Raw genomic sequence first — 144179 nt, 5'->3', positions numbered from 1 at the left:
ATTTGGACCCCTGGAATATTGCTGGTGAGAGGAGAAATCTTCAAGGAGAACAGGAAGAAAATGGTACTAATTTCGTCTCTTGTCTAGAATGGACCTTTTCCTGTTGAGGGCTAAAATAAAGTATTATAAGCAGGTCCTGACTGGGGCAGTAGCTAAAAAGAGTAGTGGCCACGTGTTATGTAGTGACTAGATCATTCCAGAGTAAAATGAAGAACTCTGGAGAAACACTTAAGTTCCTGGTCTCAGCCCAAAGACGGGAAGTTTATTTGACATTCTCTCTATTAAAATTACATACTTCTGGAAAACTAATTTTTTAAAGATTTTATTTTTAAGTAATCTCTACATCCAACAAGGGGCCACAACCCTGAGATCAAGACTTGCGTGCTCCACTGACTGAGCCAGCCAGATGCCCCTGGAAAGCTTTTTTTTTTTTTTAAAGATTTTTAAAAATTTACTTTATTATTATTATTTTTTTTTATAATTTTTTTTTTAGATTTTTATTTATTTATTCATGATAGTCACACAGAGAGAGACAGAGAGGCAGAGACACAGGCAGAGGGAGGAGCAGGCTCCATGCAGGGAGCCCGATGTGGGATTCGATCCTGGGTCTCCAGGTCGCGCCCCGGGCCAAAGGCAGGCGCCAAACCGCTGCGCCACCCAGGGATCCCTACTTTATTTTTTTAAAGTAAGCTCCATGCCCAACGTGGGGCTTGAATTCACCACCCTGTGATCAAGAGTTGCATGCTCTACCAACTGAGCCAGTCAAGCACTCCTCTGGAAACCTAATTTCCACCATTGAGACAATACATGTCTCCTTTCAATTTTAAGAAATTCGTCACTTATTTTTAGTTTTTAAAAAATATTTTATTTATTCATTTGTGAGAGAGACAGAGACAGAGCATGAGCGGGGAAGGGGGGAGAGGGAGAGGGAGAACCCTGCTCAGCAGGGAGCCTGACATGGGGCTGATCCCAGGACCTTGAGATCATGACCCCAGAAGGCAAACGTTCAACTGACTGAGCTACCCAGGAGCCCCAGGAATTGATCTCTTCTTGGGGTGGTGCCTGGGTGTCTCAGTGGGTTGAACATCTGCCTTCCTCTTGGGTCATGATCCCAGGGTCCTGGGATCGAGCCCTGCATGGGGCTCTCTACTCAGCGGGGAGCCTGCTTCTCCCTCTCCCTCTGCTGTTCCCTTCTTATGCTCTCTGGTGCTCTCTCTCTCTCTCTGTTAAGTAAATAAAATCTTTTTAAAAAGAGAAATTGGGATGCCCAGGTGGCTCAGTGGTTGAGTCTGCCTTCTGCTCAGGGCCTGATCCCAGGGTCCTGGGATCAAGTCCAGCATTGGGCTCCTCACAGGGAGCCTGCTTCTTTCTCCCTCTGCCTCCCTCTGTGTGTCTCTCATGAATAGATAAAATATTTTTTAAAAATAAGAATAAATTAAAAAGAAACTGATCACTTCTATAGATTGCTTTTACTAGGGAGAAGTTTGTGGAATTGGGGGTGGGTGGGAGGGAGGGACAAAGGGAGGGAGGGTGCTCTGCTCCCTTTGCAGAGCTTCTGGGTGCCTGGTTGAATTCAGTGCTACCTCTGACTGCCTCCTGCAGCTTTTTAGCCCTCAGGTTTACCTACAGATTTACTGTGTTGCAAATGAGTCCCAGCAACCTAAGCTTCCTAGGATTGGTGACCCTTGGAAACCATTTCCTGATAAGGGGATGCATGTGGCCCCAGGATTTACTGTACCTTTCTCAATCAATACTAATTACTTCCCTGCATTAATGGCTTCTGCTTTCAGCGAGACTAGGGCACCTCCTCAGTTCTGCCATTTCCCTGACAACGATGAATTATAGTCAAGGTTATGCTCTTACCTCCACCGGACTCAAATCACCCTCCTGGCTTGAGAGCTCCGGGAAGCTTTCTAGACAGATGTTGCCATGGTTCTGTTTGCTGGACTACCTGCCAATTTGGTTAATGTAGGTAAATACACTTATGCTCTCTGCCTTTTACCTCTGGAGGGGACCTGTCTGCAGTTAATTGAAATAAAGAATGCCAAATAATCTGAATAAATATACATTGTGTTACACAGGGCAACTAAATCAAGCTGAAGAGTCAGTCTAAAGTGATGACTACTGTAGAGAAGCAAGAGTGCATTGTCATTACGTGCCTGAATTGCTCATGTGGAGGTCATTTTTTTAGACTAGAAAATGACCAATGATTGTACAATCAATAGGGTTGCCAGCTGGTTGATTTCATTCCGGTTAGTTTGGCCAAATACCATTGACCAGAAAACAATCCATCTGACTGTGATCATTTCTAATTGTTCTGACAGAATTGATTGATTGAGGATTTTTTCACCCATGGAAACAGACTTGTTTTTGTAAGGTTTTAATATTTAGGAATTTGGAGCCCTTTCCCTCTATAAATGATTCAAAGGTTCCATTCCTTTTTTAGACAAAACACACATCTGCCTGAAGGCTCAAAGATGATAATATGATGCCAATTACTTGCATAATCAAATCACCAAACACTCTGGAAATGACTTACCTTTTTGCCCCAAGTCCTGCAGCATCTTGGGGGTGACTTTCATATCTATTATCTCTTTCCATCTAGAACACTCTGACTCCTGGCATCTCCCAACACTTATAGGGCCCCTTTCAAATGAGAAGCCCTAAAGCTGACCTGAAGCTTCATTAGCTGTTTTAAATTTATGGTAAAATTCCTTTTGCAGAGCACCTATCTTAGTTTTGAGTTGTTAAATAATTAACATGTCTATATTATTAATATCTTCCTCCCCTAGTAGACTCTGTCCTGTGAGATCGGGGACCATGTTTAACTTTGCCGATCATTGGGATAGAACAGGCACTCAATAAATATTTCTTTGCCTAGCACAGTGCCTGATGGGGCTCAGTGCTGGGCTGAATGGAACAGTTAGGAGAGGCCCTACCATTCCCTCACCTTCTGTAGTCAGAATGCCAACCTCCAAATAGTCGATGTAAACAAAGCTGGCTGGGTATACTTATGAGAGGGGAAGAATAGGGAAGGAAGCTGGCCAAGACTGGGAAGCTGGAGGTTACTGGTTAGAGTGGGGCTGGGCCTGCTTTAGCTCCTACTGTTACCCTTCGAAGCCTCATGGGGGATGGGCAGGAGGCTGTGCACAACAGCAAATACAAGGGAAAAGGTGCAGGAAATCAGAAAGCAGTCATTGAGCATCATTAGAATGAGCTAGTAATAATCATAATAACTACCATTTACCAAGTTCCAGGCCCCATGCTCCATACTTTCCCATACATTATCTCATATCTTACTCATAATGAGTCTGTGAGAGAGGTATCTCCATTTCGTGCTGTGGAAACTAAGACTCATGTTGATACAGAGTTTGGCAGTATTCCCATGGAGGTCCAAGGCACTCTAACCCTGGTCTTTCTGAGTTCAGAGCCAGAACTCCCTTTTAACCACTGCACTATTAGCCAGAAGAAGAGTGCAAGTGTAGAAACTTGCAGAGCCTTCAGTGAGTGGGGGGTCAAAGTAGCTTCCAGGGTACAGTTTGATCAGTTGCTAGAGAGCCAGATGGAACAGATTTATTGCCGACTGGGCAGGGGACCTGTAAGAAGAGGATTTGGCCTGAGCCATGACTAGGCTGGAAGCTGGGTGGGACCAGAAAGAATGAGACCAATAGCAATTAAAGGGAAATATCCAGCACCTAGGAGAGCTCCAGGCTTGCTTCTCCTGCATGGGGCAAAGCTAGACCTGGCAATACTATTGGTCCTCTCCTTGGCCCAAAGAGCTCCCCCAGGTCAAGCAATCTACTCAGGGATGTGACAGGGTGGCATTCACTGCTGTGGGCAGCTCACATGTAGGAGCTGTGTGTTAAGGAGATGAGCTGTATGTCAGACTTCTAAGTTGTAGCCTAGCTGTGTCCCTGAACCCAGACCCTGCTCTGAATTCTCCAGCAGTGGAACGGCAGTGACAGCTGTGAAAACAAGCAGGCTTGCTCATCTTGGCATTGAGTTATAGAGCACATCATCATTATGGAGGGAGTCAGTAACATCTGTCTTTCCTGGCCTTTATTTAACTTATTCTACTTAGGAAGCCTCTCCATGTTCCCACTCTGTAACTACTGTAAATGATGCAAAAGAGGAGCAAGAGACAGAGACAGAAAGAGGGAGAGAGAATTAATTTACCACTGGGTGAAATGAAAATGTACTGAAGTGTAATGGAATTTCATTAACTTCGGAAACGATGATGAATGCTGTCCAAATAATTCTTACTAATGCATAATTCACAGCTGAAAATAGAGCCAAACTCTCCTAAAAAGCACATCCATTTATGCCCCCAAATTAATTTGGTATGTTATTCAGGATGGTTGACAGGATAAAAGATCTACTATGAAATGTAATCATCTATTAAGATTGGGAATCTAGGAGTCTTTCTAGTTTAGTAGATGAGGGGAGCTGATAACAAGTGGCATCTTGAGAGGCAGACACCCACAGTCCTCATTCTCATAATTTGAATCTCCCCAAAGACATAATTTCAGACATAACCACGGAGAAGTTAGGATGAGCTTTGAGGTCTCCATAGCAACCACGACCCAGTTCATATATATATCCCAAAAGGAAATTAAAATCCCTTTCAACAAATTTAAATGGGGTCAGGAAAAGGCCCATACCTTTCCTGACTGGCAATGTTTTTACATTATATGTTTATATAATATATAAATTATATAGATCATATATTATATACATTTACATATAATTACGCAGAAAGGTTTAAAAATTACTTTCCCATTTTGTGATACTGTCTTTCCTATTCCACAAACTCTCAATGACATTTATCACTTAATGTCTCAAGACATAATAATCCCTTCTTTAAAACCCACTTATGCTTTTTGTATACTCAGGAGAGTGGTAATGGGGGAGAGACCTTTTCACCTTTAGATCTAACACAAACTGTGGTTGGCAGAGAGAGAACATTATTACGAAGGAGGATAGCTATTGGCCCAGCTTCCACCAATGGGAATGCATAGCTTCAGAGGCCAGTCAACATCTCACAATGGAGGCATCATGGCTCTTCTCCACCTTCAACCAATTAGAGAGAACCTTGGTCAAACATATGAATAGTAATGTCAGGATGACTTCTGGAACCCTCTGAATTCCTTCCCCAGGGTGGATTGTGCTGGGTAGAGGTGGAGGTGTTATGGGAGAAGCACTACCTTCCAAGGTCACCCCTACTTGTCTAAATGGCCAGATCTTATGATTTAAGGTGCTGGGGTGGTAAACAAACACATTGGCTGCTGATACAGGAGCATCTGATTCAGAAGGCAACCACGATTTGGCAGCATCCACCAATGGGAAGCCTCATTTGTAGGACCATCAACACCTCACAATGGAGGCATCATGGCTTCACCCCACAGTGGGTCCCTTAACCACTCAGAGAGTACCTTCTTGCTGACATATGAATAGTGATATCAGGGATGACTAATGCTACCTTCTCAGGTCTTTCTCCTAAGATGAGGTCTAGTGGGTGGAAGTGAATATGTCATGGGGCCTACTACCTTCCAAGGCTACCCCTATTCCTCCTAATGGCTTGACCCTATGATTTGGAATGCTTGGGCGGTAAATGAGCACATTGGCTACTGATACAGTGTTAGTGATTAAGTAGAAGGGTAGCCATTGGGCTGGCTTCCACCTATGGGTGACCTTAGTTTGAGGGGCCATCAACACCTCACAATGGAGGCATTGTGACTCCTCCTCCCAACCAGGGGGTCCTCTCAGCCACTCAGAGAGCACCTTGTTCTGACATATGAGTAGTGATATCAAGAATGACTTAAGATATCTTCTACTCATTCCCATAGAACTAGATTTAGTGTGAAGATGGACGTGTTATGGGGTGGGGGGGCATTAACTTCTAGGGCCATCCCTATTTACCCAAATGGCCCTACCTTGTGATATGGGTACTGAGGCAGGGATCAATCAGTACTGAGGACATGATTAAGTAGGAGGTAGCCATTGGGCCAGCTTCCACCAATGGGAGATCTTAGTTTGAGAGGCTGACAACTCCTCATAATACAGGCATCTTTCTCCCCTACATGAGTCCTTTAGCCAATCAGAGAACCCCTTGTATTGACATGTGAATAGTCACATCAAGGATGACTTCTGCTACCCTCTCAAGTCCTTTTCCTAGGATGAGATCTGGTGCATAGAAGTGGATGTGTCACGGGGAACTACTACCTTTGAAGGGCACCCCTAGTACTCCTAATAACCTATTGTTAAGGAGTGCTACAATTAAAATCGAGCCCATTGTCTGCTGATATGGAGGTCTTGATTAAGTAGGATGCAGCTATTGAGCCAGCTTTCACCAATGAGAAACCTTTGTTTTCAAGGCCATCAATATCTCACAATGGAGGCATCATGGTTTTCCCACCACTGCCCCTCCCAAGTGGCTAATGCTACCCTTCATTTTTTCCCCTAGAGCAGGATTCAGTGTGTGAGGTAGAAATGTTAATGGGGGAGCACTATCTTCTAGGGCCATCCCTATCCCTCTTGCCAGTCCTACCCTGTGATATGGGTGCTGAGGTGGGAGTCAAGCACACTGGTTGCTAATACAGAGTATGTGATTAAGTAGGAGGCAGCCATTGGCCAGCTTCCACCTATGGGAGTCGTTCATTTGTTAGGTCATCAACGCCTCATAATGAGGTGTCATGGCTCCTCTCCCCCTCCCCTGTGGGTCCCTCAGCCACTCAGAGAGCACTTTGTGCTGACATGTGAATAGTGATATCAGAGACGACTAATACTATCATCCAATACTATCATCCCAAGAACTTTCCTAAATGAGCCTAGTGAGTGGAAGGGGATGTGTCATGGGGGACTACTGCCTTCCAAGGCCACTCCCATTCCTCTTGAAGGCCTAATTATCATGTGAGATGTTGTGATTGGAATCAAACCTATCTGCTGCTGATACAGAAGCCTTAAGTAGGAGGCAGCCACTGGCCGCTTCCACCAATAGGAGTCCTTCGTTTGTTTGTTAGGTCATCAGCGCCTCACAATGGAGGCGTCATGACTCCTCCCCTCCTCCTCTGTGGGTCCCTCAGCCACTCAGAGAGCACCTGGTGCTGACTTGTTAGTAGTGACATCAGGGATGACTTCTGCCACCCTGAGTTGCTTCTCCTACAGCAGAATTCAGAGTGTGAGGTAGAAATGTTATCAGGGGAACACTACTTTCTAGGGCCATCCCTATCCCTCTTGCCAGTCCTACCTTGTGATATGGGTGCTGAGGTGAGAGTCAAGCACACTGGCTGCTAATACAGAGTATGTGATTAGTAGGAGGCAGCCATTGGCCAGCTTCCACCTATGGGAGTCCTTCATTTGTTAGGTCATCAACACCTCACAATGGACGCATAATGGCTCCTTTCTGCCATGAGTCCCTCAGCCGCGCAGGAGAGCACCTTGTGCTGACACATGAATAGTAATGTTAGGGACTTCATCTCTCCCTCTTAATGGCTTCTCTTGGGGTAGAAGTACAAATTAATAGGGCCACTATCAACTAAGAGGTCCCTGAAATCTTTCCTGCGTTGGTATCCCCACCTAGTCTCCCTGCCGCTATTCTGTGGTGTCATAGACTCCTTATATCACAGTAACCAGATATCCCTTGTGAAAGACCCTTGCCCTTGCCTGTTCTCATACCTAGGGTTTTACATGCAGTCATTGAGGCACATCACTTACCTTATGGATCCAATGTGTTTTCTAAGGCATATATCAGTTTTTCATACTTTAGAGCCTTTGGAAACTGCTCCTTAGCAGGCTTTCAGGACCCCATGTGGCTTGCTCAGTCCCCTCCAGCCCCCCACCCAGGCTCCTTCCCACCATCTGTGCTCTGGGTGTGTAGGTATCAGTGCTTACTTTTGGCCTGAAATGTTTGTGATTTCATCTCCACCCATACTAGTGCTACTTACCTTCCAAGAATAAATGAATAAATGAATAGTAAAGAAATAGTCTCTTTCAGAGACTTCCCCCTCTAAGCCCTAGCTTGGTGACCACTGTGCTACTTGTTCTATGTACCTCACCCCCCACACCTCCCTTTGCCTTGCTCTTCTGATGTGACCGCTAACCTGGAGGGTGGATGGATGTTGGTAGCTCTCTGGATATGAGCCTTGTCACCACGAAGGTGGGTTTCTGATGTCTTCATCTAGGCTCTTCTCCAGTGTCTGGGCTGTCCCAGGGACTGAGCCTGTATTTATACCCAGGTCACGCCCAGGTGGCACTATTATGTGCTAACCAACCCACTATGACCTGGCCTGCACTATGACATAGGTGAACCAGGACTAGGTTATGTCCGAATATATTTCAATGACTGAATACTTTTCAAGGTAGAAGAAACATAATCATGTATAAGCACAAAGACTGATAAAATAACCTTCCCACAAAACTGTTCAGAATTCTGGATTCACAATCCTGCTTCTCCTTTTGTTCATAAAGAGCATGAACAGGTGCGAGGGCTGCTGCCTTACCAGCTCCATGACACTCGTCAGAGGCCTATTGCTTACTTGAGTCTTTTGTCACATCCAGTAGCCCAGCCACATTCTCCTTGTTTCAGAGCTGTAAGAGCAGTGGCTAAACATGTAAAACTTCAGCTAGGTCAGTTCTAATTAAACCTAATGGTTCTTTATGCTTTTGTATTAAAAAATCCTCTGGGGATCCCTGGGTGGCGCAGCGGTTTAGCGCCTGCCTTTGGCCCAGGGCGCGATCCTGAAGACCCGGGATCGAATCCCACGTCAGGCTCCCAGTGCTTGGAGCCTGCTTCTCTCTCTGCCTGTGTCTCTGCCTCTCTCTCTCTCTCTCTCTCTCTCTCTCTCTCTGTGACTATCATAAATAAATAAAATAAAACAATTTAAAAAAATAAAAATAAAAAAATAAAAAATAAAAAATCCTCTGGGTGGGGCGCCTGGGTGGCTCAGCAGTTGAGCATCTGCCTTTGGCTTGGCTCAAGATCCCAGGATCTTGGGATCAAGTTCCACATCGGCCCCCCACTGCGGAAAGCCTGCTTCTCCCTCTGCCTCTGTCGCTGCCTCTGTCTCTGTGTCTTTCATGAATAAATAAAATATTAAAAAAATAAAAATAAAATACCCTTTGGGTGATGGTCACTAAGGAGGACACTTGATGGGATGAGCACTGGGTGTTATACTATATGTTGGCAAATTGAATTTAAATAAAATATTTTTTAAAACCCTCTTGAACTAAACAACAACAACAGTGCTCACTTGGGGGTGCCTGGGTGGCTCAGTTGGTTAAGCGACTGACTCTTGATTTTGGCTCGGATCATGATTCTTGATTTTGGCTCAGATCATGATCTCAGGATCTTGAGATCAAGTGCTGATTTAATTTTTGTGATAAGTTTATATTTTACGAGTAAATTTAAGTCTGTGATAGCACATCCTATTTGTCCATTTCAGGTTTTTGCTGTTCATGTATGAACAATTAACAAGCACAGTTAAATCAGCATTACTCAAGGGAGACTCTAGAAGGTCTGTGCAGTGTATGGATAGTTGTTGTTTTAACAGAGACAAGTCGTTTTGGGGTATCTTTTCTCAAGCAAAGGAAGGAAGCTGGGTTTATAGTGTTGCAGCAATGGGCAGTGGTGTCCGAAGGAGAAAGCAACACCTTATGGGATGTAGGTAACAAGCTAAAAAGTAGCGAGCATTGGTTTTGGGTTTTTGTTTTTAAGAGAGAAAGACAGGGACGCCTGGGTGGCTCAGCAGTTGAGCATCTGTCTGTCTCAGAGCATGATCCCGGGATCCAGGGATGGAGTCCCTCATCCGGCTCCTCCTAAATCAGTTCAATGGCTTAATTGGTTGTCTTTGCCTAGACTGACCAAAGGCCAAGAGATAAGGGATATTTATATTGACAATGAATGGTTTTGGTTAATCTGACTTCAAAAAGCTTTGAAACAAAGAAGCTTGCTGACCTGGACAGAAACACCTGTAAAAACGGACCAAGTCAACAACTTTTTAGATGCTGTTATCTTAAGGAAATAGCTATAATACAAAAGGGGAGCACAATTCAAAGTGTAAGGACCCAGAGTCTCCTAAGAAAACAAGTAGCTTTGGCCCAGATAATTGCTCCTGTGATCACTCAGAAAGGAGAGGACTTTGGAGGAATAAATAGATTCTTCTGAGATTGTTGTTAACTGTCAGAAACAGATTGTCATTAACTGTTGTTAACTGTCAGAGATAAGCCTTTTTTTTTTTTTTTTTTTTTTTTTTTGAGATAAGCCTTTAATTTGGAGAAAAAGATACCTGGGAAATACTTGAAGGCTCATTGCATGAAGAGAGTATTTGGCACTGTCAGTGAGGCTACTTGGTAGTGCCAAATCCTTTAAAATGGATTTTAGGGATCCCTGGGTGGCGCAGCGGTTTGGCGCCTGCCTTTGGCCCAGGGCGTGATCCTGGAGACCCGGGATTGAATCCCACATCGGGCTCCCGGTGCATGGAGCCTGCTTCTCCCTCTGCCTATGTCTCTGCCTCTCTCTCTCTCTCTCTCTCTCTCTGTGACTATCATAAATAAATAAAAATTTTAAAAAAATTTAAAAAATAAAATAAAATGGATTTTAGCAAGAATTCTTCATGATATTATCCAGCGGAGATAGACTGGCCATGATATTACATTACTGTTGGTGGGAGTAATTTTAGAGTTATTGTCAAAATGTTTCCAAAACATGGTCTATCAGCTAACAACACCATCCTGGGTAAACTATAAAGTGGGTCATGGATGGAAACCAAAGCCTGGAGGGCCCTTTGAACACCTCCAAATAGATTTTATACAAATGTCTCCTCAATAGGCTATAAATATGTCTGGTTATTGTTCATTTTCAGGGTGGGTTAAAGCTTGTCCTGTCAGAAAGAATAGCCCTGTATTAGTGTTCTAGGGCCGCTGTACTAAAATACCACTTACTGGGTGGCTTACATAACAGAAATTGCTTGTCTTACAGCTCTGCAGGCAAGAAGTCTGAAATCAAGATGAAGGAAGAGTTGGTTTCTTCTTCTTTTTTATTTATTGATTGATTAATTTTAGTAAGCTGTATGCCCGACATGGGGCTTGAACTCACAACCTCGAGATCAAGAGTTACGTGCTCTACTGACTGGGCTGGCCAGGTACCCCAGGTGGGTTTTTCCTGAGGGAAGGGTCTGTTTCAGGCCTCTCTCCCTGACTTATAAATGGCTGCCTTTCCCTATGTTTTCTCACATCAATTTCCCTTTCTGTGTCTTTCTTTCTCTCTTTCTTTCTTTCTTTCTTTCTTTCTTTCTTTCTTTCTTTCTTTTTTTTAACATTTTTAAAAAATTTTTTAATTTATTTATGATAGTCACAGAGAGAGAGAGAAAGAGAGGCAGAGACACAGGCAGAGGGAGAAGCAGGCTCCATGCACCGGGAGCCCGATGTGGGATTCGATCCCGGGTCCAGAATCGCGCCCTGGTCCAAAGGCAGGCGCCAAACCGCTGCGCCACCCAGGGATCCCTCTTTTTTTCTTTCTTTCTTTCTTTCTTTCTTTCTTTCTTTCTTTCTTTCTTTCTTTTTCATGAAAGACTCAGAGACAGAGGCAGAGACATAAGCAGAGGGAAAAGCAGGCTCCCCAGGGAGCCCGATATGGGACTTGATCCCAGGACTCCAGGATCATGCCTTGAGCCGAAGGCAGACACTCAACCACTGAGCCACCCAGGCATCTCATGTGTGCCTGTTTCTGTGTCCAAGTCTCTCCTTTTTGTAAAGACACTAGTCATATTGGATTAGGGCCCACCCTGATGACCTCATTTCAACCTAGCTAATTATATCTGCAAAGACCCTATCACCAAATAAGATCACATTCTGAGGTCCTGGGGGTTAGGACTTCAACATATGAATTTTGGGGGCACAATTCAACACATAACAGGCCCTAAATGTGGCAAAATAAAATGTTGATTTCATTTTTTTTTCCAATCTGGGGCATTCCAACTTATCTCTCCAGTGACAGGGAAACTAATTTACTAGCACTGTTATTAAGGAGCTCTGTAAATGTCTCCCTTTTACTTAGAAACTCCACTGTCCTTATCATCCAGAGTCCTCATGAAAAGTAAAGAGAATTAATGGAACTCCAATAGTAAAACTAGCAAAGCTCTCAAAAAATACCTTAACACTTATGGCTTAAAGTATTACCATTAGCTTTAATGTCTATAGGATCAACTACCCTCTGGGACCCACAAGTTATCTCATGAATTAATAAGGATTAATGAAATAATAAGTCCTATGTGTTTGGAAATTTTACCTCCTCCCCAGCCTTGGATTCTACCCTATTACAATCAGATATGATTAGTTCATATGAGACAGTCATACTGTACCTCAGGCTTTATCACCAATAGGTGCAAGCCGCATTTCCAAATATCTACCTAAACAGACTCTATATGCTCTCTGCAAGTTGGATATTTTGTCTTCTGGAAAAGACTGAAGAAAAACTGCTCTTGAGTTTTCACAAAAAGGACCTTATTAGGTCCCATTAACAGCTATCATAGCAGTAAACATCCAAGGTTTTCCAACTCATCCTTGTTTTCCAACTTAAAAGATGTATGTCACTTGAACCTGATCACCAGACATTCTTCACTTGGACACCTTAAGCTTTAGATTCTCAGGAATCCTCCAGAAGTTGTTGACTTCAGAGGGGACAGTTTCTGCCCAAGATGACAGAACAAGATTAATTTTCTGATTCTCCAACACACTCTTTGTTCTTTTATTCTCCCACTAATTTTGCTTATTATTCTACTTTGATGCCCTTTAGAACACTAATGTGACATCCTTTGTTCCCATCTGATTATTTCTGCCTCCTTATGTCTCCTTCTGCCTTTGGAAAGACAATTCAAATTCCCTTATATATTTCTTTTTTCTGTAACCACTGCCGTGAATTTAGCTGACTGCTGGATCTGTTACCCCCTACCTATCCCTGCTGACAAAAATTCAATAGCTATTCCTTTAAACACCACAGGAGGTAGGTTCCCTTTTATAGGTTCCTTTTGGTACTTGTCTCCTTCACAGTGTTAGCCCCAACTTTTGGTCTTATAAAAATTGGACCTTGGTACACCTGGGTGGCTCAGCATTTGAGCGTCTGTTTGCCTTTGGCTCAGGGCGTGATCTTGGAGTCCTGGGATCGAGTCCCACATTGGGCTTCCTTCATGGAGCCTGCTTCTCCCTCTGCCTATGTCTCTGCCTCTCTCTGTGTCTCCCATGAATAAATAAATAAAATCTTTAAAAAAATTGAACCTTGACCTCACATCAACAAAATGCTTCTGCTGAAGTCCTTATAATCTTATCAGCAAGTTAGAGTCAACCAGGAGTAGGCACTGATATTGGGGATTTTCCAGTTGTCCTGGCCTGTTTCTTTTCCAACTGCTTTGTGAAAACTGTTTAACTCCACTAAAGGGATTTGTCCATCTCGAGAGACACAAATCAGCTTACTCTTGTAGTAAATAATAGTTACATTTCTAATATAATCTGTGCTTCACTAAAGTACTACTTTTATGAGGATATCAGACTTATACCTTGAGAAGGACGCCCAGAAACCTCTCACATGAGGCAAACACAGGTTATCCAGGAGAACTTGCAAGAGGGATAATTGATTCCCTCTTTACACCTACACTATGAACTGCAATCCCATAAAGTGGAGGACTACAACTAGATGGGTGGCCCCAAACTTGTCTCTACCACTAATAGAAGTCATAAATGACATACTTCTTCTCTGGAACCCAACAGACTTGTCTAAATTCATTAGCTAGTATTGTCACAGACAATCACCTACCCCTCAATTTCCTCCTAGCCAGCCAAGGGAGAGTTTGTATTACAGCAAATATTACTTGTTACTTTTATGTAAATAATACAGGGCAAGCAGAAGAGTTTGTGACTAAGCTAAAGGAAAAAGCCACCTTCTAGTCTAACACAGACTTGATTGGATTCTGGGACAAATTTTCATTAGCTGGGTTTCATAACCTAGGCCCCTAACTTCAAGACCTGTTACTGATACTTTCTTTGGATAATTACTTGTGTTACATTGACTGATACAGATCTCCCAGTCTTTTTACACTGACTTCTGACTGTGCAGTCACTTTCATATCAGAAAATGCAACAGTTCATCCTGTAGCAAGCAGGAGAGACTAAGTCCAACTCAACTACAGACTTTGTTTTCTAGATAGCCATCCTGATCAGCAGTAGAGAAATCTGGGTATCATGAAGTAGTGTCTTATAGCTGGATTTCATCATCTCTTGGCCAAGAGAGAAAGTAAAGAAGCAGTCCCTGTCATCCAGGAAGTGGTCTGATGCTCCCAGCTAGGCTTGAGTGTTGGTACAAGCTGGCTTGGTACTCACAGCTGGACTACGTTTTCTCCTGTTAGACATAAACAATCATATGGAACATCAGTGTAAGCCAAAGTTACTATAAGACCATGATAGAGTAAACTCAAAAAGGCTGCTTCACAATTTTGTCTACCTGCAGACAAAAATGGGATCACCATGTAGTCCACAAAATGCCAAACATCTCCCTCTCCTGGCTAATGTGAGTGACTGCTGCCTCTCTACGAAATGCAGTGAAGGAGTCCCTCCTTAATGTCCATTCTGCTCTCCACTGTTTGTTACCCATGGTCAACCACAGTCTAGAAGCAGGTGATCCTCCTGATGAATCATGAGAAGGCCGATAGTAGCCTGATGCTGCATCACAATGCCTACATCATTTACCTCACTGTGTCTCGTCTGTAGGCATTTAGTAATCTCAGATCATCACAAGAAGGGTAAGTACAGGACAATAAGATATTTTCAAAGAGAGAGAGAGAGACCACATTCACATAACTTTTATTACAGTATATTGTCATCATTGTTCTATTTTATTATTATTGTTGTTCATCTCTTCCCATGCCCAATATATAAATTAAACATTATCATAGATATATATGTATAGGAACATAGTCTATGTAGAGTTCAGTACTATCCATGGTTTTAGTCATCCACTGGAGGTGTCAGAGAGGACACCTATAGCTTTATCCTCACTGTAGTGGGTTCTCACTGTAGATTAGACTTACTGAGATACCCAATCAGAATTGTCCCTGCTTTCTGACAGCACCCAATCTAAAGCAAACCCTTACCTCCTTAAACCACTCCCAAATTACCCAACCAAAGCCCAAATCCTGTCAGAAGTCTTTCCTCTCTCTTACTGAGTTGCCTCACAGTTTCCCACAGTGTGTCTTTTGCCTTGTTGCAACAAGTAATAAACTCAAGTTGTCCAAATACAGATGTGTTCCTTCCTAGTGGCTTTTGACTGGAGAGCTCTGAACACTGGAGTACATTGATGGGACTCAAGAGCTGCTAATGAGACTCATCTCCAAAAACCCTGAAGGAAATGTTTCAGAAAGCTAGAACTTTTCAGGAGGATGACCTTAAGTTATACAGTTTTCCAGCTGATTTAAAGGGTGTGACCTACTTGGATGATATCAGCTCACCACCAGATAACAAGAAAAAGAAGAAAGAGGAAGATCTGGAGGGCACAGGGGCAGCTGGCTGGCTGAGTCCGTAGACCATGCAGCTCATGACCCTGGGGTTGTGTGTTCAAGCTCCATGTTGGGTGTATAGGATACATTAAAAAAAATATAAGAGATTTGGAGGCCACTAAGGAAAAGGGTATTCTTTTTTAAAAAAAAAAGATTTATTTATTTATTTATTCGAGATAGAGAGAGAGACAGAGAGAGAGAGAGAGAGAGAGAGAGGCAGAGACACAAGCAGAGGGAGAAGCAGGCTCCATGCAGGGAGCCCATCGTGGGACTCGATCCTGGGTCTCTAGGATCAGGGCCTGGGCCAAAGGCAGTGCCAAACTGCTGAGTCACTCTGCTGCTGTATTCTTATAGAAGCCTCAAAACTCAACTGAGTTGTGTCTCCTAGTTAACTTAACTAAGCCTGTCTTTCTCTTCCCTATGTCCCAGGCTCCTTTGAGCTCTGGCCTATCCATATCCCCAGGGTAATCTGAGCAGGCCTCTGCTCTCCTGGGAATCCTACTATCGCTGTTTAGCCTCAAGGATGCCAGCACTCCATCACTGAGGCTTCACTTGTATCAATGGAGCCAACCATTACCCTTGATACACCAGGACAAAAAGAACCTGAAAAGGTGACTTTTATCTCTCCTAGGAGTCCACAAAGGTGGCCAAAGGAGAGAAACTCTTCATCCCACAATGGCTTGAATGATGATCTCTACCTGGGATGGGATGCAAGGGGAAGGAATGGCTCAGGGAAGGGTTCACAGAAGAAAAAAATTACTGTGTTGAGTCTTGAAGGATGAGTGGAGAATCTTCAGGTAGTTAAGGGTGGTGGGGGGCAAACTGTGAAAAGAATATTTTAGGCAAAGGGAACAACATTTGCAAAAGCACAGAAGAATGAAAGAGAATGGGACATTTGGGGAATTCTGAATGGTTCAGTATAGGCAAAGTATAGGATTTAAGGAAGGGGAGTAGTAGGGGATGGAGAAGGAGAAGTCCACAGGGACCAGGCTGTGGAAGGGCTTTCTTTGCAATGCCATGCTTTCTTTAAAAATTTTAATTCCATTATTGTTAACAGAACTCAAAGGAGCCAAAGTGTATATGTCAAAATCCTAATCTCCAGTGTGATGGTATTTGGAGGCCTTTGGGAGGTCATTAGAGTGAAGCTCTCCTGAATGGGATTAGACCCCCCCAAGAGCTCCCTCATTCCTTTGGCCTTGTATGGACACAGCAAGAAGATGGCCATCTATGAACCATAAGGTGGGCCCTCAGCAGACATTGAATTGGCCAGTGTCTTGATCTTGGACTTCTCAATCTCTAGAACTCTGAGAAATAAATGTCTATTGTTTATAAGTCACCCTGTCTATGGTATTTTGTTACAGCAGCCCAAAAACACTAAGACAAGGAGGAATAGGATATTTATGCAGACTCCAAGTATTTTCCTGCAGATCACTTCTGAATTATAAGTGGAAAAATTATAACTTTTCAGTGGAGAAATCTAGTGAATATCAGCTTAACTAACTGATCAAAGTTAACATCTTCAATCATGGGATAGAGTGACATCATGTGTGTCCTAATGTGATGACCTGAGGACACAACATCACTTCTATGCTCTTCCTGCCTGAAATGCATAACTGGAACTATGAGGAAAGATTAGACAAACCCAAATTGAGGCATGTTCTGTAAAATGGCTAGCCTGTACACTTCAAAAATGTTGACATCATGAAAGTCAAGGTAAGTTCGAGAAATACTTCCAGATTAAAGGAGACCAAAAAATAATGACAGCTAAAAGAATTTATCATCCTTGATTGCTCTTGCATCAGAAGGGAAGACTGTAATAGATGGCATTAGTGAGACAGTCAGCTAAATGTTAATATGGACCATAGAAGAGATAGGATTACATCAAGGTAAATTGCCCAATTTTGGTAATTATACTCTGGTTATGTAAGAAGCTCTTTTTGTTCTCAGGAAAATGCCAACTGAGGTGTTCAGGGTAAAGGGGCACCATAACTCTAAATTACTCTGAAGTGTTTCTTTTTTTTTAAAGATTTTATTTTCAAGTCATCTCCACCCCCAGCGTGGGGCTCAAATTCATGACCCCAAGATCAAGCGTCCCACGCTCTACCGAATGAGCCAGCCAGGTGTCCCTGCTCTTAAGTGTTTCAAAAATAAATATAAAGAGAGATGATCAGGCAAATGTGGCAAAATGTTAACAATTGCATTTTTCTTACAACTCTTCTGCAAGTTTGATGTCATTTCGAAGTCACAAGTTTTGAAAAATTCTGTAATTCTCCAGAGTACAGCCAAAGTTCTGAAAACGGCCCACCAGAGCCTGTGTGACTTGGCTTTCCAGTATGTCTCTTATTTCTCTCCCTATTGTCCCCTTAGCATGCTCTGCTCCTGGCAGACTGGCCTCAGCACTCTTTCTAGAACATCCAAACATAAATTTTATGAGGAGAGAGAGTTATATGTTTTGTTTACTGCTGACTCCCCAGCAGCATAGAATCATCAAGTGTTCCTGACTAAATGACTACTGTTGACCTTGAAAAATAAATTTATTAGGTACCATGCAGTGTTCTAAGTGCTTTACATATATTATCTCATTTATACCATAAAATAACACTAGACGTGGATACTATCATTATCCTCATCATCCTCATTCTGTAGTTGAAGAAGCTAAGGCGTGAGATAGAAGAGAGTCTGGTTTCGGAGTCTTTTTTTACTAAATACTCTGTTGAGCTGCCTCTCTTGTAGTATAGTGTCTTTTATGGCATGTTTAAAAGCATGTACATTTATGTGATGTCTAAAACAATGTTGATAAAGCATGCCCACATATGTAGCAACTGTATGAAGTTATGATGGGAATGACAACCAGCAGGGACTCAGTTGGATGGTAGTGTTTAAGGTGGTAGGCAGACCTAATCAAAATTGCCCTTGAAAATTTCTTAGCAAGTCCTCAACACAGATGATTTTTCCCCCAGCATTGGACCCTTTCATTATTTCTATGGTTGAGACCCAAACTCAATAGCTGATTTGTGGTTGGGGGCCATGTGTATGGAAATTGTCAGAGTTTCAATTGGGCTGGTGGGATGCTCACACCGGGAAGGGAAAATGGAATGATGACAGCATGGACCTTCACCAGATTAAAGGTCTCTTGTAGTGTCAGAAACAGAGACAAAGTCTCAATATACTTAGCCATCTCTCTGTGGGAGGACAAGTAAACAAGCAGAGCCATAGGAGTTCTCTATACCTTCAAGTTTCTAGGATGGGTCATCACATCCTGTGACAATTTTTTTTCTGGTGTTTATCAACTCCTATCAGCAGTAATGACTTATTCATGTTTAACTCACATCTCCCACTACAATTTCATCCCATTTCCTATTACTCTGTAGATACAGAGAACAGATGGTCAACTTTCTCCTTCTTACCTTCCAGAGAATGGAAAATACCCATTGAAGCCCTCCCTTCTCAGGTGACATTTTTTTCCTGGCCCCAAACTTTCAGCTTCTTCATTTTTTTTGCACGTTTCATTTTTCAGTCAGTTATTTCATTTGCACTGCATTGGATTTTTTTTAAGTGAGCTCTACTCCCAATGTAGGGCTTGAACTCATGACCTCGAGATCAAGAGTCACAGGCTCCACCAACTGAGCCAGCCAGGTGCTCTGCACTACATTGGATTTTTTAAAAAAATAAACATAGTGGGTTTTTTTGTTTTTGTTTTTAAAAGTAACATATGCAAATAACGAAGATTCTAACATAACAAAAGCATATGAAGAGAAAGGTAAATTTCCCTCCCATCCAAACCCTTCTCAGTCTCCTTTTCTAGAATCAGCTTTTCTCACCAGGGTCTCTTCCCACAGAATTTTCCTAACATATCCAAGTACATATAAATATATTCTCTTCGAAATTCTTTTTCAATTCAACAAATATGCATAAAGCAGCTACTATGTGCCAGGCACTGTGCCAACTCCTGGGGCAGGGCATGAGGAGAACAAAGATGTGTTTCCCTGTCCTCAGTAAGTGCACACTTTGGTAGGGGGGAAAATGCATAGTCATGTATTCATTTATTTATCAGATATTCAGTGAGCACTCTCTATGTGCCAGGCATTGTGTGAGCCACTGAATAACATGGAGTTCCTGTCCCTCTGGAGCTCAAGTATTATGGGGATGGGGGAGGCAGACCAGTGAGTAGACTTGATGTGAAACAGAAGCCAATGTCAAGGAAATGCTAAGATGATCCTTGGCAATTGCCTCATACCCTCTTGTAAGGTGTGTGGACCATGTGGGGAGGTCACAAAAGGTCCTTGCACACAGTGGGAAGACAAAGTAGTGGTGTTCTAGCAGGAGCAGTGGCATTGGGAGTCTGAGCCAGGCTCTGGGCTAAGCCCTTTACACCTGCTGTCTCCTGTAATCTTCACAGGGACATGAGGTGAGTGCCACTAGCCACATTTTACAAATGAGGACACTGGGGAGTTCTGGAGATGTTAAGGAACTGGCCCTATGTCATACAACTGAGAACCAAAGTGTAGTCCACCCTTCTGGAAAGCCTGGGCTCTCATTCACCACACCAATAACAGTTTCTAGGCTTGGAGCTGAGTAATGGATAATTCTGAAGCATCTTCTTCCCCTTTCCCCCATGGAGAACCACTGGCCTACCTATAAGAGGTTAACTCCATTCATTATTACACTTGATCTTAGCCAAGAGGCCAAGAAGCGATACTCCGTTATTAGACTGAATTTTTCCATTTAAGGTATGAGATGGAGAGGAAAAAGCATTGGCCTGGGAACCAGGAGCTCTCAATCCTAACTTCTGGTCTGCCTCTCATAATCTCTGTGACCTTGAGCAAGTCACTGTACCCTCTGAACTCAGGGTCCTGACCTTGGAAATTCGGAGGCTGGTAGGGATCATCCCTGGATGCTTGTTGGGATTTGGTGATATTCCCATAATTCCAAAGGGCTATAATGGTGCCTTCCATGGCAAAAAATACATCCTTCCCTTGAGAATGACCCAAAACCAGTTCTATAAATCTATTTTCAAAGCAATTTGAGGAATGGACCAGCAGTGAGGGTAAATAGCTGGCTCTACCTCACTAATGGTGTGAGACGTGAACATGTTAATACTTCCTTGGCCTCTGATTTCTGCTTAAAGCTCTGAATACTATCCCCCATCCCCATTTTCTCAGTAAAGTGAAATGAGCCTTAGTTAAGTGAGCAAGTGCCGGTTTAATATATCCAATTTAATTAAAGTGATAATCAACTAGCAACTGCAGATAATCCTTAGTGAACACTGGGAAAGAGCCCTCAAATTAGTGGGTTATTGCAGATATGTAATAACCGGAGAACTTTGCTCAGGCTGATTTCATGCTCGGGAGAGCCAGCTCCATGACGTATGGCAAGCCACAGAAAGAGGATCTGCCCTAGTCAATAAGCCCCATAAAGCTAAGAGCAGAGAGGCTGGGTTGATCCAGAAAAAAAAGTGACTGAGGCATGGCCAGCAGATAATGAGCCTTCCTGCATTTTGCTCGTTCCATTTCACATCAAACATAGGGATTTGGAGACCAGATCTGGTCATTCATAAAGCAAATTCTTCTAGACCCCATGGTGACACTGGGTGGAAAGTTAAAGGAATCCAGCTCCTAGGTAAGTGTCTTTCTTCCTCCCTTCCACACTCCTTTCTACCCTACGTCTCTATTTCCTTCCTTCTCTCCTTCCTTTCTTCCTGCCTTTAACTTTTTTTAAATGATGAAAAAATATATTCATCACAAAAGAACCAAATTGCATATGATTGTAGGAGGTATAAAACAAAGGTCCTTAATCTCTACCCTTTCTTTCTCTCTTTCTCTTTTTTCCTCCTCTTCTTTCTTCTATTTTGCAAAAAAACAATTATTTATTTTTATATTTTTTAAAGATTTAATTTATTTATTCATGAGAGACACAGAGAGAGAGGCAGAGACACAGGCAGAGGAAGAAGCAGGCTCCATGCCGGGAGCCTGATGTGAGACTCTATCCCAGGACCCCAGGATCACACCCTGAGCTGAAGGCAGATAGATGCTCAACTGCTGAGCCATCCAGGTATCCCTATTTTGTAAAAATTTTAAAAGTAATGCACTTTCAGTATAAAATACTCAAACAGTACAGAATGGTATTAGCCATAGAGAAAACCTATTTAGTATGCATTCTTCCTTCTTATCTTGTCCTCTTCCTCTCTTCCTCCCTCCCTTCCTGTCTCCTTTACTTCAGTTTTAAAAATTACATAGGTAATGGATGTAATCATAAAAGAACCAAGCAGTACAGAACTGTATGGTATATAAAGGAAAGTCCTCAGTGCCCATCCCCCTTCCCCACTCACTTTTTTCATACCTGACAGGCATATAGACTTACCTAATTCCTTTTAATGGCTGCATAGTATTCTGTAGTGTGTCCTATGAGTTATTTATTGGGCACCAGGTAAGTTTCTGAAACATACATTGGAATTATTATAAAAGTTTAGGGGAAATGCAAGACAGATATAAATTGGATTGTTTGCTACTGAAAATTCCATTTTATAGATAGCAATCATATCCATTTCTATAACACTTTAGACTTTGAAAATTGCCTTTGAAATATCACCTCATTTGATCCTCTTCCATAGCAGCTCTGGGAAATAAGCAGATTATTATCTCCATTTTTACAGATAAGGAAACTGAGGCCCAGGGAAATGAAGGAACAGAAATACGGTCTCACAGCTAGTTATGGATTCTCAGTCTGGTCCTCCTACAGCACTGTAAATTTAAGCTGAATTTCATCTTGCAAGTCATAAAAGATTTAGACATCCCCGACTTCTAAGCTTATAGTTTAGAAAATCCATCCAAGTCATACAAATTCTGTTATTATTCTAATGAGAATGGCAGTAGACCACTTGGTAAATATGAAGAGCTGTATTAATGGCTGGCACTCATAGCAAGCCCAAGATTCATTTGATTTCCTAATTGGTTCTGTTACTTTAAATGTAAAGTGAGTCTATTCACTCCAAGTCGCACTTAGAAGTGGTAAGAAATACAATATGTTGCATTATCCTATAGGAAAAGAAATGTTTAAATCAGTAGTAAATCATTCAGAAGTATATTTTATTTAAAATCAGAAAAGGCTCATCAGCACCCTACTGCCAAGCTTCTGTAATACAGTTCTGTAAGATTTGTAGTTTTAACACTGTTTTGCCTGGAGAAAAGGGGATTTCCAGTGTATTTCCCAAATAAGCAGCTTTAATTACACTTTCAAAAAACTCACTTTTTTTTTTTTAGAGAGAGTGGAGGGAGGGGCAGTGGGAAAGAATCTCAGACAGACTCTCTGCTGAGTATGCAGCCTGACGTGGGGCTTGATCTCACAACCCTGAGGTGAAACCAAGAGTTGGATGCTTAACCGACTGAGCCACCCAGGTGCCCCTAATTATACTTTTTATTTTATTTATAAATATTTTATTCATTTATTTGAGAGAGAGCACGAGCAGGGAAGAGGGGGAGAGGGAGAAGCAGACTTCGTGCTGAGCAGGGAGCCGGATGCAGGGCTTGATTCCAAGACCCTGAAATCATGACCTGAGCAGAAGGCAGACACTTAACCGACTGAGCCACCTAGGCACTCCCCTAATTACACTTTTTAAAGGAGAGGAGCTGGGTAAATGTAAAGCGATGATCAGGTTTCTCTAAACAGATCTGCTTTAAAAATAGAAATGATTTGATGGATTACTTTTACCAGTAAAGTCTTCTTGCATGGTGCTTTCTTCAAAATGTTTAGGATTGTTGGGGAATATAAAAAATAGTGAAAGAGAATAAAGGGGAAAGGAGAGAAAATGAGTGGGAAATATCAGTGAGGGTGACAACAAGAGAGACACCTAGCTCTGGGAAATGAACAAGGGATGGTGGAAAGGGAAGTGGGCAGGGAGTTGGGGTGACTGGGTGACAGGCACTGAGTGGGGCATTTGATGGGATGAGCACTGGGTGTTATGCTATATGTTGGCAAATTGAACTCCAATAAAAAATATATGAAAATCAATCAATCAAGGAAAGAAGTTTTAAAAAAAGGAAAAAAATGTTTAGGATTGTTAAATTTGCAAGTTGTTGAGTAGAAGTTGTGTGCATTAAGGTTGAATTCATCCCACTTTGTAATTATGCCTGCATTCAATGTCTGTCTTCCCCTCTGGGCTAACTTGTCTCCCCAGCACTGTACTCCCAGTGTGTAACACAGGGTCTGGCACATGTAGGCACTCAGCAAAGTTTGGTTGGAAGGATATGCAAATAAATCAATCAGTGAGGTTTCAGCAAGGCTGCATAACTCAGGCAAGCTTCAATATTGTGGCCGGCGGACATGGCTTTAAGCAATTGGAAAATGCCTTGCGTTGGATGGGAAGAAGTGTGGTCACATACACTTAAAAATTGTTCTGATTCTCAGCTGGGCGTATTTCTGACTTTTGAACACAGGTTTACACAATGAAAGAATACATCAGATGTCAGAGGCTTTATGGATTGATTCTCATGTTGAGCTTTATCTTTCTCTCAGGTAAGAAAATGGATTCTTACGCTTTTTTTCAATGTCTCATATGCCATAGTTAGAAATAAACCATTTGAAAGGTTGTGAGGCTGTCTCTCTACAGCTTCCTTTTGATCATCAATATGACTGTAGGACAGGTTGAAACTTTAGTCAGTGAATCCATTCACTCAGGATTGTGTTAAGTCTTTTATTTATTTATTTATTTATTTATTTATCATTTATTTATTTATTTATTCATGAGGGACACAGAGAGAGAGAGAGAGAGAGAGGCAGAGACACAGGCAGAGGGAGAAGCAGGCTCCATGCAGGGAGTCTGATGCGGGACTCCATCCTGGGACTTCAGGATCACGCCCTGGGCCGAAGGCAGGCGCCAAACCGCTGAGCCACCCAGGGATCCCCAGGATTGTTGAAGTTTGATAGAAAATTGGCCTCAAGTAAACAGTAGTTTGGACTATTGTCTTTGACATTTGTTTGTTTCTTTTTTAAAAAAGATTTATTTATTCATAAGAGACACACAGAGAGAGGCAGAGACATAGGCAGAGGGAGAAGCAGGCTCCTCACTGGGAGCCTGATGCAGGACTTGATCCCGAATCCTGGGATCACGCACTGAGCCAAAGGCAGACGCTCAACTGCTGAAACACCCAGGTGTCCCTCTTTCTTTCTTTCTTTCTTTCTTTCTTTCTTTCTTTCTTTCTTTCTTTCTTTCTTTCTTTCTTTCTTTCTTTCTTCTTTCTTCTTTTTAAAACTAAGTAGACTCCACATCCAACATGGGGCTTGAACTCAGAACTGTGAGATCAAGAGTTGCATGCTCCACTAACTGACCTAGCCAAGCTCTGTTCTTAACATTTCTTTTTCTTTTTTAAGATTTTATTTATTTATTTATTTATTTATTTATTTATTTATGATTTTATTTATTCATGAGAGGCACACACACACAGAGGCAGAGACACAGGCAGAGGGAGAAACAGGCTCACCGTGGGAAGCCCAATGTGGAACTCGATCCCAAGACACTGGGATCACAACCTGAGCTGAAGGCAGATGCTCAACCACTGAGCCACCCAGGTGCCCCTGTCCTTGACATTTCTTTCTTTCTTTCTTTCTTTCTTTCTTTCTTTCTTTCTTTCTTTCTTTCTTTCTTCTTTCTTTCTTTCTTTTTCTTTCTTTCTTCTTTCTTTTTAAAGATTTTATTTATTTATGAGAGACACAGAGAGCAGAGACATAGGCAAAGGGAGAGGGAGAGGCAGGCTCCTCCCAGGGATCCCAATATGGCACTCGATCCCAGGACTCTGGGATCACGCCCTGAGCCAAAGGCAGACACTCAACTGCTAAGCCACTCAGGCGTCCCGTCCTTGACATTTCTTAATGCAACTCTGAAATGTTATTTGGTAGACAATGCACACTTAATAAAAGTTTTGAGTTTTCTTTTGGGCTAGTTTCTCTCATGCAAATGCTTTATTTATTTCTTTATGAAAAATTGTATTTATTTATTTGAGAGTGAGGGAGTGCAAGCACAAGTTGGGGGGCGCAGAGGGAGAGGGACAAGCAGACTCCCTGCTGAGGAGGGAGCCTCCTGACATAGGACTTGATTCCAGGATCCTGGGATCATGACCTGAGCTGAAAGCACTTAACTGACTGAGCCACCCAGGTACTTGTCATGAAAATTCTTTATTTAAACCTCCCTGGAGGGGCACCTGCATGGCTCAATTGGTAAGCTTCAGACTCTTGATTTCAGCTCAGGTCATGATCTCAGGGTCCTGAGACCCAACCCCACATTGGGCTCTATACTCAGCAGGGAGTCACTTGAGATTCTCCCTCCCCCTTTCCCTCTACCCCTTTCCGTGCTTACAAGAGTATGCACTATCTCTCCCTCAAATAACTAAATAAATCTTTTAAAAAATAACGCTTACCAGAACATGATAATATCATCTTTCTTTTCTTTCAAGATACATATTTAATTTCATTTTTAAAAGATTTATTTATTCATAGGAGACACAGAGAGAGGCAGAGACATAGGCAGAGGGAGAAGCAGGCTCCTCAAGGGGAGCCTGATGTGGGACTTGATCCTTGATCTTGGGATCATGTCTTGAGCTGCGGGTAGACGCTCGACTGGTGAGGCACCCAGGCATCCCCATATTTTATTTTTTAAAAAAGGATTGATTTATTTATTTTGAGAGAGTGAGCACAGTGGCAGGGAGGGGCAGAGGGAGAAGGAGAGAGAAAGAATCTCAAGCAAACTCTGTGCTGAGCAGGGAGCCAGTTGCAGTGCTCAATCCCACGACCCTGAGATCACAACCTGAGCCAAAACCAAGAGTCAGATGCTCCATCAACTGTGCCATCTGGGCACCCCTAAAATATATTTTTTAAATCTAATAATTATTTTATTGTGTTACGTGGTCATTATTATTTTCTTGTGTTTGACTTTATTTTATTATGGTATCATATTGCTATATATGTATATAGCAACAGTCATAAAATAGAGATGGGGAAACTGAGGTATGCCAAAAGCTGATCACTGATTCACAGGGGCAAACAGGCATCTGTTCTTCAATGGCCCAGACCTTGTCTAGGCTCTGAGACAAGAATGAAGATAGATTCTGTCTTTGTTTCGATCCTGCAGTGAATAGATGATTAAGATAGTTCAACTGAAGTAGCTGATAATTTGGAGACTTAAGGAAAAGGTTGCCTTGGAAAACTGCAATCTCATCCATATCAAGTAAATTCAGTTGATAACATTGTTCATTTAGCACATCAGTCTTTAGCTAAAAGGTCATACATGCCAGTGAATGACAATCCCTGATGAAATAGACCTGGGATTTAATTTGAATAGCCCTCAGATTGAGAGCTAATCTTCTAGAAAAATACCAAATCATCATCACCATCAACAACAAACACTGACTGGCTTCTTGTTGTGTGCAGGGCCTGATGGGAAACCATGTTTCTCACAATAAAGCTTGAAATGGGACCTATGGGGCACAGTGGCAACTCTGTCACCTGGCCTTGACTACCTGCTAAGATGTTGATTTATCTTTCCCCTGTTTGCTTCCTCAAATGCAAGAAACTGTTTTCTTCATTTCTTTATCCAAACATCCAGCACAAGTCTTGACACACAGATTAGGCATTCAGTACACATTTGCTGATTTAATAGATTTGTTTTATTTAATAAATTGATGCAATTTAAAATTACAAATAAAAATAAATTGATGCAATTTAAAATTATAAATAAAAACTTTGAACACCTGTATGGTATCAGTATATGTGACACAGACTCTAAGTGGGTTTTTTTGAGAGCTCATGGGGCATGAAATAGAGGGATCTAAGAACAGAAGGATCTAGAAGTGTAGTGTAGTCATGAAAGAAAAAGTGGAAAAGTGTGTTATACTGGAAAATTAGAATGAGTTTGTGAGGAATGTCATTGGTCAATGGAAATTATGATAGATGTGCAGATTTGAATCCTGAAGAGTTCACTTTAAAACAGTCACAAGGTTTTACAGACTAAGTCTCAAAGCCATGGGTCAAAACAATGATTTTTCTAGGTTATCAGACAAATAATTCTAATTGTTCTTCACTCATCATTTTCTTCTAAAGGGGTGGGGAAGATTCTGTCCTTGAAACAATGGTATAACTAAGGTTTAGTCTCCTTCAGGCTTTAGATAAGTCACCAGCTTCCCAACTGTGAGAGTCGTTGTGGGATAGAGGGCTAGGGTCAACACTAGATCAGGCAGAGGGTGACTCAGATGCTCTAACTGGATGGAGCCAGAATGTGGAGCAAAACCATGTGCTTGGAAGAATATCAAGGGTCAAGAAGAAACCCAACTCTGTCGTAAGGTCTAAGAATTGAGAACAGAGCCAGCAAGAAGGGATGAGGACAGGTCAGGAAGTGAATAGGTGCAGAAGGGAGCAGGAGGTAAGGATTTTTTTAGGACTTTATTTATTCATGAGAGCCACAGAGAGAGAGAGGCATATACATAGAGGGAGAAACAGGTTCCATGCAAGGAATCTGATATGGGACTCATCCCGGGAGCCCAGGATTACGTCCTCCGCCTAAGGCAGGCACTAAACCACTAAGCCACCCAGGCATCCCAGGAGATAAGGATTGAAGCTCAAATAGCCTTCTCACTGGCCTCCCTGCCTCCACTCTTGCTCTGCTATAGCCCATTCTCAACATAGCGGCCAGAGCAATCCTTTCATGTGTCAAGTCAGATCATGTCACTCTTCTACTCAAAACCTGCTGATAAATTTCCATGACAATTAGAATACAATCCAAACTCTTTAATAAGACCTAAAAAGCAGGGGCACCTGAGTGGCTCCATGGTTGAGCATCTGCCTTTGGCTCTGGTCATTGTCCAGAGTCCTAGGATCGAGTCCTGCATTGGACTCTCAGTAGGGAGCCTACTTCTCCCTCTGCCTAGGTCTCTGCCTCTCTCTGTGGCTTTTATTAATAAATAAATAAAATCTTTAAAAAAAGACCTAAAAAGTACTGCATGATCTGGTCTTCCACTACTTCTTGAGACTCATTTCCTTTCATCCTATTCTCACTCCACTCCAGACACACTGGCTTCCTTCTTATTCCTTGTATATGCCAAGCACAGTCCTACTTTAAGGCCTTTACGTATGCTTTCATATGCTACTACTCATGTCTGGGTCACTCTTACTCCTTATCTTTGTAACTCTAGTTGTTTCTGTCTCCTAGAACTAAGTGCAAAGGACCCTCTCTCAGAGAGGTCTTCCTTAACTATCCTATCTAATATAGATATTCCCATTTACCTCATCCCTTCCATCCCATTAGGTAACTCATCAGCATATTAATTTCCTTCAGAGGGCTTTTCATAATTTTAAATTATTTTAATTCATTCATTAAAAAATATTTTATTTATTTATTTATTTGACAGAGAGATAGAGCCAGAGAGTACAAGTGAGGAGGGCCTGAGGAATGGCAGAGAGGGAGAAGCTCAGCAGGGAGCCTGATGTGGGGCTCAATCCCAGGCCCCTGAGATCATGACCTGAGCTGAAGGCAGGGGCTTAACCGACTGAGCCACCCAGGAGTCCCAGTTACTTTATTTTTTAAGGTTTTATTTTTATTTTTTTATTTTTTTATTTTATTATTTTTAAAGATTTTATTTATTTATTCATGAGAGACAGAGAGAGAGAGAGAGAGAGAGAGAGAGGCAGAGACACAGGCAGAGGGAGAAGCAGGTTCCATGCAGGAAGCCAGACGTGGGACTCTATCCTGGGTCTCCAGGATCACACCCTGGGCTGAAACGGCGCTAAACCACTGAGACACCTGGGCTGCCCAGGTTTTGTTTTGTTTTGTCTTGTTTTATTTTATTTTATTTTAAAGATTTTATTTATTTATTCATGAAAGACACACAGAAAGAGAGAGAGAGGCAGAGACACAGGCAGAGGGAGAAGCAGGCTCCATGCAGGGAGCCCGATGTGGGACTTGATCCTAGGTCTCCAGGATCACGCCCTAAACCACTGAGCCACCCGGGCTGCCCAGGTTTTATTTTTAAGTCATCTCTACACTCAATGTGGAGCTCAAACTCACAACTCCAAGATCAAGAGTCCCATGCTCTACTAATTGAGCCAGCCAGGTGCCCCACAATTTGTAATTTTTATATTTACTTGTTTATTGACTACCTTTCTCTCTGGAATGTAAAGCTGACTAAGGCCAAGGACCTGGTATGAACATGAGTTTACTCTATTGCTGGACTCTAGCACTGACACATAGTTGGTGCTCAATGACCATCATTGTGGAGTAAATAAATTTTCCAGGGTGCTTCTGCTTTTATGAGTAAAGACATCCATTTTTTTTGAATGGACATGGGCCTTGGACCCAAAATTTGAAGGAACAATCACGTTACCTATGTGGAGATAATTCTTCTGCTTCCTATTCTGAGAAGAATGCCTGGCAAGCTACATATGTGGTCAATTGCCTGGGTCTTGAAGGAGGGGATGTAGTGGATAACTCAGTGACCAGTGAGACAGAAATGAAGCTCAAAGATGGATGCTTTTATAGATGCCAGATCTGGTTTATCTAAAATCATATTAGTTGGTTACTCACAAGACCAGTGGGAACTGTAGGCAGTAGGTGGCAGACAGTAACTCCAGTTCTCTGTGGCTATTCACATGATGACCACGGTGTTGTGGGTAATGGAGTTTCCCAGTATCAATCACCTATCCATTATATGACCTCAGATGGCCATGGATCTGCTAGACCAGGACTGGGTCTACAAAATTTTTCAAAGCTCCTGATCATTCATTTGCAAGGATTTGTGATATTAAGAGCCAGAAGACCCCTTGTGCAGGTATGGGTTTTGTGTACTATGGAAATGAGTGTCTGCCCACTGCCCCCCTTTTTAAAAAATATTTTATTTATGAGAGAGAGAGCAAGCATGAGTGGGGGGCAGGGGAAGAGGAAGAAGCAGAGTCTCCACTCAGCAGGGAGCCCAAAGTGGGGCTCGATCCCAGGACGCTGAGATCATGACCAAGCCAAAATCAAGATTTGGACATTTAACTGACTGAGCCACCCAGGTGCCCCTGCCCATTCCCCTTTTATGAGTGAGTGGTGACATTTCCCAGTTGAGGCAGGCATGTTGAGGTGTACCCTTGGCAGAATGCCCATCCTCAGAATGACCAGATTCTTGACAGTATAAATGTAGCCAATGCCTCTGGTGGGTCCCTTCCCTAAAACTTGCTCTGTCTTATCTCCCTCTTTTTTTTTTTTTTAGATTTTATTTATTTATTTTTAAGATTTTATTTATTCATGATAGTCGCACAGAGAGAGAGAGAGAGAGAGAGAGAGAGGCAAAGACACAGGCAGAGGGAGAAGCAGGCTCCATGCAGGGAGCCCGACGTGGAATTCGATCCCGGGTCTCCTGGATCATGCCCCAGGCCAAAGGCAGGCGCCAAACCGCTGCGCCACCCAGGGATCCCCTTATTTATTTATTCATGAGAGACACACAGAGAGAGGCAGAGACACAGGCAGAAGGACAAGCAGGCTCCATGCAGTGAGCCCAATGCCGGACTTGATCCAGGGTCCCCAGGATCACACCCTGGACTGAAGGCAGATGCTTAACCACTGAGCCACCCAGGCGTCCCTTATCTCCCTCTTCTAATAGGAGGTATTTCCAGGTGTTTAGCTGGGCCTTGAGCCTTATGCAGCATTATGAGTTGAATTGTGTCCCCCCAGATTCATCTGTGGAAGTCCTCTCCCTCAGCACCTCAGAAGGTAATCACATTTGGAAATGGGGTCATTACAAGTGTAAGTAGTTAAGGAAAGATGAGGTCAAGGTGGAATAGTGTGACCTGTAACCTGACATGACTGGTGTCCTTATAAAAGGTGAAAATGTGGACATAGCATACAAGGAGAAAGCCTTGTAGAGATAAAGGCTGAGAATGGGGAGATTCAACAGAAGCCTCAGAACACCAAATATTGCCAGTGAACCAGAAACTAGGAGAGAGGCATGGAACACATCTTTCCTTTAGAGCCCTTCGAAGGAAAAGACCCTGCCGACACTTTAATCTCAGTTCGTATATTCCAGAACTGTGGGACAATATTTGTCTGTTGTTTAACCCAACCAGTCTGGGGTACTTCATGACAGTACCTAAGCAATGAATATATGCAGACACCCCTGCTCGGTCAGGCTTTCTGAATCAGAAATCTTGAGTAAAATAGAGGAAAGCAGGTGACCTCTGGGGGGAGAAACAGTGACCAGGTCACGCCTACATTGTCCAACCATTATGAACTTCATTTGTCTGCTCTTCCTGAGATTGTTCAGGGCAGCAAATGCAGAATCTTGGTCCCCTAACCTTTGAAACACTTTAACATTGCAAGGAGAAACTTGACAGAGAGGACAGAGAAACAAATGCAGAATATATCTGATGATTACTCAGTGCTGTCTTCAGAAAATTAGAGACTTTGCTGGAAAAAAAAAAAAAAACGACATCATTTGGATTGCCTATCTCTTAGGGTTCCAAACCTTTTCCTCACTGACTTTTAAAATGAATGTATTAGGACACCTAGGAGGCTCAGTGCTTAAGCATCTGCCTTTTGCTCAGATCATGATCCTGGGGTTCTGGGATCAAGCCACACATCTGGCTCCCTGCCCAGCAGGCAGCCTGCTTTGCCTTCTCCCACTCCCCCTGCTTGTGTTCACTCTCTCTCTCTTTCTGTGTCAAATAAAGAAAAATTTTTTTTAAAAATAAAATGAATGTATTTATTACTTTTGGGGTCTGAAAGGAAGAGGAAACTTTCCCCCATTCTATGCCCAATGCTTCACTCACTCCAGAAAATAGTTATAAAGGACCCATTATGTGCCAACCATTATGCTAGGCACTGGAAACTGGCAGTAGGGGGGCCAAGACTCTGGTTAAACCACTGCCCTGAAAAATCAGAGAATATAAAAGTTGAAGCATTCTGGGAAAAACTGGCACTGTTGAATGCTCAATGAATTCAGTTCTGCTTAAAATTGTGTAAACATGGCATCACCAGGCAAAGCAGCTTGGGAACTTGGCAAAAGGCAAAATAAAATTACATATTGAGTAACCACTGTGGCAAGAGTTTTATTTTCCTATTCCCCAGGCTCTGCCAGAGATAGACCTGGAGCACAATGTTTTGCTATAGCAATCTGCTAGAGAGTTAAAAAATGTTAACTGGCAGACATAGACATCACAAGAAAAGAAATCTGCACACCAATATCCCTTATGAATATAGATGCAAAATTCTTTTTCCTTGAGGATTTAAAAATTTTTTTTTGATTTTTAAAATTTTTAAGTAATCTCTGCACTCAACATGGGACTTGAACCCACAACCCTGAGATCTAGAGTCATATGCTCCCCCAACTAAGCCTGCCAGGTGCCCCCCCAAATTTCTTTTTTTAAGTAAGCTAATATGACCAACATGGGGCTTGAACTCACAACCCTGAGATTAAGAGTTTCATGCTCGACCGACTGAGCCACTAGATGCAAAAATTATTTTTTTGATTGTTAGTTTTATTTATTTTTTAAAAATTTAAAGATTTTATTTATTTATTCATGAGAGACACAGAGAAAAGCATAGACATAGGCAGAGGGAGAAGCAGGCTCCTTGCGGGGACTCTGATGTGGGACTTGATCCCAGGACCCCAGGATCACGACCTGAGCCAAAGGCAGATGCTCAACCACTGAGCCACCCAGGTGCCCCTAGATGCAAAAATTCTTAACAAAATACTGGCAGACTGAATCCAGAAATATATTTAGAGGATTATATACTTTGAACAAGTAGAATTTATTCCACAAATGAATGCAAAGGTGGTTCAACATGTAAAAATTGATCAATTAATGTACTACATCACATTTATAGACCGAAGGGGGAAAAACCACATGATCATCTCAATTGGTGAGGGAGAAGAGTATGACAAACTTCAACATCCTTTCATGATAAAAACACTTGACACAGTAGAAATGGAAGGGAGGGCCTGGATGGCTCAGCAGTTTAGCGCTGCCTTCAGCCCAGGGCCTGATCCTGGAGACCTGAGATCGAGTCCCACGTCAGGCTTCCTGCATGGAGCCTGCTTCTCCCTCTGCCTGTGTCTCTGCCTCTTTGTGTGTGTCTCTCATGAATGAATAAATTTAAAAAAATTTTTTAAAAAGAAATGGAAGGGACCTTCTTCAGTCTGGTAAGAGCATCTATGAAAAACCCACAGTAAACATCATTCTTAATGGTGAAAAACTGAAAGCTTTCCCCTAAGATCAGGCATGAGACCAGAACACCCATATTCACCACTTGCATTCAACATTATATTGGAAGTTCTAGCCAGAGTGCTTGGGCAAAAAGAAGATATAAAAGGCATCCAAACTAGAAAGAAAAAGTATACTATCTCTATTTGTAGATGATATGATCTTACATATAGAACATCCTAAAGAATCCCCTTGATAAAGATATTTAAGTTAATAAATACATTTGGCAAAGTTGTAAGATACAAGATCAATACAACAATTAGTGGCATTTCTATGCACTGGCAACAAACAATCTGAAATAAAGTTAAGAAAACAATTTCATTTACAATAACCTTTAAAAGAATAAAATACCTAGGAATAAATTTAACCAAGTAGTTGAAAGACGTCTACACTCAAATTACCAACATTGCTGACAGAAATTAAAGAAGACCTAAGTAAATGGAAAAGATCCTGTGTTCACGGGTTTAATAAAAGATAACAATTTTAATATTAAAATGTCAATATTCCTCCAAAGAGATCTACAGATTCAAATGCAAACCATATCAAAATCCAATGGCTTTCTTTACAGATATGGAAAGGGTGATGTGCAATTCATATGGAATTGCAAGGGTCCCTGAATAGCCAAAATAATCTTGAAAAAGAACAAAGTTGGAGAAATCACATGTCTAGATTTCAAAGCTTACTACAAAGCTATAATAATCAAAACTGTGTTATTGGCATAGGGATAGATGTAGATTAATGGGACAGAATTGAGAGTCCAGAAAGAAACTCATGCATATATGTATGGCCAATTAATTTTCCACAAGGGTGCCAAGAACGTTCCATGGGAAGAAATAGTCTCTTCAACAAATGGTGCTGGCCCAACTGGACGTGTAAATACATATCCATGTACACATGTATACATGCATATACATGTAAACACATAAAAAGAATGAAGTTGGACTCCCTCTTTATACCACGTACAAAAATTAAGTAAAAATCAATGAAATATAAAGAACTAAATATAAGAACTACATCTATAGAAATGAGAAGAAAGCACAGACACATGCTAACTCTGGGAAACGAACTAGGGGTGGTAGGGGAGGAGGGCGGGGGGTGGGAGTGATTGGGTGACGGGCACTGGGGGTTATTCTGTATGTTGGTAAATTGAACACCAATAAAAAAATTAAAAAAAATAAAAAATAAAAAATAAAAATAAAAATAAAAGAATAAGCAGCAAAAGAACAAATAGATCAATTGGGTTTTATCAAAATTAAAGATGTGTGCATCAAAAGACACCATCAAGACAGTGAAAAAGCAGCCTAGAGAATGGGAGAAAGTATTTTCAGTTCACATGTCTTATAAGGTCCTAGTATCTAGAATATATAAAGAGTGTTTACAACTCAACAACAAAAACATGAACAACACTATTTATTTATTTATTTATTTATTTTTTAAAAGATTTTATTTATTTATTCATGAGAGACACACAGAGAGAGTCAGAGACAGAGACAGAGGGAGAAGCAGGCTCCTCACAGGGAGCCCAATGTGGGACTTGATTCCCAGACCCAGGATGACACCCTGAGCCAAAGGCAGACGCTCAGGCATCCTGAGCAACACAATTTAGAAATAGGCAAAGGACTTGCTTGAATAGACATTTCTTCAAAGGAGATATGCAGATGGCCAACACGCACATGAAAAGATGTTCAATGTCATTAGTCATTAGGGAAATTCAAATCAAAACCATGATGCCATACCACTCGACACCCTCTATGATGGTTATAATAATAAGTTAACAAATGGAATACAACTGTTGGTGAAGAGATAGAGAAATTAGAATCCTTATAAACTGTTGGTGGGAATATTGAATGGCTCCTATGGAAAACAGTGGCTGTTACTCAGTAAGTGAAATACAGAATTACTAAATGACCTGTCCTAGATATATACCCCAAAGAAGTGAAAGTATGTTCAAACAAAACAAATAGCACAAATGTCCACAGCAGCACTGTTTGTAATAGCCAAAAGGTAGAGAAAAACTAAATGTCCATTAACAGATCAGTCAGTAAACAAAATATAGTCTATCCACACAATGGAATATCATCCAGCCATTAAAAATAATGATGTACTGGGGTGGCTGGATGGCTCAGTTGGTAAAGCATGCAACTCTTGATCTCAAGGTTGTTAGTTTGAGTCCCATGTTGGTTATAGAGGTTACTTAAAAATAAGATCTTAAAAAAATAATGTACTGATGCGTGCTAAAACATGGATGAATTTGGAAACATTATGTGAAGTGAATGAAACTAGAAACAAAAGGTTACTTGTAAGTTTCCATTTATATGAAATGTCTAGAATACTCAAATCCATACAGACAGAAAGTAGATTAGTGGTTGCCGGTGGGAGGGTGGGGGGAAGGGCCGCTGCTGCTTAATGAATATGGTGCTTCCTTTTGGGATGATGAAAATGTTTTGGAACTAGATAATGGTGATGGTCATACACCATCATGAATCTACTAAATTCCACTGAATTGTATACCTTAAAATGATTAAAATGGTGAATTTTGTGTTATGTGAACTTTCTCAGTGCAAATCAAATGGTGCCTGGCACTCTGAGGGCTGTAGCATAGCCATTTGAATGAGGCTTATAAGTTTTTCCTAACATAGAAAACACTTATGTCATCACGTTAAGTGATTAAAGCAGGGTACCAAATTTTCCATACAATATGGTCTCAGCCACATAGAAACAAACAAAACCCATGCCCGGAAGAAAAGAAACGCCAAAGGAAATTTACCAAAATTTTGTCTATGGGTGGTAGGACTCTGGCTGACTTTGTTCTCATCTTTTTACTTTTCCAATATTTTCCTTTTTTAAAAAAATCATGTACAGTATCACTTTTATAATGGAAGAAACACTTTTTTTTAAAGCGAGGACAACAATAAATGTAATTTAAAATAAAAGGAAGCAGGATAGAGGCAAGGAGACACAGAGGAGCCAAATCAAGAGAGAACACGCTTCAGGGGAGCAATCATGCAATTTGGACTTGAAAATTGCCAGGAAACAGATGGCAACGTCCAAGGAGACATCTGCAATGGATAGTTAAATCATATGCAAAGACACAAGTGGCCTTTGAAGCAGGCCCTTGAGAGGCCCAGCAGAGAACGCTGCTTGCCTGGCCAAACAGAAGGGCAAAGCCCTTGTCCTGCCTTGTCACAGCCTGGCCCCCTCTGAGCCCTGCTGGGGGCCCCCGAGGGCTGCAGCAGAGCTCAATGCAGATGTGCTTGGCTGTGTAAGGGTACAAAAGAGGTTGTGGGAGAAGAAAGAGACTTCTAATCGTGATAGTGAACATGCCAGCTGACATTTACCTGGGGCTTCACAGTTTATAAATGTTTCACATACATAACATAAATGGCAGTTGTATTACAGCCTCATCTTTCATGATGGCCCCGCCAGGAAGGTAATTAGTATTCCTATCTTAGCATGGAGGAACGAGACACAGAGAAGTGACGTGGGTTTATTTTTCATACAGTGCTCACTAAATGCCACTGTCCTAGAAGCTTTCTTGTGCACTAATTGCCCATGTTGATGCAGCTAGTAAGCTGCAGAACCAGGACTCAAAGGCAGCTTTTTGGATTCCACTACCTCACACTTCTGCTCACATCTATGTAGAAATTAGCTCTGCCCACAGAATCTCATATATGGCCACAAGTGGTTCTATCCATCCATCCATCCTTATTTTTCTGATTATAAATTTAACACAGGATTGTACAAAAAGTGCAAATATTACTGAAATAATATAGAAAGCAAAAGTCCCCCTAAATCTCACATCTAAGGATACTCATTCTTAACTGCCTGATATGTGTTCTTCTAGATTTTTTCTATGCATGCTAATGCACATATTTTTCTCTATTGATAAAAAGCAGGATAATACTATATCTACACTTATGTAACTCCCATTTCATGTAGCATCAAGCCTTGGAAATCTCTTCATGACTATATAGATCTACCTTATATGTTTTAATTGTCCATTATATAGAGGTAAGGATTGCTTAACTAGTCACTTATGGATGGACATACAGATCTTCTTCCTTTTGCTCAATTACAAACAATACTGCAATGAATATCCTTGTACTTGCATCTTTGTATACATGTAGATTTGTCTAGAATAAATTGATAAGGAATAGAATTGCTAAGTCAAAAGCATATACACAGGGCAGCCCAGGTGGCTCAATGGTTTAGTGCCGCCTTCAGCCCAGGGCGAGAACCTGGAGACCCGGGATCAAGTCCCACGTCGGGCTCCCTGCATGGAACCTGCTTCTCCCTCTGCCTGTGTCTCTGCTTCTCTCTGTGTGTCTCTCATGAATAAATAAATAAAATATTTTTTTAAAAAAAGCATATACACAGCCATACACAATGAAAATGTTTCATAGACACTGACAGATTGCCCTTCAGAAAAAAGACTACTGGGGTGCCTGGCTGGTGCAGTCGGTGAAGCACGTGACTCTTGATCTCAGGGGTCTGAGCCCCACATTGGGTGTGGAGAAGACTAAAAAGTAAATAAATAAGGTTTTAAAAAAGAGACTGTACTAATTGGTCTTCCCACAGTGTATTAAAATGACTTGTTTCCTCACAAGCTTGTCCATGCTGGGTATTCTCCGTCTAAAATGCTATAATTTCAAAACGTAAAAATAGTATCTCATTGTAACTTGTGTTTTAAAAATAGCAAGAGGCCATCTTTTTGTATTTCTCATTTAGTAAGCTGCTTGTTTGTGTCCTTTGGCAACTGGCTTTATATTAGTGTATTACAGAGAGGAGAAACCCAGTAGACAACATGGGATTATGATACATTCTCTTTTAAGGGACAAATAAGCCCTGGAGATTGATGCTCACCATAAAACTTGTTCTTAAACGTTGTATTTTATGCTCACCATGAATCTTGCTCTTAAACATTGTATTTGACGTCATTTTGGAGGGCTGAACAGAAAAGCAGTTAGCCAACCATGATCGATATTGGGTTTCTTAGTGATTATCACCTTGTGGGGTTACCTTTTGATTTATTAGCCACATGAAAGATGATAAGATAATATAATCACATAAGCCAGGGACAGAAATAAACATTTGCTCATCTACCATGGACAGTTCAGAAATAGCTCCCTGGCAGGTGGATGGTAAGGGCTCCAGCACATGGGGGGGGGGGTTGTGCATGCACACGCATGCGTGTGTGTGGGCAGGCATGTACTTGCTTGCCTTTGAAAGATATTCAGTGGAGGAATGAGGGAGAGAATATTGTAGGGCTAGAGAATATCTAGAAGCTTGCACCTGGGGATATCTCTCAGAAGCAGGGAAGTGGTCACTTCCTGCCGGCCTTTGTAGCGTGCTGTCTGGCTATCAGTTTTATAGTGGTGGTCCCAATGTCACACCCCTAATTTAGAGGGAGGTTGGAATTCCGTTCCGTCATAAAGCTCTTTTTGGTTTGTCTTGGGTTGAACTGGCGCTGGAATTAGGCTGATGTTCAGCAGTTCTCAGATATTTGCCTAGGGGCCTTGAGTGAGGTTTGTCATGATGATTGTATCACTATTCACCAATAGCTTCCTATTTAAACAAAGGGTGTACTCAATTTAAATTTTCTTTTTTTTTAAGATTTTATTTATTCATGAGAGAGACACACACACACACACACACAGAGAGGCAGAGACACAGGCAGAGGGAGAAGCAGGCCCCATGCGGGTAGCCGGATGTGGGACTCGATCCCAGGTCTCCAGGATCACGTCCTGGGCCGAAGGTGGCGCTAAACCGCTGAGCCACCCGGGCTGCCCCAATTTAAATTTTCATAGATATTGCCAAATTGCCCACCAAATGACTGTACTGATGGGCATGTTCTTCAGCAACGTTTGAGAGGGTTTTGCATGCATCATCTCACTTATTTTTCAAACAGTCTTGTATGATCAGTAGATAGGGCTATTATCTGGTATAAATTATAATATAAATAGTGATCCTCTGAGTTGTGTGTGCATACTGAAGCAGACGTTGAGGCATGGGGAGATTAAGCTACTTGATCAAAGTTACACAGCTGACGAATGTCAGAGCTGAGGTTTCAACGCAGGCTCTTTGACTTCAGAGCTGGTTACCACTGGGTCCATGGCCACCGGAATCTTTTTTTTTTATTTCAGAGAGAGAGAGAGAGAGAGAGCATGAGCAGGGGGAGGGGCAAATGGAGGGGAAACAAACCGATTCCCCGCTGGGTGGGAAGCCGATGTGGGGCTCAATCTCAGGACCCTGAGATCACGCGACCTGAACCAAAGTCAAGAGTCAGATGTTCAATCAGCTGAGCCACCCAGAAACCTGCCACCTAGAAACTCTTAAAGACATACAGCTCCCTTAGTAAGGCGTTGGAAGGAAGGAATCGGGTACACTCAGGGCAGTGCCATTCCTCCTGTTCCTTTTTTTTTTTTTTCCATTCCTCCCGTTCCTGAGTGCAAACAGAAGCCTTGCAGCTTCACTATTGTCCAACTGGTCATCCCCCAGGTCCCTGTTGGTGCCTTCAGTGAGAAGCAGTCTCCAGAGACAGAATAAATCAAGTAATTTGGCTCAGGAAAAGGCATTGGAGAAATAAATTGCTGTTGCACCATGAATATAATAAGGCAGTTAGGTGGATGGAAATAGCTATCTTTTGATTACACAAGTGAAGATTATGTGCAGCAGATTTTAAGTCCAAGCTGCCTTTTCCTTGGCCTCCTCCCTGCCAACTAGCTACACACTTCTAACTGCCTCCCCAAACTGTCCAGCTGGTGTGTGCTCTGGGAACACTAATCTGACTTTTAATATTAGCCCAGGCAAAATATAATTAGGAAGAAACTCTTCTGCCAGAAAATGTCACATGCCAATGTCAAATAGAGATGATTTGTGTATATCCAGTATTTGGGCTTTTTTTTGTTTTGCACCAGTATTGACTCATGATAGCATTGTGTAATCCGGAATTGACTATGTGGCTAAAGAAGATGATATAAAATTGAATTTTTGTTACTGAAATTTCATTTGCTTTCTCTTTCCCCTTCTCCAAATTTGGACAGATGCACTTTCGCTAAAAGGAAAAAGACTGGATTTTTATGGAAGAGCTGACATGTACGTGAGCCTGACCAACACGATTCCTGAACTCACTCGATTCACAGCATGCATTGACCTGGTATTCGTGGATGACAAATCAAGTAATTGGATGGCCTTCTCCTATATTACCAATAATGCCTTCCTGGGCAGAGAAGACATAAACCTTGGACTTGGAGGAGACCATCAGCAGCTAATACTGCACAACTTGGGCAAGACCTTTTATATCCGTTACCACCTGACTCCGTTTCAATGGTATACAGTCTGTTTGATGTGGGATGGTGTGAAGGGCAGATTAGAGCTCTTCCTGAATACAGAAAGGATACTTGTAATGATGGATCAACCACAAAACCTGACACCTAATGGGACTCTGATTCTAGGACATTCTTTTATGAACTGGGACAGCCAGGTTGAAAGTGCACTGCCTGGCTTCACTGGCAGCTTGTACTACTTTCAACTTTGGGACCACATCGTGGAAAATGAGGAGTTTATGAAGTGTTTGGGTGGAAATGTTGTTAGTTGGGAAGAAGATGTTTGGCTCATCAACAAGATCATTCCAACTGTTGACATGAGACTGCGCTGCTGTGAGTAACTTCTGAATTGTCCTCCTTGGCAAGGGTTGTCCCTGATGTGGTCTTCTGCTCTCTACTCTGGATAACTCATTGTGGTCCAAGGCTCTGTCTTCCTCAGAGGGGCCCAAGGTTGCCAGTTTTGTCATCTGCTTTTTAATGTAGAGCAAATACCATTTTCTTTTTCTTTTCTTTCTTTTATTTTGATATGATGTAAAATTTGCAGAAAAATTACAACAGGACAAGGAACTTCTACATGTTTTTACCTGGGTTCACCGACTGTTACATTTTCCCTGCATTTTAGTAGTCTTCCTCTCTCTCTCTTTCCTCCTCCCTACACACACAGACACACACACACACACACACACACACACACACATATATATAGAGTAAGTTGTGGGCATAATGTCTCGTTACCCCTACATATCTCAGTGAGTATTTCCTTAGAATAAGGACATTCTCTTACTGTAGTATAATCCCGGGGTCCTGGGATCAAGTCCCGCATCGGGCTCCCTGTTCAGCAGGGAGTCTGCTTCTCCCTCTTCCTTTACACCCCCCCCATCATGCTCTCTATCTCTCACTCTTTATCTAAAATAAATAAATAAAATCTTAAAAAATAACGAATTTCTGGGAAGGAGTGCATGGGGGAGCTCAGTCGATTAAGCGTCCTACTCTTGGTTTCAGATCAGGTCATGATCTCATGAGTCATGGGACTGTGCTCTGTGTTGAGCTCTGTGCTCATCCAGGAGTTTGCAGGAGGATTCTCTCCCTCTGCCCCTCCCCATTCACTTTCTTTCTCTTTTTCCTAGATAAATGAATCAATATTTAGAAAAGAACTAATTTCTGGGGAGGTATTTGGAAGCTATGTAAATACCCTGTTGTTATCAAACTTTCACCCAGAAGTTTTTCATCTATTGATGATACTTGCCTCAATGGCTTACACAATGGTCACAAAATGTTGATTTAAAAAAAAAAACTCCATCAGTTTTCAGCATTTATTAGTTAGTATTCTATTGCAAGGAAGAGTGTTTTCTTCTTCCACATTTACTTCTATATTCCTTCAGTTGTTTATGTGTTTATACCAGCATGAACTCATGGAGTCCTACCTTATTCCATGGGTTACAATATGTTGCTATCATTTATTCTGATGTTCAAATTGGCCCAGTTTGGGCCAGTGGGAGTCCTTCCAACTGGCTCTAGTGTCCTTTTGACACATTCACATCATTTTTTGAGTACCCCCTTACTTTTAGCATAAGATGTTATAGGTTCATCTTGTACTTTTTCTTCTTGGCACAAGAATCAACAATTTTACCAGAGAGTTCTGGTTCCTTTTAGCAAGGAATGGGATTTATAAACCAATTCATTTTTCTTTCATGAGCAATGATGATGTTAGGAACTGTTTGGGATGGAGTTCTTATAAGAAAACTGGCTCTTTGGAATGACACATGTATTTTTCTCCTTCTTTCCAATTTCAACAGGAAAATATAGGATTGGTTTTCTCTGTACAACCCTGTTCTGTCCTCAAATCCAATCTTTTCCACCCTCAGCATCAGCAGTCCTGAGCATGGGTAAAGTCAGTGATAATATCATCAAGATGGGATTTTTTTTCTCATTTCCTGAAATGTTCACTCATTCTTAGGTTTTATGGATTTGGGGGGTGGTTATCGAAAAAATGAGGGCTAGATCCATGCCTAATAGGCTCCCACAGACTATGGAGATACATTTTCACCAGCAGTCTGGGTGATGTTTGAATTAATGGCAAAGGTAGATTCCAGGGGGTTTCTGTGTTTCTTTGAGATCAGACTAATGCAAAGGAACAAGAAAGCTATTCCTTTGAGCAACTACCTAAAGGCATTTGGTTTTTCTCTTTTCTGAAGCCTTGAAAATAAAAGAGAATAGTCCTAGCTGGCTCTGATTACAAAACGGAGCTAGGGACTAGTAGGCTAAGCCTGAAAAGCTCACCCAAAGCAGTTTAAAGTAACTTTATCTTTGATCTAAAGAACCGGAAGCATGGCTCTATTAAATCCACATGCTTAGCAGTGGTCTTTGAAAACCTAATCTGGCCAGTGAATTGCCTTGGCCTTTCCTACTACTTTGCTGGTAACTAACTGATGTGTTAAAGTGCTAGACAACCCTCATTTACTTTGCTCTTTTGTACACTCTTTAAATGTACAATGTATCCTCTTGGTCTGATTGGGACCCGGTAGGCATAACACACAAATAATCCAACATGGCAAAAAGGAAAAGAAAACACAACCTAAAATGACAACCAGCAAAAGGAGTAGAAAATATTATTTTTACTGTTCAGGTTTCTTCATATGTTCGTTCTAAACCGTAGACCAGGGGTTTCTAACCTTTGGTCCAGAATGGCCTTGATCGGTGTTCAAAGCCCTTGAAATTGCATGCAACATACTAAAAATGCAAGATGGATTCTTTTCTCTGAGGACAGCGTCTACAGTTTCCATCATATTCAAAAATAATATGGTAATTGCTACCTTTTATGAAGTTCTCGCTGCATGCCAGGCATTTTATAGATGAGGAAAGAAAGGCTCCACAAGGTTAAGTAAATTGCTTAATGTCACCTATTAAATAAGCAGTGGAGCTAGGATTTGAGCAAAGATTTGTCCAGTTGCAAAGCTCATGTTCTTTGAACCCCCACACCATGCAGGACTACCTCTAGGGATCTGTGGCCCCCAAAAGATTATGACCACTGTTTTAGAAGCTTCCTTTGAAGGGATTTGCTGGTGCTAATAACCCACCTGGGGAAATTAGGCTACCAGCTGCAGTCACTGCTTGCTCACAACTGAAGGAGCTGTAACACCACAGAATTTCTTCTATCACAGTCCTAGCCTAGCCTTGTGACATCTGGGGAAAAGGGGGCAATTACATAAATAAATAGGAGTGATTACAACATGTCTAGCTTCAGCTTTTGCCTAATAAATTGGTATTTATGGTCCATAGAAGGATTATGACCTTTAAAAATAAATTTTAATGAGCACATTGCTAGGTTACAAATCTCAATAAAACTATTTACACGTAAATTATATATGTATATATTTATATATTCATGAGAACAAGGCTTTTGGGGAACATTTGCTGAAAACCATGAACCCTACCTGGATTTAATAAACAAGTATTCACTATAGTTGGAGATGTCTCAGGAATATTTAAGCAACACAGTGATAAATAATAACAACAGCAAAGTTACCAGTCATTAGTAATTTAGTTTTGGAGTTGTTTTTAAGCATCTTTTCTTTATTTTTACAACTTACAAATGCAGGGGGTGCCTGGCTGGCTCAGTCAGTGGAGCATGTGACTCTTGATCTCAGGGTTGTAAATTTGGTGTACGCATTGGGTGTGGAGATTACTTGAAGACAAAATCTTTAGGGCCTCCTGGCTAGCTCAGTCAGTGGAGCATGTGACTCTTGATTTCAGGGTCATGTATTCAATCCTTAAGTTGGGTGTAGAGCCTACCTAAAAGAAAAAAAATCTTTTAAAATATATTTTATTTACTTATTTGAGATAGAGAGTGCTCACCACTTTGGGGAGGGGCACAGGGAGCTTGAGAAGGACAAGCAAACTCCCTGCTGAATGGGGAGACCTATATAGGGCTCTATCCCAGGATCCTGAGATCATGACCTGGGCCAAACACAGATGCTTAACCAACTGAGCCACCCAGGTGCCCCTTCAAAAAATAAAATCTTGGGGATCCCTGGGTGGCTCAGCGGTTTAGCGCCTGCCTTTGGCCCAGGGCACGATCCTGGAGTCCCGGGATTGAGTCCCACGTTGGGCTCCCGGCATGGAGCCTGCTTCTCCCTCCTCCTGTGTCTCTGTCTCTCTCTCTCTCTCATGAATCAATCAATCAATCAATCAATCAATCTTAAAAAAATCTTAAAAAAATTCCAAGTGCAATACATCATGGTTGTTTATTATACAGAGTTTACTAGAATATAAAATCAAGGGCACCCCGGGTGGCTCGGCGGTTTAGCGCCACCTTCAGCCCAGGGTGATCCTGGAGACCTGGAATCGAGTCCCGTGTCGGGCTCCCTGCATGGAGCCTGCTTCTCCCTCTGCCTGTGCCTCTGCCTCTCTGCCTCTCTCTCTCTGTGTCTCTCATGACTAAATAAAATCTTAAAAAAATAAATTGATTTATCATTTTTGTTATTTTGTTACTCTATTCATTAAAATGGATTTTTTAAAGTAAAAATAATAGATATGCTGGTAAAAATTCAAGCAATGCTTAAAGATATAAATTAAAAGTAAAAGCCTCCTTTCTCATCCAATCTCTTACCCTAAGCACCTCTCCATAAAAGTGATGATTGTTAACAATTTCTTATGTATCGTTGCAGGAACAATTTAAAACTTGGGTTTACGTGAAAATAGTCTTTGTTTTTCTTTTTCAAAGTTGGGATCATCATTACACACAAAGTCTTTTTTTTATTCATCTAATAATATATTTTTGAGGCATTCTCATATCAGAAAGTACAGAAAATAGAACTTCCTGATTATTATTTATTATAATCTTATAATTTATTCAGTGAGCTCCCTTTGAAGGATATTTAAGTTGTTTCCAGGTTTTAGCTGCATCAAAAGTCTACAGTATTTTGAAAATAAATGAATGGTGACAAGAATTTCTTGAAGTGACCATTAGGGACTGATCAATCACAAGCTAAAATTCCTCTCTAGGTATGTTGAGCATAATTGCCTAATCTTAGCTCAGACACATGATCCAACAAAGGATTTGTTCTGACTTATGGATATATGAAGACGAAGTCTTCCTAAAGATATGCAGGTGAAATGACTCCTAGTTATGCATTTGAGAAATCCCCTTTGGAAAGAATGAAATGACATGAACTGAGTCCATCCTGGGAAATCTGCACTGTATCAAAACCCAGGTCCCTGTATCTGTGGAGCTATTGATTTGCTAAGATTTATTAATTGATCTCATGCTCCAGCTGCTTTGGATTACTTTATGAACTAACCATTCTTCAAATATGGAGAGATTGATTATATAGTTTATGCACTTTCTAAGGCCTTTGTTTGGCCCACTAGGAAGCCCTCCAAGCAATTATCAGCTCTGATAGGAAAGGTTCCATAGCGATGAGCTCTACTAGGTAAAAGGTAATTTGGTTTGGCCCTTGTATGTAATTCTCTGTGCTATCCTCGTTTTTTTATCACAAAAGATAAGCAGGAGCAGTTTGTAGTTTGCTCGAACCTCCTTATTTGTATTCCTCTGCATGGGGTGACATTCTCCTATAGATTCAGAGATGGAAGCTCTAGCCTGTCTCTCTTCCTATCTCAGAATTCATTTTTCATGTCCTTGCCTGGAAACAGAATACAGACACCATTTTGAAAAATATATATATTTTTTCTCATCATCTTAAAGATACTCATTTCATATTTTTTCTGCCCCACAGGCAAATCTGTCTGTAGCAGTTTCTGGTCACTATTATCTCTAACAAATCTAATAAACACACTCTGTTATATTTCCAAAGGTCGTGATTGAGAGAAAAAAACAGATGCAATATGTAGGCTAGGAAAACACAAAGATTTAATATGAGGTGATATACCCAAATCACAGGCAGAATTTGGTACCTTAGCAAATGTTCTACTTAATATTCTGTTGGCAGGTACATCTGAAACAAAATGCCTCATAAATATTCAGCTACTCTATACCTCTGTTCTCCAGCTCCCAATGATTACAATAATACAATTTTGTCTAGAGTGAAGGAGCAAATGGCAATTAAGCCCACAGGCCCCTGTGAATTAGCATGGATTATCCCCACTTTAAAATACAGAGATAGCAAAGCTCATGCAAATCATTTGTGCAAATGATCACGTGTTCACAAATGGGAACAGAATGAATGTGGCAAAACATGTTTGCAAGTCCTTCAAAGATGGAGGCCAGACTCTATAGTTTCTGTGGTCCCTCCAGTAGGGATGGACATTCAGTTATCACTCAACTACTTTCATGATGTGGGCTTTTGCACTTGCCTATTTTTTAATTGAGATCATTGTAGATTCACATGTGGCTAGAGATCCCTGTACAATTTGTCCAGTTTCCTCCAAGACTAACATTTCACAAAACTATAGTATAGCTATCAGAATATTGATATTGATACAACTCACCAATCTTATTCAGATTTACTTGTACTTATTTGTATGTGTGTATTAAATTCTATATAATTCTATCACCTGTATATAATTCTATATACCTGTATATATAATTCTATCACCTATATATAATTCTATCACCTGTATCGATTTGTGCATCTACCTCCACAGTCAAGGAAGTGAACACTTTCAATACTTTTCCCTCCTGGGGATCCCTGGGTGGCGCAGCGGTTTAGCGCCTGCCTGTGGCCCAGGGCGCGATCCTGGAGACCCAGGATCGAATCCCATGTCGGGCTCCCGGTGCATGGAGCCTGCTTCTCCATCTGCCTGTGTCTCTGCCTCTCTCTCTCTCTCTCTCACTGTGTGCCTATCATAAATAAATAAAATTAAAAAAAAATACTTTTCCCTCCTGTTGCCCTTTATAAACACAAGCACCTCCCCCTGCTCTTTCTCTCCACTTCCCTTTGCTCCCCACATCTCTAACTCTTGACGACCACTAATCTGTCTGCCATTTCTAAAAGTCTGTTATTTCAAAAATGTTAGTAAATGGAATTAGATGGTATGTAATCTTTTGGCATTGACTTTTTTTCTTTTCACTCAGCATCATTCCCTTAAGATTCATCCAAGTTGTATGTATCCATAGTTTGTCCTTTTCCATTGCTGAGTAGGGTTCCATGGTATGGATGAACCACAGTTTGTTTAGACATTCACTTGTCAAAGGACATTTGGATTGATTCCAATTTGGGGCTATATCCACTCCCTCTCCCTAAAAGAAACCCACATTATGTTATGAATCTTTGTGTATAGGTTTTGGTATAGACAGAAATCTTCATTTCTCTGGGATAAAGACCCAGGAATGCAATTGCTGAGCTGTATGGTAGTTGCATTTAGTTTTATATGAAACTGTCAGGCTGTGGTTGTACCTTCTTATATTCCCATTAGCAACAGATGAGTGATCCAGTTTCTCTCCATCCTTGCCAGCATTTTATGTTGCCACTACTTTTTATTTTAGTCTTTCTGGTAAGTATGTAGTGCTGTTTCATTATGGTTTTCATTTGCATTTCCTTGGTGCCTAATGACATTGAACATCTTTTTCGTTCTTTTTTTTAAGATTTTATTTATTTGACAGAGAGAGAGATGGAACACAAGTAGGCAGAGTGGCAGGCTGAGGGAGAGGGAGAAGCAGACTCCCCATGGAGAAGGGAGCCCAATGTAGGGCTCGATCCCAGGACCCTGTGATCATGACCTAAGCTGAAAGCAGATGTTTAATGGATTGAGCCACCCAGGTGCCCCTGAATATCTTTTCCTATGATTATTTTGCCATCTGTACATCGTCTTCAGTAAACTGTCTATTCATGTTTTTGCCCTCTTTTTTTTTTAATTGCATTTGTTTTACTGTTGAGTCTTGAGAGCTCTTTATATATTCTAGTCCTTAGTTGGATATATGTTTTGCAAATATTTTCTCCTAGTCTCTAGATTGCTTTTTAAAATCCTTTTCAGGGATCCCTGGGTGGCGCAGCGGTTTGGCGCCTGCCTTTGGCCCAGGGCGCGATCCTGGAGACCCGGGATCGAATCCCACGTCAGGCTCCCGGTGCATGGAGCCTGCTTCTCCCTCTGCCTGTGTCTCTGCCTCTCTCTCTCTCTCTCTGTGACTATCATAAATAAATAAAAATTAAAAAAAATAAAAAAAAATAAAATCCTTTTCAGGGATCCCTGGGTGGCGCAGCGGTTTGGCGCTTGCCTTTGGCCCAGTGTGCGATCCTGGAGACCCGGATCGAGTCCCACGTCGGGCTCCCGGTGCATGGAGCCTGCTTCTCCCTCTGCATGTGTCTCTCCTCTCTCTCTCTCTCTCTCTGTGAGACTATCATAAATAAATAAAAATAAAAAAAAATAAAAATAAAAAAATAAAAAAAATAAAATCCTTTTCACATGGGCTTTCATGGAACAAAATCTTTTAGTTTTGGTAAAGTCCAATTTATCAGTTTTTCTTTTTGTGGATCATGCTTTTGGTGTCAAGTCGAAGAACTCTTTGTTTAGTGCTAATTTTGTACCCTCTAACCATATTGAACTCACTTTTAAGTTTCAAGAGGTTGGTTTTTTTTAGATTACTTGGGATTTTCTACATGGACAATCATGTAATCTGCAATGATTTGAAGAATTTTTTTTATTAAGTAAACTCTACCCCCAATGTGGGACTTGAATTCACAACCCTGAAATCAAGAGTTCCACTCTCTATTGACTGAGCCAGCCTGGCGCCCTTCCAATGACTTTTATTTCTTTTCCTTTCCTGCTGGAATGCCTCTAACTTCCAGTACTATGTTGACTAAAAGTGGTGAGAGTGGGCATTCTTGCCTTGTTCCCGGTCTTGGAAGGAAGACATTCAGTCTTTACCATTATGGTTGATTTTTTTGCTCTTTTTAAAAGATTTAGTTATTTATTTGAGAGAGAGAGGGAGAGCAAAAGGGGGAGGGGCAGAGAGAGAGGGAGAGAGAGAATCTTAAGTAGACTTCCCACTGAGTGCAGAGCTTAACTCACGGCTTGAACTCACAACCCTGAGATCATGACCTGAGCTGAAATCGAGTCATTTAACCGACTGAGCCACACAGGCATCCCTGGTTGATTTTAAACGTAGGTTTCTTGGTGATGATCTTTATAAATTGACATAAATATCCCATGTTCCTAACTTGCTAAGGGATTTTATCATGGATGTACATGGGATTTTTTTAAAAAAAGATTTTATTTATTTATTCATGAGAGACAGAGAAAGAGAGGCAACATAGACAGAGGGAGAAGCAGGCCCCTCACAGGGAGCCTGATGTGGGACTCCATCCTGGATCCCAGAATCATGCCCTGAGCTGAAGGCAGATGCTCAATGGCTGAGCCACCCAGGCATCCCTGTACTTGGGATTTTTGTCAAGTGCTTTTTCTGTATCAGTTGAACGTGTTTCCTAACCCATGTAATTAATTGCCAGGCTTGGGGTTTGAAAAAAATCTTCAATTCCTATAAATCTTGGTTAAAAAGATACAGACACTTAATTGGGTTGGCTTCATTTGAGATATGAATGATTCTTCAAGGCAGATATTGTTTTAGTGTATGGCTGTAATTTGGGATCCTCATTGGGTTTCGATGCCTAGGCTTGCAAGAGCACCTTCACATTTTGGTTTATCACCGTGATACTCTCCTCTAGGGTTTATGTCTCATTATGTTGGATGATTACTTATTCTTGAGCTGTTCAGCACTTGCAGAACTTGGCTTTTATTATCTAAGTTTGTCTTTCCTTGTTTTTTTAGGTAGAGTCTCTTCTTTCTCCTAGGTTTTTGGTGGTTCTGTGTAAATTGAGGGCATGCACTTATGGGTACTAGATAATTAAAACACTGGCACAGACAGAACATGAGAGACTCTTTACTCTGGGAAACAAACAAGGGGTGGTGGAAAGGGAGGTGGGTGGGGGGTGGGGGTGACTGGGTGACGGGCACTGAGGGGGGCACTTGATGGGATGAGCACTGGGCGTTATGCTATATGTTGGCAAATTGAACTCTAATTTAAAAATGAATAAAAATAAAAACAAAATTAAAAAATCAAAAATAAAACACTGGCACACACTGTCTTATGTCTCTACATGTTTTATCTTTGGAAATCTCATCCTGTCAACACTGTACCTCTCTGGGCCTAGTCTCTAAATGAAAGGATTGAATACAATCTCCAAAACTTAGTTCTATGATTCTGTGATTTTGACTAAAAAAACGTGAGTCTTTATTAATAAAGATGTTAGAGGAAAAACTTGGTACAGTAATCCCTCTGGAAAAAACCTCTCATCTGAAAGATTCAAAGGGAGGTTTGCTGAAGTAGAGAAATCCAAGCTTTGGGTTAAAGTGAGGCAATGTAAGTTGCATTATTTTCTAAGAAATACTTGGTACTTAAAATACTACCTGCTTGGCAATTTTGTTCAACTCATTTATTTTTCCTTTTCTAAGCTTTTAAAAAAGATTTTATTTGGGATCCCTGGGTGGCGCAGCGGTTTAGCGCCTGCCTTTGGCCCAGGGCGCGATCCTGGAGACCCGGGATCGAATCCCACGTCAGGCTCCCGGTGCATGGAGCCTGCTTCTCCCTCTGCCTGTGTCTCTGCCTCTCTCTCTCTCTCACTGTGTGCCTATCATAAATAAATAAAAATTAAAAAAAAAAAAGATTTATTTATTTATTTATTTATTTATTATTTATTTATTTATTTATTTTACAGAGAGAGAGAGAGAGAATGGGAGGAGGGACAGAGGGGGGAGAAGGAGAGAATCTCAAGCAAACTGTCTTGAGTGTGGAGCCTGATGAGAGGCTGGATCTCATGACCCTGAAATCATGACTTGAGCTGAAACCAAGAGTCGAATGTTTAACCAACTGAGCCACCCAGGCACCCCTTAAGATTTTATTTCATTTTTTAATATTTTTTTTATTTACTCATGAGAGACACAGAGAGAGACAGAGGCAGAGACACAGGCAGAGGGAGAAGCAGGCTCCATGCAGGGAGCCCTATGTAGGACTCAATCCTGGGACTCCAGGATCATGCCCTGGGCCGAAGGCAGTTGCCAAACTGCTGAGCCACCCAGAGATCCCAAGATTTTATTTTTAAGTAATCTCTACACCTAATGTGGGGCTTGAACTCAGAACCCTGAAATCAAGAGTCCCGCACTTCCCTAAGACAGCCATGTGTCCCTCCTTTCCTAAGTTTTATGCTTCTTTTTGAGATGGTTACTGGAAATGTTAATAACAATTAACATCCACAACTCAGCCATCTTTAGATACAAATACCATACCTAACTCCCAACCTCTGTGTTCTGAATTTCCAGTTACTCATTAGGACTCCTGTAATAGTGCTCTTTGAATATTGTATTAAATAAAATAACTTGGACTTTTATGGCACTTGGTATTTTATTGTTTTCCAAAAATTAAGTGCAGTTCCATCATGAATCTTTTGTAAAGGAGTGGGAATTATTGTATTCTTGGAGAGTGATTTAGGCTCTGGGATGCCATACTCCTCAAATGTGGCATAAGTGACCCTTTAACAGGTTTGCTAAGCCAGTTGGCTGTGTAAAGCCATCTGTAAAAATGGAAACTAAAATCCTGACAATTCTCCCTCTACTTGTAGTTTTGAAGGTAGAAAGCTTGAAACAAATTTTGTGCTGCAGAAATATAGCAGTTTCTTGATAAGGCCTAACAGAATGTGAACCTCTGTTGACACTATATTGTAAAATTCAGTGGAGGAGTACTTCTTATATAACTTTGACTTTTCCCCTTACACACATGTGTTGTGACTTTATGCATGTGTGACTTTCATTAACTCTATCTGTACAGTCAGTTGCAGGCTTCTGGGTGTCATTAATCCCACTTGCTAATGGCTGCAAAATCCTAAAGAACATCCTACATACATCTCAGAATTTCTATATATGCAAATTAAAAGTAATTCTAATGCTCACGACAGTGAAACAAGTTAGTAGATTGTCTACCACCATAATTATTTTTACATCTTAAGTAATAGGCTTCTCGGGTGGATAAATTCAAAATGTTAATTTCCCAGTGGTAAATATGCATGATTTCATTCTGGGTGATCTGCCCTGGAGAAAAACTATGACTCAGTCTTGAATTTTACTCTGCACAATTTTCACTTGGATGTTCTATCACCCCAAATTCCACTTATCCAAGTCAGAAGTGCATGTTTTTCTCCTGAGAGAGGCCACCTTCCTAATTTTCCTATTTCCTATGAGTATCACTGCTATTCTTCCAGTCGTCCAAGAGCAAAATTTGAGTCTTCTGAGATTTCTCTGTCTTCTTCATCTTGTAAGCTTCTTTGTTATCATAACCTGTCAATTCTTCCTTTAGGAATCCCCACACTACTCTTATTTCATTCCAAGCTCTCATCATCCACTTATTCAGTCAGCCTGCACATATTTACTGGACATATACTGTGTGCCAGGCCCTATGCTAGGCACTAAGGATACACTGGTTATCAAAGAAAGGTGGGATCCCTGTGCATCCGGCGTAGTGGGGAAGACAGACAGTAATAAACATACACCAATGTAAACCTGCAGCTGTGACAACTACTATGAAGAAGAGGTATGGGGTGTCCAAAGAGCCTAGAATACATTGGTTTTGCCCAATCATGGAAGCTAAGGAAGGTAGCAGGCTTCTCTGAGGAAGCAATCCATGAGCTGAGATCTAAAGGATGAGGAGAAGTTAATCAGATGAAAAGGGACAGGAAGAACATTCCAAGTACAGGTAACAGTGTAGGTAGTGGTCTTGTGGTAAGAAAGTGAATGCCAAGTACTAGAGGACTGAAATGAGGATGGAGGGCTGAAGCCCAAAAAACAAGGCAGAAACCTCACACAAAGTGAGGCCTGACAGATGGGTAGGGACCAAACAGTTCATAGCTTTATAAGCTCTACTAAGAAACACATACTTTTTTATCCTGGAGTAATGGAAGGCCACTAAAGGGAGCTAAGTTTGTGTGTGTGTGTGTGTGTGTGCGCGCGCGCGCGTGTGTGTGACATGATCAAATTTGCATTTTGAAAAGATCATCCTGATTGAATTGTGGAACAGATTGGAAGAGGAGCCAAGAGCAGAGGCAGAGAGTTCAGTTGGGAGGCTAACGCAGAGTCCAGGTAAGAAACTGATGATGATTTGGTGAGGGCGGTAAGTGATCAAGATGGAGAGAAACAGATGCAGTCAAGAGCTGTTTGGGAGATAAGAGTCATAGGACAAAATTATGGGTTGGCTATGGCGGGTGAGACAGAAAAGGAAGGAGGTTGAGGGAGAGGGTTTTGGCTTGCATAATTGAATGTGTGATGATGCCATTCACTGAGTGAGAGCACTGAAAGAGGACCCAGTTTGGAGAGAAGACAATGAGTTCAAATTGGGGCATATTGAGTTTGAGGAGTTAATGAGATATCCAAGAGATGTCAAGTAAGCAATTGTGGAACTCAGAATAAGAGATCTGATCTAGAGATGTAACTTTGACATTCATCTGCATACAGGTGTAACTCAAATATGGAGGGGTGTGCAGGAACCATAGGGTAAGAAGAGAAGAGGTTCTGGGACCAAGCATTGAGGAACTCTAATATTTAATGACTGGGTTAAACAGGATGGGTCTGCAAAGAGGAAAAAAAAGAGTGGCCAGAGGAGTAGGAGTAGGAGAAAGCCCAAGAGTGGGCTATGTCGTGGAAATCAATGGAAAGAGTTATTTTAAGAAGGATGGAGTGGTCAACATTGTCAAAGCCTGTTGAGAGGTCAAGTAAGACAAAGACTGAAAAAGTATCCATAGTATATGTCCTCATGGAGGCCATTGGTGACATTAGTGGGTGCTGTGCAGTGGAATGATGACAAAACCCAGACTAGTGTGGATTTAAGAATGGGGCTGAGGAAGGTGGAGACAGTGGATGTGATGGGAAGGAGGGAGATAGGGCGTGCCTGAAGAGATGTGGGACTCTTATTTTTTATTGTAAGAGACTGGAAGATGTTTAAATCAGGAAGGAAAGGCCCTTAGGGAAAAGAGAGATAATTATTGGTGAGGGATAACTGAGGTGGTAGCACAGCTAAGTTTCTGATAACTTCAATTGTTTTTTCCTGTGAAGTAAGGGGCACAATTCCTTAATAAACATGTGGGGGCAGAGTTCGATAATGAGAAGGTTTTAAATAGTTACTGCAGAGAGTAGTAGCAAAAATTGACCAGAGAAAAGTAGTGTGATGGCTGGGCAGTATGAAAGGCTTATTTGGGGTTGGGGATCACGAATTTATAGACATATGTGTGACTGTGTCCAGCAGTGCTTGACTGCTCAAGTGCAGGTGTGGAGGTGATGGAAAGTTGGGTTGGCACAGAGTTGGTGGGAGGGAGGTGAGGAGGAGGAGTCTACCGGCCTCCTAAAAAATCTTCTTGATCTGAGTGTCTTCCCATTCCTACCCATCCTGTACACAAAATTCATTTTTTTTTTCCGAGAGAGAGAGAGAAAGCATGCGAGTGGGGTTGGAAAGGGCATAGGAGAGAGAGAGGGAGAGAGAGAGAGAGAGATAATCCTAAGCAAGCTTCATGCCCAGTGTAGAGCCCAATGTGGGGCTTAATCTCATGATTCAGAGCATGAGTGGAGCCAAAATCAGGAGTTGGACACTTAACCAACTGAGCCACGCAGGCACCCCTGAAATGGATGTCCTTCTATTTGTTACATAATGAGGGCATTTTGAGAACCATATTGAGATTTTAGAAAGTAGAAAATCATCTTAAGAAAAACCAAGTAATCAAGTGGCTTGATTATATCTGATACTTATCACCTCTTAAAAACATGAGAAAAAATTATAGAGCTCTTTCTAACAGAATTGTCTCTGATTTCTAAAGCCAAATCCAAAGTAACACATACTTTCTAATTTTCCAGTTGTTTCTGAAAATATAACAATTCAAGAAATGAGTACAACTCTTTCACAACAAATAGATTTGACAACTCCATCCCAAGTTACTGGACTAAAACCACAAGAAACTATAAACTCTTCTACAGTGTTTAAAAGCATGCCTGTATTTGCAGCTGATTATACAGCCATATCATATTCCAACACAACATCTCCACCTCTGGAAGCAATAACTGCACCGAAATTTTTAAAAACACCTGTAACTGAGACAACCAGATTCACAGCAGACATTTTGTCTACTTCAGCAGCCATCACTCTGCCTACCAAAAGTACCTCCATAGGCACTACTACCAATTCCATGAAAGTAACTAAACCTCCATCTTCAGACAGCACAAGAACGACAAAAATGGCTGAAGCCATTGCTACTGAGACCTTGCATCCGACTACAGCTGCTAATTTTCTATACACATCTGGACTTAGCAAGAATTCAATTATATCCAAAACTTCAGTGACTGAGTCTCAGTCGACCATTATGAAGACATCTTTATTCTCATCTGCTGAGTTGACATCCATATCTCCAACATCTTGGCTCAAACACAAATCCACAGGTATTGAGGCACTTTCTATCTCCACAGCTAGACAGGAGTTTCTTGCCTCTACAGCTGCTGGAACATTACCTTGGTCCACAGTGGAACATACTTCAGCTACAACCACTCATGTTGGGACTGCATTAGCATTCATACCTGAGTCTGTGCACATCTCCACAGTTGCTCCAGAAGGTTCAGTATTTCCTAGAAATCAGACAGCATCCACGTTGGCAACAACCAACATGGAAATAGCATCTCCAGTTCATTCAAAAACGCTCCCAACCAGGCCTATTGAGATGATGCCTGTGCTAAGAACAACTGAAACAAAATTGACATCTACAAATTTCCAAGAAGTCTCTTCACCCAGGATGGAGGATACAGTATCTACCTCCATACCAAAAAAGGCCTCTTCTGTGGCCCTTTCTTTCAGGACATCAACCCCATTCACTGGAACTCTGAGTTTACAGCCAGTTATTGATGCTGAGACTACACATACAGCCTTGACTCTTGGGGTCACACTTGCCCCCATGGCAACTGACACTCTGCTTCCCCCCATAATACCTAGGCCCATATATACCCAGAATACACCCACAGGTGGTGGAAACATGCTTCCTTTGAATTCCACTAGATCAGCTTCCACATTCAAGGCCTCTGAGTCTGGTCCCACATCAATAACTGATGATGGTACTCATCTGTTCTCCACCATTGAAACTACACAGACTTCCAGGCCAGATCAGACCCTGTTGACATCAGCATTCCATGCTTCTAATACAGGACATTCATCCACTACTAGCACTCCTATTATCCCACCAGAAGCCCCCTCAGAAAGCAAGGCTACCACTATCACTGGTGCTAGTATTACTGCTGGCACTACTACAGACAGATACGCAAAACCTGCATCCAAATTGACTACTTTGTGGTATGCTAATTTCTCCACAATTTTGGGAACCACATCTATAACCCAACAGCCTGAGTTTAAACTTACCACTTTACAACTAAAACCTACCCCTCTGTCCATAGCAGCTGAAAGTGAACTTCCTTCAACGCTAAGGGAGACGTTTGTTCCACCAGTAGGTGTAATATCTACCCTTGCTAACATTGAACCAAATGTTTCTACTGAAGAGAGTGCTTCTGAGACCACAGTAATAGAGACAAATGGCACAGTTGCATTTGGAGAGACAATAGCCCCTGTCCCAGAGTCCGCAACAACACAAAGGTGCAGTCATCCTGTGATAAGGATAGAAACAACTTCCCATTACCTTGAGGGAAAATCAACTATAGCGGTGACAACTGAGCTTTCCCCATTTGCAACAATGCTGGAAGCAACAGATGAATCTGCGCAAATGGTAACAGCTTCTGTCACCGCTTCCCCTTTTCCTGACATTGAAAAGTTGACCACCCTGTTGGATAATAAAACTACAACTACTGAGGTGAGAGGAAGTTGGCTTTCTACAAAATTGATGACAACCACATCTAAGAACTCCTACGATGGAACCACAGAAATCTTTAATTCCACTCACACCCACACAGCACATTGGACTTCAGAGGCTCCACCTGTGGGGGATCCAACTCCATCTCCCATTTTTGGGAGCACACAGACATTCCCTGAACTCCTGGGAACTTCTACCACAAGGATATTGGGGACCAGTTTTGCCACTGTCCTTACAGACATGATAGCCATGTCCTTGTCTGCTGGTGTCTCACCTCCACAGCCTACAGCTACCCATTCCTCAGCAACCCCTGCACCATCAGCTACAGTGACCACAACATCGGTGTCACCGTTGGATCAGACTGCTTCCACAACCAGGAATACCGTGCCTACCCACAGACACTCGATTCACACCACTTCAGAAGCCACAGTGTTCTCTGTCAGGATGACACCCACAACAGTTCCTTCTCTGACAGATACTCCGGTCCTCTCGTGGAGACCTCCCACTCCTGTGGCAACTATGGCTGAGACCACCTTTCTCTTCCCTTCGGCTGACACAGTAACCCCATTTACACCCACTCTTGTCTGCTCTAAATCTCTCCCCGACAACATTCCTGTTGTGTCCTCCACCCATGTGACCTCAACTATGTTTACACCAGTAGCAACCCAACCCATGTCTCAAAGGGAGGAGACTTCTACCCATGCTCTTAGCCTTCCATACACTCTCAACAGCAGTGGAGATATTGTTAGCTTGGCTACTAGCACCATAGAAACTTCTGTTGTTGATGAAACCATGCCCTCACATACCTCTACCAATAAGCTTACAGTAGATGGTCACATTTCTCAATCTTCAACACGTCTTGGAAACATACTGGTCCCCACTCTATTAGTGACTGATGTTTCTACCTTATCTTCTGACAAAGAGCAGATGACCATATCCTTGGGAAACACCTCTAGAACTGTGGAGGTGACAGAAATGTCCCCATCAGAGAATCCTTTTATTTCAGACTCCCAGAGTATTTCATCCTTGGAAATGACACATTCAGGATTTGCTGAGACCACAACAATTTCCAGTCGCCAAACACATTCACCTTCAGAGTTTCCACTTGCCACTTCACCTGACAGGATTTCAGCTTCATCTCCCATTTCTGGAACCACACAGACTATACCTACCTCTATCTTAAGTCACTCAGTAAATGCTCACAATCCAGAAATGTCTACCAGTCTTGGGAAAACAGCCCTCCCTTCACAAGCTCTGACAATCACCACACTTTTGTCTCCTGAAAAAGAAAGCATCGGTACACTTTCAGTATATACTCCCAGAACTGAGAAAATGATAGTAAGTGCCACCTCTGTGACTCACCTTTTCTCATACCACCAGGATACCTCATTTGTAGACACTGTAACTTCCAGGACAACCAGAATATCCAATCCTGTAAATGTCAACACAACTCTTTCATACTTGCTTTCCCCAAAAACTCAAACTAAGATTTCAGTTGCCTCTTCCATTTCTGAAAGTATGCAGACCTCCCCTGAGTCCTTGTCTCTTTCCACAACTGGACAGTCTCATGCCGATTTTACAATTGTCTTTACTGATGGGATCACTATAGTCCTTTCTACTCCAAATGCACCTACAGCACTTCTTGAGAAAACCCCTGTGGCAACACACACTCTTATTGACCAGGTGTCCTCACTGCCAGTTAGCGTCCCTGCTGTCAGCTCCAAAAGAGTTTCTGCCACTCCCACAATACTAATAACTAAATATTCTAAAACAGCACACCCAGACTGTTTGAAAAGTCCCTCCATAGCCACTTCTGGGCCTGTGTCTGAGATGCCTTCAATGTCAGTTAATGGCTCTGCTTTCTCACCTCCTGCTGTTTCTATTGACACTTCCACAACAGTTGGCTCATTCTCTTCGTTATTGTCTTCAACTACCCCTAGGACTACTATGGCCCTACAGACATCTACATTGGATGTTGCACCTGGGCCTACTTCAAAAAGGACATTGTTTTCCTCTACTTCCATTACTTCAGAAATGACAGAGGTGTCCTCCAGGATCACACCTACATCCTTTTCCTCTCTGACACAGTCAACTTTTCCCTCTGTGAAAACCATTCCAACCACTGTTACAGTGGGGACAGTGACTCCATCCATAGGCACCACTGCCTCCTCTCTACTCAGTTCTAAGAACACTGGAGCTATTTCTTCCATTTCAAAGACCACATTTTCACCATTTCAATCAACAACTCAACAGTTGTCACAAAGAGATGAGACTACAACTCTGGGCATGTTATCTGGGACTGCTAATGGCTCCTTATCTCCTGTGAGCAGTAGTATAGAAACCGCTCTCACAAATACTTATTCCAGAACTGCTGCCCTTGAAAGTGTGCTTTCATCTACTCCATCAGATAATCTCCATACTTCATTGAATATTGAAGTTTCTCCATCTTTGACTAGCTCTAAGAACATTCCTGGACCCACAAAAAGTGTCAAAGCCACCACTTACCTTTCTTTAAATACAGAAAAGATGACTTCCTTGTCAGAAAATTCTTCAGCAGCTGAACTAACAAAAGGTGCTACATCTGTGGATACCCCTGTTTCATATCCTCTATGGACTCCATCCATTGCAACTCCACCCTCTTTGACATCGTTTCTTTTTTCACCTCATAGTACTGAAGCCAAGTTCTCTACTCCGGAGACTTTTCTTCTTCTTACATCCCAAATGGCTGAATTTCCAGTTCTGGGCACAAGAATCACATCTAGTAACACCAAATCTCTGCTTATGACTTCCTGGGACACACCCACAGCTAAAGGTTCTCAATTTCCAATTTCTGCCACTACTCGTATACCTACACCCCACAAGATGGAAACAGAGACTCCATACCTTGTTCCTGGGTCTTTGTTGACATTCACAGCCTCTCAGACTGGTCTTGTATCTGAAGATGTTATGGCAAAATCATCAATTTCCATGCCAGGAAGTCTTCCTACCTTGGGGATGTCTGACAGCCCTTCATCATCAATATCTTCAAGATCTATTCCTATCACGTTGGCTGACATTAAGCCCACTTTTGAGAAGACAGCTACATCTGTAACTCCTGGGACCAGACTCACACTGAATCCTTCTGGTGCCACTTCAGGATCTATGCTTTCAGAGGCTACCAGTTCACCCATACTGGCTTGGATTTTATCTACGCTCCCTTTGGGTCCTCCACTGGTGACTGTATCCAATAGTCCTCACATAACTTCTATGGTAGAAGTGTCAAAGTCCACATTTCTGACTTCTGACACTACACCAATGCACTCATTCACTAACTTTACAACACTACCCTTTGCTGCCATAAGCACAGCACTCACCAAAACCACTCCTGCACCTACAGTGGGCAGTATCACTGCTGGCTTCCCAATTTCTCTCCCTATGTCTATAAAAATCACAGATGCCAGTACATACATTTCCAAATTCACTGAGGCATCTTCCAGAACCATTGTGACTGCCAACTCCAGGACTGTGTCTCAACCTCTACCCTTTAGCAGAATGAGTAGGCTGCCTCCTGCAACTGACCACACCCTATCTATTAGTTCCACATTTCTGCCTAGCCCCACAGTAACATCTGCATGGAGTAAAATCTCACCTGCATCAGCATCCCCTACTTTAGTTCTTCCTAAGCCCATGCTGGACTCCCTTCCAAATATAACCGCCAGTACACTTACTGCTACCACAGCCTCATTTCCACTCACATCCACTGGAGTAACACATCCTTCTACAGCAACTGTGTCTTCACTACTTTCTTCCTCTTCTGAGACAACCTGGCTGGACTCCACATCTTCTTTTCTATCTATGGAAACATCAACTTCACTTATTGCCACTAAGTCTACAGGTATGTTCCACAACATGTGCAGTTAATCACTAACAGAATGCATGCACAACAGGTCATGTGTTCTCTAAGGCGGCCAGTTCTCTGAAGGCAGAAAAGGATAAAGGATACAGATGTTTCTTATCTCCTTCAGACAGTGGGGTCCAGTGGATACCTTGTCCAAACAGAATTCTCTAACCATCTTGCTTGGCTTTGCTTTATTGAAATATAATGCAAATATATCTTTTCATTCAACATGACATTTCTTAACACCCTTTCCATCCACTTTGTTCCTGATGCTCTGTCTCTGGCAATGTGAACATGGACCAGGAACTTCACCCTCTCCCAGTAGAGAATGATATGGCATAGCAGCAAACACCAGGAGATACTCTAGCCTGCCTTTTTTGAATTCCTCTTATACAGGCCTCAGCTTCTCCAGTCACCACTTCTTGCCAGCTTAGAATGCTGATCCATAGCCAGGGAGTATTTGGCTTCCATTTAACTCAAATACTGGATATCCCTTCAACTTTTAATGTTCCCAAGTTGAAATCTGATAGGATAGACAAGAGAAAGAGGAAAAGAGAGAAAAACTTGAAGCAGAAAAAAAGGCACAGGAAAAAAAAGGCACAGGAAGAAGTAAATATTTTCTGAGGGTGATCTTGTGAGATATTGTTCAGCTTGACTGTTAAATGGACTGGAAATGTGTTGGCTAATGAAAATTGAGGATTTGGGGGATTTGCAGAATGTCCATCAACTGTGTAGCAATCAGGAAACTGCCCAAATAATTAAAGCAAAAATGTAATGGTACATCTGTTTTGCTTTTGGATATGGAGCCAAAAGTGCTGGTTCTTGACCTTGGAGTTAAATTAAGCAAAATTTAAGAATGAGACTTCATTGTTAGTCTCTTTAAAATGACAAGCAATTTTGACCAAAATTATGGAAGTTAAGTTTCTTGGACTAAGTGAATGAAATTAATCTCATTTTTAATTTCAGTTTCCTTCTACAATATTGAAATGAGCTTCTCTGTGCTTGATGAAGAGCCAAGGATCCCTATTATCAGTGTTGTAAATGAATTTGCAGAAAATTGGGTAAAATAATCTTTTAAATATTTATGGTACATATAAAATATGTGAAGATATATATATATATGATATGTATATATATATTTAATATGAACTGAGTAGGTTAAAACTAGGCTTTACTTTCTTCTACCCATTACACATTCCACAGCTAATTGGTTTTGACTTTTTTGCCACAAATTTATCTACTCTGTAACACCATAAGGATGTATGTGGTCTCTCTTTCACAGTGCCAATGCTGAAAGCTTTTATGGGATGTTATTATTTTAATTTGTTTAGAACTGTACATTTCCCTCCACTGACACAAATGCTGGGCCTTTGCCAAATTTTCCTATTTGGAGAAAGTAGGAGAACAGTGATAACAAAGTCTATACTATTGTATTTACAAATGTTTGTTTCCTGCATTTTAAATTATTTCTCTCCTACACAAGAAATGTTTTATTTATCTTTACTTCTTTTTGATAATAAGAGTAATACATACTTTCTGTAAAAATTTAGACACTGAAATCTGAGACCCAGAAAGTAAATGTTTTCTCTAATACTATTCCTTGTATTGACTCCTCTTCACAGTCTGAGTTATATTCATTCAGATTTTTTCCTATGCCTGCAATAATACTGATTCATGTATGTTATTTTACAAAAATAACTGGAATCATATAATTATACCATTCTGCAACTTGCTTTTTCTCACTTAACTGTATATCTTTTTTTTTAGATTTTATTTATTTATTCATGAGAGACACACAGAGAGAGAGGCAGAGACACAGGCAGAGGGAGAAGCAGAATCCATGCAGGGAGCCTGATGTGGGACTCGATCCCAGGTCTCCAGGATCACACCCTGGGCTGAAGGTGGCGCTAAACCGCTGGGCCACCGGGGCTGCCCTAATCGTATATCTTTGAGCATATTCATGCTGCAAATACTGACCTACCTCATATCCTTTAACAGATACAGAGGATTTCACTAGATGATTGTAATGTAGTATTTGTTTTTTTATTTTTTATTTTTTTAATAATAAATTTATTTTTTATTGGTGTTCAATTTGCCAACATACAGAAGTATTTGTTTTTTTTTTTTTTTAGATCCAGCCATTCATTGGTGGACATCTGGATTGCTTTTATTTTTTTTTCTCTATTTGGAAACAATGCTGACAATAATACCCTTGCAATAAATATTGGAGGCACTTGAGTTTTTCTATAGAATAAATACCCAGAACTGGAATTGCTAGATCAAAAGACAAGAGCATTTCTTTTTTTTTTTTTTTTTTGACAAGAGCATTTCACATTTTAAAAGCTAGAGCTAAGTGGCCTCCCAGACAGGTGATGTCAATTTGCATCCCACCAACAGTAAATGATCATGTCTGTTTCCTCTCTTTCCCCACCAGCATTTCTTTGCAAGTATATATGACATGATTATAAGTGCTTGAAAATAGGCAGGTATATTTGTCCACTAGGGCTGCCATAACAAAATACAATGCACTGAGGAGCTTAAATAACAGACGTTTCTTTTCTCACAGTTCTGAAGGTTGGAAGTCCAAGATCAAGATGTCGGCAGGGTTGATTTCTCCTGAGATCTCTCTCCTTTGCTTGCAGATGGTCACTTTCTCATTGTGTCCTCACATACCATACACACACACACACACACACACACACACACACACAGATTGGGGGGGGGGAGAGATCTTGGGGTCTCTTCCTCTTCTTATAGGAACACCGGTCCTATCTGATTAGAGCTCCACCCTATGACCATATTTAGCCTGATTGTCTCTTTTAAAGGCCCTAATTCCAAATATAATCACATTAGGGGGTTTGGGCCTCAACATGTGAATTTGGCGGGGGACACAATCCAGCCCCAAAATTGAAAAACTGACTGGAGCAGATGGAAATGTTGAACTAACCAAAATAATAAATTCAACTTAATGATGACATTGTCTCAGGTAACTTTCCTGGGTTAGAACAGAGGAGAGAAAATACTAAAACTGATATGTTTTGTCTTTTACAGTTGAATTCTATATTTCAGGACAGTGAATTTGCTGTTGCTAATCTGGTTATTAAAATTAAAAGCAGGTATGTGAGTGTCATCTATTGTGAGTGGAAGGCAGTTTGAGGGCATTCTGGTTTTTTTTTTCTGTCTGAGATTTAGGGACTGCATTTTGAGTTGCATCTTCCCTTCTGAGTATAGATTCTCTTTAGAATAAGGAAGAAATTTCTGTTATCTCTGTAGGGTGTAAAGCCAGTGGGAGAACAAAACAGAAGAAAATAAATGGACGAAACGGTGGAATTGGATTTAGTTACCTTTAATGCCCCTCTTAGCTTTAAAATGCTATGATTCTGTGACTTTAGGGGAAAAAGCATGCCTTAAAGGATGAAGGTTAGGAATGGCCAATGGTGAAGATTTATAAGACCCTTTATTTTCCGATAATGCACTTTCATTAGGAGTTAGAAATTCCAAAGGGAACTTGAAATGTTTAAAGTGAGGAATGCTGACTAGTCTAAGACTTGCCTGGGGCACAAATTTGGAGAGGTGATTGCAGTGCAACTGGCAGGAATTGAGTAGTATCCAGGAGTCATGACAAAGAGAACTGCCTTTCCCTACCCTGTCCAAGAACTCTGGTTTATACCTCTAGATTTGTTGCCACATATTTACTAAGAGGGTAGGATTCTACTCCACATATTGTTTTAAAGCCTTCTTTTCTTGCTTTAAAGTACATCATGTACATCTTTTCAGGCCAATATGTACAGATTTAGCTTATTCGTTTTAATGACTGCATGGGATTCTTTTGCATGGGTGTGCCACAATGTATATATCCAATTACCTAGAGAGGGACATTTCAGTTATTTCCACTCTTGCACATATATTTGTATGTACCCTTACTGTACTGTTATGGGATAGATTCCTGGAAGTGGGGTTGCTTAGTCAAATACTTACTACCATTTTGGTATGCAGATAATGACGAGGCTCTTTTGAAGTGTCTCCTTAAAGCCTTAGTATTTGAATTCCAAGCTGGGGGAATTCTTGTTCTTCCTCACAGTTGTCTTTCTCCTGAGCTTTTGTACTAATGTATTTGGCACCATTTTTTTATGCTTTTGATACAGAGGCACTTCTGAGGGAAAAATAACCATGGACCAAACTGTAGTAAGTAATTTTCAAAATGAATCTACCTGTGACTCCTTCAATACCTGAGTAGATGTAAGTAAAATAGTGCTTCTCCCAAGTGTACATCGAGCAAAGCTCAATTGTGGTCATTGAGGGTCAAATTACATTACTTTCTTTGGCATCTGCACAAGAACCCAGTAAGAAAACCATCTTCTGCTTTTCTGAACTCCCTGCAGGGCAGTTTTTTGAGGTACATTTTGTGGGCTATGGGAGTGTGGAGTGACTTGGAGATTATAAATTGCAAATGGAATTTCTTGGTTGTAGACATCTTGGACAAAAGCCTGGTTCTCCCAAGAATGACACAACTGTTTGCAAGACTGACATTCACATAATAAATCTACCATTTATCTGTATAGATTTGAAATCAGAGTGTGATAAAACTATCTCCCATCATTCTTGCCCCAATACTCAGTACTTATTCCAGTGCCTCAAAGCTTTACTGTGATAGACTCTGAAAGGATCAATAAGCACAGACTTAGTAAGGTATTTAAATATGAGATAAATATTTTGATTTTACAAAGTACAATCAAGCCTACAGTGCCTTCCAAATAATCTGCCAGCATTTAAAATGCTTTCTATAAAGAACTGAGTCTTAATTTCTTAATTTAACACATTATAGATAACTTGACCTAAGTCCTCTCAAATAAATAGGTGTAAAATGCCTTTTGGTGACAACGTGGTCCCCAGAATCAGGATGCCCGGATTATAATCCCTGTTCCTCCACTTCCTGACTGGGAAACCTTGGGCAACCTAATTAAACACTCTGTGCCTCAGTTTTCTCACCTGTAGAATGAGGATGACAATATTACCATTCCTCATAGGGCTGTTGGAAAGATGGGATGGGATGATTTATGTCAAGTACTTAACACAGGAACATAGTAAATGCTTGATAGTGTTTACTATTATCATCATCATGTTAGGGTCCAGATCCAGAAAGCTCAGATTCTGCTCCCAGTTCTGTGACTTGCCAGTTGTGTGATACTAGGCAGATCATTTAACTTCTCTGAGACTTAGCTTCATCATCTAGGAAATGGGGTGATAAACCCTGCATTGCCCACACTACAGGGGTAATATAAGGACTAGGTGCATTGATTTTTTAGGGTGATTTGCAAATGGCAATGAGTTACATAAATGTAAAGCATAATTATGATTGCTATTGTTAACAATAAGCCCTGTACTCAAATGTGATGTTTGTTTAAAGATTTCAGTGACCATGTACTTTTGTTTTGCATTATTTTGGAACAGAGAGAAGGGCAAGGAATGGCTACAATTTCCCATGTACTATCCAGGTAGGAGCTGAGTTTATTCATAGCTGGTACATTTAGTTCTGATTTTCCTTCCATTTAATTCTGTATTTTCAGCCTGTCGGTCAGAGTTGTCAGAAGGAGATCAAAGTACCTGGTGGTTATTTTACAGATGCTGTAATTGGGCTTTTGCCTTCAAGAAATAAGTTGTTTCAGTTGGTCATGGTGCAGCCTAGCAGCCTGCCTCCTGCTTCTTTGTAGTGAAGAGAAGATGGGGTTCAAAGTGGCCATAATTTGGGGATGGGGAATAAAGTGTTGTCATCCAAAAAGTCCACGAAATACTGAGCAGGGAAGTGGAAAAACAACACGGCAAGGAACCTTGGTCCTGTTCAGACCCATGGTCTGGCTCCTCCTAGAATGCTGGCTATTGTTGCCCTGCTTGGTGCAACTCAGAGGGGCTCACGGGAAGGTCACTGATATGTTCAGGGTTCTAAGAGTAAAGAGTCTGTTGCAGGAAAGGGAGAGGTTTAAAAGTGAGGAGTCCTCTTTAGATTGGCAAAATGAGAGCTGGGAAGAGATGGGCTCCATATGGAAGGGTGGGGCGACAGGGACTCTACTGACCCTGAATCAGTGGAGAGGGAGGCATGACTTAGATTGGACAAAGAGAAATTTTCAGTTAACACAGCTGTAGGAAACGTAGGAAATGTGTGCTTCCAAAAGAAGTATTGGCAAAAAAAAATGGGGAAAAGGTCTAGGTAAGCTTGTGACTCTTTTTTTTAAGATTTTATTTATTTGAGAGAGAAAGAAAGCATGAGCAGGGGGAGTGGCAAAGGGAGAGGGAGAAGCAGGCTCCCTGCTTAGTGGGGAGCCCGAAGCAGGGCTTGATCCCAGGATCCTGACCTGAGCCAGTCAGCTACTTAACCAACTGAACCGCCCAGGTGTCCCTAAGATTTGAATCTTAAAAATGCTCCATAATGGAAAAGCAGAGAAAATTAGAATGTCTGAGGACCTTGCTCCAGCAGTTAAGGTCAAGCACAGCCCTATTTTTTCTCAATGTATCCTTTAGTGGACAGAATACTCTAGGGATATACTAGGTATTTGTGACCTTCGCTAAGGAATGGGGACCTTAATAGCACTACTCATAAGGCTGTTGTGTAGGTAACATGAGTCAAAACACAGGGAGCGAGAGTGCTACAAATGTTAGCTACTATCACTACCATTATCTCCATTATTATTCTATTATAGAAATAGGCCTTCTGCAGAACACATCTTTAGAGACTAATTGAGCATGTGCCATTTGCCTTCTTGCAGTAATGATGGATAAATTGGAGACCAGAAGGATAAAAGGTTTTCTCCGAAGTAATAAATCCTGAGTACTCCATCTTCTCTATTAATTAGCACAAGCTCCTAGAGAACGAATGGCTAGTTCATTTTATTTCATTTTAGTTTGCTTTTTTAAAGATTTATTTATTTATTTATTTGAGTGGGGGAGGAGCAGAGGGATTGTGCAGACTCCCCACTGAGTGCAGAGCCTGAAAGTCGGGATTGATCCCAGGACCCTGAGATCCTGACCTGAGCCAAAACTAAGAGCCTGGCTTAACTGACTGAGCCACGTAGGTGCCCCAAGTTGATTTTATTATAATGCAAATGTTGCTGACCTTTTGAAAATGCGTTTTGAGTTGTTTTTTTGCATTTGAAAATTTATCAGAAGATTTCAATATGTTGTCTTCCATCATTTCTTAAGATTTGCCACTTAATAGATGTAAAATGTTTGCTATTTATGGACTCTCAATTTAGTCATCTGTGTAGAATTTCAGCACCACAGGCCAAGTGGCACTCTGTTGACTCACTGCAACATGGTTCTTTTCTGCTCTGCTCTTTAGCTATGTTTGTCGGGCTATCCTAAAGGCCAGCTCTTCTTTAGCAGCCATCGAATTGATGAGCAGGATCAAAAGTAAAATACATGACAACCTCACACATGGAAACTTCACCCAAGGTCAACTAACGTTATTAGTGAAATCTGAACACGTTGTGGAAAAACTAGGTAATTTTGGGGGAGGTAGTATTCCATACACATTCACTCCCATCATTATAAAGGTCATAATGCATGCATAGTAATACATTCTGAGTTCTGACGGGGGGGGGGGGGGGATGCGGGGGGGGGGGTAGGAATTGTCTTCATGTTTCTTTCCACACTGTCAGTGCTCTGTTGCCCTGACAACCTTCCTACCCGTAAGAGCTGATGAAAACTATGGAGGGGTTACCAGAGACAATTGGTCAGCTCTGGCTATCAGCAGTGGCCAGTCTATCAACAGAGTGGGAGGATTGTCTCTCTCGCATAAATACTCAGAGGCCTGGGGAGCTTCCTCATTCCACACGATAGTTGTCCAATAGATGCTTGTTAATTTATTGATTGATATAGCCAGGCTATTCATCCAGTAAAGTGATCTGGGAACAGTCCAGAATTTGTCTCACGGGCATTTCTTTCCTTTAATGGTAAAGAGGAAGGCTATTAGACCACTCCAATCTCCTTGCCCATGGCTGCCAGCTCTCTTACTTTTCCCCAGTGGACTGCAGGAAAAACATCAGGCTAACCCAGATAACACACAGAGGCATTAGAACACACAATCCTTGGCAACAAACTGATTAGGTAGCAGAGGGCAGGCTGTGATCGCAAGTGACAGTGAGATGGGAGGCAGAGAAACATAGAAGCCACAGGCAGAGCCCACCTTGCAAATGGCTTTGATGGCTGTCCTCAGAGGAAGCTGACATGGCCAGACTAGGCTGGCTGGGCCACTTCTCCTGGCCACTCTGTCAATACCTGAAGGAAAGATTTCCGGAATCAGGGTCACAAACCCAGTGGGTGGTCAGTAGAACCTGGAAACTTACAACACACACTTAGCCCAGGTCACTTCTCCCTTAGTGACACTTGGCAGCAAAACCTTGCCCTTGGCACACCACCAGCAGAGCAGAGCTCTTGTGTCTAATATTGGCAATGGCAGATATATTGGGTTTACTAAAACCAAATCCACCCCAGAGTCCATTAGGAAGGGAGGAACTACCCAGAAGGAGAAGTCAGCCCTTGGTTTCCTGTCACTAACAGTGGATACCTCAGAAGGAGGGCAGTTGGCAGGTTGAGGACTAGATTTTTTGTGTGTGGCCTGAATTTTTTTCATGCAAATGTAACATTTTAATTTAATTTTATTTATTTAAAAGATTTTATTTATTCATTCATGAGAGACAGAGAGAGAGAGAGGCAGAGAAACAGGCAGAGAGAGAAGCAGGCTCCACGCAGGGAGCCTGATGTGGGACTCAATTCCAGGACTCCAGGATCACACCCTGAGTCGAAGGCAGAAGCTCAACCACTGAGTCACCCAGGTGTCCCAAATGTAGCATTTTAAAAAACCAAGACAAAAAAACTGTCCTGTCAACTTGTGATTTTAATGAAAAGGGCTAAGTGTGAGTTTTTCCCAGGAGGCTTATTTTATTTTATTATATTTTAAAACATTTTATTTATTTACTTGAGAGAGCAAGCACAAGCAGTGGGGAGGGGCAGAGGGAGAGGGAGCAGACTCTCCACTGAGCAGGGAGCCCAATGAGGGGCTGGATCCTAGGACCCTGGAATCATGACCTGAATGGAAGGCCAATGCTCAACCTACTGAACCACCCAGGCGCCCCCTGGGAGGCTTTCTTCTTTTATTTTAAGGCAATATTTCATGTATTTTCAGTGAAGCCTGGTTTAAATGGCCTGGTAGAAAAAGTTTCCTCTTTTATTTGCTGGTGTTTACTTGTGTTTCTCTGTAGAGCCGGGAAAGTGTGAAGCCCAGGAGACAGTCTCTAAATACAAAGGAACCTATAAATGGCTCTTAACCAACCCTACTGAGACAGCCCAAACTAGATGCATAAAAAACAGGAATGGAAATGCTACTAGAATCTGGTACGTATTGGCCAAGTTCTAATTGCTGGTTCAGAGACTCAAAGATCTACTTAATTGGGGCCATGCTTCTGTCATTTGTCTGAGTGGGCTCCCGCCTTCCCCTCTACTCCATCCTGCCTTCTTTCACCCTTTGGACTGACTTAAGTATGCGCAGGTAACATAAGAGCATTCTAGAAAAATATTTAGCAGAAGACAAAAGAGAAAAAGTAATCTACAATCCCGCCACCTGAATAAAGCTGGCTTTAGGTTGGCAGAATTTTTTCATCTCTCTGTTCCCTGTGCGCCTTTAAGTTTTATGGAATTTTATGTAGCAGTAATCACCATCCTCATCTCAATAATGTGATTTACCTTTTCACTCAATAGTTGATCAAACATTTTCTATGTTTTATGTTCTTCTTCTTAATGACCATTTCGAAAAATTGCCGCAGAATCTACCTCATTGATGGGCCATAATAATTTACTAAATCACCCTTCTATTGTTGCCTTATCATTTTCCTTCTTTAAATCATCAGTCTCTCTTCTCTGACTCTCTGCTGTTAATGGTTTATACCATTAACTTAAGTAGGCAGACCAGAAGGGCAGCAGGTTTTGACAGAGGCTTAAAAGCTCTCTGTTGGAAGGCAATATCTTGGACTGGGTCCTACTCTTTTCATACATCTAATCAGTCAGCAAATCATGCTGGTTTTGTGATCACAATCAGAGCTCACATGTAGCTTTTCCTTTCCATCCCCACTGCCACGACCCCAGTGCAGACTCTTACTCTTATCCCTTGTCTACTATTAGAGCAGTCTCCTCGCCTTCCCCCTGCTCTGGTTCCATGTTGCCCCAAGTATTAAGTCCAAATTCTAAAATACAGTGCTCAAGACCTGCAAGCTCCCTTTTTACCATGCATACCGGCCAAAAAGGGCCATTTGCTATTCTGGACTCTAATGGGTGCCTCCTTGTGTCTCTTTCTCTGCTTGTGCTATTTGCTCTGCTTCAGGGCAGGGGAGCCTTTCTTCATCTCTGTTCTTTTTCTTTAAGATTTTATTTATTTATGAGAGACACAGAGAGAGGGAGAGAAGCAGAGACACAGGCAGAGGGAGAAGCAGGCTCCATGCAAGGAGCCCGACACAGGATTCGATCCCGGGAATGCAGGATCACACCCTGGGTTGAAGGCAGGCGCCAAACTGCTGAGCCACCCAGGGATCCCTCTGTCTCTGTTCTTTTAGCATCCAGCTTGGCTCAAAAGTTGCAAATAAGTTCTCTTTGCTTGGTGGTTTAATAGATTCAGTTCTGTTGATACAGGGTTTCATCTTCTACCTTGCCTAATAAATGTAGTTACATTTACAGACTGGAACAACAAAGTTTCGAGAAGCTACTTCAGAGACCAGACCCTACCCTATCTCAGCCCAGAGGCTGGGAGTGGGCAGAGGGGAGGCATGCCAAAGCTACATGGTGTCCCTTCTTTGTTTACATTAAGACTATTCTGGCCTCATTCTCCAATGAGAAGGCTTTTTGTGCCTCTCTCCTCTCTTTTTCAGCTCAATCAATATGAATACTGGCAAATCTCAGTGGGAAAAACCAAAGTTGAAACAATGCAAACTGCTTCAAGGACTTCCTGATAAGATCATGGATCTTGCTAACATTACTATCAGTGATGGTAAGACTGTTCTGTACATGCTAATGAAATAATGGAACCTTGGTTAGTTCGTCTGCTTGACCTGAGACGAGAGGGTACAGGCAAGCCTCATGGTAGGAAAATCTACCTTACAATGATCCGATTTCAGAAACTAGGTACTTAATGTTGGTGGGAGTGGGGCATGCTAAGTTGGGACCATCAGTGTTTTTTGCTTTCTAGTGTTTTTTTGTTATATAATTTTTGGCTAATTATTTTTCATTTAAAAACCGTTTTTAAAAATATTTTATTTATTTATCCATGTAAGACTCTATCCCAGGACCCCAAGATCATGACCTGAGCCGAGGGCAGGTGCTCAACCACTGGGCCACCCAGGTGGCCCTAAAACAGTTTTAATAGGGGTTGCCTGAGTGCATCTGATGCTTGGTTTCAGCTCAGGTCATGATCTCAGGGTGGTGAGAGAGAACCCATCTCGGGCTCCATGCCCAGCAGAGAGTCTGCTTAAGATTCTCTTTCTCTTTCTCCCTCTCCCTTAGCTCCTCTACCTGCTCACTTGCACACACACACTCTCTCTTAAATAATAAATAAATCTTTACAAAAACAGTTTTGGGGTGCCTGGGTGGCTCAGTACGTTAAGCGTCTGTCTCTTGGTTTTGGCTCAGGTCACGATCTCAGGGTTGTGAGATTGAGCCCCAAGTGGGGCTCTGAGCTTCGTGTGGAGTCTGCTGAAGGTTCTCTCCCTCTCCTCCTGCCCCTCCCTCCTTCTGTCTCTCAAATAAATAAATAAATAAATAAATAAATAAATAAATAAATAAATAAATAATCTATTTTAAAAACCAAAACTATTTTTATTTTTTAGAAGATTTTTATTTATTTATTCCTGAGAGACAAAGAGAGAAGCAGAGACAGAGACAGAGAGAGAAGTAGGTTCCTCACAGGGACCCCGATGTGGGACTTGATCCCCCGACTGGGATCACTCCCTGAGCCAAAGGTGGATGCTCAAACCGCTGAGCCACCCAGGCATCCTTCAAAACTATTTTAATAGGTAATTCTTCACATAGTTCAATGTTGCAAAACCAAAAAGGCTATACAGTGAAACATCTTCCTATTGCTGACACCAGGCATTTAATAAATATCCAAAGAAATATTTCATGTATCTATGAGGAAATTTACACATACGCACACCATATGTATGCATATACATATACATGTATATTCTTCCTCCCTCTTAGTACACAAAGTGGAGCTTGGCATCCATTGTACTCTGCACCTTGCTTTTTGTTAACAATATATTGCAGAAATTATCATTTTAGTATATAAAGAGCTTCCTCATGCTTTCTATCACTGCATTATATTATACTGCATGGATATGCCACAATTTATTTCTTTAACCTATTTCCTGTGGGTGGGCGTTTAAGCTATTAATAACATTTTATTCTTACAAAACTACTGTAATGGATATTGTACATATGTCATTTTGCAAAAGTGGGTTATACTTGAAACATAAATTCCTAAAAGTAGAATTGCTGGGTCAGTCATACTTTGATGGCGTCAAAATGCTCTCTGTAATGCTTGCACTAGTTCATACTCCCACTTGCAAGGTATGAAAGCACCTGTCTCCGGATACCTTCATCAACACAGTATGCTATCAGATTTTTGGATCTTTGCTGATTTGATAAGTAGAAATTGATATCTCATTGCATTTTAAAAATTTTTATGAAGATATTCACATATCAAAATTTTACCCACTTAACGGGTATAATTCCATGGTTTTTAGCATATTCTCTAGACTGTTAGCAACAGTCACTGCTAATTCCAGAACATTTTGATCACTCCAAAAAGAAACCCCATACACATTAGCAGGCACTCTCATTACCCCCTCCCTGCAGTCCCTGGAAACCTCTAATCCACTTTCTTTCTTCTTTTAATTTTATTTTATTGTAGTGAGAACACTTACCATGAGATCTATCCTCTTGACAAATTCTTAAAGTACAATGTTGTAAGGCTGACCTCCAGAACTTATTCATCTTGTTTAACTGAAACTTTATGCCTGTTGATTAGCAACTCCCCATTTCTCCTCTGCCAGCTCCCGGCAACCATGGTTCAACTCTATGCTTCTGGGAGTTTGACTGTGTTAGATTCCCCATATAAATGAGATCATGCAATATTTGTCTTTCTGTGTCTGGCTTATTTCACTTAGCATAGTGTCTCCAGGTACATCCATGTTGTCCCAAGTGGCAGGATTTCCTCCTTTCTGAAGGTGAATGATATTCCAATGTGTGTGTATGTGTGTGACATTTTCTTTATCTCTAGATGGAAACTTACATTATTTCCATATCTTGACTATTGTGTATAATGTTGTAATGAACACGTGAGTGCAGATATCTCTTTGAGACAGTGATTTTAGTTCCTCTGAATATACATACACAAGTGAGATTACTGGATCATGTGGTAGTTCCATTTATAATTTGTGAGGCACTTCCATACTGTCTTCCATAATGGCTGCACCAATTTACATTCTCACACACAGTGTACCAGGATACCCTTTTCTCCACACTCTTGACAATAATGTGTTATCTCTTGCTTTCTAATAATAGTCATCCTGACAGTTGTGAAGTGATATCTCATTGTGTTTTTAATTTTTATTTTATTTTTAAAAGAGTTTATTTATTTATTCATGAGAGACAGAGAGAGAGAGAGGGAGAGGCAGAGATACAGGCAGAAAGAAGCAGGCTCCATGCAGGGAGCCCAACGTGGGACTCGATCCCAGGTCTCCAGGATCACGTCCTGGGCTGAAGGCGGCACTAAACCGCTGAGCCACTCGGGCCGCCCTCATTGTGTTTTTTAATAAAGATTTTACTTATTGGGGGATCCCTGGATGGCTCAGCGGTTTAGTGCCTGCCTTCGGCCCAGGGCGTGATCCTGGAGTCCCAGGATCGAGTCCCATGTCGGGCTCCCTGCATGGAGCCTGCTTCTTCCTCTGCCTGTGTCTCTGCCTCTCTCTCTCTCTCTCATTCTCTCATGAATAAATAAATAAAATCTTTTTTAAAAAAAGATTTTATTTATTTATTTGAGAGAGAGTGAGAGAAAGAGAGAACACGAGGAGGGAGAGGGAGAGGGCTAAAGGAGAGGGAGAAGCAGACTCCCCACTGAGCAGGGAGCCTGATACAGGGCTCAATTCCAGGATGCTGGGATCATGATCTGAGCTGAAAGCAGACACTTCACCGACTGAGCCACCCAGGCACCCCAAAATTTTATTTATTTTTTGAGATAGAGAGAGAGTGAGAGAGAGCACAAGCAGGGGGCAGAAGGAGAGGAAGAAACAAGCTCCTCACTAAGCAGGGAGCCCAACATGGGGCCCAATCTCAGAACCCCAGGATCATGACCTGAGCTGAAGGCAGATGCTTAACCCACTGAGCCACCCAGGCATTCGTCTGCTCTCTTATTGAAGATCAGTTGATGGTATATTATGGATTTGTTTCTGGCTTCTCTATTCTGTTCCATTGTTTTATAGGTCTGTCTTTAAAAAAAAAAGATTTTATTTATTCATGAGAGAGAGAGAGGCAGAGACACAGGCAGAAGGAGAAGCAGGCTCTATACAGGGAACCTGACATGGGACTCGATCCCAGGTCTCCCAGGATCATGCCCTGGGCTGAAGGCAGTGCTAAACCGTTGAGCCACCCAGGCTGCCTGGTCTGTCTTTATACCAGTACTATGCTGTTTTGATTACTGTAGCTTTGTATTTATCTTGATATCGAGGAGTTTGATGTCTTTGTTTGAATTTCTCAAGATTGATTTGACTATTTGGTTTGTGCATGTGTATGTTTGTGGTTCCATATGAATTTCAGAATTGCCTTTTCTATTTCTACAAAAGATACCATTGTCTGGACTAGTTCAGTGAAGCCTGTTGTCCCTGAAGTGTATATCTTCTGATGCTTCTCCTTAGAAGATGCAGCTTTGGGCTTGTGAGCATTCTCCCTGGATGCCAGGGATGACTGTGGTTCTAGCTAGGTTCTCTCTGTTTTTGGATCTCTCTGCTAAGCTTCTGGATGGTGCACCTGTCTCAGTATCACACCCAGCTGTTAGCCTCCTAATTGCTAGTTTATGGCTCTGGGTTTTTTTTTAGAGACTTTATTTATTCATGAGAGACACACAGAGAGAGGCAGAGACATAGGCAGAAGGAGAAGCAGGCTCCCTGTGGGAAGCCTGATGCAGGACTTGATCCTAGGATCCTGGGATCCACCCAGGTGTCTTGATGGCTCTGTTGTTTTTGACAAAGCCCTGGGGCATAAGTTGCTCCAGAATCTGATCCCATTATAGCCCATCCCTTTGGCAGGGACAGAATATTGCCAGTCTTTGAGGCTTTCTCTCACCCTTTGCTGTGAAAAAAATATCTGTCCTAAGGGGCAAGACCTTGGGAGATAGTGGGGTAATGAATGTTTCCTTCAAAAGATGCTCCACCTGGGTTTTCCCTGTGGAACAGGGGCTGTGTGTGAGTGTGAGGGGGATGGGGACTAATTGCTGGCAGTCAGCTGCTGCCACTGCCCAGTATGGATCTTCCATAGACTGGAGTCAGAAATATGGGAACTTCCAATGCTCACTGGCCCTCATAATCCACTGAGAATAGTTCTTCTACCCCAGGGACCTGGGGGAGATGGTAACTACCACTCAGCTGCCTAGCCCAATGGAGCGATTTTTTCCACCAGGCAGAGCTCTGGGAGACGGCCACAGTTCCTAGCTCAAATGCTATGGTCTCCCACTGTACTGACCAAGTTTCCAGAGATTTTATTGATTAAATACATCTCAATTGGTTGTAAGATCTCTAATCAACCTCCAGAGACTTTGTGGGGCTTTTTTAGATTATTTATTAATTTATTCATGAGAGAGAGAGAGAGAGAGAGAGAGAGAGAGAGAGAGGAAGAGACACAGGCAGAGGGAGAAGCAGGCTCCATGCAGGGAGCCCGACGGGGGACTTGATCCCGGGTCTCCAGGACCATGCCCTGGGCTGAAGGCGGCGCTAAACCACTGAGCCACCTGGGCTGCCCACCTCCAGAGACTTTGAATGATTGTCTTTGCTAATTTTGACCAGTGTAATAGATATAGCGCTTCGTGAACTTTCCCCCAACCTCCCCTTGCAGTCCTATTCTTAAAGTACTGCCCTTCCTTATCAGTGTTTTGAAAGCGTACGTAAGTTTCCCTCATCGGATTTCAGTCTGTACATATCTTGTCAGGCATAGCTCTATCGTGTGAAGCAACCCCCCCCCCCCCCCCCCCGCCCGCCATACGACTAGTTGAAAAGTGAGGCGCAGGCATTCCAGTGCCTTGCAGGACAGGGAATTGCCTTGAGGCAGTGAACTCCTCGGACTTGTCTTCCTTGCAGAAGATGGAAATTTGAGATCCTTGCCAAGGAATATGTAGAAGAATTAGAAAAGTAAGCACAGGTCTAGATGGTTTCTAGGTCTGAAATCATGAGTCAGGACACTAGGGAGGGTTGCAACGTGAAGTGAGTGCACAACAAATTAGAGAGGTCTGTGTTTTGTGCTGACCTCCCTCCTCTGAGCGACACATTTTTCCTAGACACGATAATAGAATTTTCTCCATAGGAGAAAAAGTTAAACAACCATAACAATAGGAGGAGCATGGCACTGGGTTAGGATTTTTAGAAAATTAACTGTCAAAAGTCACTTAATTTAAAAAAATCTGCAGAGGATGAGAACAGTCGTGTGGTGGCTGTAATGTACATAACTAAAAAATAAGTGATCAGATTTATTCACTTTGGAGGAATGCTTCTCCTTGTAAGTTAGGAAGTTAATGAAAAATGAGTACAATGTCAGAGAAAGAAAATGCATTCACGTTGTAACAAGTTTTCTTTAGCTTTCAATCTTGCTGACAAGCATTAGATATCTTGGTTGGAGAAAAACTTGTCAGTTTCCCAGTTAATGCCCATTTCATGTAGCTCCTTAATATCACAGAGTTCAAAAAGGTATCTTATTTCAAAGGTCTGTGGATTCTTTGCCCAGTTTTTGTGACCTTCAAAATATTTAAGATGCATCACACTCTGATGAAGCTGTCTGGAGCTTTCCACAAAGCTGTCTCTTGTGTGTGTCCATCCCGCCGCTGGGGTAAGACTGCATGGTGGAGAGAGAACGATGTAATTCCAAGGAAGACAGGGAGAACTGGGAAGCACAGCTGTTCCAACCCTGTGGAGAAAAGGGACAAAGGCACAGATGCTGTAGTAGAAAGTGATATTTAAAAACGCCAGCTTTGGAATCAAAGAGCCCTGAGTTAGAACCTCTGTGTCATAATTTCTTATCTGTATAAAGGGAATAATATTAGTACCCATCACACAAGGCTATCGTGATGATTAAATTGGAGAATGTATGTATAATGTCTTGGGGTATCTTGTCTCCAAAATGCCCACCATCAATTCATTCCCTCCCTGACAATTAGAAGTTGAATCAGGGCTGCCTTGTGACTACTTAGCCCAGTAGAATTTGGCAGTGGTGACACTGTGCCAATTTTGGGACTAACTTTTAAGGGGACTGGAAATTTCTGCTTCCTTTCTCTTGTATGCTCTCATTTGGGATTCTTCCTCTCAGAAGCCAGACACCATGCTATAAGAAGCCTCAACAGTGGTGTGCTAGAAAATAGTTAACAACCATCTCTGCCAAAAAAGGTAATTGTGCTCCATTTGTTGATTTCCTTGGTGTAATATCCCCCTGATGGCTGAATATAAACTACAACATGCAATTACTGAGCATGAAGTTGGTAAGAGATACACAGGTACCATAGATATAAATAATTACCAAAGCATAGATTATTAAAATATAGCGGAATTATTAGGAAGTGATTATTCTTGAGTATCACCATTGTTTACCATAAAATTTATTTAATTAAAAGTTGATATAATTTAATTTTCAATAATGGTTGTGTTTAACAACCAGCTCACAAAATTCCTGAAAATTTACAATTTGTTCTGACAAGTTGATAGCAGCTGGTTCCAGTATACCACAGGCTGGATCCAGCATACCACTGAGCCTAAGCCACTGGGAGAGGCCATGTGTCAGGAACAGCCTCAATTGACCCTCAAAGGACAACAGCCTCAACTGACTGGTCCATGGGCATCAACTGCCAGCCATATGAATGAGCTGTCTCAGACTTCCAGCCCAGTCTAGTCTTCAGATGACTCTTATTCCAGCTACCATCTGATTGCAACCAGATGAGAGACTGTAAATCAGAACCACTCAGCTGAAACTGGTCAACACACAGAATCATGAGGGATAATAATGAATTCTTGTTTGAAGTTGTGATGTTTTGGGGTGGTTTGTTACACAGCTGTAGACAACTGCAATACTGACTCATAGAAATTAATAAATAACAGATAGTATTATTGTTTTGATTGCTGCAATTATTGGCAGATTAATTGAAACTACTTGAAGCAATGGGGGGGTCTATTTATTTTACAGCAAATAAGGGAGGATTGTTTTTACTGCTTTTGCTTGAGGACTTAAAATTTTTACACAATGAGTAATTTGTCCTGAATTTGACTTAAAAAACATATAACTCTACAATTACTTTTCACAATATAGTTAGTCTCCCATTGGCCTGTTGTTTACTTTCCTCCTGAGACAGCAAGGACTGCATGAAATAAAGTCACACCACTGAGGCCCAAAGAATACTCCAGGTGGGCAGCTCTGGCTCTCCGATTTACAGGAAAGCCTGAAAATTTAATGAGAGTGATAGAAAGATCTGTGAATGAGAATGCTACATTTTTCTTCCATTCCCTGTCTTATTGTTTTCTGTTTCTTTAACTGACCAGAAGATAGATGTAACAAGGACAAAATATTAATTTAGACGTAATTACAACCTTGTTCAACCTCCCTCTTTCTTCCATCTCAGTTCCTAGGGGAGGCCGTTGTTGGGCAGATTGAAGTAAATTGTTAAGGGGGGGAAATTCATAGAATTTCAGTTAAGATTGCTTAATTTACATTGACAAGGACAGAGAGTTGTTTGGGGGGGAGAGAAGGGAGAGAGAAAAAGGAAGATGTTTATGGTAATTTTTTTTTATTTTGGTAATTTATTTTGTTTTCTCAAATAGACTTGGTTATTTGTTATTTGTTTTTGGGGTTTTTTTTTAAAGATTTTATTTATGTATTCATGAGAGACACAGAGAGAGAGAAAGGCAGAGACATAAGCAGAGGGAAAAGCAGGCTCCATGCTGGAGGCCTGATGTGGGACTCGATCCTGGATTCGGGATCATGCCCTGAGCCAAAGGCAGATGCTCAACCACTGAGCCACCCAGGTGTCCCCAGACTTGGTTATTTGTAATGTAATCTGGGTTAAGTGTGTTATGAGTATAATCTCTCTCTGGACTTTTTCTCAATGCATTGTTATTTCTCTATTATTTTCCATTGTATTTTGATTACTGGACTTAAGTGTGAATGCTTTAAGCTAAGAGGGCACCACAAGGAGCTTAGCTTTATATCGCTTATATTGAACTAGAATCTAACTTGTGTTGTATTAATTTAACAAATACTAGCACTATGGTTATGACAAACAGTTCTTTTGTTTTAGAGATGCATACTAAAGTATTTATGGATGAAATTATATGTCTGGGATTTGCTTTAAAATATTCTGGGGTTGGGGGAAGGTGGGTGAGAGTGTAGATAAAATAAGATTAGCTCTTCATTGACACTTGTTGAAGCTAGGTGATTCATAGGTACATGGGGACTCATTATACTATTCTTTCTACTTTTGTGCATGTTTGAAAATTTCCATAATAAAAAGTGAAGAAAAAAGTGGGCGAGTTAATATCTATTGTTCTTACTCTCTCTAAAAAAATCTAAATTAAGATGCTCTTTATTATATGTGGTCCATATTTGCTTTTTTTCCCCGTGGTTGCTGGTTCTTGACAGACAAATATCATCACCACCCTTGATTATGAAAACACAGACTGAGTGTTTGCTGATATTTTAGTACAGGTGGGATCTACTTAACTCAATCCAATACTCAAAAGTCTTAACTTAATTAGAATCTAATTGCAAGATGATCTTCAGTGACAAAAAGGTTTCCCTGGTGTATTTTAAAAAGGATTTAATGAATAAAAACTTGACTTATGTGCTATTTTCTGGGACTTGCCTATTGTAGAAATTGAAGTCCAGCATTTTTTTACTGTAAATTTTGCTGCCTGGGTAGATATTTGCATTTGACTGTCTTTACTTTTTAAAGGGAAGGAAGTAGACCAGCATGGCCTCAAACTAAGTATAATGCAGGTTTTCTATTACAATTTTCTTTCCCCAGAGAATGCAGATGATGTTGCAGAGCACATTTTAAATTTAATAAATGAATCCCCTCTTCTGGATGAAGAAGAAACAAAGATTATTGTTTCTAAAGTATCTGATGTTTCACAATGTAATGAGATAAGTATGAATCTAACCCAGGTTATATTACAAATAATCAATGCTATTTTGGGAAAGCAAAACAATTCAGCATCTGATCTGCATGAAGTAAGAAATGAGTAAGTACTAATACTTTGATAAAATAAGTTATTTCATAACATGTATAATATTTGTTATTCATTCCTTTGCATACAGTCCACCAAATTTTCAAGGTCAGGTGGCTATGCATAGAAAGCTGAGTTATTACAATGCAATGAGGTCATCCACTCAAATCTCAATTGTGAAGAATGCATCACAAAATTCTTTTTTTTAAGATTTTATTTATTTATTCATGAGAGACACACACAGAGGGAGAGGCAGAGACACAGGCAGAGGGAGAAGCAGGCTCCATGCCGGGAGCCCGATGTGGGACTCGATCCCGGGACTCCAGGATCACGCCCTGGGCCAAAGGCAGGTGCTAAACCGCTGAGCCACCCAGGGATCCCTGGTCCCCCAATTTCTATAAAATGCATCCACCCCGTGCTCAAGCAAAAAGCTTGGGAATAGTAAGTCACCTCATAGCCAACCAAAAATCAAGTCTTGTAGGAGACATTGGATGTGATATTTTTAATCCCTGGAATATTCCTGGAACCCATCTACTTGTGTCCATCCCCACCATCACCACCACCCTAGTCCCCAGCCTCATACCTCTCAGCTGACCTACAGTAACCTCATAATTGGGCTCCTTCCCCTCTATGGTTGCTTCTCTATGGTCTTTCTTCTATATGGCAGCCAGAAGGATCTTTTAATGCACATATCAGATCATGTCATTCCTTTGCTTTTAAAGCCCCTCAGTGGTTTCTGTTACACATAGAATAAAATCCAAATTTCTTGGCCTATGGGGCCATGCAGGATCTGGCTTTATATATAACAATGTCATTTAATCTTGAGAACCACCTTGTGAGAGGAGTGCTAGTAGTACCTCCAGCTTGCAGGTGAAGAAACTGAAGCTCAACCACGTTATTTTATTGGCCCACGCAGTTAGAAATTAGAGGAGCTAAGATTTAGACCTCAGGTTGGCTGACTCCAAAGCCAGTGCTCTTATTTAATAATTCATAAACAATATAAAGACAGTGAATAAACCTAAAGGAAAAGTCTTACATTGAGGAAATCTCATAAGGAGAATGGGTTTTATATTAAAGCAGTAGGAGTGCTCTTTTCTCCCTGCGGTTCCTTGCAGAATTCTGAGGATAATTGAGCGTGCTGGTCACAAGATGGAGTTTTCTGGGAGGACAGCTAATCTGATGGTAGCCAGGCTGGCACTGGCCGTCCTGCGGGTGGACCACACATTTGAAGGCATGGCCTTCAGCATTCACTCTTATGAAGAAGGCACAGACCCTGAGGTGAGTCCAGCCCAGGGAACTGAGAACAAATCAGGCAAGCACTATTGCAAAACTTCTTTGGGAGAGAGAGGAGATACTTTTTAAAGATTTTAGTCTTCAAGGGACCCCTATGAAAATACAAATATCCCAGAGTAGATTCAGATAGAACCTTTTTTTTTTTTTTTTTTTTTTTAAGATAGAACCTTTAGTAGGCTAACACTTTGGTTTGAATGGTGTCCACAAGGTGTGCAATGACACCACCTTTGGCTCTATGACCCAAAATCATCTCACGTTACTTTATTATTAGCTACCATTTCTGGAGTACTTATTATATGTTGGAGCACTGAGCTATGGTCTGTACAGATAAGGAGATAGAGCAGTCAAGTAACATGCTCAAGGACACATAGCCTAATGGCTGAGCCAAGATTCAACCTATGCCTGGCTTTAAAGTCTGGGCCCTTTCCATCACACCACAATCCCCACAGCTACTACCTCCACTGGCAACCACTGTTCTGATATTTTCCACCATAGTTTTGCCTGTTCTAGAACTTTGTATAAATGGAATTATATAATATGTACTGTCTCATATAAGATTGCTTTCATGCAGCATTCTTTTGTTTCTATAGTTTATTCTTTTTTATTGCTGAATAAAATTCCATTGTATGGATTTACCAAAGATTATTTGTCTAGTCTCCTGTTGATGGCCATGGGGTTGTTTCCAGTTTTTGGCTATCATGAGCAATAAATACTGCATTGAACATTCATATAAACGTCTCTATGTGGATATATATTTTCATATATCTTGAGTAAATACCTAGGAATGGGATTGCTGTCTCATAAGATATAAGTTTAAATCTGTAAGAACCTTTCAGGTTGTTTTCTAAAGTGGATTGTGGAGTGATTTTTCTTTTTAAAAAAATCAAAGTATAGGATGCCTGGGTGGCTCAGTTGGTTAAGTATCTGCCTTTGGCTTGGGTCATGGTCCCAGGGTCTAGCATCAAGTCTCACGTTGGGCTCTCTGCTCAGTGGGGAACCTGCTTCTCCTTCTCCCTCTGCCTGCCACTCTGCCTGCTTATGCTCTATCTCTCTGTCAAATAAATAAATAAATAAATAAATAAATAAATAAATATCTTTTAAAAATTAAAAAAAGGGATCCCTGGGTGGCGCAGCAGTTTGGCGCCTGCCTTTGGCCCAGGGCGCGATCCTGGAGACCTGGGATCGAATCCCACATCAGGCTCCCGGTGCATGGAGCCTGCTTCTCCCTCTGCCTGTGTCTCTGCCTCTCTCTCTCTCTCTGTGACTATCATAAATAAATTAAAAAAATTTAGAAAAAAAATAAATAAAAAAATAAAAATTAAAAAAATAAAATCAAAGTACAGTTGACACACAGTGCTGCATTAGTTTGATTTTTCTTTTCTTTTTTTTTTAGTTTGATTTTTCATTTTTGTATTAACCATTTGGGTATTTTCTTCAGTGATATATCTGTTAAAATCTTTTGCCCACTTTTAAATTGGATTGTTTGTCTTCTTATTGAGTTGTAGGTATTTTTTTTTATATTCTGGATACAAGGCATTTATCAGATATATGTTTTGAAAGTATTTTCTCTGTGACTTGCCTATTCATTTCTCAGTGTTATCTTTTTTGTTTTGGGAGACAGGGGGGTGGGTTGGGGCAGAGAGAGAAGGTGAGAATCTCAAGCAGACTCCATGCTGAGTGCAGAGCCCAACATAGAGCTCCACTTCCTGACCCTGAGATCATGATCTGAGGTGATGTCATGAATTGGATGCTTAACAGACTGAGCCACCCAGGCACGCCTTCAGTGGTGTCTTTCGATGAGCATAAGTTTTACCATTGATGGGGTATAATTTATCAGTTCTTTCTTTTATAAACAATCTGTGACTTGTCTAAGAAATCTTTGCCTACTAGCAGGTCATGAAAATATTCTATGCTTTCCTTTAAAAATCTATGGTTTCAGCTTTAATGGTTAGGGCTATAAACTTAATTGAATTAAATTTTATGTATGATGTGAGGAGATATAGTGTAGCATATGGTTTCAAGTTCATTTTGTTCCATATAGATACCCACTTATTCCAGCACCATTTATTCAAGACCTTTGTTTCCCAATTGGCTTGCTTTGGTGACAAAAAATCAAATACCCATGCAGATGTAGGTCTGTTTCTGAACTTTCTACTCTGTTCCATTAATTTTTTTGTAGTTGCTTATGCCATTATCATACTGTCCTGATTACTGTAGTCTTGAAATCAGGTAGTGTGAGCCCTTCAACTTTGTTCTTTTTCAATATAGCTTTGGTTATTGTAGGCCTTTCCTGTGTCCGTAATAATTTTCAAATGTGCTTATCAATGTGTGCAAAAAAGAAACATGTGAAGAGTGATTGGGGTTGAGTTGAAGCTATTGATCAATTTGGGGAGAATTGATTTCTTAGGAATATTAAGTCTTCTCATCCAGGAACATTTATTTAGGTTGATTTTAATTTCTCTTAGCAATATTTTGTACTTTATTTATTTATTTATTTATTATTTTAAGTTTTAATTTTCATTCTAGCTCATTAGCATACAGTGTTATATTAGTTTCAGGTGGACAATAATGTGATCTAGCACTTCCATACATCACCTGGTGCTCATCACAAGTGTACTTACTCCTAGATGATAGAGATAGACATAGATATAGAATATCAATTTTATTTTTATATTCTTGCTGCAAACAATTGTAAAATTAAATTAACAAAAATTCCATTTGCAGCAACATCAGAAAACATAAAATATTTAGGAATAAATTTATGTATTTATATCTAACATGGAGCCCAATGTGGAGCTTGGACCCATCACCATGAGATTGAGACCTGAGCTGAGATCAAGAGTTGGACAGTTAACTGAGCCACTCAGGTGTCCCTATGTTTTGTAGTTTTAAGCAGAATAGTATCAAAATGTTTTATAGTTTAAGTGGAGTAGTATCACATGTATTTTGTTAAATATGAAAATAAAGTTGATATTCTATGTCTCTATCACCTAATTTTGGATCCTATGAATTTGGTAGTTGTAGCAGTTGTTTTAGAGATTTCTTAGGACATTCTATGTAATATTATCTGGCAATAGAGACAGTTTAATGTCTTTCTTATTTTTATTCCTTTCATTTCTTTTTTTTGGCCTTTTTGATATTAGTGTTTCCCAAAAAATGCTGAATTGAAGTAGTTAAATTAACATCCTTGTCTTGTTCTTGATATCACAGAAAAAGTATTCACTATTTTACCATTACTGTGATGTTAGGCATGATTTTTGTTTTGTTTTGTTTTTAGATGCCCTTTATTTGATTGAGGAAGTTACCTTCTGTTCCTAGTTTGCTGAAAGGTTTTATTGTGAATGGTTGTCAAATTTTGTCAAATTTTTTCTGTATCTCTTGAAGCAATCATTTGGCTTCTCTCCTTTATCCTTCTAATATGGTGAATTACATTGATTTTAGGATGTTAAGCCAATCTTGCATTTCTGGGAGAAAACCTACAGGTCATGATGAATTATCTGAATTATCGTGTTTGTATAATGCTATTTTCAACCTGCTTATATTTTAAGTATTTTTACACTTATGCTCATGAAGGTTGTTGGCCTGGATTTTTTCTAATTTTATCAGGCTTTAGATGAGGGTTGTGCCAACTTTAAAAGTGAGTTAAGAAATGGTCACTGTTCTACTTTTGGAAAGCATCTGTGTGACACTGGTTTTATTCCTTTATCAGAAGCTTGATAGGGTTCACTAGGAAACTCTCTGGGTCTGGAATTTCTTTGTGGGAAGTATTTTGATAGCAAACCCAATTAATTTAATGGATGTAGAGCCATTCAGGTGTTCTGATTCATCTTGTGTCTGTTTTGGTTAATTATATTTTTCTAATGCTTTATTTGATCTAACTTGCCAAGCTCGTTGACAATAGTTGTTCATAATAGTTCCTAATTATTTCTTAACGTCTATAGGATTTATAGGGGTGGTCAGCAAAGGGTTTCTGTAAAAGGTCGTAAATAATTCAGGCTTTGTATGTCACAGGTGGTTTCTGTCTGGTGAAAATCTTTTTAAAAAGATTCTATTTATTTATTCACTAGAGACACACACCACACATACACAGAGGCAAAGACACAGGCAGAGGGAGAAGCAGGCTCCATGCGGGGACTCAATCCCAGGTCTCCAGGATCACGCTCTGGGCTGAAGGTGGCACTAAACCACTGAGCCACCCAGGCTGCCCGATTTCTTCATATTTAAAGTGCACTTCTTATAGATAGCATAGAGTTTGTGTTTCACTTTTTAATCCATCCTGAAAATCTCTGCCTTTGAATTGGAGTATATAAGTTCTTTAACATTTAATTTATTTTTTGATCTGGTTGGATTTAGGACTACCATTTTATTTTATTTTCTACTTGTCCTTTTGGTTTTTGTTCCTCTTTCCCTGATGACTTTTGGTTTATTTTAATATTTGTTACAATTGAATTTTGATTTTTATTGACTCTTTGATTTTATCTATTTGCATTATTTTCTTGATGGTTGCTCTAGAGATTACGATTTGTGTCCTAATATTTTTGCAGTCTACTTAGAGGCAACATTGCATCAATTCATGTAAAACACAAAAACTTTGGCCATACATATCCATTCACACCCTCTATATTTTATGTTATAGTTGTCATATATATTATATCTAAGATTAGAAACCCCATAAGATGATGTTATCATTATTATTTTAAAGAGCCTTATGAAATTGAAATAAAAAGCTTATCTTTTATATTTATGTAGATATTTATAACTTTTAATGATCTTCATTCTTATCTAAAGGTCAGAGTTCCATCTGGTAATATTTCCCTTCAACCTGAAGAGATTTACTTAGCATTTCTCATAGTACAGGTCTGATGGTGATGAATTTTCTTAGTTTTCATGTATCTGAGAATATCTTTCTTTTCCTTTTTTAAACGGTTTATTTACTTATTTTAGAAAGAGAGAAAGAGAGAGAGAGAGAGAGAGCACAAGCAGGGGGAAGGGCAAAGGGAGAGGGAGATGCAGATTCCCCACAGAGCATGGAGCCTGATGCAGAGCTCAGTCCCACCACCCTGAGATCATGACCTGAGCCAAAATCAAGAGTCAGATGCTTAACTGACTGAGTCATCCAGGCGCTCCTCTCTGATTGCTTTCAATCTTTTCTTTGTTTCTTTGCAGTTCAGTATTATGCGTGTAGGTGTGTTTTTCTTTGCATTTATCCTGCTTGAGGTTTGTGAGATTCTTGAATCTGTAAATTTACATCCTTTATCAAATTTGGGGAAATTTCCATCATTATTTCTTTAAATATTGCTTCTTTACCATTCCTTCTCTCCTCTCTTTTTGGGACCCTAATTACATGCATATAAGATTTTTGGACGTTACCCCACAGGTTCCTGGGGCTATGTTCATGCTTTTAATCATTTTACTAATTCTTTTGCTGATAGTATAACATCTATTGATTTCTCTTCAAGTCCACTGACATCTGTCATCTTCATGTTACACTTGGACCCATTCAGTGGAACTAAAAATTTTTGATACTGTATTTTTGGTTCTAGAATTTCCATTTTGTCCCTTTTTTGCTTGCTTCTCTGCTGTTATTTCCTCTTTTGACATTAATTGCAAGCATATTTTCTTTTAAATACCTGAGCATGGTTCCACTAGCTGCTTAAAAATCCTTGTATGCAGATTTCAACATCTGGGTCATGGATCTGGATATTGTGAAGGTTATGTTGTGGGGATTCTGGATTCTACTATTTTCTTCAGAAAACTATTGGCTTTTGTTACACCAGGCAAATGACTCTGTTGGAATTGGACTATGGATTCCATCTCTGGGATGGTAGCTTAAAGCTCAGTTAAGTTCCTTTATCCTTAGTTGGAGTCTGTCCTGTACATTGGTGGTTCAGAGGCCAGGCAGATTTTCTTTTCTTTTCTTTTCTTTCTTTTCTTTTCTTTTCTTTTCTTTTCTTTTCTTTTCTTTTCTTTTCTTTCTTCTTTTCTTTTCTTTCTTTTCTTTTTTATTTATTTATTCATGAGTGACAGAAAGAGGCAGAGACATAGGCCAAGGGAGAAGCAGGCCCCATGCAGGGAGCCCGATGTGGGACTCGATCCCAGGTCTCCAGAATCACGCCCTGGGCTGAAGGCGGTGCTAAACTGCTGAGCCACCCAGGCTGCCAGGCAGATTTTCTACTAAGAATTTTGGTTCCTCCTGATGGGACATCTGGGTGGCTCAGTCGGTTAAGCATCGACTTTAGCTCAGGTCATGATTTCCAGATCTTGGGATGGAGCACATTCTCTCTCAAATAAATTAATTTTTTAAAAAAAGAAAGAATTTTGGCTCCTCCTCTATAGCTTTCTCTTTTCCACAATTTCCTGTCCACCTCCCCCCACCCCCACCATCACTGCCCTGGCTTTCTAGTGACATGCTGTGGTTACCTGACCTTTGTTTTATGGTTATTCATGCCACTAAGACTACAGGTTTTCTATCAGAGTTTTCAGTGTTCTTCACAACATTAGTTTCACCTTGCTATCAGGTTAAGAGTTGTAAAAACAGGTAACTCACCTTGTAATGTTATCTTTTCCCAAGTGTCTAGTCTTGTCCAGAATTGGCCTGCTTTTGTTCATTTTCTAATGCTTTTGAGTTGTGGTTATTTTCTGTAGTTGTTATAGGTAGGAGGGTCAAGTCCATTCAGAGTTACTCAGTCATGCTGGAGGCAGATGTTGGGTTCCCATTGTAGTTTGGTTACATGTGGGGTTTTCTATTATAGACTTAGGGGGAGAAGCAAGTCAACCAACCCCAATCACATTCTCAGTACCGAACTGCTTGCACGTTGAATCTAAATCATAACTTCTCCATGGTACTTCATTGCCTTAGCAGAGTTTATTTGTGCTGGCAGAAGAGCCATATGGCTTTGGGATTCACAAATAATTTTTAGAAATATTATAAACTCTCATCTCCTCTACCTCTACAGCTAGCTAGATAGTTCCTTGATAGGCCACATGGATAATGGGGAAAATGGAGGCCCAACTTACATATATCTTTGTTCAACTACATCCCAACTGTGTGACCCTAGACAAGTCACTTAACCTCTCTGAGCCACCATTTCCTGATATCATAATGAAACATACATTTCAGAGCTAATAGAGGGATTAAATGAGTGAATACATGTAAGGGTGCCCATATACCCTGAGAGAGTTCAGGTCCCAGTTTAAAGGCCCCCATTCACTTTCAAAAATGTTCTAGTGCTTATAAAATACTATTCTCAATCAAATCAACAAATTTTCCTACTAGTGAGCCTCTAACAGAATTCCTAAGGCCTTACTGCCTTGTTTCCTGCCTTACTTTTCTTTTTTTTAACGATTTTATTTATTCATGAGAGACACAGAGAGAGGCAGAGACATAGGCAGAGAGAAAAGCAGCTTCTCTGTGGGGAGCCTGATATAGGACTCAATCCCAGGACTCTGGGATCATGCTCTGAGCCAAAGGCAGATATTCAACTGCTGAGCCACCCAGGCATCCCACCCTGCCTTATTTTTCAACAAAAGCATTGCCCCATAAAATATGGGCCAATGCCTAATGCTATTGTATTGGTTTTTTGTTCCTTTTCTTTCCTCTCAGAGGTGTATGGGTGAAGGAGGACTGCTTTCAAAGACTGGCCTTTATTTCTGAAAATCATGGCAAATCATGTGACTTGTCATTTCCCTTTCCACCTCTATGCATGCCCAGATGCAAGTAGACCAGAAGGAGAGAAAGTCAGGGATAAGTTTAGGAAGAAAAAGGAGTGTGTGTGTGTGTGTGTGTGTACATGTGCACCCTGGTCACATCTTGTCTTATGATCTGAGTGAGCATGTACCTGTGTGTGTGTGCATAAAAGGTGTGGCATACCTTGTGGAACTACTTCCCAGCCTTCAGCTTTCCAGCGTGATGCTCTGAGGTTGCAGCTGGGGCTGGGGTGGGAGGTAGGGAGGGCTCCAGGCTCATGGGTGATTATTCCAGTTACTATTTCTCGGCTTGCCTTGGCAGATTTACCTGGGTGAAGTCCCTCCGGGAAGGGTTTTGGCTTCCATCTATCTGCCTCAATCACTGAGGGAGAGAATTCCTCTTAGCAGCTTGCAGACCATCTTGTTTAATTTTTTTGGCCAAACTTCACTGTTTAAGGTAAGTTCTTGCCTCTGGTGACTGCCATGAGCTGACATGTTGTGACTCATTGTAATTATGAGCTCTTGCTATTTTCATGATGTTCTGTTTATTTTAGAATATGCTCTCTGATTTATTCTGCAAGTCTCCTGGCACAACCTCTGGCCCTCAACATGATTCAACGTCTTCTTTAATGATGTTCTGCCGTTTTTAATTTTCACAGCTTCTCAGCTTTGCGACGGACCTTAAAGATCATGTGGTGACCAAATAGAGGCCTTAAGATGTTTTAAAACCAGAAAAGGACAGCAAGTTCTCCTGATGAGTGTTGTTTCAACTTCTTGGTGCTTTCCTCCTGAATCTTCCCTGGCTCCTCCAAGCCTTCATCCCCTCTCTTTTGTGCCAATTCATTCGAAGCTGAGTGGTGTCCAGTAGGACACTTGCCCTCCAGCATTTGTTGCTCTTTCCCACCATTTCCACAGAACCTTCTCCAAGGCCTCTGGTCCTCACCCATTGTTAAAACAAAGAGGCAGTATGATGTGGTGGCTATAAGCATGGATTCTGGGGCCAGACTGGCTGAATTTAAAGCTGGCTATGCCATAGTCTACCTGTGTGACCTTGGGCAGGTTACTCAGCCTCTATGGGCCTTCATTTCCTCCTATGTAGAATAGGTTAATAGTAGTACCTCACTGGGCTGTTGAAGAATGAAAGGAGTTAATACATATAAAGTGCTTAGAACATTGCCTAGCATGTAATAAGCACCAGGTACCTGTTTGCATTACTATTATTATTTGCTTATTTGGGGGCTCTGCCTAATAAAAGATTCATTTATTCGGCCCACTCTGTCCCATCTAGCTGTGGGGAAGACAGCAGTCAGAGCTAGCATGAAATGGTCGATGATCACTATTAATTGTTAAGGTTCACAGTTTATTATCTCATTTACTTATGAGAAACCTTGACTCAGAGAGTGCTGTGGTCTGAATGTCTGTGTCCCTCAGAATTCATGCATTGACACCCTAACCCTCAAGATGATGGTATTAGGAGGTGGAGGCTTTGGGAGGAGATGAGGTCATTCGAGTGGAGCCATCATAATGGGATGAGTGCCCTTATGCAAGAGGCCCCAGACAGCTTGCTTGACTTTTCCTCCATGTGAGGACATGGCAAGAAGATGCCATCTATGAATCAGAAAGCAAACCTTCACCAGAACCTGACCATGTAGGCACTCTGATCTTGGACTTCCAACCCTCAGAGCTGTGACAAATTTCTGTTACTTATAAGCCACTCAAGATGATTTTTTGTTCTAACAGCTCGAGTGAACTAAGACAAAGAAGCTAAGTGATTTTGCTCAAGGCTATACAGCTAGGAAGTGGCATAACCAGTAATCAAATCAAAGCTGTCTGACTCCATAGTTCAAGTATCTAAGAGGTCCATACATTAACAGCTATGTGTGTTTTCATTTTCTAGAGAGGCTATCCAAAGGAAGGAATTTATAATGGTCAAATATTCAGTTATTGCAGGGAGATTGCAAAGGGCCAACTTAAATATGCCACATACCACCTCAAATATAATACATTGTTTCCAGTTATATCTGCAGGATGTTTTTTTTTTCTCCTGGAGTTCCCTAGTGGCTCCCCTTTCTATGTACATTATATTTGTTCCTGTGGGTTTAGCTTAAATCCCACCCAGAAAGCCTGCCTGGAGTTCATGAGCCCCTGCTTTCATCCCCACCCCCTGCTTGCATTCTTGTCTTACATTTCCACCTAGTTTCTAGTCTGGTTTCCCTAAGTAGATTGTGGTGGATGTCATGGGTCAGGCATGTTTTATTTTCATGGCACAGGTACCTGACGTGTTTTCAGTAGATACATATTTATTAAGCCTTGTACTTAAGTGAAAATAAATTGGTTATAACTGGGACAAGACAGTGAACAAAAATTTTAACAAAAATTAAGAATGTGGTTCATAGCACTCTGACCCTTTTGGTAAACTTGAAATTTCTCTGTATCATCTGGCATGACATTATTTTTGTCTTAATTTCTCTCTTTTCTTTAGAAGGCTGTGCTGTCTCATAGAATAAAAGATAAACTTGTTTTGCATAGATTTCACACCTAATAAGTAATTTTTATTCACTAACATTTTCCATTGAAGGGGATTAAAGATATTTGCCAAAATTAGCCTACGGACGTCATAGTGCCAGATAATGGATTAGAAGTAGCCTGCCATCACATTCAGAACGGGAAGGGCCCTTGTAGCTCATAGTTACCAGTGAAGATATTGAGACTCAGAAAGGGGAAGGGACTTGCTAGAGGTGACACAATTTATTTATTCAGTCATACAGTTATTACTCAGGCAGCAAATACTTATCAAAATCCTGCTATGTGTCCTGTGTGGTGCTGGGTGATGGGGGTATAACAGTGAACAAGACAGACATAGTGTGGGCCCCTCATGTAACTTACAGTCTGGTGGAGGAGAACAGAAACCCACATATCCTAACTTTGAAGGGCATGACCTGAGCTTGGGTCCTGTGCCACTGATTGTTGGGGAGGGAATACTTATAAGTGATGCCATCCTCTAACTACCTTTTCCCCTAAGTCCCAAGTCTCATAGCCTTGCTTTCATGCTGCATCTTCCAACATCTTTTGATCAAAATCTTAACTGCTATCGCAACATACTACTTTAAAAAGTGTTGATAAGGGGCACCTGGCTGGTTTGGTCAGTGGAGTGTGCAACCCTTGATCTCAAGATTGTGAGTTCCAGTGCCACCTTGGGTGTAGAGATTGCTTAAAAACAAAATCTTTAAGAAAAAGTTGTTGATAAGACACCATTACTGGAAAACGCATACCTCCTCCTCCACCAGTGGCAGTTCTCTAGGAGAAGGACAAAGCATTAAGCAAGTACAACATGGCATAGGGGCTCTGGGAGCATAGACGAGGGCACCCATTCTTGTCTGGGAGGTCAGGAAAGGCCTAGAGAGGTGTCTGCTGAAACCCAAGGTTGAGTAGAAGCTAGGAGATGAAAAGGGGCAAGGATGGAGGAGTGCTTCAGGCAAAGGGAACAGCTTCTCTAAAAGGTCCAGAAGCAAAACAGGTAAAACTTGAGCCTTGAGCCAAAGAGTAGAAGAGTGAGAAATGACATAGCTCCTTTTTCTGCATGGCCGCCATTTTGTAAGAAAACCAGAAGACAGATTAAGTCCTGGGTGGCTGTGTGTTTCCCCTCTTTTGGCATTTCCACTCCAGAAAACTGTTATCTCTTAGACTAAGTTGAAAGGTTTGTTAGATATCACCTGGTCCACTTTTCTTCCCGTTGTCAGTGTACCAGAGAGAGGAAGAGACTTTCAAGGAACAAGAGGGCTTGGGCTAGCACTTGGTCTTTTGATAGTCAGCCAGGGCCCTTGCCACCATATTGTGTTGTAGATCCACCTCTGCATGAGGCTACCACAGGGAAAATGCTCTGGGAAGGCAGTATTGAACAAACAGGCTGGTTTTAGATAAACAGAGCTGGTCAAGAACAGGAAGTAAGTAGCTTCCTAGTGGAGCCCCAGGCTGTGTTCACAATTACCCAGTTCTCAGTGGCTTCAGGACTCAGGAATATGGGTACTTGGCATCTCCTGAAAGTGGCCCGGCAGGCTCTCCAAGGGACATCATCTGGGCTCACCTCATCTAGGCTTTCTTGGCAAGTCCTCAGAGGACTTTCTTCCCATCCCTCCTGTCTTCACCTATTGCCTCTTCATGTGTGCCCCAGCAGAGGCAGTCTCCCAGCTGCCTCGCACCCCCTGGGGCCTTGGCCTGTAGCACTTTGGCTCTGTGAATTAGCAAGGTCCACATCCCAACAGCCACATTCTTTCTTTTTTCTTTTTTTTTAATAAAATAATTTTTATTGGTGTTCAATTTACCAACATACAGAATAACACCCATTGCTTATCCCGTCAAGTGTCCCCCTCAGTGCCCGTCACCCACTCACCCCCACCCCGCCCTCCTCCCCTTCCACCACCCCTAGTTCGTTTCCCAGAGTTAGGAGTCTTTATGTTCTGTCTCCCTTTCTGATATTTCCCACACATTTCTTCTCCCTTCCCTTCTATTCTTTTTTTTTTTTTTTTTTTTTTTTTTTTTTCCTTCTATTCTTTTTCACTATTATTTATATTCCCCAAATGAATGAGAACATACACTGTTTGTCCTTCTCCAACAGCCACATTCTACTTGATCTCCTTTGAATCAACATTTATTAGGCATCCCTGCCCCATCATGCACTAGCTGTTTGATCTTTGTCCGAGCCTTACAGCCTCCCCGACCCTTGGTTTATTCGGAAAATGTCTATATTGTTTCAGGGAGGACTGAAGATAGTGCATGTGGAAATCATTTAACAATGTAACTGGCTCATTTTGGGTGTAAGACAAAGTATGTGCTGTATGTCAGGCCATGCAGGGGACATGAGGCCACAAATGCCTCTGCTCTGACCTCACAATTCATGGTCCCCTAGGGAGGAGATGATGGTCCTCAGGAACCTATTTCAAGATGGATGTTTATCAACCTGCTTCCACCTTCAGGGAGGATGAAATGGGGTGGCTTAGAACTAACCCACGATGAATTTATGTTTCTTATGAGGAGGGGCCTCTTACAAGTAAGTAAGGATAGTTTGAGGTTAGAACTAAGGTAAATTGTGAAATGTCAGGGTTCAGGGTTACGAAAGTAGGGGATAGTTTTACTTTGTTGTAGTGTGCTCCTGAGTAGCAAGTAACGACCAAGTTGTAGCAACAAAGGCTACAACTGGGTACATATATGGTTGTAGGGCTGGGATTAGTGCATTGTTCTAGCTTGGTAGAATTGAGACCTTATGTGAAGACAGGAGGTAAGCCAAATGGCCTCTAAAAACTTCTTCTCAGGGGCTCCTGGCTGGCTCAGTCAGTAGAGCACGCAACCCCTGATCTCAGGGTCATGAGTTTGAGCCCTACGCTGGGTGTGGAGTTTACTTAAAAAGAAATAAAATCTTAAAAATAAATACAAATAACATTTCTTCTCAGCTTGTGATTTGATTTTCCATATTTCTGTACTTCCTGCCATACATTAGTAATTCTGAACTGATTATTGACATGCAAGGAATTGGAAATTTAGGATTTGAACTCCTCTTCCTTATGTTTCATCCACAGACCAGAAATGTCACAAAAGCATTAAGCACCTTCGTTGTGAGTGCCAGCATTTCAGATACATCCATTCAAAACTTGGCTGAGCCAGTGGTAATCACTCTGCAGCATGTTGAAGGAAACCAGGTAACATACCCATTTTCATCTCAGAACAGGAAGGCCTCTGAACTCCTCCTTGAACTTCCTGTTAAAAATAAGGGGCTAGTTAACAGATGTGATTCCAAGACTTGAAGAAGATTGTCCCATTCTAGGCAGTAGAGGTGTGTTGTAGTTGAGACCTTCTAGAAATAATGCCATTGCTTCAAGGGGTAACTAATGGTGGGCTTCTAGCACTGTTACAGATTGGCACAGGAGTGACTAGGGCAGGTGGGTCTTTTGGTTGTCCCATCACACTAAGTGATATTTAAATTCCATTTGTTTTTGAGTGAGGCAAACAATTTAAAATAATTGAACATTTTGATCCTTTTGAATTGCCACAAAGAACATTAAAATATGTATTAATTATCACCAAAGAATTAAAACCATAGTCATATGGCATAACATACGGTATATATTACTAAATGATCAAATTTAGCTGTAATATAAGAATGAACTACTATTCCATTATTTGATGTTAATGTATGTCCAGTGTGAAGTCTTAATAGCTTCCTTCATTCCCAATATAAAAGACCATATGGTACAGCATATTTTTCACAGGTCTTAATTCTAGGAGGGAAGAAGGAAGAGTGTGAGAGGGATGTAAGAAAAAACATGTTAGAAAATGAATGAAACATGTTAGATGGCTAAGATCTCTCAGTTCCAGCAAGGGCCTTGGCTTTCCAAGCATATCCCCCAACAACCAATTTCTCATGCTTCCAGTTCCCTGGAGGTTGTAGGAGCTGGTGAGGCCCCAGGAATGCTCACTAGGCCTAGTGAGCAAGCAGCTCAACTTTGCATCCATAAGGCCGGATCTCAGCTGTGAGCCCCAAATACCAAAGTTCTGCAAAGAACACCTGCCTACATTGGACCTGCATGGACCATCCACAGCCTCCTTCTGGGCTTTACACCAAGAGGGTGTGGCAAATTCCAATGTTGCCAAATATTTATGTGTGTGTGTGTGTGTGTATACATTTAGTTTTATTGTAACAAAGCAACTTATACACCTTTTTAAAAAGATTCCATTTATTTGACAGAGAGAAAGCAAGAGAGCACAGGCAGGGCGGGGGGCAGAGGGAAAAGGATAAGCAGGTTCCTCACTGAGCAGGGACCTGATGCAGGACTCCAGGACCCTGGGATCATGACTTGAGCCACCTAGGCACCCCAACGTGTATATTTTTAACATTTAAAACAGAATCAAGTGGACCTGGGTGGTTCAAGTCGTTTAAGCATCTGCCTTCGGCTCAGGTCATGATCTCAGGGTCCTGGGATCGAGCCCCACCTTGGGGTCCCTGTTCAAGGGGGGAGTCTGCTTCTCCCTCTGCCTCTGCCCCTCTCCCTGTTCATGCTCTCTCTCTCAAATAAATAAATAAAATCTTAAAAACAAACACACAAAAACCCTGAGCATCATCTTTCCTTTCCAGTGAAATAAAATTTAGGAATAAATAGGAACAAAGTTACAATAGAGAATGTCAATTCCAAATATGATCGCACAGGTACTGCTGATTCTCCCATCGAGTGGCAGGGCTCAAATCACCATTAGGAGAGAATTTTATTTTAAAAGTGTCTTCTTGGGATCCCTGGTGGCGCAGCGGTTTGGCGCCTGCCTTTGGCCCAGGGCGTGATCCTGGAGACCCGGGATCGAATCCCACATCGGGCTCCCGGTGCATGGAGCCTGCTTCTCCCTCTGCCTGTGTCTCTGCCTCTCTCTCTCTCTCTCTCTGTAACTATCATAAATAAATAAAAATTTAAAAAAATAAAAAATAAAAAAAAATAAAAGTGTCTTCTTAAACTGCAAAGATGTCCATTAAACATCACAATTAAACATGCCAAAAGAGAAGCCATCTTGTCAAAATGCCCACTTGACCCACCCAAACATCTCAAATCCACCCTTTGCTGACCTTCTATAACCCCATTTAAAAAAATATTTAATTTATTTATTCATGAGAGACACAGAGATAGAGGCAGAGACATAGGCAGAGGGAGAAGCAGGCTCCACATGAGGACCCTGATGCAGGACTCGATCCCAGGACCCCGGGATCATGACCTGAGCCAAAGGCAGATGCTCAACCACTGAGCCACCCAAGAGCCCCCCAGAACCCCATTTTTAAGTTTTTTTCTTTTCCTTAACCAAGAGAAAGTAGACAGATGCATGTTGGTTAGTGCTAACTGTCCATATTCACATAGAGATGCAGTGTAATCTCTGAGCCTGATATCCAGAGAAAGGAGAAAAACTAAAACTCTATGCACTACTGCACAGTAGCCTTGCACCCTCCAGCTTTCAGCAGAGCTAAGGGAACAGAAGAGTTCCTTTTTTCCCCCCACAGAGTACAGTGGTATTGATTCCAGAAAGTTCTTGTTGAGACAGGAAGGAATAAAAATGAATTTGGAACAGAAAGGGTAGAGATTCTTTTCCCACTGCATCCTGCTCTGGACATTTCCCCCCAAAATAAGTTGAGAACCTTGGTATAGAGGGAGAGAAAAGAGACTTGAGAAAACAGAGCGAATGAGCACAAAAAGAGGGGAGAAAAAGACTGCAACTTGCTGCCAAGGACTGTAGAACATTTAAAAAGGAAGTTTGAAATTCATTGGTGTTCCATTACTCAGCTTCTCCTTCCTCTTCAGTATCTTTCAATCCTTTTTCATTATCTTCTCCTTCCCCCCTTCATCGTCCATATGGGGAACCAAGTTGTAGGGTCAGGGATTTGGCCAAATAACATCTTTGATGACCTCTGCTGGTTCATTTGCACCTGCATCAGAATGGTCAGGAAACCAGGTGAAGAAGCTCTCTGGTTCCTCCTGCTGTCTCTTCCTGCTGGCTCTATTCTGCATTTGCCTTGAATGTTTCATCAAATCCTTTCTGGATTTCCATTTGATTTCACTGGGTTTGGAAGATGAATCACCACTCTTGTTCGGATGAAATTCTTTGGAGAAAACTTTATTTTTGAAGTACGGGTTTTCATCAAAATAAAAATCTATTCTGTAACCTGAGTTAATAGCTTCAAATTCTGTTTCTTCAACTCTTGCCAAAGAACACAGCGTCTCTTCATCCTCCTCCCCAAGCAGTGCAGACACTTGTGGATGGTTGACGAGTGTTGTTACCCCAAAATCTGGGATTTGGGCCATCAGTTCTGACCTCTTCTGAAAAAAAAAAAAAAAGGTTGGTGGAGTGTGTTGTATTTCTGTTCTACTTTCAAAATCTCCTCACTGACTTGTTCATTAAGTCTATTTCATTTTGTGCTTCATCCATATGTTCAATCACTTCTTGCTGCTCTTTTCTTCCTTTCAGCAAGAGCTGAGAGGTCAACATCTCCCTGGCTTAGAGGCAGGAGGCAGACTCTGTTTCTTTGAGTCAGGAGTAAAGATGGACATTTGGGGGCCATGCTGTGAGGAAAATCCACAGAAGGGAAGATGTACTTCTGGAAGAAGCTCCAATTACTTTGATGTTACCAAATATTTAATTAATTAATTAATTTGTTTTTTATTTATTTTTAAGATTTTATTTATTTATTTGAGAGAGAGAGACAGTATGAGCATGAAGGATGGTGGGAGGGGGGCAGCCCTGGTGGCTTAGTGGTTGGGCAGCCCTGGTGGCTTAGCGGTTTGGCATCGCCTTCAGCCCAGGGCGTGATCCTGGAGACCTGGGATTGAGTCCCACATCAGGCTTCCTGCATGGGGCCTGCTTCTCCCTCTGCCTCTCTTTCTCTCTGTGTCTCTTGTGAATAAATAAATAAATAAATAAAATCTTTTTTTAATAAAAAGGAGGGTGGGAAGGAAAGACAGAGGGAGAACCAGACTCCCTGCTGAGCAGGAAGCCCGATGCGGGGCTGGATCCCAGGACTCTGGGAGTATGACTTGGGCCAAAGGCAGACAACCAACTGAGCCACCCAGGTGCCCCTGTTACCAAATATTTTAAAGAACACATAGTGGACTGCCATGCAGTAACAGGGTGTTTTCTCACTTATAAACCCCAAATCACTTGGATTAATCTTAAAATCAGCTCGCAAATGGTGTGTGCTGTGTGTGTGTGTGTGTGTGTGTGTGTCTGCTGTTTGTAAAAACATTGAGAAGAAAACACTTGTGTGTAGTTGTCATTGTGTGGTCATGGTCACAAGGAGAGGCATTTACCTCTGATTTTTCTTTTTTCTAGAGTTATGATCAAGTACACTGTGCCTTTTGGGATTTTGGGAGTAAGAGTAAGTATTTCTTTTAGCAAGCTTTGTGTTCAGTTTTCAATGATACTTTGCCCCTCCCCATTTTCCTAGTACATATCAAGAATAAGGTAATTTGGAAGACCCAGTGCAGAGTAGCCTTGAGCTGTTTGAAGCAAGTTGAGAAATGAACACCAGGCATTTCATCTGTGTTTTCCCATGGAGATTTGCAACATCTACTATCTTTTTCCTTTTTTCCCTCATCTCTTCTAGACTGACTGTGTGATCTTGTAAACGACTACATTTACTTTCTTGGGGACCCAAATTTTTTGAGGGGATAAGACTTCCTGGTTGGTCTCAAAGGGCCCTTCCTGCTTGGTTAAGTATGAGTCTTTGGGGACAGCAAGAGAAGAGGTTAGGGACAGGGATTGCTGACTGGGTTCCTCTTAGGTTTGCCTTCTCCATTGGAATATCCAGGGATATTGCCAAATTTCAAAGTATTCCCACCTAGAATCCCTGGAATGCCAGGAGTGGCTATGTGCCCCTCTGCCTGGGAACTTTTCCCTTTCCAGTATCCTCGAAATTCTGGGAGGAAAAGGAACTTATCCTTCTCTTTGACTCCCTGGGATGTAGAACTACTACTCTTTCCCTACAACAGAGAGATAGCATGCCCTTTTCTGGTCCTCTCCAAGTCTCCCAGGATAAGATTACTGTAAAATGATGAGCCTTGTCACTTGACAGCCTCAATAAATTGATTCACCTGCTCATCAATGTCAGTGGCCAGATTTCCCAAGTCACCCTTTGCCCCCACCATCTGTCCATGGATCCAGAACCTCTGGAATCTATGGAGTTATCCTGGGTGGACCAATTTTGACCACATTCATCCACCTGCTTTATGATAACTTCTCTAGTCTAGTGCTACCCTGGAGATTCTATTCTAGATGTGGTCTAAAATCTAAGGTCTACAGGTTACAGGGAGATATGAAAGTTGGTTTTAGAATCCTGAACAAATGCAGGAGAGAGAAACTAGGCAAGTGTCAAGTAAACAAGAGACTTTAATTGGCCCTAAGGAATGACAGACAGACCATGATCTGGCTTGAACTAGTTGTTTCAGATGTTTATTCCAGGGCCACCAAGTGGGTCCAAATGTCAGCCTATATTCCATAGTTTATGTCCTTCAGAAAGTTCTAGATCCACCTGTTCTTATTTGTGCTGCTTAAGAAAATAATCCTCACCCTGTCACTTCAGCATGGTGGCAGGACTATTGTTCATGATTAGAGTCTGTCGTACACTTGATCTTAGCCAAAAGGCTGAGAAGTGATGATTAGAGTCTGTCCTAATCTTAGAAGGAATCTGTAGAATTTCCCCATGCAGGAACAGGAAGTGAGAGCTACAGAAGGTATGCCATGCACAAAGTCCCCAAAAAGTCAATTTCACCTATTAGGCTTAATTTTATTTCAATGTTCAACTATACTTCTATCTTGCTCTCTTAACAAAGCATACTAATTATAACACACGCTCGGAAGGTGCATATAATGAAAAGTTAAACATTTCTGAGAAAAACAAAATTGCTTTAAAATTCCCTTCTGTCTCCTGCAGATGGGCAAGGTGGATGGAATTCATCAGGCTGTAAAGTAAAGGAAACAAATGAAAATCACACAATCTGTCAGTGTGACCACCTCACCCATTTTGGAGTCTTATTGGTAAGTTGTCCCTTAACCATTCCTTGATAGAATTTGGGCAAATTTTATTAGATTACAGACCAGAAATACATGCATGAACTGTTGTGGAAAAGTGGCATGTGAGCAGGAAACAGCTCCTTCTTTGTTCATCCAACGTAGAGCAGATTGAAATAAATATTTATTTTTCTCCTTATAAAAGTAATTCTTACTCCTCAAAATTCAAACATTACAGAAAAGGTCCCTATAATCCCCCACCCAAGAGATCGCTGTCTTTAACACCTTTATGTAAATTCTTTCACATTCTTTTCCTATATGTATATTAATACATGAATATGTTTTTGTTTTATAAAAACGAGATCAAATTATTCACACCGTTTACCAGTTGCTTTGCACTAACAATGTAATGGGACACCTTTCAGGCAAATACATATCCATCTACTTCAATTTTCAAAATACCTTTATAGAATTCTCTTGTGTGGATTTAACACAATGAATTTAACCAATCCCCTATACGCAGGCATTTTAGTTGTTATTGTTTTTCTCCATTATGAACAATGCTGTAATACACATTTTTTTTCATGACTCTTCTAACACTGGTGTAACTATTTCTGTAGGATAAATTAATGGAAGCAGAGTTTCTGGGTCAAAGAGTATGGTCACTAAATATTTTAATTGTCAGATTGCAGTGTAAGAAAGATATATTTTTAAAATTCTTGCAGTACTTAACCAAACAAGAGTCAGATCATCAATTCTCGTATTCAGGCTTAGAGCTTCATTCATTGTTAGTTAACTCTTCCATCTCTTTAGTGGTCTATAGCCTTCCCTAACACGAGGAGTTGCTGAGTTTTCCTTCAAAATTGCTCTCAAAGGGGCACCTGGCTGAAGAACACTTCAGTCAGAACACCTGACTCTTGATCTTGGGGTCAGGAGTTCAAGCTCCATGTTGGGCACAAGGTTTACTTAGAAAGAAAGAAAGAAAGAAAATGGCTTTCAAATGTGTTACTTCTTTTCTACCTCTCTCCAAGTACTTTCTTAGTTGTCTTGAGTTACTTTAATATATATACTCTATACTGTCATCTGAATGTGTTGTGCACAAGTTGTTTCTCCTACTCATGGTAAGCTTGGCATTGTTGATATTCTGAACCAAATAATTTTTTGTTGTAGGGGACTGTTCTGTGCATTACAGGATGTTTAGCAGCATCCCCGGCCTCTCTACCCACTAGATGCCAGTAGCACCTTCCCCAGTAGTGACAACCAAAAATGTCTCCAGACAGTACCAATGTCCCAGGGGGAGACATTGCCTCCAGTTGAGAACTACCAGGGTAGACCAGTGCTTCTTAGCCTTTTAGAATTCATGAATCTCTATAACTATCTGAGGAAAGCTATAGACCTTCTCCCCAGAACAATGCACACAAATATTCAAATGATTTTGTATCCCATTTCAGGTCTTTTATGGTCCACAGGTTAAGAAATTTGGGGATTATGTAATCTCTAAGGTCCATTTTGTCTCTTAATTTTATGAAAGTTATTTAAGACCTAAGGAAAAGGAAAAAAATTTTGATGTTCTGTGAAGTGTTTTAGGACGCTTAGTTCAAATAATAATTCACTCTGCATCCCAAATTCACATCTATTAGTTTGGTTATATTTTAAGTGTGGAACATGTTAATGACAATAAAGCCAAGGACTAAATGTTCTTCTAGTGCTGTTGATGGCTCTCCATGACCTGTACACAGTAAGTTGCACTAGGCATATTCAACAAACAATATACAGTCTTACTGTATATTCATCTGCATAGTCTGGCTTTAAAAGACCTATAGCAGAGATGTTATATATATCCTGAGGACCTCCTATAGTGAGCCCTGGAAGTGTTTTACCATGAACTTGTCTGGCAAATGTATAAAATACCACATTTGCATTTCCTAGGATTTATCCAGGTCTGCAGTGGATGCAGTGAATGAACAGATATTAGTGCTTATAACATACATTGGATGTGGAATCTCCTCCATTTTCCTGGGAGTTGCAATGGTGACATACATAGCTTTTCAGTAAGTTGATAAAGTCTTGCTCTGAGTAGGTTTAATTCGGTTTGATGGATGCTGTTGTCATTGTAACCTGTTAATTTAATAAAATGCTCTTATTCATCACAATAGGAAGAGGTCAAATCCATTAGATTATGAAGTGGACAGATTAAAAAAGAAACAACCAAGGCTCCTCTAAAAAAGAGAGAGAAAAAAAGACAGAGACTGTAATTGGATTTTTTAAAAGTGAGAGGGTTGTGGTATGGTAAGATTTCTCTAATGGGATACAAAACACTAACATAAATGAAAAAGTTGATAAATTAAACTTCATTGAAATAAAAAACTTTTTTCTCCAAAAGACACAATTAAGGTAGTGAAAAGGCAAACCATAAATTGGGAGAAGATAATTTCAATGCATATATCTGACAAAGGACTTTTATGCATATATATATATATATATATATACATATACATACACATACATATACACATACAAATGAAAAAGATAGACAATAAAATTAAAATTAGGCAAAGAATTTGAAAGGGATCTCACAAAAGAGGATATTCATGCCTAACCCTAATCCTTACCCAAATGGCTAATAACCATACAATAATGTTTGCAACATCATTACTTATCAGAGAAATCCTAATGAAAACCACAGTTAAATGTCTATGAACCTATCAGAATGGCTAAAATAAAAAATATTGACAAGAACAAGTGCCAACAAGGGTGTGGAACAACTGGAACACTTATACATTGGTGGTGGGAATGTAAAATAGCACAAATGCTTGAGAAATTTCTTTGGCAATACCTACCGAAGGTAGGTACATATCTAGCTATTGATTCAGAAATTTCACTATTAGACCAATACATATCTGGCTATTAACCCAGGAATTTCACTATTAGAGAGAAATGAGTACATGTGTCCACTGAAACATATATAACAAGAATATTCACAGCAGGTTCATTCATAATGGCTCCAATTTGGGAACAACCCCAATGTATATTAACAGTTGACTGGATGAATAAATTGTGGTATACTCATAAAATGGAATGCTTTGCAGCAGTAAAAAAGAATGGACTACTCCTGTACAGTGCAGAACATAACATCTAAATCACATAGATGTAGAATTGAACAAAAAGAAAGTCAGAAAAAGAGGAGAGCATACTGCATCGTTCCACTTATACAGAGTTCTAGGTACAGGCCAAACTAAATCTATGAGGACAAAAGCTAGAATATTGGTTACTTCTGTGTGTGTTAGCGAGGGGAGGTTATTGAATTGGGAAAAGATTGAAGGGGCCTTCTGAGATTCGAAAATATTCCCGCTAGAGAAGATATTGGCAAATGACATATCTGATAAAGGGTTAGTACCCAAGATATATAGAAACCTGGGGCACTGGCCTGGCTCAGTCGATGGAACACACGACTCTTGATCTCAGGGTCATGAGTTTGAGCCCCAGGTTGGAGGTAGAGATTGCTAAAAAAAATTAATAAATAAACTTTTTAAAAGTGTACAATTCAATAGTTTAAAAATGCATGTAAAAAGGTGATGAAACTCAACACCCCCAAAATCAGATAATCCAATTAAAAATGGGTAGAAGACATGAGCGGACATTTCTCTGAAGAAGATATATAGGTGGCCAACAGATACACAAAAAGATGCTCAACATCACTCATCATTGGGGAACTGCAAAGCAAAACTTCAATGAGCTATCACCTCACATCTGTCAGAATGACTAAAATCAAAAACACAAGAAACAAGTAGATCCAGCCCTGAGTCTGCTGAAGGAGTGATGACATAATGGTGGTGTCCAGAAAACTCTTTCCTTTCTTTTCCCCAAAATTAAAAAAGAAAAGGAAAAAGAAAAAAGGATGCTGCTTAGCTCAGAGAGGCTACTATTATTCCTGTTAGTGAAGGTCACTGTATTTAGGATACTCTGACTCCACCTGGAAAAAGGGTAGGGAGCTCAAAAAATCCAGTACATGTAAGATAGAAGGAGTAAGTTAATTTTATTTTTTTTATTTTTATTTTTTTAGGAGTAAGTTAATTTTAATAGGCACTTCTTTGATTTTGTAAAAAAGATTTATTTATTTATTTATTTATTTATTTTAAGCGGGGGGGGGGGGGAAGGATCAGAGTGGGGAGGGAGAGAGAATCCTCAATCAGACTCCCTACTGTGTAGAGTCTTACTTGGAGCTCAATCTCATGACCTCAGCCAAAATCCACAGTCAGCTGCTTAACTGACTGAGCCATCCGGGTGCCCCTAGGCACTTCTTTTTTTCCTCCACTTATTAGGCAGATAAGATGTGGCAATGTTTGATTAAAACCAGAGACCCTGGGCAGCCCTGGTGACACAGCGGTTTGGCGCCGCCTGCGGCCTGAGGTGTGATCCTGGGGACCCGGGATGGAGTCCCATGTCGGGCTCCCTGCATGGAGCCTGCTTCTCCCTCTGCCTGTGTCTCTGCCTCTCTCTCTCTCTGTGTCTATGAATGAATAAATAAAATCTTAAAAAAAAAAAAAACAGAGACCCTGCCTACCTCAACGCTATGCCTTTTCTTTTAGCAAACTTCGAAAAGATCATCCTTCCAAAATCCTGATCAACCTGTGCACAGCACTACTGATGTTAAACCTGACCTTTCTGGTCAATTCCTGGTCATCGTCATTTCAGAAAGCTGGACTGTGTGTCACAGCTGCCATGGCCCTTCATTACTTCCTGCTCGTTTCCTTGACTTGGATGGGCCTGGAGGCGGTCCACATGTATTTGTCTCTTGTCAGAGTCTTCAACATATATGTCCCCAATTATATACTTAAATTTTGTCTAGTTGGTTGGGGTAAGTATATCTGCTGTCCTTGATGTCTCTGTTTTGAGCCTGTGTGCATTTCTAATTCCAGCTTCATTAGACACATTATTCAGAACCAAATTCTGTTATTATCATCAGTAAGGAATTAAGGATTGCCTCACTGGTGTTTGGGTGTGCATCTCTTTTTCTGCTTCTATTGCTCTATGAATTCAACTTTTAAACTCTATGGTGAGGAATGGGTCCACGAATATTTATTGAGCAGCTGCTTGTGTACTGTGTTAAACGCAAGTACTACTGGAAGGAACCGGTCAGATTTTATCCTTCCCTCTACAGAAGTTAGAACCCCAACAAATACTTAGTAGTATCACAGCCAATACTTACGTGTATGGTAGTACTTATGTAGTAGCACTTACAAGTGCCAAACACTGCTCTAAGTGCTCTGTGTACTTATTCAGCACTCACAATGTCTCTATGAGGAAGATTTCATCATTAATCCCATTTAATGGTGAGGACACTGAGGCAGAGAGATTGGGTAATTTGCCAAAATGCACATAGCTAGTAATGGCCCACCTGGGATTTGAACCAGAGATTTGGCTCCATAGTTTGGGCATGTGACCTCTGCGATATGGCCATATTGTTGAAGGGACAGGGAAAGGACTTGCAAGGTGTGAAGGGGTGCTGGGTCAGACGCCCTGATACCCACCACACCTCATGGTGGTCACTGTCACTGCTCCCTGATGGAAGAAGCCAGGAATGGAACCCAGCACAAAAATTTCCTCATTTAAAGGTTATTTCATTGGTTTGCTGTCCTGTATTTCTAACTTGGTCAGCTCAGCGCCTCCCTGCCCCCCCTTGCCTATTCAAAACAGATTTTGAGTTCAGAGAATGTGTTGGATATACAGGAGGTGCACATGAAAGGGGACACATAGGATCCATCTGAGGATAGATTTTATCTTCCACTGCCTTTGTGAAGACAATAGCTTCCCAATTAGCTACTCATCCTTTTAATGAGTTCATTAACATAGCACATGCTTTCCCTGGATCCACAGTCAGTGCTATTATCCAATGCTAATGTGGGGAGCAGAGACAGGCAAACACCAAGCAGAGCATAATCTAAAACTGTTTCAGCACACTTTACAATCCATCAGAAACACAGAGCCCAAAGCAATCAGTACACTCCTCCTGTGCCTGGCAGCCCTCCTCTCAAGTCAACCGGGAGATTGAAAAATGTTGTGGAAGAGGCTTCATGAATAATCCCCAAAGCAGATAACCCACATATGGCTAACTGGAAAGGGGCTGTAGATAACACTCCATGCTGGCTTTCCTTCCCTCTTCTCATCTCTCTTACTTGACTTCCTTCTCAGACTCCTCCTCCTTCACTCTCTCCTTAAACAGTGGTGTTCCCCAGGGCTTCCTTCTTGTTTCTTGGATAATCTCATTCTACACACACTGGCTGGGGTGTCAAGTACACACTACAGCCAAGGCCAACCTGACTGGCTCCACTGGTCAGGATGCTACAAGCCGCTTTCAGGTTCACTTGATTTACTTACGGAGATGGTGAATGGAAGAGTAACTAGAGGCGCCAGCTCCCAAGTCCTTGTCCCACACAATATAAAAGAACGACACCCAAACAAAGGGAACAGATAGCTGAGGGTTGAGGGATTCCCTGCTGCTGAAGAGCCTGTTCTAAGCCAAGGCTGTGCATTTTCGTATTCCGAAGCTCTGTTCTGAGGGGGGCAAGGTGCAAAGCCCCACACCTCCTCGGAACCTGGGAGGGATGAGAACCTGCCTCCTGACGGCCTCCTGGAGGAGATGGAAAGGCGAGTAGGGGACAGCCTCAGAGTACCCCTCACACGCCCGCAGTCTTCTCCAACTCTTGTGGGATCCTGGGACATTCTGTCCAAGTTCAGATCAGATTCTGGGCAAGCCTTTACCTGCTCTGCCTAGGTGGCTACCTGCAAGGTCACCAGGGAGCCACTGCAGAGCTTTCCAGCTATAGGCACTTTCGGAGCATTTAAATATTAAACAAATGCAATCAACTGCAAGGAAAACAAACTTAGCATCTCTTTATGTTTGAAGTTCTGTCTTCCTAATGCCAAAGCAACCTGTGGAAAAGGTTTTACTCCTGTATTTAAATCCCCATCCAAAGCAGTAGATTGGTCCACATTTTTTTAACAACCAGTAGGGACCTTTTTGTTTATTAATCAATAATTTATTAATTTGTTAATTACCAAAGTATAAACGCAGCTTGGGGACTGCCTCACAGCTTCCACTGTAAATGTGATACCTCACTCCATCCCTCCTTTCTGGCCTCCAACAGATTAAAGCAATTTTTTTTAAATTGAAGTCTAGTTAATACTCAATGTTATGTTAGTTTCAGGTGTACAACATAGTGATTGGACAAGTCTATACTGTGCTCATCACAGTGAGCAGCCACCTGTCCCCATAGAGCCCTATTGCAATGCCATTCATGACATTCCCTATGCCGTTCTTTTCATCCTCATGACTTATTCCATTAACTGGAAGCCTATAACTTCCACACCCCTTCACCCATGTCCCCCCCCACCATCATCTCCCTCCTCTCACCACAACCATTAGTTTGTTCTTTGTATTTATGAGTCTGTTCCTGTTTTTTTTTCCAACAGGTATTCTTGTAAATATCTACATCATGCTAGGCACTGTGCTAAGTGTGTGATATACAGATCAAAAGGAACTGTCCTATTTACAGGACAGCAGAGGATTTTTCAAGGACTTGGCACTCTGGGGTTTAGAACAGCCTCGCAAAGCATCTTATGAAACCCCTAAAAAGTGTGCAGGTGCAATGCTCTTAGTTTAGGAGAAATACATTGGTTAGAAATAAGGAAATCATTTAAGTTTTGCAAATGTACATGAAACTGGATTTTTTAAATCCTGTGTCTATACTCATATCACGTTTGACCACTTTGACTAAACTGATTGCTTTATTATAGTCTGGCTGAATTGACTGGTCGTTAACTGGTCGATCTAGTCAAAATGTCAAACTAGTAACAAGTGTGGAAACAGCCCCCCTGTCAGAAAGCACTGAAGGCTACAGCTGATGGCCTGTGCCCTTCCTCCAAGTTGACCTAGACAAAAAGATCCTAGGAACTAAGGAGAAAAAATTGGCAGCCCATCATCTGGAAAGAAATGCTTGATGCAAACCTGTATTCCGATGAACTAGATATTTCTATTGCCAAGTTGATTTTTTGGCACTTGAGTTATTTTTAATAATCAGTGGGCGTTGTATTGGAGCCTTTGGCATGCTGTTTAGTTTAGCAGATTGGAGCATTCCTAGAAATGTTTAACTTGGAAAAATTCACAAACATTTTGCAAACAATGGTATTTTGATGCCCGCACATCTGTGGCTCATTAAAACAGCGTCTTGGTGTATCAGGGCCCACAGTCAATGATCAGGACCTCTCCTGCTTCCTAATGGGACTCCTTTGGCTTGTTTCCCCACTCTAGGAATCCCAGGGGTCATGGTGGCAATCACACTCAGTGTGAAAAAAGATCTGTATGGAACGCTGAGCTCAACGACTCCATTGTAAGTACTGGCATCTCTGCTTCTCAGGTGGTGATGCTCTTGACCATCAGAGGCTGCGGAATGGGGGGGGAAGAGGTTGTTCCTGACCTGCAGCTTGGTCTTGGCGACCACTCAAGGGGACACTTAGACTCACTGTTTTTGGCCTAAACACAGTCATGGGCGCACTCATTAGGTACCTTGGCTCTGTGTGACCTTGGACAACTTACTTTACCTCTTCCTTCCATTTCCTACCCTGGAAAATGGGACAATAATGTTTGCTCTCAATGTAGTATGCAAATTAAAATGACATCACATATATAAAGTGCTCAGCATGTGGCCTGTTCCATGGTAAGGGCTACATAACTGGCAGTGATTATGATTAGAAAGCTTGCAGGATGTGGGAGGAGTTGTAGTGATCACTGTAAGGAAATATGGAGGCAGTTGGAAGACATTTTCTAGCTGTCAACAACCATCTCCCCTGAAAGACTCCACTGCTTTCCTTTGTAAATTGGTTCAGCTTTGTTGTCCTGTTGTTTTTCTTTTCTTCTTTTTCTCTTATCTCCTTTTTATTCTTTTTAAAACATTTTTTATTTTTATTTGAGTACAGTTGACACACAATGTTACATTAGCTATGGTTGTCCAACTTAGTGATTGGACAAGTTTATAAGTTATGCCCTGCTTACCATCTTTTGTTTTCTTCCCAATGTATAAGCCCATCTCTGTGGTTCTCTCATCCACAGCCACAGAGAAGTAGCCATTTGCCTTTCCAGAACCTTCTTTTATAGGCATGTAGCTATTTACCATATAGTCCTTTAGACTGCATGCTTTCCTTTCACGCTTCTGATTATTTTTTTACTTTGTTAGATTCATTCTCTTTATTGTTGCCTCTAAAGCTGGGTTGTTTTTTTAACTACAGATTTCCTCTCCTACTGGACTAGAATCAAATGTAGGAGGTCTCACATACAGCCCCCCAGACTCCTCCATCTTTTACATTGAGATGACAGTTTCTGGGGTGTCAAAATTATAATTATAATTATTGTTAGCCTTTCTTTCTCTCCATTTTCTCTTCCCTTGCTTCTCATCTCCTCCTCCATCCTTGCTCCTCGCCTGTTCTGTGACTTAAAGGGCCCCCAGTGTCTATCTATTGGTGATTCTACTTCAAGATCAAAAGCAAAACCAGAACAGAACCAACTCCACTCCTCCTGAAAAGAGCCCTTTCATATGTGAATTGGTTAAGTAAGAGGCAGAGTGCTGTAAAAGCTTTTTTTTTTTTATAATTATATTTTGAAGAAGTAATACATGCACGTGGTACAAAATTCAAACACACAAAAGGGTAGAGGATGAAAAGTAAGCCCCGCTCCCAACCCCCAGCCATGCCATCTCTCTTTCTTGATGAAATTATTACCAACAATCAGACTTGTATAGATATTCTCCTGTACACTCTGTCATCCACATGGTAGCTATACACTGTTTGGCACTTAATAATGTGTCTTAGAGATGATTCTGTATCCAAACATATAGTGCTGCCCCTTTTAAAATGTCTTCTATAGCCTCCTTTAAGGTTTAAGATGATATTCAGGAAATACTAAGTATTAGACTATTAGGGAAATTAAAGATTTTTAAAAAAATTTATTCATGAGAGACACACAGAGAGAGGCAGAGACATGGACAGAGGGAGAAGCAGGCTCACTTTTTGGGAGCCCCATGTGGGACTTGATCCCAGGACCCTGGGATCATGACCTGAGCCAAAGGCAGACACTCAACCACTGAGCCACCTAGGCATCCCTATTAGGGAAATTAAATGCTTTTTTTCCTCACTCCCTCCCAACATACACACAAACCACACACAAACTCACAAACATGAAAGTATCCACACCAATATAAACAATATGATCACAAGGACTTTTCCTTGTTCTGGAAAAGAGGTCTCAGCTAATTGACACACAGTTAAATTAGTTAAGCTTGTCCATGTTCAAAACTCAGAGGTAATGCCCCTGATAATTGGAAATGCTATTAGATGAAGTATTTGTTCATATAAATCATCACATATTTCTTCTTTAATAGAAACAGTAGAGCCATTAAGAGTCCAGTGGTCAGTGTTGCCTTTTGTCTTCCAAACTTGAGGCTGCAGAGGGAGTTTTAAAATATACATCATTAACATTGATGATCTCTTCATCGTTTGATATAGCATTCAGGAAAGCCAGTCATTGCTCATGTCCTTTTACTGTGATATTTATCATGCAAAGCAGAATTCATCTTGCAAACAAAAGCTCAGGTGTAAAGTGGTGGGGTGGGGTAGGGGGAGAGCCACTTTGGAGTAAAATACATAATTTGTTCTTATGCTGTTGAGGAACAGAATAGCCTCCTAGGGAATTGGACGGAGAAGTTTCTGCATTTCCTCTAGGATTTCTGGTATTAGAAAGAACCCTGGACTGAGGCTCAGGAGATTGGGGTTCGAGCCCCACTCTGCCCCTAATGAGTGTGAGTGAACTCTTGTCAAGACAGCGCCTCTCTTGGGGCACCTGGGGGGCTCAGATGGCTAAGCATCTGCCTTTGGCTCAGGTCATGATCCCGGGGTCCTGGGATTGAGCCCCATGTCCACGTGGGGCTCCCTGCTCAGTGGGGAGTCTGCTTCTTCCTCTCTCTCTGCCCTTCCCACTGCTTCTCTCTCTCTCTCTCTCTCTCTCTCTCTCTCTCTCTCTCTCATAAATACATTTTAAAAATCTTTTAAAAAAAAGACAGTGCCTCTCTCTAGGAACAGGTGCTCTCAGGTGAACTAAAACTGACAAGGTGATCTTGAGTGTCTGACTGAAAACTATAAGTTTGTGTTTATCTATCTCACAATGGCCTTCTCTTCTTTGTCTCTTACAGTTGTTGGATTAAAGATGATTCTATCTTTTACACCTCAGTTGTGGCTTATTTTTGCCTCATATTTCTAATGAATCTCTCCATGTTCTGCACTGTTCTTGCTCAACTGAATTCCATGAACTCCCAAAGCCGCAGGACCCGGCGGAAGATGATCCTGCATGACCTTAAAGGCACAACGAGCCTGACATTCTTACTTGGCCTCACCTGGGGGTTTGCTTTTTTTGCCTGGGGACCTGTGAGGATCTTTTTCTTATATCTTTTTGCCATTTTCAACACGTTGCAAGGTAACTTCTGCTTCTTTGTACTTCCTGTGGCTAGTCAAACCACCACGAAAGCTTTGCTGCTTTGGAAAATAATCTTACCTTTTGGGGATTGAGAGGAGGGAAAGATACTCCAAGAGGCCTCTACTATCAATGGATTGACAGGCAGCCATTGGAAATATTACCCAGATATTAGGACTTCATTAAATGAGCTCACTCTTACTTTGGGATATATAGAAAAGCCCAGAGAGTTAACTCAACTCCAGTTAGTTGGCAATATTTGTATCAAACACTGACTGGTGATTCTACAGTATTCATTGAATCACCACATTGTGCTCGTAAGTGTACAGATATGCACTTACGTTGACATTCTGAAATGCGCAATCCAGTCGAACACAATAATTACTGGACAGTAGAAACACTAAACTTTTGACCCCCTAGACTTTGGCTACATCAGACAGAGATCCAAATATTTTGGGAAGGAGCCAGGCTAGGAAATTGGAGAGTCATAAAGAAATGAAGATGAAGAGTAAAGAGCAGTGGGTCAAGGCAAGAGGCCAAGGTTCTAGTCTTGGTTTTGCTACAAATTGACCTTGGAAGAGTCACCACAACTGATTGGATTAGATGATCATAAACTAATGTCTCTATAGCTCTTTAATTTAATCCCCATTTTCTGGTGAAAGAAGGAAATGATAGTAATGTGGTAGGCAATTGATTGGTAGGCCAAAGATGTCATGAGAAGTAAAAGAGAAGGGTCCAGTTAATATACCTCTGACTAATTGTTGATGTTCATTTTAATCTGACTTTGCCTATTACAAATCTTCAGAGGAAGAGACATGCAGAATGATTTCCTGAGAGTCTCAAACTCTGTTCCGTGTTCTTCTTGTCCTCAAATTTGGCCTAGTTCATTCGAGCCACAGGGGCAGCTATGAGTGAACTTGGGTAGTGCATCGAATCAGGGCCTCCCTTAGTACTCCAAACCATTTACCCACTCAATAAACCTCTTTACCAGACTCCAGTCCACTGGTGATCCATAGGATGCCCCAGCAAGAGAAGAGTTCTATGGTCAAAGAAGTTTGGGAAATGCAGCAAACTGTATTCCCCCATTCTTAAAATGGCACAATACATATCATCGTGGTAAAAGCTCTGAGAAATTCTGCTGGGGGAGGAAAAAACCTTTAAAAATTTATTTGAACCTCGTATTTTAAAAACTTCAGAGCACTTTGTTGTATGGTTATTAACCCCTGAGGAATCTTGGGGAATGTGAATTGGTATGTAGTTATTCGATGCCAGACATTTGCAAGGTGCTGCAGGGAGATGGGGGAACAATCTAGAATAAGGCACAATTTTTGCTCTCATGTCAAGAAACCATCTTATTTTAGAGCAATGAGGTGTATCAGCTGAAACTTTTGCCCCACCAGATACTTCCAAGCATGTTCTGATTGGAATGCTTAAAGACCAAATGCCAGGGAGTAGGATGTGTGCAGAAGTGAATTGGAACCAGATGCCCAGGCAGACTTCTTCCTTAGCAATAAGTTCATTCACTAATTCTGAGAAGAAACACACTCGCCCTCTGGAAAGAGGGGCTAACAGGGAAGCTGACAAAAGAACAAGAAAGCAAAGCTGTTTTAGAACTTACAAAGGAAGAAGGAATGTCTTCAAAACAACAAGTGCTCCATTCCTGTGGTGGAAAGGGGAAGTAGTATCTAAGCAAGAGGCCTCCATGGCTTAGAAGCAGAATCCAGCTGGGGATCTCCTGAGGAATAAGCCCAAAGTCCCACAGATCCAGCATCAACAGAGCCAAGCTGTCTCTGTCTGTCAGATACGCTTTATGTCAACCAAGCACCAAGCATTTTTAGTTCCTCATCCTGCCTTACAAGATAGAATGTGCCATCTTACAGAGAGGGGGTTTGCAGAGCCTTGAGTTTCAAACTCAACTCACACACATACACACACACACACGTGCATGCACACTCAGAGCAGGAATGCAATGAAACAAGTGAACAAATTAGCCATTTAAAAGACAGATAGCAAGTTTGCAATTTTGGCTGAAGGAGGTTGCCCTATGGTCAGATGTGAAAAAAATCTGTGCAGGGAAGGAGGGATGCACAAATAAAAATGCAGGTGACAAAAACCTGACATCTTCCCTCATGCCTATGTTCTAGTGAGTAAGCAAATCAATCTGTTATTGGAAAGAAAAGGGAAAGCTGACAGGCAGAGAAGGAGAGCTGGCAGGCAGCTCATTGGAATTCACATAATAACCTTTAAGTCTGAGAACAAAATAAACTCCATGCAGGAAATCAGAACGGTAATAGGTGCTTGTTGTCACTGTTGCCCCTTGTTCCTGCTGAAGCTGGAGGAGTTTTACATGCTCCAAGACTGGGGTTTGCTCTCACCAGGTTGCTGCACCACCTTCCAGGTGGTTGCTGCTCCGAAAGAGTGAGTGCTGCTCGATTCATCACCACAGTTGTTTGGTTACACGGAGATAAAGCCCTCGGGGGAGTTAGTGAGACATGTCATTCCATTTAGCCTCCAGATTGCTGCCTCCCACCTAGAATCAGAGAGTCTCAGGGCTGGGGCTGGGGACCCAAGATCTTTCAATCCAACTTTCCATCAAGTGACAGAAAGTCACATGCCTCTACCTGAAACTTTCCAGAGACAGAGAGCTCACCATTCTATAAAGCAGAGCATTCAACTTCTCTCTTTTTTAAATTGAAATATATTTGACATTTAACATTGTGCAAATTTAAGGCGTACAACATGTTGATTTGATACACTGATGTATTGTAATATCATAATTTATAATCGGCTCTGCATCTCCGGATCACCCTTTCCTGAGGGTAGAATGTATAGGGCAGTGGTTAAGACCTTGTAACTTATAATCGGCTCTGCATCTTATCCGGATCACCCTTTCCTGAGGGTAGAATGTATAGTGCAGTGTTTAAGACCTTGAGCTTGGGATCCCTGGGTGGTGCCGTGGTTTGGCGCCTGCCTTTGGCCCAGGGCGCGATCCTGGAGACCCTGGATCAAATCCCACGTCGGGCTCCCGGCATGGAGCCTGCTTCTCCCTCTGCCTGTGTCTCTGCCCCCCACCTCTCTCTCTGTGACTATCATGAATAAATAAATAAAACCTTTATAAAAAAAAAAAGACCTTGAGCTTCCCAGCTGGACTGCCTATGTTTGGTTGACACTGGCACCTCAATATTAACCCTGTGACTTGGTCAGATTTATTAGACTTCTTGGACTCTGAGGTCTCTTATCTATAAAAATGAGACTAATATCACAATGCCTATGATATAGTCATTACTTAGTAAACACTAGCTGCAATATGTTACCATGTGGTAGTTCTGTGGCTCCCCTCCCCGCCATTGCTCCTGGTTCTAACCTGGCCACCACACAGAACAAGCCTAATTTGTCCTTTTCATGACGGGCCTTTCAGATCTGCAACTATAGCTACCATATCTCCTCACCTTGTGTTCCCACTCCAAGTCTTCTCTATGCTTGAATACTTCTATTTGTCATCATCACTTTAAAACCAAGCCTCCCAAACTGAATATGGTGCTGGTAGGAGAAAGAGCCAAACTGGGGCAGGATGGCAGGAGACTCTCACCTGCCTCAACCAAGATTCTTGACTTCCATGAATGCCCTAGCTGAAGTGAGCTTTGGGGGCATTTACTAATGACTTGTGCTCAACTAGCAATGAGTTAGGACCACTCTGATCCATTACTAATCATTCACTTCAGCACAACTGGCCAGTAAGGAGGCAAGCTGAACCTTGTATAAAGAACAAAGGGTTGAAAACTGCACTTGGGCCAAAAGAAAGATTTTGAGGCCCAAAAAGATAATATGAAGGTTGCAGAAAACTGTGAGAGTTTGTGTCTCAAGTGCCTTGGAATTCAAGTCAATAAACATCTGTTGGGCTGCTACACATAGAACTGGAGGCAAAGGGAAAAGTGATATGAAGATGAAAAGACTTTACAGTTGGGTGGAGAGATGGGCAACACACGGAGACCGTGGCCACAAAAAGCAAGTTGTATAAGAAACAGAGTGCTATCGGAGCTCAGAAGTGGGAAAAATGAATTTCAGTTTGAGGTACCTAGAAAGGCTTTGTTAATGGGAGTTATTTCTGCCAATTCCACCCTCAAACTTCAGGAGATCCAGTTGGCCCTCCAGAGCATTTGTCATCAGGAAAACCTCAAGTCCTACTTTTTTCTCCCAAGGAGATATTTTATTTTATTTATTTATTTATTTTTTATTTTTTTTATTTTTATTTTTTTAATTTATTTTTTATTGGTGTTAAATTTACCAACATACAGAATAACCCCCAGTGTCCGTCACCCATTCACTCCCATCCCCCGCCCTCCTCCCCTTCTACCACCCCTAGTTCGTTTCCCAGAGTTAGCAGTCTTTACGTTCTGTCTCCCTTTCTGATATTTCCCACACATTTCTTCTCCCTTCCCTTGTATTCCCTTTCACTATTATTTATATTCCCCAAATGAATGAGACCATATAATGTTTGTCCTTCTCCGATTGACTTACTTCACTCAGCATAATACCCTCCAATTCCATCCATCTTGAAGCAAATGGTGGGTATTTGTCATTTCTAATAGCTGAGTAATATTTTAAAGGGTGGGAATGAGAAATGGCCAGCACTGCTGGTGGATACCCTTAGCCCTTCTCTATTCCACTTTCAGGACAAAATCAAGGCTGGCAGTGGGAAATGAAGGTACCAAATTTATGGATTCCACACAGTGTAATTGTGCCAAAGAGTATGTGTATTAGTTTTTTAATGCTGTGTAACAAATTACTCCTAAAGTTTAGCAGCCTAAAGCAACAACACTTATTATCATACCCAGTTACTAAGGGTTGGGAATTCAGGAGCAACTAAGCTGGGTGGTTCTGGCTCAGGTACTCTTTTTTTTTTAATTGGGCTCTATGTCAGAGCCCAATACAAGGCTTGATCTCAAGACCCTGAGATCAAGACCCGACCTGAGATCAAGAGTCAGATGCTTCACTGACTGAGCTGCCCAGGTGCCCCCTGGCTCTGAGACTCTTATGAAGTTGCAGTCAAGCTGTCAGCCAAGGCTGTACTCATGTAGAGACTTGACTGGTTCTGGAGAATTCATTTCCAGGAAGCCTCACTCACGTGGCTGTGGACTGGAAGCCTCACTTCCTCACCATGTCAGCCTCTCCACGGGGCTGCAGGGTGTCGTCAAGCTATAACACTTGGATTCCTTTGGAGGGAGTAATCAGAGATAGAGAGAAGCCACAATGTCTTTTATTACCTATTCTTGGAAGTGACATGCCATCACTTCTGCCATATTCTATTGATACAGTGTAGGAGGAGATGACACAAGGATACAAATGTCAAGATGTAGGGATCATTGAGAGCCATCTGAGAAGTAGACTACCATTGCAGGGCTGCTCTCTCAAACTTTAGGATAGACAGTAGCCCAGGGGGGAAACTATGGTTGATATGAAGTCTTGATACATACCTTCTTATCATCACTGCCTTTGAGAGGGAAGCTAGAAAGATGAACTCAGAAAACCATAATGGCCCTGAGGTTCCTTAGGAGGAGTATCTATGGTAATAAGAGTAGACCTGGGTCTGGGCATTGGTGACCACTGGCAAAAGAAGCTGAAACACACTGACCTTCTTTTGACTTAGGATTCCTCATTTTCATGTTTTACTGCGTAATGAAGGAGAGTGTGCGGGAGCAGTGGCAGATACACTTCTGTTGCGGGTGGTTACGACTGGATAACTCTTCTGGTAAGATGCCAGTTTGGGTAAGGTTTTGAATTTTAGAGGTTTCACACAATTGATCTGATTAACTTGTCTCCTGACTTGAGTTCAGAGAGCATTGGTATCAAAGTGGAGGCTGTTTCCACGTCATGAAAATGATTTGTACTTCTGTGCTGAGATGAATGAAGTCAAGTGAGGAATGTGACTTGGGCCATATTTTAACTTAGTGAAGCTTCTCTTTTGGCCCAGATTCCTTGGATTGCTTGTCCTGGCTGTCACCTCAATCTCAACTCAATTAAAAAGAATGTTGATTGAGTGCCCTACTGTGTTTCAGGCCCTGGGTCACAGGGGCTTTCTGGCCTATAGCCAATAGTGGGTTGAATGGATATGGGAAGCAAGGAGCAATAGTGGAGAAGCCTTACAGGATGGAGCGATGGATCATCCTGCACAGCAGGAGATGTGGTGAACCCCGGTGCTGCCTCTGAGAATATCTACAGTCCAGGCAAATTGATTTTCTATGTGTCAAAAGGCTCTTCCATACAATTCAGAGGGCTTCTCTCAGCCTCAATGCAAAGCCCAGTCTGTTTCTTCTAGGGAAGGCAAATGTTTGAACTTGAAGATTTTATAAGTAGCACAGAAATCTCCCTCCTTTATGCTATAAGTAGCACAGAGATCTCCCTCCTTTATGCTGGGAATGTCAATAACCTGCTGGTTCCTGTGCCAGGCTCTAATGAGAGCAGGCATCTTTGGTAAATGAATTAGCTCTGCCTGTATCACACATCACAGTATGAATCTACTTTTCACAACTTCATAGATAAACTGACTCCTTGAGGTACCTAGAACAGATGCTCTGTGCATTAAGGTTATTTTTTAATAGGATTATTGAGGTAAAATTTATACATCATACAATTCTCCCATGTTAAGTGTAGAATGTGATGGGTTTTATGGTTTTAACTTTTCTGGTGTCATTTCAGACAGGGACAGCAGGTGTGGGCTACATGTTGGGTATAAACAAGAGAGATTGAAGAAAACCTTCCAGAAGAAATTGTTGACACCATCCCTCAAGTCAACTATGACGAGTTCCACTTTGAAATCTTTAGGCTCTGCACAATGCACTCTTTCGGAAATATGCTTCCCAAATGGTGAGCAAAAAGCTACATTGTCTACATTTACATTCCAGAAATATTGAATTAATGTGAGGCCACATACATGGTCTTGGGAAATCCTTCCTCCTCAAAACTAAAAGCACATGTGCATGTATATACCTGGGCTCATTCCTGGCTGAGAGCGTGCATATAGAAGAACCTAGTGAACTTAGTATGTGCAAACCTGGTGGGTTATTAGACTCGGGCAGGAGGGAAGAGACTAAAGGTCAAAACAAATTCATGTGTAATTCAAAACAGTTGTCAGAGATGGTTAAACCCAGAAGGAACCTTAGACAATGTCTAGTGTGATCTTGTTTTCCAGAGGAGGAACCTTAAATGAGGAAAGGAAAATGCCTTATGGCCACTCACTCACCATCAGCAGCAGAACTAGGGCCAGAACTCAGGTTTCCTGGCTCTCAGGCTAGCGCACATCACACACCACCAAGAGCACCAAATGTGCTGCACGACACTATTAGAGGCTCAGCTTCTTCCACAGGAAGCCAGATTTTTAGGTACAGAGGCAGTTGTGGAGGTGGAGGTGGGTGTTGGGAGGGAAAAATGTAGGGAAAGGATTGATCTAAAGGCCCGAAGTGAAGAGAAAGACAAAGGGAACAAGGACTTAGGAACTCAGACTTATGTTGTGATGCCTCTGTGTTGTGTACTTCTAGTTGGACAATGGTGCAGTGACCTTTGGTTGCCTTTCTTAAGGACCAAAGTAGATTCCAGTTCACACATCTAGAACACCTTTGGTGGCCTGACTGTAGTCATTCTCACACTTTCTCATTGCCGGTGGTAGAATTGCCTTATCAGCTTGTATTTTACATCATGTTGATTCCACACAGCAGTTATATTTCCAAGGGCTGTGGCCAATCTGGAATCAGCATGGTGAGTAAAAAAAAAATAAAGGCAACAAGGAACACCTGGCAGCTTGATTGGCAGAGCATGGGACTCTTGATCTCAAGGTCATGAGTTCAAGCCCCATTTTGTGTGTAGAGATTACTTAAATGATAAAAAATAATAATAAATAAATATTCTTAAAAATGAGGGTTCAAGTCCTTTGGTTCAAGTCCCATCTCTGTCACTAACTCTGTGACCTAGGGCACATCACTCCCCTACACGAAGCTGCATTATCTCTACCTTCAACATGAGGATGCTAGGATGGATGGTTAATCTCCAAAGTGCCTACCAGCTTCAGGACTGTGTGGGGCAGCATTGTTTCCTAGTTTAGGCTTGATTGGCCTATGTGCAGTCTCAGGCTCCTTCTCTGTATGGGGAAGTTGGTGCATATGGAAAGACTCATTCCATGCCCACAAGCGTCTATCACTCTGGCCAGCTAACTTGCAGATATGCTCTGCTGCTCATATGGAGGCACTGGGGAGCCATAGCATATAACAGAGGGCAGGAGTTGTGGAAGCTGCTTAGTAGAGAATAGTTGAAGCTGATAGGGAACTAGTTTTGCACAAGGGTTAATTAGTATTGGCTCTCCTGCTGTCCCTGAGGGATATTGTTTCATTAGCAAATATATGGCTTGAATGTACGTGTCTTTCCTCAGGGGGGAGATGGTAGCCCCCTGTGCCCAGGATTTTAGGGTTGTTTTTAATATTATGCCCAGGATTTTTAAAAAAGATTTTATTTATTTATTCATGAGAGACACAGAGAGAGAGAGAGAGAGAGGCAGAAACACAGGCAGAAGGAGAAGCAGGCTCCATGCAGGGAGCCCAATGTGGGACTCAATCCCAGGACTAGATCCTGGGACTCCAAGATCACACCCTGAGCCGAAGGCAGACTCCCAACAGCTGAGCCACCCAGGTGTCCCCATGCCCAGTATTTTAATGTTGTTGTACCAAGCAATAGATCCAGAGAGCTGAGGGGCCTGAAGTTGTGACCAAGACCTGGCTGGTGGGGCAGGTAGTCTAGCCTCTTGGGCCACAGGTTCTAAATCTGCTGTCTGGATGTTGCCAACAGACAGTCAGAGCCAGGCAGCTTAATTTCTATTAGCATAGAGTGAAGCTGTGCCTTCTGTACCACTGGGCACTCTCAGGCTTTAGAAACAGCTAAGGCTTCTGAGCAAGAATATCTGATTCACAGGGGCTGTGGATATGTGTGTGTCACCAGTTTGTGTGGTCCCTTCCTGAAGGCATTCAACATTTGTCCATGAATATCCTTCCCTAGGTCAAGGTTACTATGAATAACACAGCCTGTTATTAACAATGCGGGAAGAACATATGCACTTGTAATTGCCTAAACGGTGCTGTCAGGATGAATGAATTTACTCTGGATCTGTAGAAACTACCCAAGGAAAACACCACAACCTTTACTTCCTAATTCCTCTTATTCACTCCTTCTTTTGGTAAAAATTATCTGATGCTTCTACTATCTTTGAAGTCCCCAGTGCCACTGCTGAGAATGTCCTTTTTCTTTCTTTAACGCAGGTGACTTTGATGAAGATCCCTACTGTTTCTCTCCCTTGAGTTGCGAAGTTGTGCCTAATTATGTGAGAAGAATATTACCTGTGGAAGTCAAGATGAATTCCACTCACAAACAGAGATTTCTTGAATAATTCCCAGCAGAGATACCCACCTCCCCCCAGCTCCAGATTAGGGAAAATGTTGAGTTTGTGAAGCCATCTGCTCCAACTTTGTATTCTAAATATTATTTTGGAAGGAGCATAGTGAAATAGCATTTAGTGGATATTAAAGTCAGAAGATTTCTCCTATTCTTTGTTATAGCTGTTTCTTTCTTTTTCCAGATGAGATTTGAGCTTATGGTTATAATATATTATGGGACGCATGTCTACAGTACTGGAGATTTTGTTTCAAAAATTCTAAATGTCCCTATCCTGAAAGAAAAGGATCAAGTTCAGGGTCCTCACTGCACTGCGAATGAAATAATATAAGGCTGCCAAAGTTTTCGGATATCCAGTGGGCTTGACACCCACAGGGGAAGTAGAAAGAGTCACAAGGTCATACCTTCTGGAAAAAAAAAAATACCCTGTTGGCCTGTCATGACAAAGCATCTGAAATCCCCATTATTCAAGTCACTCTTTGATTGAATCCCCTTGTTGACATGTAAACATGTTTTGTGAAAAGGGTGGCTCATCATTCCATAGACACCAGTGAACTCCTTAGTGGGGATGAATTTCTTAGCCAAGACAGTCCCTGAGGGGACAGCAAGCAGGGTTCTGAGGAATGTGACAGAACAAGAGCTGTTTGAAGCTGGTGGTTCTCCTTAGGGAGGAAAGGACAAGTCAGGGTGAACTGGACAGTGCCGGGATAGAAGTGAAAAAGAGTTACCCAGAGGCAACAGAGTGAGCGCTGAGGATGAATTCTGCCTGCTTTTTGCTCTGTGGGTAAGCATAGTGTGTGGCCTTCTTAATCCTTTCCCAAATATTGCTACTGAGCCTTCCTAGCCAGGCAGGTTGCTCACATTTGGCCTTGGGTAGCAAGAAGTATGGAGAAGAACATTTTGGAAAGATACACAAGCAACTGATTATCAGTGGTTGCCTTCAGGAAGGGGAACTGGGTATCTGGGAAGAAGGGAGACATACTTTTCACTCTCTACCTCTTGATATCTTTGAATATTGTATTGAGAGAATATATTAATCTGTATACAATAAATGAATGAATACATACATAAATATGGAAACTGGACCTTTCCAATGAGAAAGAAAAGTGAACTCTTTGGTTTCAACACCATAAATCAAATCCTCCATAATCCTTGGGAATACATATGGTACCGCTAGTGGGCTGGGGCAACAGCAGAGCTAGGTTCAAATCCCAGCTTTGTCACTTCTTAGAGTTGAGACTCAGGGAAATAACGTAATAGTACATTCATTATAAAGTTCAAATGAGACTTACATGAAGTCTACGCATTTTCTAACACAGTGAAACACAGTACATCTTAACCACTTTCTCTTTATAACGCACATCCACTTACCTCTCACCCTTTCATGGCCCACCGGCCGCATCTCCCCATTGGATGCGGTATCACATTGGATCCTGTAAGCAAGAGTTAATGCTGACTACGAAATAGACCAGAGAACTGGCGCCAGGCACTGGTATGAAGCTCCTAGACTCCCCTTTGTCCCCTCTACCATCTGAAGTAACATTAAAAAAAAGGTAGGCAGGCCCTTAGGCCTCCAGATACCTGCCTCAGAGTCCGTTCCCTTGCCTACGAAATTTTGTTTTTGAGGTAATCTCACAACCATTGTTATCTGTGGGTCTATATGTGTACTTTTTTGTTAAAGAAGGTGAGTGTGTGAGTGTGCATATGTGTGTGAAAGGACTAACATAAATAATGAACAAATTGTGTCTTGAATTTGGAAAATGTCTTTGAACTGACAATATTTTCACCTTCATTTGAAAACAAATTTAGGGACAGGACTTCAATATAATGAACAGATCTAAAAATATATACATTCTGCAAATGCTTTGACTTGGAGAATCATTTTGGCTGTGAAAGTGCCCATGACTGTTCTGCTCCTGCTGGAGTGATGAATATACAGCCTGTCTCTAATGACCTGACATGCTGTCAAGAACAGAAACATTATTTCATAGAAAAGTTCATGATTCCTGTCATGACTCCTCCTACTAATTAGTAAAGCATGGGTTTTCCACAAATTAGACAATTTGAAATTCTAGGGGAAACACTGATTAAGCGTCCTTTGGGCATCCTTTGGTTTGCTGTTCCTGGGCCCACAAAATGGCTGACGTTGTGTGAAGGCAGGCCCGCATGATTATAGAAAAGAGACCCTAGAACCTTTGTGCTGCTTTCAATCAACAATCCACCCCCAAGTATTCATTGAGCCATAATATGGAGAGAAAGATTCAGACATGTCATCCATAGGTCACTACCTCCAGCAGCTTACCATCCACTTGAGGAGACCAGATACACACACTAGAATAGACAATGATCGAAGTAGGGAGGATACAGTGGAAGAGTAGTGCTTCACAGACAGGAACTGATGCAGTGTTTAGTCAAGCTGAAGGTGAGTGTCAGGTTTAATCCGATTGGTAGTGAAATGGAATAGAGAGGCCAGGCAAAAGTTGGTCAAAACAGGCTTTTAATGGGACGCGCTCTTGGGCAAGGTTCCGCAGCCCACAGCGGAGGAAGAGAGCGGGAAAGTCTTGGGCTGGGGGAAGTCATGCCCAGGCAAACCGAAGGGGGTTGGTTATAAAGAGTTTTCACTGCTGGGGATTTACCCCAAAGATACAGATGCAATGAAACGCCGGGACACCTGCACCCCGATGTTTCTAGCAGCAATGTCCACAATAGCCAAACTGTGGAAGGAGCCTCGGTGTCCATCGAAAGATGAATGGATAAAGATGTGGTCTATGTATACAATGGAATATTATTCAGCCATTAGAAATGACAAATACCCACCATTTGCTTCGACGTGGATGGACCTGGAGGGTATTATGTTGAGTGAAATGAGTCAATCGGAGAAGGACAAACATTATATGGTCTCATTCATTTGGGGAATATAAATAATAGTGAAAGGGAATAGAAGGGAAGGGAGAAGAAATGGGTAGGAAATATCAGAAAGGGAGACAGAACATGAAGACTCCTAACTCTGGGAAATGAACTAGGGGTGGTGGAAGGGGAGGAGGGCGTGGAGTGGGGGGTGAATGGGTGACGGGCACTGAGGGGGGCACTTGACGGGATGAGCACTGGGTGTTATGCTATACGTTGGCAAATTGAACACCAATAAAAATAAATAAATAAATTGTACATTGAAAAAAAGAGTTTTCAGCGGGAAGATGGGGACAGGACGGCATTATGATTAGGGCAAGGGTTACAGGTCTTGTAAACTAAGTTAGGGTAGGGTGGCAAGGCGGCATTGGTGGGAAGATGGGGGTGGGGCGGCAAGGCGGCATTATTGGGAGGTTGCCAGCCTAGGGTGGCCGTTTTGAGGTTCCCAGTCTCGCCAGCCCAACATGGAGTATTCTAGGTTTGGAAGGGGGCAGCTTTGGTAAGGCAGGATCTCATTTCTCAATATCACAGGCAAATGCTCTGTATGAAGTAGGAGCCAGAAAATCTACAAAAGCCCTTTGGAGTTTCAGGGTATGGGCTCTGTCTTCTCATTCTCTGCTGTGTCTTAGACACCCTGTGGGCAAGCCCAAAAATGCTAAACAGCACTAAACTTTATCTGGACCAAGTTTGAGGAAGCTCCTGCCTGGTACTTGAATCTTTACTTGTTTTGTCAGAAGTCCCAAAGGTGATGGTGACCATGTGTGATGGTCCAGATGGTCTGCCTCCCCTGAACCCAGAAATATGGGACGGTTGTTGGTTGGAAGGGTAAGAGGAGGTAAGACTTGTATCTTTGACGGCTCAAGCCTATGCTTAATCGATGTCTTTCTGATCCTGACCCTCAAGTATTTAGGGGACATGATGAGTTTGAAGCAACGGAGAAAAGACCTAGTTATACTTCTGTTGATTAGACAAAACAAAGAGATGGATTAAATTCATTCTTAGAATATCTGACACCATACATATTCATCATATGCATGGATAAATGAATGAATGGTCTACATGACAGAATATATGAAAGCAATAGCTGACTTCCTTATCTAGGGTTTCTTTTTTTAAGATTTTATTTATTTATTCATGAGAGACACACAGAGAGAGGCCGAGACATAGGCAAAGGGAGGAGCAGGCTCCCTGAGGGGATCCTAATGTAGGACTCGATCCCAGGACCCTGGGATCACAACCTGAGCCAAAGGCAGACACTCAACCACTGAGCCACTCACGTGACCCTTATCTAGGATTTCTTTTTTTTTTTTTAAATATTTCTTAAAGATTTATTTATTTGTTCATGAGAGACACACAGAGAGATAGAGGCAGAGACATTGGCAGGGAGAGAAGCAGGCTCACCACAGGGAGCCTAATGAGGGACTAGATCCCAGATCCCGGGATCACGCCCTGAGCCAAAGGCAGATGCTCAACCGCTGAGCCACCTAGGCATCCCTAGGGTTTTTTTATCTTAGTGCTAAGTAAACCTATGTTACCCACTCATACATGAGCTTCATGAGGGCAGAATCCTTGTCTGCCTTGTCAATTACTATACAGTCAGTGCTTGGCACAATGTTTCATTAAAGGTTCTTTGGTGGCCAGAAACAAACAAAATGTCTTTAAATTGACAATATTGTCAGTTCTGGTTACCCAAGGGGAAGAGAATTGGTGGAAAGAGTTGGGGAACTCATATAATTTATGGGAAGGTTAAAGAACAGGGCTTGAAAAAAAGAGGTCTACAAATCAGGAACCATACAGGTAGCTTCCTAGCCAACAAACATCTTGTAAGGGCATCAAACCTGAGAAAAATAAAGTAATTTCTTCTATCCTCATGTTGTCAGTTTAAGATTCAGAGTCTCACGAGACTGCTTCTGATCAGCTGAGCTTAAATTTTATGCTGTACTAAGCAGTCAGATGAGAAATGTGGCAGAAGAAACCTTCAGGGAGACTTTTGGTTTTACATACATTCTTTTTAAAAAATATATTTTATGTATTTATTTATTCATGAGAGAGAGAGAGAGAAACAGGTTCCATGCAGGGAGCCTGATGTGGGACTTGATCCCCGGTCTCCAGGATCATGCCCTGGGCCTAAGGCAGACACTTAACTGCTGAGCCACCCAGGCGTCCCAAGCCTCCTGGTCTTGATAGTGGTAGGATAGGAGCTTGGATTTACTATCCCACCAAGAACACCCCCAGCGGGAGAAAAGTCATTCTGCAAAAAAAATGAGGATGCTGTTAAGAATGTACTAGTAGGTGGCAGAGGGGGGAATTGCACATTTGCTCACTATGCACAATACAGGACTGAATGTATTTTGTTTGAGTGAATGGCTCATTCAGTCACATACTTCTTCAATGAGGGTACAACAATGCTTGGAAGAGGAGATTCTGCCCCCCTAATCCCGGCCATGCCTCATTCATGTATTCTCTTGTTTTTTAAAGGCTAAGGTATATCAGGACATGTTGAGAGTTCAAAGTAAGCATCCCAGAATGATGGAGAAGAGTGCTGTTATAAATGGTGACTTTAAGAGATCTTAGGTACACAGGTTGACCTTACTCTGAGGAAAATCAATATATAAAACCGAGCTTGGTTGTCTATGTTGTTGCCACATCTCTCCAGAAGACTTCACAACTCATTACATTCCTCAGTAAAGCTGCTTCACTCTATCGCTCTCTAAAATTTCCCCCATATATCTGAAAATATATTGTGATCCCAACTTCTAGGATCCTTCGGCTCTGATTAGGGAGGGCTTGGTTGTCTGAAAAGGAAATGAGAAGGAATCCTGCTTCCATTCTCCAGCTCACCATACTATTGGCAGGGTATTCTCAAAGTGAGGTTCATAGAAAAGGGGGAGGCATATGGCACTCAGGGCCCTGCACTGGAGAACTCTGGTGCGAATATTAAAAAAAAAGACCCAGGGGCATCCCGGGTGGCTCAGCGGTTTAGCGCTGCCTTCAGCCCAGGGCGTGATCCTGGAGACCCGGGATGGAGTCCCACATTGGGCTCCCTGCATGGAGCCTGCTTCTCCCTCTGCCTGTGTCTCTGCCTCTCTCTCTGTATCTCTCTGTGTCTCTCATGGATAAATAAATAAAATCTTAAAAAAAAAAAGACCCAGAAGACATGAGTAAGTGGTAACTTCAAATATTGAGAAAATTCATCTCATCTAAATATATAAGAAAACTACAGATGTTTCCTTAACATATGCAATCCTATGCAAATAGTTATGTAAATTAAACAAAAACTTGGGACTGGCAAATTCCCAAGTTTCCAAGATTTACTTATTTTAACCTAGTATTCATCATAAAAATGAGGTTGAGGATTTTTGCTTACACCCCATACATAACACTTAGATGTGGGGAACAGGCAAGAGTGAAGGATATGCTCCATTAACAGGGTGGAGGCACTCATGTCGGGACAGGCTGGATAGATGGTTATATGGATGAATGGATGGATAAAATGGAAGGGTAGATGGATAGACAGACAGACAAGTAGATAGATACACAGGTAGATGGATGTCATTCTTGCCTTTAAAATGTTAGCCAACTCATCCATCATGCTTGGTTGTAGGCAGCAATGGGACTAGAAATGGAAATGAATCTGAGTTGCAGTGAATTTTGATGAAGGCCTAGTTCATGCAAGAAAGATTTTAAAAATTACTCAGCCCACAAATTCCCAGAGGAATGGAAAACTTTAGAAACAGTTACAGGGGAAGAATGAAGACCTAGTGTAACAGGCTCCATCCAATCTTCATACACTGGCCCTTTTGGGAGTAGAGACAGAGGGGGATACTTTGTGGGTCAGACTTCCCCAGCCAGCATCATCTGGGTCTTTCATGGACTGAAGAAATGAGTTTGTGGAAGACTCACAGTGAGCTGGCTCAGATTCTAGCTGTCTTCCATCCAGAAAATATTCTTCCCAAGTCCTCTCCCCACCCTTTATTGATTGCAGATGGTAGTGTACAAGGCATACTCTTCTGCACCTTGACTTTTTTGTTATTGTTTTTGTCGTGTCACATTCAACAATACATCAGGACACAAAGAGCTTCCTTTTTTCAAAGGCTGCATTGTATTCCATGGTATGGCTATACCGTAACTTTTCAAAGCAGGTTCCCTAAAAATGGTTTCCAAACTTCTGCTCTTTCAAATAAATGCTGCAACACATCACCTTATACATGTGGGGAAAAAAAAAACAGAAATCAGGTTGTGGACCAGAGGTTGGGGGGAATATTTCCTAATATGAGGGCCAGTAGCTATGTAGTTAATGAGTGGTAAAAGGGGATCCCTCTCTGCCTCCTTTCAACCCCAGTCCAGAAGTGACAGTGAGTAAAGGTTTAAGGAAGGTCTGACATTCTTTTTACCCATTATCGTACCACGTATAGAATGTTGGGCATTACAGGCACTTCCTCTACGCCCAGCTCTATGCCATAGAAGATAGAACAGTGAATAAGCCACAGTTCTACCCATAACAAACTGGGACCATCTTTAGGGTAATGACACATCCACACCTGTAACAATTTGTCCACAGTGACATATGTTAACTCTTCAAATTGTGTGATAGAGACCTTTAGGCATAATACACAGTAGCCACTTAATTATGAATTCAATTCCACAAATACTTATTGAGCATCTGCCCTGATAGATACCAAACAAGATAGACACAGTTCCTATAATCATTCGGGGAGACAGAAAGTGAAGTATGCATCACAATCCAGTGTGTGATACTCTCATTCACTATGAGTGGGGGTTCCAATTTACACAGCTCGTGGGACAACAAACAGGTGTGACATCTTTGGAAAACTATTTTGTAGCTTCTAATAAAAAGTTAAACACACTCTGAGCCAGCCATTTCACTCCTAGGAAAATGTAAACATAAGTCCACCAAAAGACTTGCTCACAAAGGTTTGCAGCCACTTTATTCATAACAGCCAAGAAAGTAGAAACAACTTAAATTACTCACCAAAAAGTGAAGGGAGAGACAAACTGGGATGCTCATCCAATAGAGTACTATGTAACAGTAACAAAAGAATGGACACTGGATACACATAACCACATGGATAAATATAAACTATATGTCAAGTCACAGAAGCCAGACACAACAGGGAATATAGTGCGTGATTTTATATATAAGCAAAAATAACTGATAATTATGGAAGTCAGGACAGTGGTGATCTCTAGGGGAGGGATATGTGCTGGGACGGCATAAAAGGGAACTTCTGGGGTGCTTAGAAATGGTGGATATCTTGATCTACATGGTGGTCACACAGGTATATACACTTAGAGAAGTCCATCCAGTTCCACAGTTTAAAAAGTGCGCTTTATGCATTTACTGTGCATATGCTCTGTCTCAGTTGAAAAGTGAGAAGAAAAAAGCCACACACTTTTTTTGAGGGTACTTTTGCAGTATCCATACAAATGGGTGTACATCCAAAAGTATGTACATATACTTGCCCCAGAAATCCCATTTCTAACATTCTATCCAGCACAGGAATACAAAGATTAATGGACAAAGGTTTTTCTCAGTTTTATTTATTTTTCTATATGTTCATCTTTTTTAAAAATTGAATGTAATTAGCATATGATGTTACATGAGTTTCAGGTATGCAACATAGTGATTTAACAATTCTATGTATTATATTATTCAGTGCTCACCATGATAAGTATAGTCCCCATCTGTCACTATACAATGATATTGCAATATTATTGACCGTCTTCCCTCTGCTGTACTTTCCATCTCCATGACTTATTAATTCTATAACTGGAAGTTTGTACCTCTTAATCCCCTTTATCTACTTTTGTCCATGGGCAAAGCCATTCACTGAAACCCTGAAATGGTAAGAACTGGGAATAAACTAAAGTCCAGCAATATCATAATAGGTAAATAAATGTGGCATACATAATCTGGGATGCAGCTGGTAAAAAGAATAAATTATATCGAGCAGTCTCGGGGGCGCAGTGGTTTAGCCTGCCTGCAGCCCGGGGTGTGATCCTGGAGACCCGGGATCGAGTCCTACATCGGACTCCCTGCATGGAGCCTGCTTCTCCCTCTGCCTGTGTCTCTGCCTCTCTCTCTGTGTGTAAATTATATCAATATGAATAAAAATATAAAGATATCCACGATATATTTTTATGCTAAAAAGCAAGTTGGGGATCCCTGGGTGGCGCAGCGGTTTGGCGCCTGCCTTTGGCCCAGGGCGCGATCCTGGAGACCCGGGATCGAATCCCACATCGGGCTCCCGGTGCATGGAGCCTGCTTCTCCCTCTGCCTGTGTCTCTGCCTCTCTCTCTCTCTCTCTCTCTCTCTGTGACTATCATAAATAAATAAAAATTAAAAAAAAATTAAAAAAAAAAATAAAATAAAAAGCAAGTTGCCAAACAGCACATATAGTATAATAAAGTACGTGTACAAACAAAAACTGTGTGTGAATGCTATCCATATACATGCAGCAAGATAAGTGTATAAAGGCACATACCTCCTTGTCAATAGAGGCTTACCTCTGGGGAGAGTAAGTGGTGAGGGCTTTCACTTCTTAGTTTAAATACTTATGTACTGTTTTCATTTTTATAACAAGCTTCTATATCTCTTGTAATTTACACTTTTGGTAATGATTGCAATATATACAGTGCTATGAGTTTCCCTGGCTTGGGAAATCAAATGGCTGACGATGCCATTCACTCACTAAGATAATAATAGTGAGGTGATTGAAGGGGGGGGGGAGTTGGTGAGAAGGATGATGAATTCAGTCTCAGACATCTGGTTTTGAGATGCAGATGTCTGGAAGGCAGGTGATGGGGCAGAGGGGAGCGATCAGGGTGGAGATCGAGATTCAGTGATATGGATGGCAATCAAAGCCCAGAAATGAAGAACATCAAGGAGCAGACAGAAATGGATCAACCTGCAAAGCATACCTTGAAGGAATGGCTAGACAGGTAGGAAGAAAATCAAGAGTATGGTGTCATGCAAGCCAAGGAAAGAGAAGTTCATGATGGACACAGTACTCAATGGTGACAAATGTTGATGCAAATGGACATACAATAAGCAGAGAAATGTGTGTTCTGGATTTAGTGACAAGAGAGCTTTGGTGACATCTAGGAGGTTGTGTGAGTTTGGGGGCAAATATAGCTCTTTCAATAAATTTAGTTGCTAAGTTGCAGGAGTTAGTGGTAGAGATGATGGTCACTGGAAGGGACTGAGGTTGAGAAAGATTTTTTTTTTTTAGAAAGATTTTTTAATATGATGCTTAAAAGATTTTATTTTTGGGCAGCCCTGGTGACTCAGCGGTTTAGCGCCGCCTTCAGCCCAGGGTGTGATCCTGGAGACCCGGGATCGAGTCCCACGTCGGGTTCCCTGCATGGAGCCTGCTTCTCCCTCTGCCTGTGTCTCTGCCTCTCTCTCTCTCTCTCTCTCTCTCTCTCTCTCTGTGTGTGTGTGTGTCTCATGAATAAATAAACAAAAATCTTTAAATAAAAAAAAGAATTTATTTTTAAGTCATCTCTACACCCAATGTGGGGCTCAAACTCATCCCTGAGATTAAGAGTTGGAAGCTTTACTGACTGAGCCAGCCAGGTGCCCTGAGAGAGATTTTTTAAATGTAGTCTTAAAATCAGAAAGACTTGAACACATTGACATGGTGATGGGAAGTAGCTAGTAGAAGTGTAGAGACTGAAATATTGAGGAAGACAGGGTGTGATTTAGCCACTAGAGCAAGGAAGGAGGGGATGGGATCTATAGGAAGGAAGGAAGGAAGGAAGGAAGGAAGGAAGGAAGGAAGGAAGGAAGGAAGGAAGGAAGGAAGGAAGGAAGGAAGGAAGGAGATGGTGGGTGCTGATGCAGGCAAACCGATAGAGTTGGTAAAAGGAATCCAAGGGCGCTCTCATCTGATAGCTACTATTTTCTCCACAAAGTAGGAGGTGATAGAACCTGCTGAGAGTGTGGGGAGAAGTGATAAGATGGAGAACAGGAGGAAGCGCTGAGAGAAACAGAAGAATCTGTAGGCCTCCTTAAAGCTCCACTTGCAGTGAAGGACCATGGTCTGCGTCCTTTGTGGGATCATGGGAGGCCATCTCCTGGGAGTAAGGATAGAGGTAGAGAGTCTAACCAATGTCAAAATCTCTGACAAACTAGATTGATAGATTCAGTGCGGAAAACCTAATCCCATAGCTTCTTGGCACCGCAAGACCCTCAATTCTATTTACTTCCCTAGCTGAAGCATTTGCATGTCATTCCAGTCACCCAAAGGAGGTCCTACCAGAAGCAGTTTGCCATTCTGGTCACAGCTCAGAAGTGGCCCCTTTCCTATTCACTTCCACACCTACAATTCTGTTCTAAATTGGAAAGTTTCTTATTGCAACATTATTTATGGTGACAGGAAGTCAGAGGCAATCTGGTATTCATCACCAAGAGAGTAGAGAGGAAAAATGTGGTTAGATGCATACTCTGGAGTAGTTTTCAGCATTTAGAAACAGGGGATTCGATGTCCATAGAGCAACATGCCTAGGCTTTTAAAACATCATGCTGGGTAAAACAAAAAAAATAGCAAGAGACAGAATAATATATATAGCAATATCATTTACAGAAGTTAAAAAGCCATTTACTGAAAGTGAGAATACATACTCTGTAAGAACACACACAAACAAAAATAGAGTAATTAAGCAGAAGAGAAACGTTTCCAGTGAGGGAGAGGAGAGAATGTAAATGGGGTCTCGGGGATGACAGGCAATAATAAATAAATAAAACCAAATACCAAAGATGATAAATTTGTCACGAGCTGGGTTTGATTTACTCCACCCTCTGCACCTAAGCCATTAACTAAATGCAGAGATACAGAAACAAACGCCTAGCCTCTCAGAAGACTTTGTTTCAAGCAACACCTTTATCTCCAAACCAGAATAACAGGCTCCCCCAGGAGAGGGAGCTGGAGAAGAGTGTGCAGGTCATGTAGGGCTCCCCTCCCCTCACCATTTATTTTATGGATGGGGACACTGAGTCCCCAAGAAGAGAAATGACCAGGCCAAAGCCACACCCTCAGCTGCAAAACTTAGACTAGATCCAGGCCTCCTGAGCCCAGTGCTCCCTTCTACTGACCATATGTATCCACTCAGGAGAATTTTCCTGTGTTTGGCTGTTGTTGTTTGTTTCTTCAATGAATTCAACTCCATCCTGTCATTTCTACTTCCCTCATGTTTTTCTTAAGTTTAAAAATAAAAGCAGGAAAAAAGCATTCTGCCCTGACCTGTCAACATAGAGCCAGTGAAACCTAGCTGATTGCACTAATTCTCAACTATTTATTTTTTAATTTATGGTATACTATTGAATACTAGGATTTTTGACAGCATGCTTCAAGGGGTTTCAAAAGTGTACTAAGCAAGTCAGTAATAATGACAATGCAATCCCTTCTGCTTTATAACAATGCCTCACGGGGCCTGAGGAAGCATAATGATGTTTATCGATGTGCTTCTCAACACATGTCAACCTTGGGTCACAGTTTGAGTAGAACAGTTCTCTGTCCTTGCCACTCTTACTTATATACCCAGGAGATAAGTAAACATGAAAGCTTTCTGGAGACCTAGGTGATGCTTTTCTGCAACAGTTGTTTAATGCTGTTTGATGTTGCCCTATGCATCTTCCTCCTTGCAACAAATTGAATTCCAGTTCATTCTATATTGCTTGACCTACTCAACTCAATGTCCTTTAGGATAGCCATCATCATAACATTTCGTATGCTCAATTGTAGCAAAACTACGTTCCTTTCTTGGCACACAAGAAGGGTTCAGGGCACACCTGCTGAGAGCCACTATTCTAGGCAGCAATGGGATATAGTGGAATAGAGTCCTCAAGGGCATAAGCTTTAGTATCAGAGACTCCAGAATTTAGATATGAGACCTATCACCATGTAACCAACCTTAGGCAAGATACTTAAGGTTTTTAATTTGAGCCAACAAACATTAATGGGTCTGCGATATGCAAGGTACTATTCCAGGTCCTTGGGGGTATGGTAGCAAACCAAACAGATGAAAACTCCTGCCCTCACGGAGCAGACTTTGTAGTAGGGGGAAGTAGGCAACAAACAATTAACACACTAAGTAAGTAAATTATGTGATGTGGTAGAAGGTGGTGTCGTGGGCTAAAGGAAAAGGTGAGAAGGATGTTTGGGCATTGGGTTGCTGAAGAGAGGGTGCAGGTGGCAGCTTTATTAAGTGGGGTGACCAGGGTAGGTCTTACTGAGAAGGTGACATCTGAACAAAGAGAAAAGGGAATTAGCCACATGGCTACCTGTGGTGAGGAGAGGTATTCCTGGCAAGATCAAGGAACAAGGAGGTAGCAGCAAGAAATGGTTGAATTCTGGATATATTTTAAAGATGGATCCATTACGATTTCAGGACAGATTGGTTATGGTGATTAAGAAAAAGAAAGCTACCAAGAATGACCCAAGGTTTTTGGCCTGGACAATGAGAATGGAGATACTGCCTACATCTGATAAAGGGTATAGTTTGGAGCAGGTTTTTCTTTTTTCTTACATTTTCATCATGGGAAAAGGTCAGGGGCAGTGTTTCAGACACACTGAGAAGTCTATTGGAAATCCTAGTGGAGACAATGTTGAGTAGGAAGTTGGATACACAAGTTCAAGTGGGAAGTCAGGGCGAAAGATAAAAATGGGAGTCATTGGTATAGAGGTGACTTTGAGACTAGATTAGAACACCTTAGAAGTGAGTGGAAATAAGAGAAGAGTCCCAGGGACTGAGTCCTGAGGCCCCACAGCATGGAGAAGTCAGAAGAGGGACCCTAATGGTAAAGGAGACTAAAGAGTGTCAGAGATATTGGAAGAAAACCAAGACAGTGTGGAAAGAGACTGCAACAAGGAGTGAGTGATCCAACATCTCAAATGCTGCTGATAGATCAAGAAAAGACTCTGACTGAGAACTGGCCCCTGGGCTGGCAATGCGAAGGCTATTGGTGACTTACCTAGTAGGTTTTATGGAGTAGTGGAGGCAAGAACCTAATTGGAGTGGCTCAAAGAAAAACAGTGGAGACAGAGAATAGAGACAGCTCTTTAACTCTTCAAATGTGCTGTGAATAGGAACAAAGAAATGGGTGGTAGCTGGCAGACGAAGCCCTAACTTTCTCCTCTATCAAACAGGATTCATCATCTTGCCTATCTCTCAGTGTTTTTTTTTTAAGATTATTTATTTATTTATTTATTTGAGAAGAGAGCAGAGCAAATGAGAGAGAACATGAGGAAGAGGGTGCAGGGGGAGAAGCAAACTCTCCACTGAGCAAGGAGCCTGATGCAGGGCTCAATCCAGGGACCCTGGGATCATGACCTGAGCCAAAGGCAGATGCTTAACCCACTGAACCATCCAGGCACCCCTCTCTCAATGTTATCAAAAAAAATTAAGAGATTCAACAGAAAGATTTTGTGTACTGAAACAATACATGTAACATGCCTGTCACATAGCAGGTACTCAATAAATGGCAGCTACTATCTTTACATTTTTTATACTAGAATCGAAAGCATGCTCTGATACCTTTTTACATAATACAGACTTTAATGTCTTAGACTCATGTCTTAGATAAGTCACTGTGTGAGGGAAACAAACAAACACAAATCTCAGAATAAGTTTTGCTGTAGTGCACATCAAACCGCATCTCTCAAGATGACCTCCAAAGAACACATCTGCTGAGTTTTCATCACATTTGTGTTCCCTAGGATATCGTAATTATATGTAACTACCAAAGGCCTAAGAAAAAGGCTTCTTTTGAAAACACAATCTTCTCTCAAAATGGGACAAGCCTCTCTATTAGCCAGCATGTCTCTTGAGTATCACAAGGCCATAAGGTTGCCTCCTTTTTTTCCTGTATATACAATATTTTTCCTCTCTCATCCCCTAATTGCCAAGTTAAGTGCCAGAGAAGTAAACTGACATCTGAGACTTTTTTTTCTGTCCAAGCCGATGCTCCCTCTAAACCTTTTTTTTAAAGATGGTGAACAAACATTACATAAGCTATGGGTTATGAAGATTGTGCAGTCCTGAAGAGAAGTGAGTTGTGAAAGAAAACACAACTGAAAACAAAGTGAACCTGATGAGTACGAATGGGTACACAGAATAGTGAGGGTGCCGTATGTTCATTAGGCATAACTGGCGAGCAGTTGCATGAGTGATTTGAATTAGTTATTCTTTGATACAGCCAAGTCTGATTGCACGTTTCCTCTGTTAATTTTCCAGGCACTAATATTTCTATCGATGATGAGGATGTATTCCAAAACACCACATTCTATTGTGTTGTGTTTATTTGTGAATTCCTTCCTGTTTCTTTTTTTTAAGATTTTATTTATTTATTCATAAAAACACACAGAGGGAAGCAGAGACATAGGCAGAGGGAGAAGCAGGCTCCCTGTGGGGAGCTTGACATAGTACTCCATCCCAGGACCCTGGGATCATGACCTGAGCCAAAGGCAGATGTTCAACCACTGAGCCACCCTGGTGCCCCAATTCCTTCCTGTTTCAAATAGAAGGAGTTCTTCCTTTCTAACACACACCCTCCCATTACCCTCTCAGCGACCTACCTCTTGTGATGCAAGTCTGTCTCTCTCTGCTCACAGGGCCCAAAGCGTGGGCACACTAAACATCCTTCCCCAGATCCTGGCTCCTTGTCCTGTCACTGCTCCCTCTTCTTTCTGCCAACACCAAACCCCTCACAGTCCCCACTCTTCCTTCCCCTGCGACCCAGCTCCATGGTCCCCTGCACCACTGAAATTGTTCTCGCAAAGATCATGGGGTACCTATGAACTGATTGGCCAATCTGATGACTCCCTCTCAGCCTCTATCCTCTCCAATCTCTCCCATCATTCCAAACCAGTGACGACCCCTCCATGCTGACATATCATACTCCCTCAGCTTCCTTGACAACTATTCAATCCTGGCTTTCTCTCAGCTTTTCCCAGGGCCCTCTCCTTCTTCTCATTCTCTTGCTTTGTGTATTCTCCCTGGGAGAGAGACTTCACCTCCAAGGCTTTTCTTATAGGCAAGAGGATTGTATTTTTCATGTCTGTATCTGCAGCCCAAAGCTCTCTACTGAAGTCCAGCCCAATATTTCCAACTTTTCTTGGACACCTGTACCTAAATGACTCATAGATACCTCAAACTCGATGTGTTCACGTCCAAACTCATTAGCTTCATCCCCTCTGCCCCAGCTGGGAGTCCATCTCTGGTGGCTCCAACATTTGGCTGCCCACATCTAATTTGTTCCATAGTTCTGAAATGACTCCGGATTCCTTACTCCCTCCCCTCTTCTTCTCCAGGTATCATTGATGAATTCAGGGTCTCCACATCTTTTCCCCTCGAAGTCCCTCCTGCCCCTCCCAGCCGGCCCCCAAATCTGCTGACTGCAACCGCACTGAACTACATGGCCTTCCCCCAATGTCTGATCATCTTTTACGTTAAGGAGCAGAGTCTAACTTACTTATATTTCTGAAATGTATTTCTTATATTGTAGAAAACGCCATCTGTGTTCAACCTACAGTATATGCAGGCTCCAAGCCAATTATGCTACATTACTGAATATTCAGTACAAGGAGGCCCCCCGACTGGTGGGCTGCAATGTGCGCGTTGTGCTAACAGGGCCTGGAGGAGCTCCTTTGGGTCCCTGGCTCCTCGGCCTGGGACAGCCTCCCTCCGCTCCTCCCCGGAAGTATTATGCAGATCATTAAAAGGGAGACTAATGGCTGGACTTCACTCAGGGGACTCCTGCTTTGTTCTGTGCAATGGAGGTGTGTAAAAAGAAAATGCCCATTCTCTCACCCAGAGCAAAAATGGAACCCTGCAGCGAGCTGGAAAAAGCAGGTCTAATTCCTGACAGCGGCCTTTCCCAGCGCCCTCCACTCAACCCATTTGGAGAGAATGGATCTGATTGCGGTTCGCTCAGCTCATTGTTCAGGAGTATTCAGATTTAACAAAGGTGTATTTTAAAAATGTCTTTGTCTCATTGTTACATTTTTTCTTTCAGATGAGAGATCCTGGCATCCTACAGTATTTCTTAGACTTTTCCCTCATTTCTCCAGGCATCACCCAAATGCAGATCTTAATTACCTCATTCCTGGGCAATTATAAGGTCTCTCCACAGCCCACGTTTGCATGGCTCCTCCCCACCCCCCAAGCCAGATACTCATTCAGCTGGCCTGCGGGTTAACAAGCCCTAAATTGAGTTAACAGCAACATTGACCACCCACCTTCGCCCCAGCACTATGCCTGGATTTTGGGGAAGGAGAGTGAACAATCCCCAAACCAAGTGCTCACAAAAAGGTCTACAGGTCAGCAGGGGCCTTGGACACCTCTGCCTAGAGAGATACCCTTCTCTGTCTGAGCAACCTAAGGTTTCAACACCCACCTTGAAGATCACAGGCAGAGGTGTTTGCTGCCCATCCGTGCCCCCACCCCCAGCGCTTTTTGTACACTTCATTGGGGGTGTTCGTTGCATTGGATTGGACATTCTCTCTTATCTTGAGATAGTGACCTCCTCGAGAACTGGGACTATGAGACGTACAGGGCTTAGTGCACCCAAGATGGCTCTAGCAGGGTGACGAGACCAGTAAAAGCTAATGCTGAACAGAGTTGCAAGCCAAATGTCGGAGGGCCAGGGGCTTTTCTTTCCTGAGCACCCTCTTCTGCAGCCGGACTAACCTGCCTGCCATTCCCTGTACAATCACTTCTTCACCCGTCAGCAACTCGCAGAAATCCTGTTCCTGGCCTACCTCCTGTCTATCTGTGGCCCAGAGCTTCCCGTACTTGCATGGGCACATAGGTCAGCTAGGGATCTTATTACAGCTCAGGCTGGCAGTCTGGAAAGATCTAGAAGGGGCACCTGAGAGTCTGCATCTCTAACAAGCTCCCAGGCGAACCCTATGCTGTTAGCCCAAGGATCCCACTTTGAGCAGTGAAGACTTAGCTTGCATTCCCTATCTTCAGGCCTTCTTGTCATTGGAATCAGGACTGCCAGGTACCATCAGGTAGAGATGCCTGCTACCAAGTTAGCCAGCTAAGGAGGATGGTGAGGGTTAAAATCTGAACCCTGCTCACCAAGCCCTGCACCCTGGTACTGGTCACATGTGTTGGAAGGAAAGGGCACTTTTACCCTTTGTCTCTGCCACCCGCAAAGCCTCAGGAAGCTCCTCGCACCCCCGGGACCGCACCCACCAGAAGCAAGCACCTTTTCTCTAATTCATACAAAGGTGCCATATAGTCTAGCCGCCTTGGCCATGGGTGATAGCCCAGCCCGCTGCGCTCTTTGTCCTTCGCTCCCTTCCGACCCATCACTCAGGTTGATGATTCTGTGTACAATTGGATTTTGCTCTGCCACTGTCATGTGTGCCCTGCATTTGTTGATATGAAGGGAGCAGCAGGATGTAAAAGAGCACTGTACTCTTCATCACAGGACATGACCTCCAGCCCTGGCTCCTTTTTTACTCACTTCATGACTTCAGGCAGGACGCATAAACCCTCTGAGCCTTGGTTCCTCACTTATCAAATGAGGATTGGCAAGACCTGCTGTACTGGCTTCTCTGGCTTATTGTGAGGATCAAAAGTGATAACCTAGGGGAAAGCCCTTTGTAAATTGTAAGGTTCTGTACAAATGTTAAGGATTATTACGAAGGGGTTAGGTGGCATATCTTTAAATCCCTTTGTAATTCTCTCTGGCTCGGAAGAATGGTGCCCTGCCTGAGGTGGCTTCAGAGCCCACGACTGGTTGACGAGCTACAGGAGCGAGTCCTCTCCACATTCTTTCTAAAGCAGCACAGCTTACCTCGGTGAATAGCACGGCATGCCAACTTCGGAAGGAAGTGTAACTCGACTCCATTGGCTGGCAGAGTGGGCAAGAGGACAATGTCTGTAACACAAACACAGTGGCACGGGGAACAGGCAGTAGAGAGACACCAAAGTAAAGACACCAAGTTCCGAAGAAATTTTCTTTTTTAAATTTGGAGGGTTGACTCACCTGTTTATATGCTAAAAAGAACCCCCTTATTTTGATTTCGGAATACTTTCTTTCCTAGTAGTCAAACTTATTATGGAATAAAACATTTTGATAATTGCTTTTTAATATGATGAAAGGTTGGAACCTTTTCCAATGACAAGGAAATGAGAGAATATAATGGAATGATGTCTTGTAATTTTTATAACTTCCAAATAGCAAATGAGAGAGTCGTTCATTTATTCACTGAAGTTTCCTTCCAGAATCACAGAAGTACTCCTACACAGCAATTAGGAGGGGGAGATGAGTGTTTAAGCATTAGCTGTAACTTGTCTTTCTGGGGAGGAGGGGATTAGGTTTAAGTTGTTGGCAATGGGGAAAGTTAATTAAGAAATAGAAAATTTCAGTTATTACTGCCCTGTTTCTGCAAAGGTTTTCTTAATTGAGAAGTGAAATAAACCATCACTGTAATTCTCAAGAATTTGTTTTTAAAAAGGAAGCCAAGGTAAATAATCGAAACGTTTGTATTTTAAATATTAATCTTTGCTTTAGAAATATGGTTCTTCGTGGGTATGTTTCTTATCTACCACTTGTCAAAGTCCATGGCTGGGCAGGTCAGTGGGTGGGAAGCGTGAAGCTGGCAATGTTCGATCCCCCATCCCACCCTGAGGTCATAGCCAACCCTGTGGGTATGCATCACAGCTCACAAAGGGTGCTGGCCACGGTCAGGGAGGGCTTCGAAAAGAGCCGTCCTCCTTCTGAGAGACAACTCATGGAGTTGATGATTCTCAGTGCCATGTTTTTAGACAAGGAGAGATTTGTAGCCATTATGAATTATTGTGGTGGTAACTTCCTACAGTCCCTGCCCCATTCCTCCTCTCCTGAAGGAGTTGCTGATGTTTCCTTCTATCTTTCCTCTAACTGATCTGGATATATATTTTCTGGATGTGTGTGTCTGTTTCTGTGTCTGTGTCTGTGTCTGTGTCTGTGTCTGTCTCACACACACACACACGCACACACAGTAAGCCCCTTCAACTCCTCTTTAGAAGTTGGTTTAAATGAAGTTGGTTTGGAAGTTAGGTTTAAAACCAGCTGACTCACTCAACAGCATATCCCAGCGGGCAAAGGTTACTTCATCTTCCTTGAGTCTTTATTTCTTTTTGACACTTCTCTTCTTCATCTCTACTTGCCATTTGTTTTCTCACCTATGTATGCTGCCAGTTAGCTCTGAGAAAGGAATAACAAAAATTTAATGGAAAGGGCAATGTGTGTTCGTATCCTGTGTATCCGAGCTGAAACTAGTGTGCTTCTGTCAAGAATGAAAAAGCAGAAAATGGGATTTGGAAGATGGATTTTTATTTCTTACTGTTAAACTAGGAGATTAGTTGTTACAACAAAATCACTCACTTGCTGTCTTCTTCAGCAACGTCCTAATTTTATATTTGCCCTGATTTAAATATACATGACTTTCAAGCTACAACAAATTCTTTTGGGAAACAAGATGTGTGCAAATAAAAC

General features: G+C 41.6%; 1 protein-coding gene and 1 pseudogene across 1 annotated transcript; one reads left to right on the top strand and one right to left on the bottom strand.

Annotated features, from left to right (window-relative positions):
* Positions 1-23975: 23975 nt before the first annotated feature.
* ADGRG4 (adhesion G protein-coupled receptor G4) lies at positions 23976-124694 on the top strand. Its single transcript, XM_072816075.1, has 23 exons — positions 23976-24050; positions 40802-41416; positions 55925-61786; positions 62756-62850; positions 64841-64905; positions 65935-65974; positions 67241-67284; positions 69123-69283; positions 71044-71176; positions 72700-72818; positions 82095-82311; positions 83412-83574; positions 91598-91732; positions 96849-96968; positions 101128-101173; positions 102728-102831; positions 104734-104855; positions 107394-107662; positions 111116-111194; positions 114045-114325; positions 119970-120071; positions 121019-121186; positions 123622-124694. Exons 1-23 carry the CDS (start codon positions 23981-23983, stop codon positions 123747-123749), a joined length of 9138 nt encoding a protein of 3045 aa, XP_072672176.1. The 5' UTR covers positions 23976-23980; the 3' UTR covers positions 123750-124694.
* On the bottom strand, positions 99472-100287 carry LOC140627793 (protein SET-like; annotated as a pseudogene).
* Positions 124695-144179: the final 19485 nt, after the last annotated feature.

Source organism: Canis lupus, chromosome X (assembly GCF_048164855.1).
Source record: "Canis lupus baileyi chromosome X, mCanLup2.hap1, whole genome shotgun sequence".
In the NCBI taxonomy this organism is placed as follows: Eukaryota; Metazoa; Chordata; class Mammalia; order Carnivora; family Canidae; genus Canis; species Canis lupus.
Note: the sequence above shows the minus strand (reverse complement) of the source record. Positions and strands in the feature narration are given on the sequence as shown.

Coding starts and splice junctions, on each gene's coding strand:
- ADGRG4 (XM_072816075.1), top strand. CDS start 23,981: ATGAAAGAATACATCAGATGTCAGAGGCTTTATGGATTGATTCTCATG. Junction 107,663..111,115: donor ATTTTGTCTAGTTGGTTGGG/GTAAGTATATCT, acceptor TCCCCACTCTAG/GAATCCCAGGGGTCATGGTG. Junction 114,326..119,969: donor CATTTTCAACACGTTGCAAG/GTAACTTCTGCT, acceptor CTTTTGACTTAG/GATTCCTCATTTTCATGTTT.